This window comes from Taudactylus pleione, unplaced genomic scaffold (genome assembly GCF_031769625.1).
Source record: "Taudactylus pleione unplaced genomic scaffold, aTauple2 ptg000481l, whole genome shotgun sequence".
Lineage (NCBI taxonomy): Eukaryota > Metazoa > Chordata > Amphibia > Anura > Myobatrachidae > Taudactylus > Taudactylus pleione.
In genome coordinates this window covers 1327270-1471448 of record NW_028284883.1, presented here as the reverse complement: position 1 = coordinate 1471448, position 144179 = coordinate 1327270, and the positions used below count along the sequence as shown (strand labels likewise).

Sequence of the window (144179 nt, the reverse complement as noted above, 5' to 3'; positions counted from 1 at the left end):
CACTAGGGTACTAATTAAGTCACCTGTGGTCAAGCATGGATATGCTTAAAACTTGGACTGTTAAAGTGCCTTGAGGACAAGTTTGGCAACCTCTAAAATAGCGGTTATTAAAAGTAAATAAAACTAAAATGGTCTTTGTTATTAAAATGTACCTGAAATACCAAGAGAAACTATTGAAAGATATAATAAAACAGTCCTGTTGTACACCAGGTGGTGATATGAACAGGGCCATAGCTAGGGTGGTGCGGCTATTGCCACCGCACAGAGCGCAACTGCCCTGAGGGTGGAACACCGGCCAACCACCTCTTATCTCTAGTCTCTCTGCTGGTGCTGAGAGGCCACTGCTTAAAGCGCGATGCGTGGCGCCCAGCAGGAGGACAGTTAAGAGTCTCAGCTTCCGGCATAATGTGACATAGTGTAACTCACTAAGTCTGAGTCTCTGCCGTCGCCTCCCGAGACCCTGTAACAAGCCCTGTATCTATTGGGGTGGGAGAGACATCATTATGTCATGACGTCTCCTGGCCCAAGGCTCCCACAGTTCCATGGGTGAAGTCTCTTTGCGAAGGAGATGCTGCTGTTGGGACGGTCAGACAGGGAGCAGCATGCTGTGACTGTGTTGTGCGGACTGGACAGTGACAGAAGCTGCCAGGTGAGGTCCAGTCCATTGTGTTGTTAACACTGATACAGACAGAGGCGGGCGGTGCCATGGCATCAGGTCCAGCTCTAGGGGTGTTTGATCAGTGCGGTCGAACTGAGGCACCACCCATAGAGGGCGCACCCCTCCCCAACATCCCGATTTCAGTACTGTGGGCCGAAGTGGCCCGAGGCTGGTCAAATCAGGAGGTTAGGGACCCCCACCACCGCGACGGTGCCGGAGTCTGGATGGATGCTGCTCTCATGCTCGCGGCATCCATTCAGTGACGGGAGAGGGCTGGGGGAAGCCAGGCTAGTTAGGCTCCTGACGTTATTTGGAGGCATGTCATGCAGGCATGCCTCCAAATAATGTCACATAGGAGGCATGGCCTATAGTAATTAGGCCACACCCCATTTGCGGCTTCGCAGCGCATGATGTTAGAGCGCACTATAGAGAGGCTGCACAGGGTGCTCAGACCCCTGGAGCCAGCCCAGCATGACATAATGTGTAAGGGAGAGGGGGGAGATGTACTGTGTGGCATAATATGTAAGGGAGGAGGGGGGGAGTTGTACTGTGTGGCATAATGTGTAAGGGGCATTTATACAGTGTGGTGTATTGTGTAAGGGACACTACTACAATTTAGTGTAATGTATATAAGGGACACTACTACAGGTATGTAGTTTAATGGAATTAAGGGGCACCACTGTGTGGCGTAATGTGAATTGGGGGTACTATAGTGTGGCCATGCCCTTTTCCTATGAGACCATGCCCTTTTTTGGTCCGTTTATGATGGGGGGGACCAAAGCTCTTTCTGGCACAGGGCACCAAAATGTCTAGCTATGGCTCTAGATATGAATAAGGTTTAATATTACACTTTAGATATTATGCTGCTATTATATATAACAAAGGCAATAAATAGAATAATCTTTATATTGTAATTGAAAAGACTGATGTCAGTGGAGCAACACTCCATAATTGCTGGGATACAATGTGTTATTACTATGGGGGAGATGTACTAAGCCTTGGAGAAAGATAAAGTACCAGCCCATCATTCAATTTACAGACTGTGTTTGAGAAATGACAGTTGGGAGCTGATTGGTTGGTAGATTATCTCTCTCCACTTTATCACTCTCCAAGGCCTAGTACATCTGCCTCATGAGCTATAGCTGTCACACTATCTCAATGTCTGTGAAGAGTTGGATAACATGCTTATATTGTGATCCATCTTAGAAATATACAATACTACAATCCATTCATTATCACCATAAGTGAAGGGGGGCTGGAGAATCTCCAATACAATGTGACAGTGCTGCAGATATGTGTTTATGAGTCTCTGAGATTGGAAGAGGCATAAATCTATCTAGAGAGAGGGGAATGCAGATATCAGTGATAGTTTGTTTTAGTTCACTGACAGACACAAATGAACATGGGGAAAAGATACAGACATAGATTAGCTATGACTCAGGCATACCACAAGGTTTTATGCCTGTTTTGGTGTATTAGCATCAAATCCTCATAACAGAGGTTATCATATGTCTTCCAAAGAGTGTCACATTCCCTCTCTTACAGCTGATAGTTTTGCCCATTCCCGTGTTCCCCAAGTATGGTGCTTGAAGGTTACTATTAACTCCACATATCCATATGCTCACAGAATCCTGTCACATTCACCTTCACAGCATTGTAAAGATTCCCTCTTTTTTCTCCAGGGTTGTTACCAAGGCCACAGTCCATGTAGTTGTCATCTTCCACCTTGATTATTGCAATTATTTTCTTTCTGGCTCACGAGTCACATGGCTGTCTCCTTTACAATTTGTTCTAAATATGGCAACAACATTAATCTTCCTCTATTGCTGCTCTTCTACACTGCTTTTTTCTCGTACCTCTCCTCTCCCATCACCACCTCCCATCCCCTTTCTTCAGGACTTTACCTATGCTGCTCTCCATCCTTAGAACTCCTTGGCCCACTTAACAAGACTTACATTTAATCTCAAAGCTTTTAAGCGCCCGCCCAATACTGACCTTTTCATGATTGCCTATTGTGCTTTGTCCTAGATAGTTTTGCTGCCTTTTCTAAACCTTTCAATCTACCTCTTCTATCTACTGTACATCTCCTTCACCACCTACACCTAAACTACTGTACTCTCCTCTCGCATCACCTACCCTTTCCATTTACAAAATCAAAAAGGATTAACAAATCAATAAAGTTATGAGTTTACATGCTCCAGCAATAAATATCTCAACATGTTTCCTGTGACATTGGTTGAAATCACAAAGTATTGTTGCACTGCATTTGCTACTGGGTATTACAATGCTAAACAATATACAATAAGTAAAAATTCTGTGAAATAATAAACAGATCAGATCAGTCAAAATCTTTTTATAAAAAGTTTTTCCTTTTTGTTTTCTCAAACTCTTTGATGAGGAAGTGTGCCTCCTCCAGTATCTGCTCTTCCATGCTCCTCTTCTCCATACCAAAGTTCCTCAATGTAAGCAGAATGAATCGCCAACGTTTCATCCTGTTCTCACCATTTGTGAAAGCCATGTCTATGGTGTAAAATATTTTGGTATATAATCAAAAGTTTACATGGATTTAGAATTAAACACTTCCAAAAGAGCCAAAAAGTGTTATTTAAATTGGATGGTGTAGGTTGGGTATCTGAAGAAACAATATACTTGTGGCGTAGCTTTATTCTCTTTAGTTTACTTGTATGCTGATTTATCATATAGTTGAAGATGCAGGCACATAACATGCACGGAAACACTTTGTGATGAATGTACTGACTTAAGGATATATTTATCAATGAGTTTTATAATTCACAACAAGGGATAAAACTTGTTACATATGATAAATGGAGCTCACGCCAATCAGCTCCCAACTGTCATTTTTTTAAAACAGATGACAGTTGGGAACTGATTGGCTGGAGCACCATTATCATATGTAATGAGTTTTATCACTTGTGGTAAATGATAAAACTCATTGATAAATGAGACCCTGAGAATGCTGATATGCAGGTGTAAGACATGATACAGAACTCAGAAAAAAGGATGGTATGGGAAAAGATTATGCACAAGAAAAATTATGTATTCTGAAACCAGCTGTAAAGAAATTACGTATATAGAGAATAATTATCTGCTTTCAGTTTAAATTGCTGGTGGTGCTCCCAGGAGTCAGAAAATAGTCTACCAATTGTCCAAAATTTTGCTCAGGCAAGACAAAATTACTCCTTTCTGGGGCACTCTTTAATATCACTTTGTAGTGTATAATTATCAAATTTAAAATCTCAATTTTATTTGTATACTCATAAAATAGATTGCAATGTAAATTATATATAAAAAGTCACCAAAATTTTTTTTTTATTAAATTCTGTTCAAGAAAAATAATATTAATACTATTTAAATAACAGAAAAATATGGGGCGAATATATTAGGAAAAATCTCTCTTTGGTTATATATAATATCTTAGAGAGTATTACATCAACAATAAATGGATAAATAAATCAAGGGTATACAATATATACAGGGACAAGTACCCCAGTACTATATATAATATGCACAAAATGATTGTTCCTTATATTGCAAGGAAAAGAAATAGATTTACACAGTCACATAAACAATTTTATAGTGCTGCTGTAAAGAAACAGTACTTCCTTATCAATCATAAAATATACATATGTTCAAATATCATTATAGATCTTGAAACATGTACATATCTACATATATTGTTTTATGGTTCACATCAATTCTAAGTTGTATCCGGTGATGGTTATAGAATATAAGTAGGACTTTACAGTTTCTCTCCACTTCTGCTTTCTCTCATCTTACAAAGTATCAAATGAGTGATGAGAGAGTGGTAAGAATTTAGATCTGTGAAACAACAGTAAGGTATGGTATGAAAAAGTAACACGATGTAAGATTTAACAATTAGAGTAAAAAGCAATGAAAATAGTACAGCCCGATACATACGCGTTCACACTGGCCCCAGTATACAGTCATCAATCCAGAAGTCTGCGGTCGCATAGAAGATGTCCCATACACTGAGGTCAGCACACAGCTTGTATACCTTACAGGTTTCAGAGTTAACAAAGAGACAAATTGGCAGGTTCTTATTGGTTCTTGCTTCTGGTCAATCTGGTCATTGGTCGGTTCATACGGTGTCATCAGGGGTATGGCTCAGTCCTCCAATGGTCAAATTGTGTAGTTTCCCACTGAACAACTGGTTACTACTGACTACAACAGTGCATGCAAGTTATAACATTTCTATCCAATAACTCCCTATCATCCATAACTAGTGGACACATGATGCAGGGGATTTAGTATGATACCAAACATGACATGTCCACTGTATTCTGAACCTTAGATCTCATTTAAGTACATTACATCATAATTATTAGCTAACAAAACCTTTTAATAACACTGGTTATTATCTATAATGTGTGAGAACCATTTTATATGTATGTGGTCGCATATGTGCGTCTGTGTATTGAATTAGCAAATATGTGTCTGTATGTATGTGAATATGCATATGAGCGTCTACGTGTACGTATGCGAATATATATGTATATATGTGTGCGTTATGTGCGTCAGTGTATGTGTGTGATGGATTCGCATTTGTGCGCATTGGTTTGCGCGACACAAAGTAGTATCCTCGTAACAAGTCATCCGACCATAGACAACTATATCGTCAGATAATAATTGCAAGCGATCATATCCAATTATTTGACTTTGACAATTGATTGTACAGACAAACACATCTACACTGCATACACTGAAAAACAGTTCAATTCATGTGCACTAACATTACGTGCACTAACACAGGACATTAAAATGAGCAAAAAGGATGATTTTTAAACCAGAACTATTCTTATAAATAATATTGGCTTTTTTTAAGATGGCAAAAAGTGAGAAAGGACAGAATAAAATGTGCATCACTATGGTGCACAGTAATGAGTGCAGTTAAAAACAGAAAATGTTGGGCCTGATTGAGAGATGGACATGATGTTATACTGTAGTCACTCATAGCGAGTATTTATTTGCAGTGTGTGTGACAGTCAGGGAGCGTTTGGAGGAGGTAACGGGGAGTGTCGACTTAAAACGCATGTGTGTCACAACCGTTTCCCGGGCATGTCATGTTCTGCATCTGTGATCCCATACATAGTAAACATGGTTCCAGCGTCTCATTTACCCAGGACAGCTAAAATCAAATAATCTGCGACCAAAACTGCGTCTTTGTATGCAGATGCTTGAATTTACAACAGTGGGCATCTCAGTACATATGCCGGCAGCTGCAACATTTTCATAGGTACAGTATCAGATTAGGTCGGCACTACACTGGTGCGATGGAAAGATTGTAATTAAATTCAATGGAGATGGATACACTGTATAAATAGATAAGGATCAGTGCTACACCTATTCAGTGCTGCACTCAATATGATGGAGATGGAAATAATATGCTACACAGACTAATATGATCCAATATGCTTGGTATATATTTATTGTAAAAATCAGGGTCACAGATGCCCTTATATATTGATTTATAGAAGTTCACTGTTCTGAGTGATTATAGATACCTATAAATAAGCCAGGGCTGTAGGTATCGATAAGGTATTGGTCTCAGAGTCAATGTCCTGGGTGTGTGATAGGTACTCTATAGTATTTAAGAAAATTGTGGACTGTTTAAAGTCACCAATGGTCTCTCTGTTATATAGATGGTAAATGTCTGGTGGTGTACGCGTGGTGTTGAAAGAATGTGTCTGGCGGGGCAGCGTCCTGTATCCCCCAGGTGCACAAACTTACCCTCAGCATCCTTTTCCGCTCACCTCCAGGTGGGCGACATCCACTTCTTCGGTCTACTGTCTTCCGGTCCCTCGTTCTGCTATGTCTGTCAGCGCGTGTGGATACACGCGCTGACTGGGAAGCAGAGTCCTCACCGTGGGTCTGCGAGACTTCTGGGTAGTGAACTCTCGCGAGATCGTGCACTTGCCCGGGCTCAGCAGTTCCGTAGCGGTGGCTCAACTCAGCGCCATGAGGAGACTTCAAGAGTTGGACTCGACAATGTGTATAGTTGTCTTGGATGAAGCAGCAAGTGTCCTCCCAACGCGTATCGGCTATACAGCCTTCCTCAGGGGTTAAAGTTTGCCATCTTGTGTGTGGCTTATATACTCTATATTAGCAGCCATCTTTGTTGTGGTATAAGTGACCATATCGTAGTGGCGGCCATCTTATCTGTGGGCTAATAAATTATTCACAGTATGGATGTCGTTTTTTCTATTATTATTTATTCTTGTGTCTAGATGATATCGAAATATTGCAAGTATGCATATATATCCATCTCTATTATCTAACCAAAAACGGGTAGTACATAATATGACAGGAGAAGTCTTATGGGTGGATTATTGCATTATAATAGACCTAACTTCATTATCTGCATTCAGACCTTGTGGTATAAAGGTTTTTAATGTGTAGATCCATTTTAATTCCTCTTTGTTCAGTATGCCCTCAAAATCTCCTCCTCTCCAGTTATTTTCCATGCATGCAATCCCTATGTACCTCATCCCTTTGGGATCCTGTCTATGTGCTTCTCTAAAATGTAACGAAAGGGAGTGAGTTTTTAGTCCCTTCCTTATATTGCGGCGGTGTTCAGATATGCGGGTTTTCAGGTTACGCTTGGTCCGACCCACAAATTGAATGCCGCAGGGGCATTCTATCAGATAGATAACCCCTGTACTGTTGCAGCTCATATGCTGTGGTATTTTGTATGTCTTATTAGTGGTAGTGGATGTAAATTCTTCAATTCTTTTGATGCTACTCAATCCTTCTCTACAGTTTATACATGTTCCACAGGGATAAAATCCTTTTTTAATCCCTGTGTTCCCTAAAGTCATTTGTTTAGCGGAATTGGTTTTGATATGGTTTTAACCAATTTTTGTTTCAGGTCAGAGGCTTTTCTGTATATCATTTGTGGTCTGGCTGGTAGCAATTCTGAGAGAATGTTGTCTTCCTTAAGAATATGCCAATGTCTGTTCAAAATCTTCGGAAGTTGTTTAGTGTCCCTACTGAATTTAGTAATAAATGCAGTCTTAAAACGGTTATTGTCATTAGTTTTTCTATTTTTGTATTTGAGTAGTGATTGCCTCTCCGTATTTTCTATTTTCTGGTATGCTTCCTCTACTCCCTTCCTGTCATACTGTTTGGCTAGGAATTGTTCCTTCAGATTTTGGCTTTGTGTTTTGAACTCATGTAATTGGGTGCAATTCCGTCTAATTCTGGTGAATTGACTAATCGGGATGCTTTTGAGCCAATTATGGTGGTGTCCACTAGTTGATAAGATATAACTATTCACGTCAACCGGTTTAGTGTATGTTCTCGTGTGAATTTGGTGATTTTCTATGTATATGGTTATATCTAGAAAATTGACACTGCTATGGTTATAGTCAGTGGTAAATATCAGATTATAGTTGTTGTGGTTAATGTGTGCCAAAAACCTAGTGAGTGAATCCTCATCACCTTCCCAGATGAAAAACACATCATCTATAAAGCGCCGCCATAGGACCAGACCCGCGCCGAAGTCATGCCCGGACCAGATGTAATTGTTTTCCCAATAACTCATATAGAGATTCGCATAACTCGGCGCGAATCTGGTTCCCATGGCGGTCCCGGTTTTCTGGCAGTAATTTTTCATAGTTTCGCACAATAGCTGCATACGGGATCACAGCTGTGGTAACATTAGCATACAACTCTGAATCAGGCCCTTCATTGGGTAAATATGACTCACCAAAGACAAATTTGCATAGAACACGAACAGTTGTATTGGAAACTGGGGTAACTGGACCTCTTTGTTAATTGATCCTAACACATATATATGGACCAGAGGATCCTAATTGCCCTATATCAAGTAGCGATTAGATTAAAAGACATGTATACTAGACATGGGTAGGAATAGAGGGGCGTAAAAATAAGAAGTAGGAAAAACAGGTGTAACAAATAAACAGACAATTAGAAAATAACACCACTGTCACAACATAATAATTCAGATGGAAATTCACTAATAAATCAAATAACCTGTTTCATCTGGGCATATATATAATTGTAGTTTAGGAACATGAAACAAATGTTTAGGTGCATGCAGTGTTTGACTGTAGCCACCAGGGAAATGCAGTGGTAGGAGCCAATGTCTAAGGGGTGTGGTTATCCACCAGAGGGGGTGTGGCAGCCAATACAGATGCTTTGTTAACCATTAGGTGCATCTTGGTGTAATTTCTATAGAAGCATACAAAACACCCATGTTTATCAGTGGTCCTGCCCCACCAGGTAACTGACCCTCTAATAGAGTAACAATGCATAATGAGTACAGTCTAGAACCTGAAACCTAGAGGAAGGGGTGGGGTTGAGACCTTGGGGGTTACCGGGGATTTTCCCTGTACCCTGGTGGGCCAGTCCAACCCTGGCTACATGCACAATAAAGCCTGTTCCGACAATGCACAAAATAATAGAATTTGGAGGAATTAAAGCAATCTTTTTCTCCTGCTGTGCACACCTGGAACAATGGCTTTTATAACAAAGGAAACATACTCTTTAATCATTGATAATAAACCAAAAAATAGGCTGTCATCTAGTGGAAAAATGGAAGCGTAGGTGGCACTGGTATTAGTGAACATAACGCCATCTTCAAATGGCATGATGTTTTTCTACAATAGTTTTTCATTGCAAAAATATTGTTACTACTTTTAATTAGGGAAGTGCCTGGACCCCATATTTAGCTATGGGGCCAGCATTTTTAAAGAGCGTGATGCAAAAAGGCGGAAATCTGACTGTTTTTTTTTCATTGTTTCTGCTTTTTTTAATTTGTGTGAAACATTTCTCTCCTACTAATAAGCAGGAGACAGGGTCTTAATACCTTTTATAAATAGAGCCCTAGATGCATACTTGCCTACTCTCCCGGATGATAATGGTGCTCCAGCCAATCACCTCCTTACTGTCATCTGTTTTAAAAATCTATGTTGGGAGCTGATTGGCTTGACCACTCTGCAGCTGCATACTGATATAACTGGTTCAATTGGTTTTGGCACTTTCCTGGTAGGAATTTGAGGTGTGGTGCCTTGGCCTCAGAGGTGGCACTTGGAGGTCCTTACAGCCATCCTACTGCACTTGGAGGTTTCCCCGATCTCGTTCACTTGATGAGGACATTTGTCCAAATTTGAGGGTGAAGGTGTTAAAGTGGAGGACGGTATTTCCATTTTGGGTGGCATAAAAAATTGCATTTTTCTGAAAAAACACCTTATTATGATGTGCAATGCCCCAGTGTGCTGCAGTAATGCTCCCATACAGTTTTGAAGACCTACAATTTGGGCAGTTGGGTACGGGATGCTGATGCACAGGATCCCAGTGGTCAGAATCCCAATGCCGGCATCCCAGCAGGTTTAGGATACGGACACCTGTCAGTCAGTATCCTAACCCTCCCCCTCTCACTACCCATAACCTTAACACTCTTTCCTGGTGCCTAAACCTAACCCCCCGTGCCTAAATCTAAACTCCTCCTCCCAGCACCCTAAACCTAACTGCCCCCCTTAGTGCCTAACCATAACCCTCTCCCTAGTGCCTAACCCTAACCCACCCCCTAAACCCAGTACTTAACTTCAGGATCCCGGCAGTCTGCATTCTGGAAAGTGTCATTATTCTGATTTTGGCATTCTGTATGCCGGAATCCCTGCCGTCGGTATTATGACTGCATCCCATTTTGGGAGTTGCAATAATTACTTTATGGACTCAAGTCTGATATAATGTAAGGTTTTTATAAACATCAATAAATTTGGCATTGTTTATTGTAGTTGGAAAACAAGCAGACACAATTATGTTCCATATTAGATGGTAGATGGTTGATGTTGGAATGTACATAGGGGTCTATTTATTAAGCCTTGGATGGAGATAAAGTCCCAGCCAATCAGCTACTAACTAGCTAACTAGCTACTAACTGCCATTTTTCAAACACAGCCTGTGACATGACAGTTAGGAGCTGATTGGCTGGGACTTTATCTCCGCTCACTTTATCTCCATCCATGGCTTAGTAAATAGATCCCCTAATTACATTAAAAAGTAGTGTATTAAATTTGTACCTTCACGTTACCATGTACAGTACAACAAGTGCATACCTCCTAATCTTCGTTTTTCTATGTGTGTCAAACAGAAGCTGCTACAATGACTATACTATAATAATTTGTTGATTGATTTTAATTGATCTTTGAAGCGTCACCTGGGTGAGCAGGTATTTAAGGACAGCATAGAGACTTTCCCATCACCTTTGATAGTCACATCCTAAGTGATAAAACACGTTAGTCGGGACGCTCTATTCACTGTTACATTGTTGCCACTTGTACCATCTGGCACTCCATCCATAGCCACGCTCTGACGCGTGTGATACACCACGTCCAGCGTGGTGGGAGAAACAACACTTCAGAACTCAGAGCATTATAAGGAGGAAAGAAAGGGGGGCCCCCACTCTTTATCCACATATCGTGAGTACTCACAATTTCTCCCTTTACAAGCGGTATTCTGCTCATGATACTGCATACAAGCTGTCGGTGGACACTCACTTTGCTTAGCTGCATGGTACTCATCTGATCCATGACTTTGCCCATATTGCATCTCTAATGTTGCGTGCAAGGGCTTGATATTCAGCTGGGATGGCCGATAACATATTATATGTGAATCTATTACCAGGAGCCTATACATTGTTTCATTATACAGAGACTGTTACACAGAAGGCTGTAACAATATGACAATATATTTATTGCATCTTTAATGTTGTCTCCAAGGGCTTGATATCCAGCAGGGACGGCTGAAAGCACACAATATATGATTCTGTTATCAGGAGCCAGTACATTACTGTGTTTCAAAATACGGAGACTGTCACACAGAAGGCTATAATAATATATATTTGAGATAGATCAATTGTTATTTGTTTGCCGGCAAACCATCACTATTATCAAGATATCCATGTTTAATTCAGCCAAATCCTGTTTGCTACATTACTCGCTGATAGAAGCGGGAAGTAGCTTAATTTGAATGATCATTCTACAGCTGTACAAGACAGGTCAGTCTCTGCATTACTTGCAAGAAGAGCGCAGTGTTCAGTGAAAGTTTTTCTTGTTAGCTATATAGCAATTAATCATACTTACATTTGATATATTGTCTGTTATATATATTTAGGTTGTTATTATATGTTATTGTTTAGTCATTATATGTCATTGTCTAGTCATTTGTTAGTATATGCCATTAATGGCTATTAAATAATTGTATTTTTTTATATACACACATCTCATTGGTACTTATTAATAATTGATTCTATTGATTACACTTTAGTGTAAGCTCGGAGTATTGTTTCTTTTTTATACTTTTGAAATAAGATCTAAATTGAATTATGAAAGACTGCAGATTTTGTTTTTTTTACCTCCGGATTTTTTTTTTTCCACCATAATTATTGTGGGGTACAGTTAATGTGGAAACAACAACACTCAGTAAGTACAGTAATATACTCTGCCTGTCTAAAATACACACTCATGACTTACTGTATATTTGTATAAACATAAAATGTTTTTTGACACTGGCAAAAAAAATATATATTTCCCCCACTTATTATTTTAGGGTGTAGCTGATGAGGACACATCTATACCCAATAAGTACAATGATTATATGCTACCTCTACAAAACACACACCTTTGAATACATGTACAACTTGTACAAAAAAGATCCTGTGCGCTTAATCAGTGAATTAGCAGCTGTCCTGTTGGGTGTAATCAGACACCTGATTAACACTCTATAACTGGAAATACAAGTGGGGTTTGGACACGCTAGTGATTAAAGGTGGGGTGGAAAAAACACCTTTGAATACAACTTAAATTAAATTATAAAATACTAGAGATAAAAAAAATAATTTTTTTAGAACAGATAAAGAGGCCTTCTTAATCTTAAAATCATTAACAATGTATATCCTACAGTGTAGACAGATATCCTTGTGAAAAACAAGTGCAAGTTCACTTTAACAAACATACACAAATGCCTGTTTGCAGCACTGTCAGGTGCCACTATGCCTGACAAAAAAACACACGGTGGCCTGGTTACAGTTTGCAGTGCATTGGATTGCAGTTGCTAGCTAGTATATCTAATAAACAAACATACAGAGTGAAAATGATGCCTGCAGTCATCTTTCCACCTACTCCATCTACTCATTACAATTCTTAATTGCATCCTAATGGCATCTTTTGAAGAGCAACTCCTGTGCGAAATGGCCCCTGATTACGAGGAAGAGACTCTAATATGCAATCCAAAACATATGAGATCTGATATTTTTGGGAAAATGACACCACTGCTGCTTTGAATATATTTTGGCAATGGCGGTTTTTTGCCTAGCTCTCCAGCCGCCTGGCCTACTGTGATGACTTAGACCTGTTATATGATTATCTACCAATGCTACACTAGTGTCATGCCATGGGTCTACAGGTTCTAGATACTTCCTTCTGCCCTTTATACTTCCTCATCTTCCCAAAGCCATTCTCCTTGCTCCAGTTTTTATTTATCTGACTAATGACCCACCCCCTCCACGTAAGGGCAATCCATCTGCAGTCTATCTCCAGCAACCACCTTCCTTCCTGCTGGCCTTGATACCACCAACTTCTATGACCCATTCTTTCCAAGGGGTATAATTACTAAAATGCGGGTTTTTATAAGTGGAAATGTTGCCCATATCAACCAATCAGATTTTACTTTAGATTTATCTACACCTTCTAGAAAATAATAGCTAGAATCTGATTGGTTATTATGGGCAACATCTCCACTTCTAAAAACTTGCTCTTTAGTAAATATACCCCCAAGAAAATTCCAGTACATCACTTTGAGTTATGTTTAGAAGCTCTAAAAGGATTATATAATATGTACGTATACAGTAGGAAACTTAGTGAGTTTGAAGAATTGGTCAAATTATTCTCTTCAAAGGTAAAAGAAAAACATTAAAACGTAATTCACAGTATATTTTTGTGTTCCTTTGTTTCCAATGATTATTAGTCAGTGAATATACTGTAGCTGCATGTGTACGGGCGGTCTACAGATCGCCCGTACACACTTTCCGATGGACAGATATGTTTGCCTTTGCAGACATATCGGTCCATCAGCTATGCAGCACAGCCAGTGCGATATGTCTGTAAAAATGATGTCATTCACAGACATATTGCTGGTATACATTGGCTGACAGGCAGCAGATATATTGGCCAATCAATTTCCCCTTTGGCACAGCTAAACATGCTTTTAAAAAAAATCCTTAAATAGATAATAATACACAAGTGTTTCAACCCATAGTGTGCCTTGATAGCATATCTTTCAACATGACCCCTTCCATCAGGTACAAAATGCTCTGGTCCTGCATTTCCCACTTAATTAAATATTGTATTCACCTGTGTTTAAACATAATGCTCATCAATTAAGTAGTTTAACACAGTTGGCTGCAATTATAAAATAGGTGGAAAGTCCAGGACAAAAGCATTTTGTACTTAATGGAAATGTTGGTGAGTCTGTGATATGTTTTACTGTTCAAACCTATCATATCCTCAGGGTACGTTTGCTAAACAAAGATATTTATGTGTGTTACATTCCTTTAGAATGTAAGCTCTTACGAGCAGGGCCCTCTAACCTCTTGTGCTTCTCCTTACTTTACTTTCATCTACTTCTTACTCCCCACTAGGGCACCTAACACTTGGTTGCTTTGCTCTGTTGCTTAACTTGGTGTTTTGGTCGCTAATGTAGCAATGTATATTATCCTTGTCCTCATACTGTATTGCATTGTACTGCAAGTCACTGTTCAAACTATTTGTTTATGTACTTTGTAAGGCACTGTGTAACACTTGTGGTGCCATATAAATAAATTATAATAATAATAAAAGTATAGGCACCCCTCAGTATATACATCTACAATTACTAGACAGGATTATATAAAGTATTCCTAGACTGTTACAGCAGGTTCCTAGCGGAATCCTAATCTCATTTGCATGCTGGATCTCTAGGACTAGGTAGGTGTCACTCTATAAAGGATATGGAAGATTAATGTCCCAAAACATATGATGCCATTGGTATGCAGGTCACCTAGTACTGTGACAAAAATGTGCATTTAGTCCGAAGAGAAGTTGTACCATCAAATCCTGCTCCAGACATCAGGTCCTGCTCAGAGTCATGGATAGTACTTATTAAATATGTAAGAATCGTATTTGATTCATGACTGTTAGGACAACAATAGATGTATATAATGTGTAAAATTGGGGCAGACTGAAGATGGGCTTAGAGAGGGTAGCTTGTGTCTAAATGGGAGCACTCACCTAAGGGGGGCAACATAGTTATGTGGCCTAATAAACTATATATTTCTGAGGCACAAGGAATTTATGGACACAAGCTGCTACAAAAGACTCCTACTAAATCCAACTGAGAATTTCCTGCAAGTCTATAATAAGATTGGCAAGATGGCACGAGAGAACTGCATGATTAACAAACAAGAATACACTTTTCTAGAAACTCAGAACCCTAAAATACCCACATTCTATATATTGCCGAAGGTTCAAAAGAATGAGCAAGAACCATTTGGCAGACCCATCATCTCAGGCATTGGAGACCTGAGCGAACAAGCCAGTATTTTTCTTGATTTACATCTCAGGGAATTCATCCTAGGCTTACCCTCGTATATTCAGGACACATCTGATGTCCTGCGATAAATTATAGGTGTCTTGAAGTAGGTAGATTGGCTGTTAGCTACTCTTGATGTTTAAACATATTACACAAGCATTGACCTCAGAAATGGTCTAAAGGAAGTCCAACATTTTCTCAACATGAAAAAAAGTAATGAATTCAATACCATTCTCATTGAACTTCTCGACTATGTTCTTAAGGCATTTGGTATGAAATACCGGCTGACGCATGGCCGGCAGTTCAATTCCCGGCAGCGTCAGCCCGACAGATGCAGAGATCCTGGCAGCGGCAGCCCAACAGCACTGGAAATCCCGATAGGCCCTAAGTAAGTACAAACTAACCTAACCTAACCCCCCTAACCCTAACCCTCCTTAGGGGTGCCTAACTCTAACCTCCCCCTTGTGCCTAACCCTAATCCCCCCCCTCCAAGTGCCTAAACCTAACCCCCCCTTCCCTGCTGCCTAAACCTAAGTCCCCTGGGGGGTGCCTAACCCTAACCTCCCACCGGGGGTGCCTAACCCTAACCTCCCCTTCCCCTAGCCTAACCCTAAACCTCCCGGGGGGGTGCCTAACCCTAAGTTTCCTCCGGGTGCCCTAAACCTAACCCTCCCCCCCCACAGCTGTCCGCTCGCGGCGCCCGGCATCTCTTCAATTGGGATGCCGGGCACCGGTCTCCCATCATCGGAAAAATGACAGGCGTCTAGATTTAGATGCCTGTCATTTAACCCTCACCGGGATAAAGCAATCGGGAAGCCGGATGTCAGGCTTACGTCAGCCGGTTTCCCAAATGAATTCCGTTCTTAAGAAAAACTACTTTACATTCAATGGGCAATTCTTTCTCCAAACATGTGGCACATCAATGTGAGTAGTCTGCATGCCCACCTATGCGCGCATATACTTATAATATTAATAATAATAATAATTTTATATATATATAACACTTTTATCCTAAAGGACTCAAAGTGCTTTACATTTGCCTTTACTGTACAAAATACAAAATAAGTTTAAACATGGGACATTAGTGAAATGCTTGGGTGAAGAGGTAAGTCTTGAGTCTATTTTGAAGATTCTAGAGTGGAGGCCTCTCTAACTGTGCGGGGAAGTGAGTTCCATAGAGTCGGAGCCACAAAGCTGAAAGCTCGACCCACAGACGAATTCCGGAAGATTCTAGGTACTGCTAATAGACCTTCGTCAACGGATCGCAGTAATTGAGTGGGATGGTAAGGAATCAGAAGCTGCTTTAGGTACCTTGGGCCATGGTCATGTAGGGCTTTGTAAGATAGTAATCCAATCTTGAAAACAATTCGCCATCTGACAGGCAGCCAGTGAAGGGAGTAGAGAGTGGGTGTTATGTAGCTGGAATGGGGCTGGTTAGTTAATAGCCTGGCAGCTGTGTTTTGTACCATCTGCAAGTGGTGCAATTCTTTTGCTGGGAGTCCAAGGTAAAGGGCGTTGCAGTAGTCTAGGCATGATGATATAAATGCATTTAGAACTTTGGGCAGGTCTTCTGAGGGAATTAAGTGCTTAATTCTGGCAATGTTCCTCAGATGAAAGAATGAGGATTTGATTGTGGCTGATACCTGATGTTTAAGTGTCAAGCCTCTATCCAGGACAACACCAAGATTCCACACATGTTCAGTGTTTTGTAATTCTGATCCCCCAAGCATAAGTCCTGTTGGTTGGCTATGCTGTAACCCTGTTCTGTGACCTATCATAAGGACCTCTGTTTTACCAGGGTTCAGTCGCGGCCAACTGGCACTCATCCACTCCTGAAGCTCAGCTAGGCAGCCATTTAGGGTTGTTATGGAGTCCATTGTACCTGGAGCAAAGGACAGGTACAGTTGTGTATCATCTGCATAGCAGTGGTAGACCAGGCCATGACAACTGATTATTTCACCCAATGGTAGCATGTATACTGCAAAAAGCATGGGAGAAAGTGTAGAACCCTGTGGTACACCGCATGGAAGTGGCAATGGTGATGAAGAGTTTACTCCAGAAGAAACTCTCTGTGACCTGCTGGTCAGAAATTATTTGAACCAGCTAAGGACTGTGCCATCCAGTCCACAGAAATTTTTCAGGTGCTCAATTAGAATCCCGTGGTCCACAGTATCAAATGCTGCTGAGAGATCCAGAAGGATTAACATTGAACAATCACCTCTGTCTCTTGCCATCAGAAGATTATTAAGCACACATACCAGAATGGTGGGAGCATGAGCACATATTGTATTCTGTGTGAAAATTGAGTGATACACTGAAATTGTCATGTTATGGTTAAGGTACACTGCCATTCAAAAGTTTGGGGTCACCCAGACAATTTCTTGTTTGTACATGAAAACTGACTTTAATTTATCAAATGAGTAGCCAAATGATTTGAACATATAGTCAAGACATTGGCAAGGTTAGAAATAATTATTTTTATTTGAAATAATAATTTTCTCCTTCAAACTTTGCTTTTGTCACAGAATGCTACTTTTGCAGCAATTACAGCATTGCAGACCTTTGGCATTCTAGCTGTTAATTTGTTGAGGTAATTTGAAGAAATTTTACCCCACACTTCCTGAAGCACCTCCCCCACGTTGGATTGGCTTGATGGGCACTTCTTGTGTACCATATGGTCAAGCTGCTCCCACAACAGCTCAATGGGGTTGAGATCTGGTGACTGTGCTGGCCACTCCATTACAGACAGAATACCATTTGCCTGCTTCTTCCCTAAATAGTACTTGCATAATTTGGAGGTGTGCTTTGGATCATTGTCCTGTTGGAGGAGGAAATTGGCTCCAATCAAGCGCTGTCCACAGGGTATGACATGGCGTTGCAAAATGGAGTGATGGCCTTCCTTATTCAAAATCCCTTTTACCTTGTACAAATCTCCCAATTTACCAGCACCAAAGCAGCCCCAGACCATCACATTACCTCCACCATGCTTGATAGATGGCATCAGGCACTTTTCCAGCATCTTTTGACTTGTTCTGCGTCTGACAACTGTTCTTCTGTGTGATCCAAACACTTCAAACTTTGATTCATCTGTCCATAACACTTGTTTCCAATCTTCCTCTGTCCAATGTCTGTGTTCTTTTGCCCATATTAATCTTTTCCTTTTATTGGCCAGTCTCAGATATGGCTTTTCTTTGACACTCTGCCTAGAAGACCAGCATCCCGGAGTCACCTCTTCACTGTAGACATTGACACTGGTGTTTTGCGGGTACCATTTAATGAAGCTGCCAGTTGAGGACTTGTGAGGCATCTATTTCTCAAACTAGAGACTCTAATGTACTTGCCTTCTAGCACATTTGTGCACTGGGGCCTCCCACTTATCTTTCTACTCTGGTTAGAGCCTCTTTGTGCTGTTCTCTGAAGGGAGTAGTGCACAGCGTTGTAGGAAATGTTCAGTTCCTTGGCAATTTCTCACATGGAAGAGCCTTAGGGCCTCATTCAGAGGCGGTCAGAGGATGCAAGCGGTCGCTCAGAAACTGGGCGGCCACTTGCATCCTGAACGCCCGCCTCTGTTGCGGTCATTAGGCTGTGGGTTAACACCCACAGCTCTAACGACCGCTTGGGTGATGGTCGCGATGGTCAGAGACCATCGGGGCTTACGACGAGACCCTAGGATAGGGTCTCACTTGTCGTAAGCCCCGGAGAGCTTCTGGCTCTGTCAGAGCCGGAAGCTCTCCACTGACATCACTAGTGATGTCAGTGGGGCCTCCCCAAAATGGCAGGCGTTCCCATAGGAACGCATCCGTTTGGGCTGCCACCCCCCCGGCCTGCCTTCCAAACGGGGCGAGCTGTCAATCAACATCGACAGCTCGTCCCCTTTGGAAAGAGACCCACTATGACCAGCGCTGTCGGTCATAGCGGGTCTCACGCATGCGCACGAGGGAGCCGGCTCCCTCGTGCGCATGCGCACTTGACAAACATCGAGGCAGCCGTGCGGTCGTAGACCGTATGGCCGCCTCTGAATAAAGGCCTTAATATCTAAGAACAAGAATAGTCTGTCGAGTTTCACATGAAAGTTCTCTTTTTCTGGCCATTTGGAGAGTATAATCGAACCCACAAATGTGAAGCTCCAGATACTCAACTAGCTCAAAGGAAGGTCAGTTTCATAGCGTCTCTAATGAGAAAACCCATTTTCAGCTGTGCTACCATAATTGCACAAGGGTTTTCAAGGGTTTTCTAATCATCCATTAGTCTTCTAACGCGCCTAGAAAACACAATGTACTTTTAGAACACTGGAGTGATGGTTACTGGAAATTGGCCTCTATACATGTAGATATTCCTTTAAAAACCAGACGTTTGCAGCTAGTATAGTCATTTACCACATTAACAATGTATAGAGTGTATTTACATTTAAATTACATTTAATTTAATGTGTTCTTCATTGAAAAAAACAGTGTTTTTCCTTAAAAAATAAGGACATTTCTAAGTGACCTCAAATTTGTGAATGGTAGTGTATATAAAGGTACCCAAGGTACCTAAAGCAGCTTCTGATTCCTTACTGTCCTTCTCGATTACTGCAGTCCATTGACGAAGGACTATTAACAGTACCTAGAATCTCCCGGAATTCATCTGGGGTCGAGCTTTCAGTTTTGGGGCTCCAACCTTATGGAACTCACTTCTCCGCACAGTTGTAGAGGTCTCCACTCTAGAATCCTTCAAAATAGACTCAAGACACCTCTTCACCCAAGCATTTCACTAATGTCCCTTGTTTAAGCTTATTTTGTATTTTGTACTGTAAAGGCAAATGTAAAGCACTTTGAGTCCTTTAGGAGAAAAGAGCTATATAAATAAAATTATTATTATTATCATTATTATTATTAAATAACATTTTAGTCATCTGGAAAGGGTCTGCGAAAGAACTATAGGAATTTGTAAACATCCTCAACAACAACAAACTCAACCTGCATCTCACAATGGACATAAGTCCCACAGAGATTTATTTCCTAGAGAAGATGGAAACATTATATAGGATATGTATCACAAGGAGACAGCCACCAAAAGCCTTTTGCACATCACAGGCTCCCACTTTCCCCCAATAGTTCAAAGTTTGCCAAAATATGAATCCTTGTGTTTAAGGAGAAACTGCTCTGATAATCAGATCTTCAGAGAGAAATGTAAAGAGTTGACTGCAATACTAAAGAAGAGAGGATAGAGTTACCAAACTATCAAGCAGGCTATTGTGCCTCACATACCCCAAGAGAGATGCCAATTTTTGCCTCCAGTAAAGAGGAAAAATAGGAATTGGTGTTATGAGATTTGTGGACAATTACAGCCAAGAATGGCGTGACATCAAAGGTCTTGTCAAGAAACACTGGCCCATCTTACTGATGGATGAATATCTTGGCCACAAGTTACCAACAATACCTATAATGAGTTGCAGAAGATCCAGAACCTTGATAGACTTTCTAGCCTGCAGTCACATTGAAAGAGGACCTCGTAAAACATCCAGAGTCAAGGGGTCTTATGCATGTGGATTCTACAAAGCATGTATATATTCATGGGAAATAAATGCACCATTGAGTATAAACATGGGAAAACCATACAATTATCCTCATTTATACACTGCAACACTCTGTGTATAATCTCTTGCCTGAAGTGTGCATGCAGACTATGTTATGTAGGCATGACATCAAGATCCCTTAAGCAGAGGATTCTAGAGTATATTGTGAACATAAGGAATGCTCAAGATGAATTAAACAAAATGAAGAAACAAATAATAGTGGTCAGGCATGTGTATAAGAAACATTGAGGAGAGTATAATACGATATGTTTTACAGTTGCACACTATGGGTAAAAACACTTGTGTTATATATTTTTTTCTAGGATTCGATTTTTAAGTTTGTTTAGCTGCTCAGGGCACTCTGTTGAAATGAATGCAATGGCAGTGCGGTGGTGGCCTCGGGCAAACCCCAACTGGAGGCAGATCAATACATGTCCATGCAGGTCAGCGCCCATGAGCGACCTTGTTGCAAGCGTTGCATACAGGTATATATCAGACTATTCACCAAACTTTTTAGACAGACCTCGTATACATACTTGATGAATCAATTTTGAAGTAACTTGAATTCAATCAATTTATTATTATCCTAAAACAATTGTCACCCAGACACTGTGTCTCAGCTTTATATATATATATATATATATATATATATATATATAAAACCTATTAATCATACAACTGCAAGACATACATACATATGCTCCTTAAAACTTACATCCAGACCCTCTGTACTCTCTGTACTCTCATTGATCTCTACCTTCTTAATCCGACAGCAGTTAGTGGAAATTTACATAACCCGGGCATTGAGCCCAAAAACTCATTGATCATTCACTACCAACGGGCACATGATCAAAAGCAGATTTTTTACTCATTTTTATGCAAGTGCATTTGTAATATCCTCTAGTATTTCTTCTGATAATAAAAATATATTCAAGATCAAGAGATTATACACATGCACCTATAAACCGCTATACCTTATGCCTATCTAGATTAATTGCCATCCATCCTGATTTTATGTCTCAGTCATGATCTAATGCAAATGTTAGGTATAGTATGAGTTAAACCAGTGGTTCCCAACGTTTTTGAGTCACGGCGGCCCAGTGTATCAGCATTGTTTTCACGGCACCCAGAATACGAATGTTTGTGACTGAGAAATTCAGAAAAAAATTTTGTGAAGTAGTAAAGTGAAGTAAATTGTGTTTACCTGTCACCCTTAGGTTTAGCTACAGTATGTGGTGGAGGACAGGTTTGCGCTTCTATTTGTCTACTTATTTAGTTTAAATTGACCATAAATAATTAGATTTGGTGCTGGACCACCAACCAGAGGCACCCCTGCAAGTGTCCCGAGGTACCCCAGGGTGCCGCGGCACACAGTTTGGGAACCACTGAGTTAAACAAACTATTCTCGGTATATGACACTTGTAATACAGAGCTTGGACTGAGTAAAGTATATGATTCCCTTTAAGCCTTAACCCTGATAAAGAGTGCAGTTTCTACTGTGTTAAAGTACATAACTTTTTCAGTGTACTAGCTGATAAATGACCAACACCGTTGTTATGGTCTGCCATGAATATATATTGCATATTAAAAATGACGTTTTTCTTTTTCATGAAAAAGACACCACAAATGAGTCTGGCAAACTATGATTGGCATATTTGATGCATATAACAGAGGTAAATTTACTGTATTTTGAGTCAGAATAACACTGTTGATTGAGAGTCTCTAATGTATGCAAATTAGCTGCGTAGACTAAAAAGTATCTGATTCGACAGGGACCTTCAGTTAAGCTCTTGCCCTAATACTATAATACCATGCTAACCCTTGGACTTTTTAGTTTTGTATACTGTATATCTGGTTGCCTTTGATCTGTATAATCACATACTGCTATATGCTGACATGCTGTCACATTTTGAATAATAATTAATACATTTTTTAGACCATTTATTTTCCCGATCTGGACTAGTTTTTAAGATAGATTTATATTTAAAGTTAGGTTTAAACTATAAGAGTGCTCCCACAAAAGAATCTACTTTCTCTTGCCATAATGTGAAAAATAACATTCAATAGATGCAGTGTCAGTCTTCATTTCATTGCTGTGAGTTGCAGTGGGAGGTGGTCATTTGTTAAAAAGAAAAATTCTTACATTTGTGTGTGTTTTGTGTTCAGGACCAGGCAGTGGCACTGTGCTACCAAAGAATGTTCAGTAGGTGCTGTGCCAGGACTGTGAGTCACTGTGTGAAGTTGTCATGTTTAAAAAAAAATAAAACTTTTTTTTTCTAAAACATGTGTCTGTTCAGGGCCAGGCAGTGCCACTGTGTTAAAAAAAAAAATCAACGGGTGTCTTTCTACTTTTATAGGTGTGCATAATTAAAAGACAGCATCAAAGTACACGTCACCTGGCTGGTTTTTACACTGAAGTGCTCGCAGTGCTTGTGGCAGGGTATGGTCAACCTCTAGTGCTGCGATGATGTTACCCGATGTACCGATGGTTGCATACACTTCCTGAACATGACGTGCACAAGTGGGCATCTTAAGACAGGCCGGTGGGTGTCTGTATACACTGTATGATCGCTCTCTACGCAATTTGCATAAACATCGCGTGAGCGGCTCTGAATCAGCTCCTGTCTTAAAAAAAACAACATTCAGTAGGTACCAAGGCACCATTAATATCGGCACTGCGGCACTGGGAGTCGCACTGTGAAGTTGCCATTTGTTAAAGAAAAATCTTTTTTTTCCTAAAACTTGTGTGTATTCAGGGCCATGCAGTGGCACTGTGTTAAAAAAAATAGCTGCTGTACCACCATTAATATTAGCGCTGTGAGTCGATATGGATCATGATCAATCAACAAAAGAGCAGGAGCAGCAACCAAGTGCTAGTGTTGCAGCTGTTGCCTATCATAATGATACTAGTACTTCAACATCTACTAAAGCCGGTGCTCAAGAGCATAGAGGGTTTAAGACTGAGCACCTGAAATAAAAACAATATTTCACAATGTTCAAGAAAAAAAAACATCACCTCTAATAATAAGGGAAAGTTTACTGCCGAAAAGTATAAAATTGCCAACATACCAATAACAATACAAAGTGGCAAGGACATATTCAGGCCTTGGCCTTTATTTGTGAGTGGTGGTTCTAGAACTGCTGTCAGTCAGGCATCTTCTATTGTAACCTCACATGATGATCTAAAACCTTCTCACTTATATTCTAGAAGAGGTGTCAAATGTAAAACAGGTAAATCAGTTTAGAAAATAACTATTAAGACTGAAGAAACATCACAATTCCCTGAGGAGAGTCCAAGATTGTCCACGAGTGCTATGTGTCAGTCTCACATTTCAAATTCTGTACTCATAGAGAAGCCTCCTAACATTTCTGCACCCTCTGTAAATGTGGGGATAAGCAGCACAAATAAAGATGATGACAAATAATTTGAGGATGCTACTGTGGATATGCAACAGGATGAGGGGGCTTTAAGTGAAGCTGCCACCATTAATGAGGATGTTGATGATGATGATGTTGTTTGTGTAAGTCAGGCACTAGTGGGAGCAGTCCTTCCCAGTGATAAGAGAAGGCCATTACCATGCATTACCATTACCAAAAAAAACACACCTTTTGTGTGAAATAATTTTTACACAAATCTTGGCAACCTTTGTCAAGGCATCTGTATCATTTGTGAGGCCAAAGTGAGTTCAGGTAGAGATGTTAACCATCTAAGAACCTCCTCCTTATTGTGTAATTTGCAGAGAGTTCATGCTAATTATTTGGGAAAATATCAAAAATCCTGTAAAAGATAATAGCAAGCAGTTGACCATCAGCTGTCGGCAGCATAGATAGATCCCAGCACATACAATCTCTACTGCCAAAACCTTCATCATCAATCTCCTCAAATAATCGGAGATAGTTTTCCTGCATCCAATTTGCAATAATAATTGGCTCCTCTCTTATCCAGAACTTCCCAGAAGAATCCTTGCATGCTAGGTCTGTTGCTGCTGGGTGTGAATTTTCATCACAGAAGGGGACCAAAAAGACTAATAGATTCAAACAACAACTGACTGTGAGACAATCATTTGCAAGAGGAAGCAAGTATGAAAGCTGCCATCCAGTTGCAGAGTGGATCATTGAAGCCATGACAACTATACTAGCATTAGATCTGTGTCCAATATCCACCATCAATACATCTGGTTTCAAACAGTTAGTTGAGGTTCTGTGTCCCCACTACCATATCTTATCTTGATTTCATTTTACCAGAGTAATTCCTCACTGGTACTGGCACATTAAAAAAACATAGTCTTGGCCTAGAAAATTATGCCATTATGCTGAGTATCCATTTAAATACTGATATGTGGACCATAGGCAAAAGCAGGGAAGGTTTCCATCTGCCTGGAAACCCCACTCTCCAGCCCACACCATGACCGCAATAGAAATAGTATTATAATATATTGTTACTAGTGCTGCATGTTCTTTTCAGTATCACAAATGAAATAATTAGCACCACCTGTGGATCTTTTAACATGTAACACCCAGTAATAAATAACCTGTGCACCAACTAGAAGATATGGAAAACATGCACTGTTAGCGATGCCCTGCTATAGAGCCCAATATGTACATACTGTATATATCCAGGGCAGTGCTAGTTTCTTCTGTGCTCCTCCATGCTCCCTGACTTGCTCCAATAGTCTGGAATGGTGCCCACATCTAAAATAAATACATTCAGCTCAGGCAGGATGGCCTACAGACGCATCTAATGGGTTACTGTGATCAATGGTCCTGTATATGCTGGAATTATTACACACAATACACTTTGTATGACGCTTTATTAAAGCTGGGTAAGTACTAATTCTGCCCTCTTCATTGACAGGCCAGACTCGCTCTAAAATTAAGCATTTGGAAACCCCCCTCTGCAAATTCTGCATTTGCCACTGATGTGGACAACCAGTTCTGTTCAAACGAAAGATTATGTGATTGTGACAACCCACTGGGTGGGTGTATTGACTTCAGCAGCAGAAATATCTAGCACACAATGATAGCTCATTCACAGAATTAAAAAATAAATGACAGGTGCATGCAGCAGATGTTTTCTGTGGCCCGTAAAATGTCTGGGGATTTTTGGCAGCAGTTGCATAACAGTTCAGTTTGCCATTCCACCAAACTATATTCTATATTTTGACTGCGGCTTAGACTATGTGCAGTGACCTATATTTTCAATGCTGACATTTTGATTATCTACATTTTTATCAGGTCAACATGTCCTCATACAAAATATAGACACATTTATATTATCAAATGGGGTAGAGGGTGCGGAGGGTGCGCTCGCCCTATGGGTGTAATGCTGGAGTAATAGTTTGTTGTGGTCTTTTGTGTTCGATGTTGTGTGTGGAGTGATGGGGTGTAGGGAGGGAAGGGGGTCTAATGGAGTGGAGGTGGTGGGTGAGGAAATGAAGACAGAGGCAGAAATGGGGACCAAAGGGTTTATTGGAAAAAAACAGTACTAATCCTGTTCGGTCCCAGGCACCCAGGTGGGGTGAGCGATCCACTTAGGGGTGTGTGTGGGTGGAGACTGGGGATTAGGGGGCTCCTTTCCGTGCAGTTCAATAGACCGGCACGTTACCCCTGCTGGACCTTGGTCAACAGTCTTAGGATGTCTCGGGGGGGAGGGGAGTGGTGGGTTGGCAGCGGGTCTGGCGGTTGTGGAAGTACACCCTGGCGGCGTCCCGCGCAGGGGTATAAGTCTCAGAGTCACTTACCTACTGGTAGGATTTGTTAGTGAAAAAGGCTTGGGCTGCTGGTAGCTGGTGTTAGTTTCCTTTTGCAGATGCGGTGTTGGATGGCTGCTGCGGTGTCAGCGGTTGGAGGAAGCTCTGTGTGTGGTAGTGGCTTGCTGGTGCACTGTGGGGCTTGGTGCACCGCGTTGCTGGCGTTCTGTTCCCGCTGCCTGGTGGGTGCCTGCTGGTGTGGATCGCTTAGGGATTGCTGCTGGACGAACAGCTGTGAGTGGAGCTGGTGTTAGTTGCTCCCAGGGGGTGGTGCGTGGTCGCCTGGGTCTAGCAGGTGGTGTGGTGATCAAGAGGGGTGCGCAGGGCTTGCTAGGTGTGATGCCCAGCGCGGCCCTGCAGGTGGTGGGTAGAGAGGGTTCTGGAACAGCAAGGCTCGACCCAGTTCTCCGCAGGAATGAAGAGCTCTGGTGTAAGCTGGCTGTGGTGTCAGAATGTAGGGGGTCTCTGACGCGTTTCGGCTGGGGCTCTGCCTTCTTCAAGGAGGTAAGAAGTGTGGCTATGTATGTGTGATTTTATATTATCAATATTGACATTTTAAACATGTCTATATTTTGCATGTAGACAAAAAGGCATGCCAATATTTAATTTAGGTTAAACTACTACATGTGCAATTAACTATATTGTGAATGTCGACATTTTACCTACTGTATGTTGACTTGTTCACATGATCAAACTGTCAACATAAAATAAACCCATCTAGGCACAAAATGTGGCATCTTCTAACTGTGACACTACTAACTTGATATTAACATAATATATGTATATCAATGTCATTCTTTGTGTTTAAACACATTTTCGATAATAATGAAAGTCACAATATGTTTTTGTCATAAAAAATACACTTTTTAGGGTCTAAAATGTAATAGATCGCAAATACAGATACTGTATGCCCAGTTACATCTCTGCTGCTTTCAAGGCGTGCACCTGAGAGAGGATACGTACACTGCATTCACACGCAAGCTTCCATAGGATTGCATGGTACAATCGCAGTGTGCGCCATAGCGTACCATAGCATATGCAGGCACGGGTAATCGCATGGCGCATTGCGTGCGCACGTTTGTAATGCGATCAGCAATGATGTAACTGGGCACATCTGTAGTGTAAGATTTGGCCTAAATTTAAGAAGCTATGGTCAGTGTGTTATTTTATCTATATTAAATAAAGTGAACATCTCGCAACCTTTTAACATTATATAAAACAGTTCATATGCTACTTACTGTGTTGATATGATAATAGCATATAGTAATTGTTTTGAACAATTAAGTATTAGTCATAGTAAGCAGTTTCACTATCAGTGCATGTCATCAAGATGTCATCCCTCTTGTAAATGTTAGAGATGAGTGGTTTAGATTCACGGAACCGAACTTGGAGTTTCTAAGTGGAACCTGCTCAGGTCCTCCAGCCAAATTTGGTTTTCAAAATGAGAAAAGCATAACTTTCCCGGAGATCTCAGATCTCACATGTTTTGGATTGCATATAAGTGCACCACCCTTGTCATCAGGCCCCATTCCACAGAGGAGAATGCATGGAGAGAGTGTGAGCTGTAGATGTGCTGCAAGCAGCAATACTATTCACCATTAGAGAGAGTAAGGGTTTGGAGTGGGTGGATAGGGTGTAAAAGAAAGCAGGGATTTCTAATCTGTGTGTGAGGGTCAGACACTAGCACCTGCAATCTGATAAAATGCTCTTGTTGCTGTGAATGTAACAATCGGCTACTGCAATCTGCAATCAGCCTCCTGTGTAACTATGTTTGTTAGAGCCTACAGTGAGCTGCACTTACAACTGTTTTTCATAATGGTATCTATCTACACTGCAGTATATGTTGTGTATGAGGGTAGAGACAGCACTGTGATAGCGCTTAGCTGTTCAATAATATTGTGCTGTGTCTGAGTGAACTGGATGCATAAGAAGACATCTTTTTGTGGTTTAAAAGAAAATATGAAGTCTTTTATAATTCATTTTAGATATCTAAAGGGAAGATTGTGTGGTTTTTAAGAGTCAGGATATATTTACTGTACATAAAAGGTGTAATCAGCTGCAACAAAAAATAATACAAGTTATGAGAGTTATTTTTGTGGTTTAAAAAAATGTTCAAGTCTTTTATTTCAAGTGAAGATTGTGTGTTTTTGATAGGGAGTTTATATTGCTGTACATGCTAGGTATACATTAGCTGTCCCATCAGCTGCACCCCAAAATAATAAAAGTTGAAAATGATTTAAGTATTTTATAATTCACTTAACATATCTAAAGGGAAGATTTTATATTATTTAGAGGCAACATATATTACTGTACTTACTGGGTGTACTGGTCCATTCAGCTGCACTACAAAATAATAAAAGTTGAAAAAACACCTTTTATTTGTGCTTTAAAAATACATTTTAAGTCTTTTAATTTAATTTAGATACTGTATTTCAAAGGAAGATTTTGTGTATATGGGAGACAGAGTATATAACTGTACTTAATGGGTGTAGTAGTCTCGTCAGATGCAACCCAAAATAATAAAAGTTAACAAAATACTATTTGTATTTTAAAAGTAAATATCAAGTCTTTTAATTACATTTAGTTATTTCAAGGGAAGATTGTGTGTTTTTGAGAGGAAGCATATATTACTGTACTTACTGGGTGTAGACATCCTATTACCTGCACCCCAAAATAATAAAAGTAAAAAAAAATATTTTTTGTGTTTTAAAAAATTCTCAAGTATACAGGTTAAGGTAAAAGTCCCTCATATTTCTCTATCTCATTTTATATTTACTTGGTGCAATTGCAGTTACAAGTTTAGTAGCTTTACTCCTGTCCTGGTGTAAATCAATCATGGATCAGTCCAAGAAGAACAGGAGCATCCCAGTATTAGTGCTGGCAGTCATATAACTTTTTCAACACCTTCTTTTAAAGAAGGTCAAGAAGGTATAAGAAAAGGCACTCTATATCTAAACTGTGTTTGACAATCTTTAAGAAAACATCACCTTTAACTAAGAAGGGAAAAGTTACTGCCGAAAAATGTAAAATTGCCAACATGCCATACACCACATGCAGTTGTATATTATTGTATGTTTATAATTTAAGTTTTTCGTTAACTATGATTCTTTTATGACAAAACATTAAAAGTTAAGTTTTACTATACAAGGTAGATTCTTGTGCCCCAAAAAAGAGAGTACTTTCTTTCTCTTTTCTAAATGCTGTTCTTACTGTAATGGGTGCACCTCCATAAGGATAATATATCTCTGATACTACTATCCGCATTTGCATTTTTATTTATTTGGAGTAATTCTACCTTCATCTTAATTCATTTGGCACCAGTGCTCAGAGTTTCCCCTTTTCCCTTCCCTAATATTACAAACTTCATATAATAGCAAGCAGTCCAGCATCAGCTGCCAGCAGCATGGGTAATAAATGCCAACAAATGCAAAATCCACTACCAACACTTTCATCATGAAGGTCCTCATTGGAAATCAGTATTCCTCCATCCAATGTACAAAGGCAAACTGACTCCCCTATCCACAACTCCCAAGAAGAATACTTGCATGCTAGGGCTGCTGCTGGGAGTGAATCTTCATCACAGGAGAGGTCCAAGAAGAAGACTAGCTAATTGGTATACACTGATCAGTTGAGGTTATGGGTCCAAGGCACCAAATTCCATCTCAATTCTATTTTACTAGAACAGCAATTCCTCACATGTACCTTGACATTAAACAACATGTTAATCTTCACCTTGAAAATGCCATTGTACCAATTATCCACTTAACTACACATATGTGAGCAAGCAGTACTGGTTAAACTAAACACAGCTCTTAGCAAGTTCTTTTTGTTATTTTCAACAGCACTGTTAGGATTTTGATCTTGTATTCTTAAATAATATTGTGCTGTGTATTATTGCACTTGTCTCATTTACTAGTGGTGGAATCTTGGTGTTATTAAATTCCCATTACATTTTTGTATAATGCTGTGCAATGCAGTCACTAGATCCAGCAGGTAAGAGGCAGAGACAGCATTTAAGTTAGTTGAATTTTTTTATTGTATCAAAACAACATGTTACAGTTTAACTAGGGCACAAAGTTCAGTTATACTGTACATTTTGTTCTGATTTTGTTCTGATACACATACTGTAAACATTTTTTTTTCAACGAATGCGTGTACTTTCCCTGACTACTTTCCTGCTAGATCTGGTGGGTGTTTATACAATATTAATCATATAGAGCTACTTCCAAAGAATTCTGTGTATGTAGATGTCCTTAAAATTGAGTCCTCGGATTACACTCCTCGAAACTTGAGGCAGCTGATATAAATTTTCCTTGGATATAGTCATTGTGTGTTGTCTGTACTTAAATTTATTACTAATAAATAATGAGAGACAAGCCGCTTCTAGTGTAGTATATCTAGAAAGATTTGTTAATATATATAGGTAATATATATATTGTAAAATGGGTACTTGAAATGAGGACTCGGTAGATTTCCAGTGAACACAGTGTCTTTTTACTGGCAGCAGACACTTAAGAACAGCATACTCAGGCTTAGGCCTGGTAACACAGGTACATATAGAAAAATGACAAACATAAAAGATTTCCAGCACTCCTCGTGCTTAGAGGTCAGTCCACTGCAGTGGCTTGCAGCCAGAATCAGCTATGCTCTCCCAGCATCGCCCATGGTCCCTGGCACTACAGTCACTTGGGCGTACTCGCTGGCCACTATTCAGCATCAGTGCCCAGAGCACTGGGTGTATGAGAGTTTTAAACTCTTTCTGTCTCTCAGTGATGAGCTGCAGCTGGGCCTGTGTAATTGTGAAAACCTGGAGTTCCAAATCTCCCATGCTGCTGCAAACTGCACAGGCTTCACTCAAGCCTTCCTTGAGTATGGCATAGCTCATTATCTTTCTGAAAGAAGCCACTGCCACCAGGGAATATTGTTTCCATGAAGGGGAGTATTTGATGGACAGCAATGTTCAGGTAGGTGTTAAGTGTCAAAGTAACATCCACCTAACTGCCAGGACTCTAGGTTTCCAAACAGAACATTGCCCAGAGCATCACACTACCTTTGTTGCTTTGCCTTCTTCCCATAGTGCATCCTGGTGCTGTCTCTTCTTCAGGTAAATGAGATGCATGCACCAGTCTGTCAGCATGATGTAAAATAAAATGTGATTCATCATACCAGCCCACCTTATTCCATTGCTTCATTGTCCATTTCTCAGACTCATATATATATATATTGTGACAAGAATCACATAGACCGGGTAAAATCCATCAGTAGCTTTATTGCTCACCACAGGCAGGTATACAGGATATGGCAGTTTCACAGGCAAGATGTTACACAAAGTCTTCCAAACAGCAATATTTTCTTCAGTGGACTCGCAGGTCCAAGATCCCTAACACTAGTCACCCCTGACCTATAACCTGAGCAACTATCTCACCATCAGGATCAGTTTCCCCATTGTCTCTGCAGTTGTTAAACCAGCCTCACACAGGTGTCTGTAATCAGCTTCCTTTCCAGACTCTGATTGAGGCAACACCTGAACTGGACATTTCACATTCCTTAAGCCTTTACTCGGCCAACCCAGGAATATCTGGATATTCCACATTTACTTCATGTGGAATTATGCTGACCCTGTCACAATATATATACGAGGGTTGTTCAATAAGTAATATCACAAGTCCTCTCATGTATGTAATATTCGCTATTTCATTCTAATTTCTCACCAGGCGACAGCAGGTAGACCACTGCTACCCCTCACAGCGATTACACTGCACCTCCTATCAGTCATACTGTCCCAACATCAGTTATAAGATGGCAGGGGTGGCAATAACATGGTCAAAAATTGAGGTCCATAGAGTGATCAGATTTCTGCATCTAAAGGGCACATTTGGTTTCCTCACCAAGTGAAATACTGTGAATGCTGACTGCTATACCTGGGTTGCTGCAGACAGGCGTCATATTGCTGCACGATAATGCCAGTCCACACTCAGCCAACCATATGCATGAGTTGCTATGGTGCCACCATTGGGAAGTACTAGACCATACTACCTTCAGCCCTGATCTGGCACCGAGTGATTTATGTCTCTTTGGACCATCGATGAAGCACCTGGGTGGAAAGTGATGCACATCAAAAAGTTCAGCAATCCATCATGTCCTGGTTTCAGGCATTCTACCCTGATTTATTCTATGCTGGGATAGATGCCTTGGTGTACCACTTGAACAAATGCAAGTATGGGGGCTATGTGGAAAAATAATCTGTTCCAAGGCCATACTATTGATTATATATATATATATATATATTAGGGGTGTGCACCGGCCACTTTTCGTGTTTTGTGTTTTGGTTTTGGATCTGGATCTTTCTTCGTGTTTTGGATCTGGATTGGTTTTGCCAAAACCACCCTTCCGTGTTTTGGGTTCTGGGTTTTGTGTTTTGGATCTGTATTTTTTTTAAAAAAAGCATAAAAACAGCTAAAATCACAGAATTTGTAGGTTTTTCTGCTCCTATGCTATTATTAACCTCAATAACCTTAATTCCCACTCATTTCCAGTCTATTCTGAACACCTCACACCTCACAATAGTGTTTTTATGTCCAAAACGTTGCACCGAGGTAGCTGGATGACTATGCTAAGCGACACGAGTGGGCGGCACAAACACGTGACCCATCTAGGCGTGAAACTGCAGTGGCAGACAGGATGGCAGTTTGAAAAACTAGGCCCCAAACTGTACATAATGCAAAGAAAAAAAAGAGGTGCAAGATGGAATTGTCCTTGGGCCCTCCCACCCACCCTTATGTTGTATAAACAGGACATGCACACTTTAACAAACCAATCATTTCAGCGCCAGGGTCTGCCACACAACTGTGGCTGAAATGATTGGTTCGTTTGGGCCCCCACAAAACAAGCTGGCAATTAATGTGTCCCTGCACAAACTGGCTCTATGGAGGCAAGATGTCATCCTCATCCTCCTCATCCACCGATTCCTCACCCTCTTCAGTGTGTACATCCTCATCCTCACAAAGTATTAACTCGTCCCCACTTGAATCCACCACCACAGGTCCCTCTGTACCTTCTGGAGGCTGGTCTCCCTGGAAGAGCTGATAATTCATTTTGATGAACATCATCTTCTCCACATTCTGTGGAAGCAACCTCCTACGCCTTTCGCTGACAAGGTTCCCGGCTGCACTAAACACTCTTTCGGAGTACACACTGGAGGGGGGGCAACTCAGGTAAAATAGAGCCAGTTTGTACAGGGGCCTCCAAATTGCCTCTTTTTCCTGCCAGTACAGGTATGGACTGTCTGCCATGCCTACTTGGATGCTGTCACCGATGTAATCCTCCACCATTCTGTCAATGGTGACAGTATCATATGCAGTGACAGTAGACATGTCAGAAATTGTTGCCAGGTCCTTCAGTCCGGACCAGATGTCCAAACTTGGTCCTGCCTGTCCTGCATCACCGCCAGCGGGTTGCTTAGGATACCTAAGTTTTTTCCTGGCAGCCCCAGTTGCAGGAGAAAATGAAGAAGGAGCTGTTGACGTGTCACGTTCCGCTTCAGCTGACAGTGTGTTCACCAGCAGGTCTTTGCACCTCTGCAGGCTTGTGTCGGCCGGAAAGAGAGACACCACATAGGCTTTAAACCTAGGATCGAGCACGGTGGCCAAAACGTAGTGGTCTGATTTCAACAGATTGACCACCCTGGAATCCTGGCAAAGCGAATGAAGGGCTTCATCCACAAGTCCCACATGCCGAGCGGAATCGCTCCGTCTTAGCTCCTCCTTCACTTTCTCCAGCTGCTTCTGCAAAAGCCTGATGAGGGGAATGACCTGACTCAAGCTGGCAGTGTCTGAACTGACTTCACGTGTGGCAAGTTCGAAGGGCTGGAGAACCTTGCACAACACGGAAATCATTCTCCACTGCGCTTGAGTCAGGTGCATACCCCCTCCTTTGCCTATGTCATAGGTGGATGTATAGGCTTGTATGGCCTTTTGCTGCTCCTCCATCCTCTGAAGCATATAGAGGGTTGAGTTCCACCGTGTCACAACCTCTTGCTTCAGGTGATGGCGGGGCAGGTTCAAGAGTGTTTGCTGGCGCTCCAGTCTTCGGCACGCAGTCGCTGAATGGCGAAAGTGGCCAGAAATTTTTCGGGCCACCCAAAGCGTCTCCTGCACGCCCCTGTCGCTTTTCAGAAAATTCTGCACCACCAAGTTTATTGTGTGAGCAAAACATGGGACGTGCTGGAATTTGCCCAGATGTAATGCCCGCACAATATTGGTGGCGTTGTCAGATATCACAAATCCCCAGGAGAGTCTAAGTGGGGTAAGCCACTGGGCGATGATTTCCCTCAGTTTCTCTAAGAGGTTGTCGGCGGTGTGCCTCTTACTGAAACCGGTGATACACAGCGTAGCCTGCCTTGTAACGAGCTGGCGTTTCTGAGATGCTGCTACTGGTGACGCTGCTGCTGTTGCTGCGTAAGGTGATACATCTACCCAGTGGGCTGTCACAGTCATATAGTCCTTAGTCTGCCCTGTTCCACTTGTCCACATGTCCGTGGTTAAGTGGACATTGTGTACAACGGCATTTTTCAGGACACTGAGGACACTTTTTCTGACGTTTCTGTACAGTCTCGGTATCGCCTGCCTAGTGAAGTGGAATCTAGACGGTATTTGGAACCGGGGACACACTACCTCCATCAATTGTCTAAATCCCACTGCACTAATGGCGGATACCGGACGCACGTCTAACACCAACATAGCAGTCAAGGCCTCAGTTATACGTTTTGCTTCAGGATGACTGCTGTCGTACTTCATCCTCCTCGCTAAGGACTGTTGGAGGGTCAATTGTTTAGTAAAAGTAGTGGTGTTCCTACTTCCTCTCTGGGATGATGAACGACTCCCAGCAGCAGCAACAGCAGCAGCGGCAGCAGTAGGCGTAGCAATGCAGGATCCTCCAGAGGAATCCCGGATAGGAGAGTCAGTCATGCCAGTGACATGGCCTGCAGGACTACTTCCGATCCTGACTAAGGAGGAAATTGACGAGGAGGGAGTTGACGGTGTGGTTTGCAGGCGCTTGGATACAACAGGACAACGGGATTTAGGTGTCCCTGGACTGCTTACGGTCTTAGCCAAAGTTTCTGAACTTGACAGTAACTTTTTATGAACGCGCTGCAGGTGCCGTATAAGGGAGGATGTTCCTAGGTGGTTGACGTCCCTACCCCTACTTATTTCACCTTTACATATGGTACATATGGCAAGACAGTTGTTGTCCGGATTTGGATAGAAATATTGCCAGACCAAAGAGGTGGAATGTTTGGTCTTCTGCCCAGGCATGACCGTGATGGGCTTTTTCATCCCACGGACAACAACTGTCTCCCCCGGAGCCTGATTTAAACAAACCACATCACCATCAGAATCCTCCTCGCCAACTTCCTCCTCAGCGCCAGCTACACCAGTATCCTCATCCTGTTGTACTTCAACAGTGACATCTTCAATTTGCATATCAGCAAGTGGACTGTGGGTGCTCCTTTCAGCACTTGCAGGGGGCATGCAAATGGTGGAAAGAGCCACCTCTTCCCGTCCAGTGCTGGGAAGGTCAGGCATCGCAACCACCACCACACTTGGACTCTCCTTGGGGATTTGTGATATCTTCTTAGAAAGCACAGTTCTTCGCTGTGCTTTTGCCAGCTTAACTCTTTTGATTTTTTTAGTGGGAGGAGGGCTTCCATCGTCATGTGAAGCTGAACCACTAGTCATGAACATACTAGGGATCGACCTTAGCCGTTCCTTGCCACTCCGTGTCGTAAATGGCATATTGGCAAGTTTACGTTTCTCTTCAGCTGATTTAAATGTCTTTTTCAAGGTCATTTTCCTGAACTTTGCCATTTGGGATTGTATGTGCCCTCTACTATGACATTGGGCATCGGCCTTGGCAGACGACGTTGATGGCATGTTATCGTCTATGTCATGACTAGTGGCAGCAGCTTCAGCACTAGGAGGAAGTGGTTCTTGATCTTTCTCTATTTTATTTTTATCGGAGAAAGTTTGGTCCTCCATTTATGTTATATCGATTTGATATATACGTGCGGCTAAACACAGAAAATAATTTTTTTTTTGGTTTGGACTGGAGTGTACTTTGTGGGTTACAGCACCCTTTAACGGTCAAGCCAGCCGGCCCTTTACTTATGACACAGGCGCACTCTTGGCACTACTTTGTTGATGCACGTGCGGCTACTGCGCACACAATTCACAAACACAGAAAATATTTTTTTTTTGGTTTGGCCTGGAGTGTACTTTCGGGGGTTACAGCACCCTTTAACGGTCAAGCCAGCCGGCCCTTTACTTATGACACAGGCGCACGCTTGGCACTACTTTGTTGATGCACGTGCGGCTACTGCGCACACAATTCACAAACACAGAAAATAATTTTTTTTTTCGTTTGGACTGGAGTGTACTTGGGGGTTACAGCACCCTTTAACGGTCAAGCCAGCCGGCCCTTTACTTATGACACAGGCGCACGCTTGGCACTACTTTGTTGATGCACGTGCGACTACTGCGCACACAATTCACAAACACAGAAAATAATATTTTTTTTGGTTTGGACTGGAGTGTACTTTCGGGGGTTACAGCACCCTTAACGGTCAAGCCAGCCGGCCCTTTACTTATGACACAGGCGCACGCTTGGCACTACTTTGTTGATGCACGTGCGGCTACTGCGCACACAATTCACAAACACAGAAAATAATTTTTTTTTGGTTTGGACTGGAGTGTACTTTCGGGGGTTACAGCACCCTTAATGGTCAAGCCAGCCGGCCCTTTACTTATGACACAGGCGCACGCTTGGCACTACTTTGTTGATGCACGTGTGGCTACTGCGCACACAATTCACAAACACAGAAAATAATTTTTTTTTTGGTTTGGACTGGAGTGTACTTTCGGGGGTTACAGCACCCTTAACGGTCAAGCCAGCCGGCCCTTTACTTATGACACAGGCGCACTCTTGGCACTACTTTGTTGATGCACGTGCGGCTACTGCGCACACAATTCACAAACACAGAAAATAATTTTTTTTTGGTTAGGACTGGAGTGTACTTTCGGGGGTTACAGCACCCTTTAACGGTCAAGCCAGCCGGCCCTTTACTTATGACACAGGCGCACGCTTGGCACTACTTTGTTGATGCACGTGCGGCTACTGCGCACACAATTCACAAACACAGAAAATAATTTTTTTTTTGGTTTGGACTGGAGTGTACTTTCGGGGGTTACAGCACCCTTAACGGTCAAGCCAGCCGGCCCTTTACTTATGACACAGGCGCACGCTTGGCACTACTTTGTTGATGCACGTGCGGCTACTGCGCACACAATTCACAAACACAGAAAATAATTTTTTTTTTGGTTTGGACTGGAGTGTACTTGGGGGTTACAGCACCCTTTAACGGTCAAGCCAGCCGGCCCTTTACTTATGACACAGGCGCACGCTTGGCACTACTTTGTTGATGCACGTGCGACTACTGCGCACACAATTCACAAACACAGAAAATAATATTTTTTTTGGTTTGGACTGGAGTGTACTTTCGGGGGTTACAGCACCCTTAACGGTCAAGCCAGCCGGCCCTTTACTTATGACACAGGCGCACGCTTGGCACTACTTTGTTGATGCACGTGCGGCTACTGCGCACACAATTCACAAACACAGAAAATAATTTTTTTTTGGTTTGGACTGGAGTGTACTTTCGGGGGTTACAGCACCCTTAACGGTCAAGCCAGCCGGCCCTTTACTTATGACACAGGCGCACGCTTGGCACTACTTTGTTGATGCACGTGCGGCTACTGCGCACACAATTCACAAACACAGAAAATAATTTTTTTTTTGGTTTGGACTGGAGTGTACTTTCGGGGGTTACAGCACCCTTAACGGTCAAGCCAGCCGGCCCTTTACTTATGACACAGGCGCACTCTTGGCACTACTTTGTTGATGCACGTGCGGCTACTGCGCACACAATTCACAAACACAGAAAATAATTTTTTTTTGGTTAGGACTGGAGTGTACTTTCGGGGGTTACAGCACCCTTTAACGGTCAAGCCAGCCGGCCCTTTACTTATGACACAGGCGCACGCTTGGCACTACTTTGTTGATGCACGTGCGGCTACTGCGCACACAATTCACAAACACAGAAAATAATTTTTTTTTTGGTTTGGACTGGAGTGTACTTTCGGGGGTTACAGCACCCTTAACGGTCAAGCCAGCCGGCCCTTTACTTATGACACAGGCGCACGCTTGGCACTACTTTGTTGATGCACGTGCGGCTACTGCGCACACAATTCACAAACACAGAAAATAATTTTTTTTTTGGTTTGGACTGGAGTGTACTTGGGGGTTACAGCACCCTTTAACGGTCAAGCCAGCCGGCCCTTTACTTATGACACAGGCGCACGCTTGGCACTACTTTGTTGATGCACGTGCGACTACTGCGCACACAATTCACAAACACAGAAAATAATATTTTTTTTGGTTTGGACTGGAGTGTACTTTCGGGGGTTACAGCACCCTTAACGGTCAAGCCAGCCGGCCCTTTACTTATGACACAGGCGCACGCTTGGCACTACTTTGTTGATGCACGTGCGGCTACTGCGCACACAATTCACAAACACAGAAAATAATTTTTTTTTTGGTTTGGACTGGAGTGTACTTTCGGGGGTTACAGCACCCTTAACGGTCAAGCCAGCCGGCCCTTTACTTATGACACAGGCGCACGCTTGGCACTACTTTGTTGATGCACGTGCGACTACTGCGCACACAATTCACAAACACAGAAAATAATATTTTTTTTGGTTTGGACTGGAGTGTACTTTCGGGGGTTACAGCACCCTTAACGGTCAAGCCAGCCGGCCCTTTACTTATGACACAGGCGCACGCTTGGCACTACTTTGTTGATGCACGTGCGGCTACTGCGCACACAATTCACAAACACAGAAAATAATTTTTTTTTTGGTTTGGACTGGAGTGTACTTTCGGGGGTTACAGCACCCTTAACGGTCAAGCCAGCCGGCCCTTTACTTATGACACAGGCGCACGCTTGGCACTACTTTGTTGATGCACGTGCGGCTACTGCGCACACAATTCACAAACACAGAAAATAATTTTTTTTTTGGTTTGGACTGGAGTGTACTTTCGGGGGTTACAGCACCCTTAACGGTCAAGCCAGCCGGCCCTTTACTTATGACACAGGCGCACGCTTGGCACTACTTTGTTGATGCACGTGCGGCTACTGCGCACACAATTCACAAACACAGAAAATATATTATTTTTTTAGCACTTGGGGGGAGCACCCCTGATGGACAGAGCACCCCCTGGACAACACTACAGCACTCCTTTAGGACTGGGACACTGCACAGGACTTTGGAGTGGACACAGCCCCTATGGAGAACTGACTGCACAACACAGTCCAGCCAGCCCCTATGGACTTTGAAGTAGTGGACACAGCCCCTATTAACAACAGCAGCACAGCACAACACAGCCAGCCCCTATGGACTTTGAAGTAGTGGACAACAGCAGCACTACACTACACTACACTACACAGCCCTAACTCCCACCCTCCCTCTTCACTGTCCACAGCCGAGTGAGAAAATGGCGCCGACGTGTGTACCTTATATAGGATCCAAAACCCGCGAGACTCGGAAGGCGGGAAGATGACGTTTTGCCTCGATTTCAGATCCGAGTCAGGCGGGAAAAGTCGAGCCTGACTCGGATCGGACTCGGATCGGGGGGGCTCGGGGGGGTTCGGATTTCAGAAATCCGAACCCGCTCACCCCTAATATATATATATATATATATATATATGTAAGAGTGCTAGGGCATTCAGTGGTTAACTCAAATTTTGATAAACTTATTTTGTTACTTTGTAGTGCACCAATAGTCATCCACGGTTAACAAAACCCATGCTTTTGCACTTTTTTTTCTGAATTCTGTCTTATTTGCATTGTGTAAAATTACCCCCAAACCCCCCCCCCAAAATATAAATATTTTTTAAAACTGTATAAAATTGTTATATCATGTAAAGCATTAAACATAAAATCATCAAACATAATGATCCTATATAATCTAGTTAATATAAACAGTATTCATTAATAAGCCACAAACAAAGAACCTGAGATCTGTATAAAGATTATAAATGTGTGAGAAGATCAAAAACATAGATTTAAGTATTAGTTTAAAGGCACCCCTTGTAGACAATGGGATGTCACTTCGTCCTCTGGCTGCTTGAAGCTTGAGGTGCTATGTGCCCCTGGTGCAGTCTGAGTTAGCTGTGCCTGAAAATGCACTGGTGAAGGAGGGCACCTCTGCACTAGTATGGCACTTCGCACCTAGTATTTTTTTCATGCAGCACTACTGTATTTATCCTTTGCCCTAGCCTTTTAGCCAGGGCAAGGATAATTTTGTATACTCCTACCTGAATGGCTAGGGCTTATTTATTTATTGCACTTTTTTAGAAATTTGCCACACCTTTGCATATTTAATGTGTTTGTGTTTTCACGTTTTGTGGAGTTTTGGGTGTAGACTCTTATGGGCCACACTCTTCTCAAGTAATCTGAGGCTCTCTCCTTCTGGGGAGAGCTGAAGAATCCTTCCCCCAGGGGGAAAATTTGAGCAACCCTGGCAGGGGCGTTTCTAGAGAGGAGGGGGCCCATGTGCAGCCTCCAACATGGGCCCCCTCCTCTACGCCCGGCACTGAGCTGTGCGTGGCCAGTGCCCGAGTTATAGACTCTGGGCACTAGAGTGTTCCCAGAGTCTATAGTGTATGCACAGGCCACTTTCCCTGTACTGTGCATGCGCAAAATGGCAGCTGCGGCTATTTTCCAGTCGTTTTACAGCGCCGAACCCCAGCGCCGACGTGGGACTTCGGAGAGGTAAGTAATATTATGGGTGCAGGGTGTGTGGTGCAGGGCCCCCATGGACCCAGGGGCCTGTATTCCCCCCACACCCTGCACCCATTATAGATATGCCCCTGAGCCCTGGATAGAAAGGGATCACCCAAAGCTTTTCTGCAAAGGGAAGATGGAAGACACTTGACCCCTAAGAGGCAATTTGACTCCATGGATTGGAGATGTCATGGGGACTCCCTAGCTTCAGCAAAAGGATCCTAAAGATTGCTCTTTCCCCTGAATGGGGCCTTTTGATTCTGAGGGGATGGAGAGGGGTCTGAAGATCCAAGCTTTGTACTGCACTGGGTGACAGGAGCATGCACCTCAGGATTCAATAAAAAAAAAATCAGTTTTAAATGAGCTTATACATATAAACCAAGCCGTGAAAAAACACAATTATTTAAAGCAATATATAGTATAGAATTGTCCCTATATTAGGAAGCAGTAGCAGCGGTGACTCTGGTTCGTATGCAAGATTTGTGCCTTCTGCTCCTCCTGCCTTCTTCTTTCCGACATAGGGCGGTATTCAATTAGTTTCGCACCCGCAATACTTTTTCGCTTGCTGTACTTTTCGCCGACTTCACATGTTTTGGCCGCAAAAACTTTTTGTGCCTACCCCCGCTATTTGCCGTATTCAAATCCTAAAAGCCGCAAAAATGCATACTGACGAATGTGACACAGGCGAAAAGTGCTGTCAGAATTGGGGAAATTAGCCTGACACCCCCAAGAAGATGCATTAACATTGGGGATCAATGTAGATGCCCCCAAATAGCCCTAATAAAGCTATTTGGGGTACTTAAGTAGTGTCAATTGGCTCTAATTTGCGCCTTTACACAAGTGGTAAAGAATAGCATTAAGCAGGTTTCTTTTTGGTGAATATAAGTAGCCCTGTCAAATTTGGGGTACATGAAAATGGGTGCAAGCATGGTTCATAGTCACTAAAGTGAAGATTTAAAAAACAAAAAAACGTACTTCAAGCAAACACCTGCAATCAAAAATACACTTCCCCCATGCTTGCAGACCCCCCAAAAGTTTATTTCGCTAGTTTAAAAGTTTGTACCCCCACTTTAGTTTTTCGCCCCCATTTTCAAAGTGCTTTTTTTTTGGTGTTCCTCACATTTTTTAGGATTTTTTTGATACAGTTATCCTTTGGGGGGCTGTCTCAAGGTTGCTGAGTGGTTTCCACAGCTTTGCACCCCAAATTAACAATTTTGCACTTTTTTTCTCGCGTATTACATTGCATTGACTTTTCGCGTACGCGAAAAGTGTTTGTAATTGAATACAGCAAAAATTTTCCGACTGCAGAAAAGTCGCAATCCGCGATACTTTTTTGCGGATTCTGACTTTATGCGGCTAATTGAATATGGGCTATACTTAGTAAACTGTGCATGCTTCTCCCAGACTCTCCTGCCTCAGACAGGTGTAATGTTTGGGTGCTTTTAAAGTTTGGAAGTCGATTTACAATATGACTGTTAGTGCATGAGGGGATCCTGTAGTATTCTATGGGAAAGTACAGATGTTTGAGCAAAGGTCGATTTTGGCAGAGATTCGGTTTTATAGGTGATTTTATAGTTGATGTTGCCTTTAATAAATTCCTGATTTGCAAAATCAGCTTAAATCACCTATAAATGCTGTACACTAAAAAAATCGAACTTTAGTAAATATACCCCAAAGTGTCATTACTAATTTATGATGGTTACAACTGTGGCTGGGAAAACAATGGGCGGACTGATGCATAGTGTACCTATGGAAATGTATGCAGTCTCGCCAGAGCCATAACTAGACTTTTTGGTGCCCTGTGCCAGAGAGAGCATTGGCGACCCCTCCCATTTTTAAATAGGGACATAAGATAGAGTACCTGAAAAATGGACATGGCCCCATGGGAAAGGGCAAGGGAAGAGGTAGGGGAGGCCAGGAGATGCTGGGGATAAAAAAAGAGGAAGCTACAAGTGAGAATGATAATAAACAGGAAAATTGACAGGCCCAAGCAGCGCCCCTGCCCTGCTGTGCCCAGTGCCAGGGCACTGGTCGCACTACACTAGTTACGGCCCTGAGTCTCGCATTGGGTGGTCAAACACTCACATTTGAAAAAGTTAGCAAATTTGGCTGCTGTAGACATCCGCATTTGCCATTACTTTGCATGAAACTCAGAAACAGGCCCTCTATGTCAATCAGGAATCATTACAGTGGGTAGCCATTTTGGTCAGCTTGTTCCTTGTGTCTAGCCTGTGCTTGACGTAAAGTACATTAGTATTTACTCTTTTCCATATCTCTTTCAAGCTTTTATAGAGCTCCTGGACTGCTGGAATTTTACTGTGACTGAGTGTGAAAATGGCTATGAATGATAACCATAATACACAAAGAAAGGACTATGCAAGGTAGAAGAATATTGGGAAATATTATATGCAAATTCCTCTAATATTAAGTATTCTGCCCAATTGTTTTGCTGTAGATGTGTAAATAGTGTTTGACACACTTATTAAAGCATTCTATTTGACCATTTGTTTGCTCTGGAACCTGGACAATAGTTTTAATTTAATCTAAAGACTATCACAGAATGCCTTTTATAAGTGAGACATAAACAGCAGATCTTGGTCTGAGACTATTGAGTCTGAACAATTGTGAAATCTATAGATATTTGTAATGAGCTGTCAAGCAGTTTGAAGAGCAGAGGGCATCTTGGTCAAGGAAATTAAGTTTGCCAGTTTTGGAAAATTGATCTACAAAAACTAATAAAGTTGTAATCGCTTTGGAAATGGCAAATCAGGAATCATATCTACAGAAATACAGGTTGAGTCTCCCATATACAAAATACTTGGGACAAGGGGTATTTTGGATATTGGAATATTCTGTATTTTGAAATATTTGCATACCATAATGAGATATCATGGGAATAGGACCCAAATCTAATCACAGTATGCATTTATATTTCATATACACCTTATACACAGCCTGCAGGTAATTTTATACAATATTTTCAATAATTCTGTGGCTCATACAAAGTTTTTGTACATACAGTACATGAAAAACATTTATGTTTCATATACACCATAAACACAGAGGCTGAAGGTAATTCTATACAATGTTTTTAATAATTGTGTGCCTTAAAGAAAGATTGTGTACATTGAACCATCAAAAATCAAAGGTTTCATTATCTCAGTCATGCTAATAAAAATCATGCTAATAAAAATCCTATTTCTGAATATTCCGTATTTTGGAATATCTGGATATGGGAGACTCAACCTGTATCTTTCCAAGGCCCAGAAGGTACCAGCAGCAGCAGCCACCAGTAGGAGTATGCTGTAACTTGTTCCTGGTAACTTCTAACTTGTTCCTGGTACAAATAAAGCAATCAATACAATGTACCTACAAGAATTGTCTGGCATTTAAATAGAAATTTGCATCCTTAGAAAAGAAGGATTTATTGTATCAATGACCCTTTCTGAGACTGGTCGCACACTTTTACGAATTGACAGAACAAAGCATTTGCTATTTGTTTCTTGGAGCTTGGTCGATTAAGAGACTACAAATTTTAAGCATACTATTAACATACAGACAATCCTGTGTCGGACTGGGACATGAAGGTCCCTCCAGGGGAATACAGTGACAGGGGCCCATGCTTAAAGGGTGTGGTCATCCACCAGAGGGGGGTATGGTCAGCAACCACAGGTGCTTGGCTAATCAATTGGCAAATCTTGATATAGTTTCTATAGAAGAGAACCAAGCCCCCATGCTGATCAGTGTTCCTGGTAACTGACCATCTAATAAAGTAACAATCTATAATTTGAGGTCTGGAACCTGACACCTAGCGGAAGGGGTGGGCTCACAGGCAGTGGGGCCCACTGGGGATTTCCCCTGTTCCCCTATGGGCCAGTCCAACCCCAGTGACATCTTAATCATGAGTTCACCTAATACTTTTACTATTAGACACAAATATTGCTAATGACCAACTGCACACAATTCAATTCTAAACAGCAACAGTTAAATGACTGTTAAAGCTACCTAAATCACATAGAAGATTTTCAAGAGGATGATAATGCAATGAATTCACTGAATACAGTATTACTGGCAAAGCAGCAAGAGTCACTGTTTCCCCAAGGAGAACAACTATACTGGAGATCTCTAAGAGGAGACAGAAGAAACCAGAGACAGAAGAAAGCAGGGGCAGTTGCCGTTACAAATTAAACATCATCAGATGGATAATAATGAAGAACGGTGATGATGATTGGAACATGGGTTTGGAGAAGATTGATTATTTATCACACAGGAGAAATGATCCATTGCAGTTATTTCCATCAATAGAGACACTGAGTCTAGACTAGCACAGGTCTTTATGAGATCCAACAAAAAGATATGGCATATACACAAAGGTCATATTCCCCCTTGGGAGCACCAGATGTGATTGGCAGGTATAAGTTTATTTAACCCAGTACTTAGGGTAACATTGTGAGATGTTTAACTGCCACAAATGCATTGGTATTGGAACACCTGACATTAGGAGACTTAAAGTGAATGACTAGACACACATGACATAGTTATAGCTAGAAAAAAGGAGAAAAAATAGTAGGGGCCAGATTGCATTAGTCAAACTTAGAAAATGTAACACACTCAAACAAAAGATCTTGCATCATACAGGTGCACTGAGCAGGTGTGAATACATTGCACTTAAAATGAGGAGGTGGGCCATCAGCAGGATTCAGCCATGTAACTGAATTGAGTTGATGTTCATCCATAACCAAACATGTTGGCAGGAAGTGAAAATCATGTTTTAGGGCAAAGGCAACCACATTTGAAACATATGACTCAACTGAGGAAGGAACTACAGAAGGCATAGATGGTTTGCAGAGATGGCTTCAAAAAAGTTGGGACAGGGAAAATCCTGCTACTCCCGAGCACAGAGCTTTAGTGAGGGAAACTGAGGAAAAGTGGGTACATGACATTGAATGCTATCCCCAAGCAAGGAACCAGTTGATGTAGAGATAATATGGATTACTAAATTGCAGCTCTATAAACAATCAAGACAAGAGAGGCTCAAATACTCACATATGGCTGAGGCCGGACACCAAATCACCCAAAATGGTCCCATAGGTATAGTAGTGTTTTTTTTTGGTCCTATTTGTGTGTCTTTGTGCTGTATTGTAGTGTAAATGATAGTAGGTAAAGCTTAAGGTAAGGTGAGCTTATTGTGTATGTGGTGCACAAGCAGTGAAGTTGAGGAGAGCAGTGCCGATTTTGCAGGAGGACAATGTACACTATATTAAAAAAAGTATTTGGCCACACCTGTTAACTATTGAAATGGGGTGTTTCGATCAGACCCATTGTCACAGGTGTATAAAATCCAGCACCTAGTCATGCAGTCTCTATTTGCAAACATTTGTGATACAATATGGGTTGTTCTGAAGAGTTCAGTATCTTCAAGCATGGTACTGTGATAGGATGCCACCTTTACAATAAGATGGTTTGTGAAATTTTTCCCTGCTGGATATTTCACTGTCAATTGTAAGTGATATTATTAGAAAATGGAAGCATTTAGAAACAACAGCAACTGGGACAATTAGCAGAAGAGCACTTAAAATCACAGACCGGGGTCAATGACTGCTAAGGCGCATGGTGCGTAAAAGTCGCCAACACTATGCTGATTCCATAGCTGAAGAGTTCCAGTCTTACACTGGCATTACTGTAAGCACAAAAACTGTGTGGCTGGAGCTTAATTGAATGGGTTTCCATGGCCTAGCAGCTGCATGCAAGCCTCATATCACCAAGTCCAATATCAAGCCTCGGATGAAATGGTGTAAAGCACACCAACACTGGACTGTGGAGCATTGGAAACATGTTCTGTGGAGTGATGAATCACATTTCTCTGTTTGGCAGTCAGATAGGTAAGTGTGCCGAGAGAATGTTACCTGCCTTACTGCATTGTGCCAACTGTGAGTTTGGATGAGGAGAGATAATGGTATGGGGATGCTTTTCAGGGTTTGGGTTAGGCCCCTTATCTCCAATGAAGGGCAATCTTAATGCTTCAGCAAGACATTTTGGGCAATGCTATGCTTTCAACTTTGTGGCAAGAGATTGGGGAATGCCCTTTTCTATTCCAACATGACTGTGTCCCAGTGCACAAAGCAAAGACTGTAAAGACATGGTTTGATGAGTTTAGTGTGGAAGAACTTGACTGGCCCAAACAGAGTCCTGACTTTAACCCCATCGAGCACCTTTAGGATGAACTGAAATGGAGATTGCAAGCCAGGCCTTCTCATTCAACATCAGTGCCTGCCCTCATAAATGCTCAACAAAATGAATGGGCACAAATTCCCACAGAAACCCTCTAAAATTTTGTGGAAAGCCTTCCAAGTAGAGTGGAAGCTGTTATAGCTGCAAAAGGGGGATCAACTCCATATATTAAAGTATATGTATTTGAATACAATATCATTACTTACCCTGTTGGTGTAATCGTCAAGCATCTGAATATTTTAGTCCATATAGTGTATGTTGCTATGGCCACTGGCACCATAGTGGGAGTGTGACAGAGCTACAGCTTGTAGCTTGGGTGAAGATTCCCATATCTGATCTGGATTTTCGAAATATTTTGCCTGTGAGCACATCAAGTGAACTTCCAGGAGAGTCTTGCAAGTTTCTGTTTCACTTATCTTTGAAAGATAGTGAGCCTCTTGACCCTTGTAAACTGCATGTTAGTGGGGAGGTCTAGAAGCAGGAGGAGGCCTGGTTTTGCCACTTTAAATATGGATAAACTGGAGCTCGCAACCTATTACATAAGCCTTTTGGTCTGATTTTTAGTAGTGATTGTTGTACAGTTGATATTGCATCAATTAATAGTTCCTGCCAGATGTATGTTTTCCGGAATGTAACAACTGAACTGTAACCAGCATAGTTGTACAGTAAAAATGTACTGTTTGTTATATACTGTAGATTGTTAGATCCTGCTTCATGACCTTTAACAAACTGAGTTAATCATAAATGCACTCCATTTGTTTGCTAACTGTGTTACCTGGAAATATAGGTATTTATCAGTTCATGTACAGTACTATTCCATCTTTTACCTGTAGCTACCCCTCCTACTCTTTCCTTTAAATATATCAAGGTGTTTTTTATATACACCACGAGTCAGTGTTGTTGTGTGCAGGGAGTGTAACTGGTTTCCTATGTCATCCCCTGGTTGAAGAATTCACATCGATACAGGTTGGAGAAGATTTGGGTAGAGGCACTGAGCTCCAGCAGGTGAGAGACACAAAGCACACACACAGACCTGCTATACTCTTGTCAGACATTATGAAGGGTGTTACATCTATAAATATATATTTTGAGCTAGTACACTGGCTAAACTTTTAATCTCAGAAAAAAGAGTACTTTTAGTATTCAAGTAATTTTGTGTTATATATATGTAATTTTTTACTGTTGCTTTAATTGTACAAATAGTTCCTCTCTGTGTGCCAGGTCCTGGCTGACACGGCCGCGCGGAGCATCTGTTTTGCTCAAAATGTGCATCTTATTTACATAATTAAAACAACTAGAAGTGACACACTACATTGTTAGCATCATGATCCATATGGCAAATGGACAACCAATAACTAAGGTCACATGTGTATATGTAAAAAACTGTCCTCAGAACCGCTCTATACATATGTACTAATAGCAGCCAAGAAACTACATCACTGGAAAATAAATGATCATTTGAGATTTATAATTGACCTTTCTAGCACTATTGTATATATGTTTGGAACTGTTCTAAAAAGGGCTAGCTTATATATAGACTGATCTTAAGCTCTTAGTAGCATATCATAGTAAGAAAGTCTATCGGTGTTATAACTGCAAAGCAATAGTCGTTTGTCATATTGAATGTTTCTCTACAAATGCTCCTATATTTATGCATGTGTTCATCAATATGGCATGTTTTTGAGGGGTACAGTACTAGAATTTTGGGAGGTTGGAATTGGGTCACTAGCAGCTAATTACAGACACAGGGCCTGATTCAGAGGCGCTCGCTATTAGCGAGCGCTCACACTGAATCAGGGCGGATTTAAAAAAAAAAATCTGCCTCCAGGCCGCTCGCATAACTGTGGGTCACGATTACCGCGACCATCGGGCTTGCGACGAGACCCTTGTGGTAGGGTCTCGGTTCCCGCAAGCCTGAGTGAACTTCCCGATCTAATAGAGCAGGAAGTTCACTACTGACATCACTCGTGATGTCAGTAGGGCTGCCCACAAATGGCAGGTGTTCCTTCTGGAACGCCTCCGTTTGTCCAGCCACCCCCCCTCCCAGCCTACAAAATGGGGCGAGCTGACGATCAACATCGACAGCTGCCCCATTTTGCAGCGAGCCCCGGAGCTAGTGAAGTTCTCACTCGCTCCCGGGCTCATACACGCGCATTGTGCACGCCGCGCGTGCGCACTGTCCAACCATCAACCCATTTGTGAGCACTATGCGCTCACGAGCGAGTCTGAATCAGGCCCACAGTACACTCACATGGCTAATTTTTCACCTACTTTCCAAACTAGATTTATTTTTGGGGGTCAAAATCTCAAAATGTAAGTGAAGTGGTAAAGAGAGAGCATTTAATGGAGTGTTGCCTGGTTAGTGAGTGACTACAAATTATATTCTTACCCCCCATGCAAGGGCAGTGCAGGTAATGGGGAGACATTCTATATTTACAATGAGATGCCATATATGCCAGTCAGGCATATTGATGCAGGAGCATGTATTAATTGCCAAACAAATACCCACATACAGTAATAACAAATACTGTATACAGTCAGGTGCATAAATATTGGGACATTGACAGAATTTTCATATTTTGGCCTCTATTCACCACCACAATGGCTTTGAAATGAAACAAACAAGATGTGCTTTAACTGCAGACTTTCAGATTTAATTTGAGGGTAATTACATCCAAATCAGGTGAACGGTGTAGGAATTACAACGGTTTCGATATGTGCCTCCCACTTTTTAAGGGGCCAAAAGCTCAGTAGTGAAATGTTTATGGAATTTATTTTGGCATGCATGCAAGCATTAAGTATCAGCAAATCTATCTAAAAGATCATGCAACCCAGAAGTGACCTCATACCTCTACTTTGCTGCCTTGCTTGTGTTCAGATGATATAGGCTAATGTGCAACCAAATAGAGACGAGCTGAATATTAGAGTTTGATGGCATTGGGTTGTAGCATGAAATTTAATTGAATAGTTGCATTAGACTGATTGCAGTATAAGGGATGGGAGAGATGTATAAAGAAATTAGGGTCTCATTCAGAGTCGCTCGTTCATTCCATCCGATGTTCGCACAACTGTGCATGCGTACGGATTTTAATACGCATGCGCGAACCAGTCAGTGCGGCTGAAAATCGTTTGTTCGCTAAATAGCGAATGCCTGCTATTTTGAGTGACAGGAGGAGGCGTATGTGGGTGGTAACAGGGGAAGGTGCTTGAAAACTGGGAGTGGAAATCAGAACGCAGGCATGCTTAAAGGTCAAAACGGGCGTTTTATGGGTGTGCATAATTAATACAGGAGCTTCATTAACCACGTCACTTGGTTGATTTATAGTCAGAACTGCTCCCAAGATTGTGGTAGGAAAAACCAACCACAAGAATAGCGAGCAGTTCATACGCTGTTCGATGTACTTGATTAATCTCTTAAATAGCGGACATGACATATGGTGCGAGCGGCCAGGGGGCGTCTTTTCAAAATTACGACCGCAAGTTTTGTTCGCTCGTTCAGACATAGAGGCGTGAACAGACCGCAAAGTGCGAACGTTTCATTTAAATAGCCACCCCTTTTTAATGAACGAGCGAGCGCAAATAGCGTCCGGCTCTGAATCAGGCCCTTAGTGTAGTGGCATAGGGATGCATTATATAATGTCCCACAGCTGCTTTTTACAGTGGCATGGCACTGTGAGTAGGGTGCTGTAGGTGAGACTGCATTGTGTAGTGGGATGGAATTGCATTCTATAGCGACATGGTATTATATTGTATAGTGTTGTGGTAATGTATTTTTTAGCAGCTTAGGGCTGAATTCTTTATTGGCATATGACTGTATATGTAGTGGTAAAGGACACAATGAGAGGGACAGTTGTTTAGCGGCATGTTTGTACTTGGTGTAATTTGCACAGTACTGAGTACAACATAAAAACATAATGAGCTTTATATTGTTCTATTATTGTGAACTATGGTTGGGTCAGCGTAAAAGTATCATAAATTGTTATATTTCATTGATCTCTAGTCCGCACACATTCATCTATATGTACACAGCTTTTAACCCACCGATGGTTGACAGCAAAGTGCTGACTTCCCCTCAGTGACAGGAGTCAGATGCTGCATTGTAGTCTTACATGCAGAACTCGGTTCCTGACACAGCGAGGGAGCCAGCACTGCAAATAGACTGGCCCCCAGGGGGGCAGTCTGCATCTCTGGGATCCCCCAGAGAGACTATAACGGAGGGGGTTTGGGCTGTGAGGCCACACCCCCTAACCACGAGGCCACGACACCTTATCTAAGAGACCATGCCCCCTTTTACCATGCACAGCGAAGCCGCCTGAACTACTCTACTGACCGCACTGGGTGTCACTGGATAAGTGTTGTATTTATTGACTAAACAATCTATAGAGAATATTCCTGGAAAAGTATAGTAATCTTGATCTCTCTTGGTTTGAACTCGGATTACATTGATTATTGATACTGTGACTATAACTTTTGAGCACAGTATGAATGCTTAAAACTATTGGCTTTTTATTGAGTATGAATTTCTTTGACTGTGGTCTTAACTAATTAAACATAATAAAATAAAACTAAAATTCATTTCTTGACAATAAGACATTAAGCAGTAAAAGTTTAATTGAGCTTTAAAATAAAAAATTTTCCAAAAATTATAAACAATAATAAAAAAAATAATAAAAAATAACTTGATCAGCCTGTCTAATTATTTGATTGACTTATTGAAGTTAGTCTTGTGTATAAATTGTAACTTGTAATAAATACAGTGAGAATAATTCCTGATGTAAATTCAGGTAAATTTATAAATTTTAGGACACATACAAGTATATGTAAAAGGCTGCGGACTTTAAGCATCGGTGAGTCCTATGCGAGACTGCCCAAAGTAGCATTATTTAAACATTTAAAAGGCAAAAACACCTTGATTTTGGCTTTTAAATGACTTCTAATTTAAAACATTGGGCAGTTTCAGTACATATACCCAATTTTTTTTAATGAATCAAGTATTTATTCTATTTGTTCAATGTTGATTAGCTAAGAGGGGTATAATAAGAAAATTGGAGTGCTAGCCTCTTCACACTGACCCTTTGAGGAAACCATCATGCATATTTTACTGAGAAACACAATAGAAATTCATATACATGCTATATATGTGCATCACCTTTGGAATATTCCAAGTATGGAGTTGTGTCATACCGGTCCAGTGCACAGTCCAACGGATCGTAAGGAAGAGACGGCTGGATTATTATACCAGAGTACTTTTGCTTTGTAGTTCTACACAGCCAGCTAACGTGATCATAAGACATTACATTGCAGAAGGTTGAGCCTCAGTACTCCTGCTCAATTGATATTTCTATGCTGTGCATGGGTGTTTGCTGAACAAATGACAGCACAGGACATTTATGCTTTTCAATATTTATACATTCGAATCAAGAAACCCGGTTTAACAATAGTACCGGACAATTGATAATTTGGGTCTGGAAGTAATATTAAATGCATAAGAAGTGGACTTGGTCTTTTATAATTTATTGGTGGCAACTATGACAATTACTGTAATTGATATTGTATATATATAATAATTTTTACTTTTTACTTTATTAACCCCTCCCCCTTATTTTATATGGAATAAACAAATATGTTATTATTTTATTCATTGTATATGATTCTTGACATTGTAAAGGTGCTCCCTATGGTAAAAATGATCCATACTTAAGCACGTGACATAATTAGTACTTCAGTCAGTTTGATTATACCATCTGTGCACAAGCATGGATATCCTTAAAACCAGGACCATTAGGGTGCCTTGAGGACCGAGTTTTGGAAACCCTGATTTAAGGTATAACAGCCTGGTATATTGGCTGAAGGTTATGTGCATGTCTGAGATCACAGTTTCTAATGATTTGTTAATTCTGTCTGAAGTGAAGCCATTTTGTCAAAACTATAACTTTTCCCTACCTATCCCATTATTATCTCATCTGAACCCCTATTTCCTTCCATATCAGGTTGGTAACTCCTAGAAAGATTATCCACTGTTCTAAATTTTCTTCATTTGAAGATAATAGCCCTCACTGTGGTTTGCTGGAGTCCCAGAGCATTATAAATGGCTTTGTCACCCTTTCCAGAGTGATATATTTGAATAACTTTCTTTCTCATCTCTTCATGAAATAATTTTGGTAGCGACATACTGTGCTTCTTGTTGAGACCTTGTAGGCAACTTCACATAGCTGGAAAGGTTCTATTTTATTGAAGGTCAGATTTTACAGTAATCAATCCTGATTGTGCCTAATCTATTTGGTTCATAGGTTGAATGAGTAAAGGGCCCCCATACTACTGCAATGGATTGGGGCAATTCTCAATTTTGATAATTATTTTTTTGGGGGTAATCTGCAATGTTTGGGGTACACCAATTCACGGTTCTGACCAAAAAGAGGTCTGAATCGGTAAATTAGGTTATCAAACATGTTGGATTTCACTGACCAATGAGGCTGTAGATTGCTAATCTATAGTAACGACCACCCGATTGCCATCTGTTACTAGTAAAATAAGCCTTTCATGATTGGCAGATCTGTCTTTCCTGATAATGAGCTGCAAATCACTGAAAAATATCTGTAATATATGAGTGCAGATTTGTGGATTGGGGAATCTTTAAATCAGGAAAAAATATGCTGAGTCTGTGTATTGATTGTTTGTGATTGCTGATGTATGCAGGGGCGTATCTATAATGAGTGCAGAGTGTGCAGGGAACATGGGCCCCTGGGTCCAGGGGGGCCCGTACCGCACACCATGCACCCAAAATATTACTTACCTCTCCAGAGTCCCACGTCGGCGCAGGGGTACGGTGCTGTAAAACGACTGGAAAATGGGCACGGCGGCCATTTTCCTGTCACTTGCGAATATGCAGTACAGGGAAAATGGCCGCTGCGGACATTTTCCCTGTGACCTGTGCAGACACTATAGACTCTGGGCACACTCTAGTGCCAGGAGTCTATAACTCCAGCACTGGCCGCGCACAGCTCAGAGCGCTGCCGGCCGCCGGGCGGAGAGGAGTGGGCCCATGTCGGAGACTGCAGACGGGCTCCATCCTCTCTAGAAATGCACCTGGATGTATGGGCCCCATAACTAAGGGGGCAATTACTCTTACACACAGGACTAGTTGGAGTTGGATATTTTTTTCCTTCAGTAAATGAAATGATCATTTAAAAACAGCATTTTATGGTTACTCGGATTATTTTTGTATTATATTGAATTTTGTTTGAAGATCTGAAACAATTAAGTTTGACACAGCAAAAATAGATGAAATCAGGAAGAGGGCAAAAACCTTCTCACACCTCTGCACATTTTACCTCACCACAGAAAGGTGAGTAGATTTCCAACCATGTTAGCCTGAACAACTGTACTACTTTGCAGCATGTGTGCAGTGGCATGAGTCTATACTGTATAGTGGATTCGGCTGAATTGTATTGTGACATACGGCTGCATTGTTAAATGAATGGGTCTGCGTAGTAGCATATGGTGGCATGGAATGATGATTGCATAGTGTTTTGGTACTAAATGCAGCACAAGGAGGCTGATGGTTGCATATTGGTGTTGAAACTGCATTGTAGTGTGTAACTGAATTGGTAATAGCATAGGGATGTGCTGAATCTGTGTCACACACAGCTGCATGAAATACAAGGAATACATTTTATAAAGGTCTTAGAGTTGAATTATAATCAAGTGTAACGTTGCTTTGTATACCAGGTTGTAAAATATGTGGGTGGATGTTCTAAGTAATAGCCAAAGGAAGGGGAGTGGGAAGGATACATTTTAGAGCACTGCCCATAGTCCATAGATTACAGCAGGGCTTGATTGGCCATCGGGCACTTATAGCATTTTCCAGAAAGGCCGATGATGTCAGGGCCGGAAGGACCCCGCACTTCTAGCCAATGCCGCCAGATATAAGATGTACTGTCAGGGCAGTGGCAGGGTGGTGGCAGTGGGCCGGGAAGAGAGGGGGGAGAGACTCACGTTACACCCCCCCCGAAGCACAACCATATCCCCTTTGCGAGCACACACACAGGGCGGACTGCCCCAGTCCGTCCCTGGATTACAGTAAGCTGAAAGCTAAGCAAAGTTTTCAAGTCTACTCTACTGCAGAATGTAACCTTACATTTGCTTTTGCATCTCAATCATAACTGCCTACTGTAACGCTAGTTTTAGAGTGTGTGAATGGGTCAGGTAAACTAACACAAACTATACACATGCATGAATTCCTTGCCTGGATGCTTATCATTTAATCGCTACATAAAAGTAATTGATCCGGAGATAGACATTTTTCCATCTGATTACAACTGTTATGAATATAAAAATATTGTAAACCTTTGCACAGTGAAATAAAATGTTTCTTGTAAAAACATTAACTTGGCTGACAATCCTCTGACAACCGGTGATTCATTGGCCAATGATCAATGGAAAAAGAGCAACACAAGAATATACTGTGAATTATATTTCATTTTTTTTTTTACTTCAAAGATAATAATTTGAGTAACTCTTCAAACTCACCAAGTTTCCTATTTTTAAATTATATATAATCATTATAGAGATTCTCGGAATAAACCAATGTGATGCACCAGAGTTCTTCGTGGAGGGGATGGGTCATTAGTGAGAAAAAAAGAGACTGGAGCAAGCTTATTGGACTAGGGAAGATGTGGAGGTGGAAGTGTAAGAGGCATATGGAAGTATCCAGTCACTGTTGGCCCATGACATGATACTAGTGCTGCATTGGTAGATAATCATATTACAGGACTATGTCATCACAGTAGGCAGAGTTGCTGGAGTACTGGGCCAAAGCCACCATTACCAAAACATATTGAAAGCAGCAGTGGTGGGTATGTGAATACTGCACTACACTAGTGTTCAGAGAGGAGGTAGCAGTAATATTGCCTTTGTTAAAACAATCTACACAAAGAACAATATGCAATTTGTATAACTGATAGACTACAGTATATCTACATGGACTAAGGCAAAAATCAGTATGCTCATGCAGATTAGTGTTGCTAGCTGGCTGTATATTTATGGCATATATTTTGCCATAAATATCTATGGTACAGCTAAACCTACTTTGATTGTGTAAGCAGAAGCAAAACTGTATACATTATATCACACTGTTCATCCATGGCCAGTAGATCTCGAGGGGAGATTGACATTTAGAGGGATCTGTCATAGAACCAGATATATATAAATCCATGTTACAGAAAGTGATTCATTATGCTCCAGTTCATACTCCCATATCTCAGTACCATAACAGAATAGTACTTCTACACAGTATAGTCACCCAATAATAGTTCCATTTACTGCCTGAAGTCTGGAAATGTGGTATAAATGGATCTCTAATACATTACCTAGCATATACAATATATAACAAGAATCTACCTTGTATAGTAAAACTTTACTTTTAAGCTACATACACTCGTAAAGATTTTCTGTCCAACCATCCAACTAGTTGATTGGTTGGAATGAAAATCTGGTAATGTATGAAAGCAAATGACAATCAGCAATTTGCTCCCAAACACCGGAAAATGGACAAAAACTGTTGTTTGAACAAATTGCTTAGCTCAAACATTTAACAAACTTGTCTAACGACCATTTTCATCTGTTTTCTGGCATTTAGGAGCAAATTGCTGATCATCATTTACTCCCATACATTACCAGATTTTCATTCCATCCAATCAACTAGTTGGATGGTTGGACAGAAAATCTTTACGTGTGTATGCAGCTTTAATGTTATGTCATAAAAGAATCATAGGAAACGAAAAACTTAAATTATAAACATACAATAATTGCACAAGTTACATTCAAAAAGCTAACACTTTTATCATATCAAACATCACATCACATCAGGGAGTGGTCAAGATCTATATAGATAGATTCAATAATCCAAGGTACCAATACCACAATACAAAATGTAAGGGAAACCACCCCTAAAGGGATATTTTTCCCTTGTACAAAATATATATACAAACTTACAGCTGCATCAGAACCAATTAGGGGTGGTTTCCCTTACATTTTGTATTGTGGTATTGGTACCTTGTATTATTGAATCTATCTATATAGATCTTGACCACTCTCTGATGTGCTATTTGATATGATAAAAGTGTTAGCTTTTTTAATATAATGTTGTGCAATTATTGTATGTATATTATTGTATGTTTATAATTTAAGTTTTTTGTTCCCTATGATTCTTTTATGACATAACATTAAAAGTTAAGTTTTACTATACAAGGTAGATTCTTGTGCCCCAAACAAGACAGTACTTTCTTTCCTTTTTCTGAATGCTGTTCTTACTCTAATGGATGCACCTCCATAAGGATAGTATATCCCTGATACTACTATCCGCATTTGCATATTTATTTATTTGGAGTAATTCTTCCTTCATCTTAATTAATTTTGCACCAGTGCTCAGAGTATCCCCTTTTCCCTTCCCTGGTATTACAAGATGGCTGCCTTAGCACTAGCAACTTGGGCGGTAGCAAATGTTGCACTACCTTAGTTTTATAAAACAGTACTGCTTACAAAATATTAATTTAGAATGTAACAAATGTACAGTAGGGCAACAAGTACCATATGCCATGGGTCAATGTATTTTCTCATCCCCACACTCAGACACAGGGCCTGATTCAGCAGCTAGTGCACTGCTGATCGCAGATTCACAATGTTCGGGAATCTGCACAGGCACCAGATCTGTTCTGCGCATGTACAGAACAGGTCTGCGAGTCCGCACTGCAAACTGGCAGAAGACTGTAAGTGATTGACAGTCTGCTACCATTTGTGGGCGGGGAGGGGGTGGTGATGCCCTCCATTTCCCACAACGGAGGAGTGTTGTCCCCATGTGGGGGAGGGAAGAAGCCAGGATCTCTGTCAGGTTTTGGAGATTTCTTGGCCTCTTCCTCTAAACTGTGGCGGTTGGCTGTGGGACCCATGTGTCACCACAGCAGGCCAATGGTACACAGATTAACCAATGCTGCGTTGGACAACGCAGCTCGGATAAGTAATGCACAGGAGAAGTGATGCCTCCTGCTGCATTACCATATCTGCAAGGATCGCAATTGCAAAGCTGCCTGTGTGCAAACATCATATATCTATAGCATGCGTGCAGCTTTGCAATTACGATCCTTACAGAATCAGGTCCACAGAACATTCTTTAACGTTGGTTCCCAAGTTTAATCTACATGAATGTTTATTTTTCTATGACAGGTGGAAATATGGACTGGTACAGCACACTTGTCCTCTTTTTTCTCTTTTGTCTGTCCTATATCATCCTGAGCTTCATGATGATAATTAAGGAAAAATCAACACTTCCCCCTGGACCCATGCCTCTACCATTCATCGGGAACCTTCTACAGATCAACACAAATGACATTGTCAGCTCACTAATGAAGGTGAGTGAGACTAATGAGTAAATTTTGGAGATGGTTAGTGTGCCTACATGACACTGAGGTGTTTTAATACATATACAGCATTTGTATAGCAATATGTTAATGTGATCTGGTTATTCAATAATGTACAGTATAAATAATTGATTAATAAAGAGTTTGGTGCTTGTCATATCAAGGTATAAGCTCTGTGTTACCTTGTAGTAATACTATCATAATAATATCCCAAATAGCCTCTAACTATAGCATATCCCAAATAGCCTCTAACTATAGCAGTGATAGTTAATTATGTACAGTATCAGTTTGTAGTAGAGATCACTGCCAAACATCCCACTGTTTCCAATAAGAGAGATGTGTGTCCCATCAAAACTAATTGATACTGTAAAGTTTCACTGTGTGGCTGCTGCAAAGTCTCCTATGAGTGTCTTTAGGTATCAGTCTAATTACCATGTTCATTAGTATGCAATATGAAGGTAAAAACAAATAATTCCACTGTGTTTCTGCAGTCTGTAAAAAACTGGTCCCTGCCCATGACCTCTTCATCTCCAACTCCCGAAATCACCTAGCCATCACCAAATTCTAGATTTCCCTCTCAGTCAACATTTCTCCAGCTGCATTTTTTTTCATGGACTTAAGTTCTCTCACACACCCCACCCAGGGGGGAGGCTCAATGGTGGTGGTGTTGGGATCCTTAAATAGACTGGCTGCTCCAACCAGCTCAGAGCAATCCATTTTCATTCTCTACATTCGTGATTCATGCTATTTGCCATCTTTCCCACTGTTCACCATGTACTGTATCTGTCATACCTAGCCCTAGCTCCTTGACAACGGTTCTTCCTGGCTCCTCAACTCTTCAGACCTTTCCTTTTTTTATTATTATTATTATTATTACTATTTATTTTTTTTTAAAGACAAATTTTATTGAAAAGGTGAGAGGCAGTACATAAATGATCAAAACAGAGTTCCAAAAAAGATAGAATGGCACAACAGTGAAACATGGAAGAACTCAGCTGAATCTCCTGCACAAGAATAGCAAAAAATATGATATGCAAAGGTCCTGGTCAATTTGGAAAAATCAATTAAAGCAGCAGGGACCTGGTAATGGAGGTCCAAAGTTCCCATATTTTAGTGAAACTCTTAGATGAACCCCGTGGGATACTAGTTATTTGTTCAATAGAATGAATGCGCCAAATTTTAGCTAAAACCTCTCCGATGGCTGGGGCCTCCATTTTTTCCATGCAAAAGCATTGTGACCCCTGGCTGCCAACACCATGTGGCAAAATAACTTATGCTGATATTGAGTTGCTTCTGGAACGCGTAATGGTAGTAAAGATTATTGGGATCAAGAGGGACAGAGATGTCTAAAATAGAGCTGGCAATGGCACAAATTTATTTCCAGAAGGGAACCAGCTTCGGACAACTCCCCCATATATGTAAAAACGTCCCTGTGCCCAAACCACAACACCAACACAGATTAGAGGTCTTGGGGTCCATTTTATGTAACTAGTAGGGGCACAATACCACTTGTAAATTAATTTATAGGAGTTCTCTTTTATATGCATGCAAATAGAGCTATAAGCCTCATTGGAATAAATGTCCTTCCAGTCTGCTCTATCTAAAGATTCCTTTATATCTGCCTCCCAAGCCCTCTCAGGAGGATCTCTCTCCTTGGGGCATGGAGGTATGAGTTCTGTGTACAGCATGGAGATAAGCCCCTTAGTGCCTGCCCCACAGATGCTCCACTCTGGTGAGGGGACTATTAATAAATATCGAAAAAAGGATTTGTGGGGAATAGTGAATTTGATATGATTATTGGTGAATGTAGGAATGGATGAATTCTGGGTGATATCATTCAGCAACATGATTCAACCATTTTGCCAGCATGTAATGCCAGCCGGGTTACTGCCCAGATGGAAATAAGGGTTGTTGAACAATGGGATCAGGGGACTAATGTGTGGAGCTATATTATGCTGGCAATTTGCAAAGTCCCAAATATTCGAAGTATGGGATATAATAGGGTGATGCAAGGACGAAATGGAATGCAGTTTCAGACTATTTGATTTGATCACCTCCCACACCCTCTCAGATTTGGATCTACTCCACAGTACATACTGTGCTATCCTGGCCATGTAATAAGATTTAAAGTTTGGAACCCCAAGACCACCTCAAGAAGTGTGTCTTTGCAACACGTCCCTTCCCACCCTAGGGCGTTTTTTTTACCATATAAATTGTGATGTAATGTATTGTAAATGTTTAAAAACATAAGGAGGTACCCTTACTCAAAGTGTTTGAAATAAATATAAAAGTCTGGGCAGCAAGTTCATTTTGACAGCATTGATTATGCCGATCTAAGAAAATAAAACAGCCTCCCAATTCTCCAAATAATTCTTAAACTGCGCTAGCAGTTTTGGGTAATTAGCCTGGATGAGCGGATGGTAACTCCTAGCAATAGAAATAACTAAAAAGGTAATCTGACGTATTAATAATAATAATAATAATAATAATAATAATAATAATAATGATAATTACTTATATAGTGCCAGCTTATTTTGTTACTCTTCACAAATGGGAACAAAAATTAATAAAACAAGCCTGGGTAGTAACAGACAGACATAGAGGTAAGAGGGCTCAGGGCCTGATTCAGATGTGCTCAGAAAAAGCGAGCGCTCGCTCTGAATCAGGGCGGGTGCTGTTTTTTTTAGGAGCGGCCTCTTGGCCGCTCGCATAGCTGTGGGTGACCACCGACAGCTATAGCGAGCAGCCATGATGATGGTCTCGATGGTCAAGACCTTGTGGTAGGGTCTCGTGGCCGCAAGCCCCAGAGAGCTTCTGGCTCAAAAAGAGCCGGAGGCTCTCCCACTGACATCACTGGTGATGCCAGTGGGGCCACCCACAAACGGCAGGCGTTCGCATGGGAACGCCTCCATTTGTGAAGCCACCCCCCAGCCATGCCTACAAAATGGGGCGAGCTGTCAATCAACATCGACAGCCGCCCCTTTTGTAGTGAGTCCCAGAGCCAGTGCCTTTTGCGCTCGCTCCGGGGCTCACGTACGCACAGTGCACACACCACGTGTGCGCACTGGGTCACCATCGACCCGCTTGCGAGCGCAATGCACTTACGAGTGGGTCTGAATCAGGCCCTCTGCTCACAAGCTTACAATCTATAGGGACATAGGCATTGATAAAGAAGGATAGGTGTTACCTATTGCATAATGGTCCAGACATATTGAAGGGGTTCCTGGTGGGATGTCTGATGCAGTCACACAGAAATTTTTGCCACTGACATTCTACTTTATGTGAGAGCTTTTGTAGGCATTTTGTTAATTTAGAATGTCATGGTTGACATCTAAGTCTACTTGGAGTGTGATGGGCCACTTCATCAAGGGCTATTTCTATAGTTTTGTTAAGGTGTGATACAGCAGTCTGAAGTGTATGTAGAAATTGGTGAGAGTAGTTGTTGCAAAGAGGTAGAAAGTTGTTGAAAATTAGTAGAGTTAATATTAATTCTTTAAGTCTTAGGTGACTTCAATATCCCTATTGCACCTACTGACACCTCTGCATCTAAACTTTTTACACTCACTTCATTATTTGGACTCTCTCAATGGACCTCCTCATCCTACCATGTGAATGGATACTCACTTTATCTGGTTTTCACTCAGCATTGTAATATTCCACATTTCACCAATTTCCCGATTTCCTCCCTCTGACCATCATCTTTTCACTTTTAACTTATCTCTCTCTCCTTCTCCACCTCTGCCTCCTAAAGCTACTATCACTAAACGTAACCTTGAAGCTATTGCACTGTGGGCCTGATTCAGAGCCGGACGCTCTTTAAGAGCGCTCGCTCTGAATCAGGGCTTTTTTTTAAAATTTGTTGCGGCCTCCTGGCCGCTCGCTAAGCTGTGGGTGACCACCCTCAGCTTTTGCGAGTGGCCAGGTGATGGTCGCGATGGTCGCATCCATCGGGGCTTGCGACGAGACCCTTGTGGTAGGATCTCATCTGTCACAAGCCCCATAGAGCTTCCTGCTCTAACAGAGCAGGAAGCTCTCCACTGACATCACTGGTGATGTCAGTGGTGCCTCCCACAAATGGCAGGCGTTCCTTTGGGAACGCCTCTGTTTGTGTAGCCACCCCCCTCCCTGCCTACAAAACGGGGTGAGCTGTCGATCAACATCGACAGCCGCCCCTTTTGTAATGTGTCCCAGAGCGCTCCCGTGCTTGCACATGCGTGCGGTGCGCTTGCGCAGTACCCCACCATCGACCCACTTGCGAACGCTATGCACTCATGAGTGGGTCTGAATCAGGCCCTGTATCCTTATCCTCTCTGATCTACTCACTTCTTTTCCCCTTTGTCTCTTTCTCCTGCCCTGACCAAGCTGTTTCCTTATATAATGTCTCACCTACATTTGTTCTTAACCCTGTTGTTGACTACATCCCCTAATTAGCAGGGACTACTTCCCTCTTGTGATTTTCCTTCTCTCACCTATACCTTCATCTCCTCACTGCCATCAATGGCACCAAACGTTTGAAGTTGGACATCCTGCATCTCACTTGGGTCTTATGACTGCTGATGCAGCAATGTTTATAAACCTTGCAATGTATTATTAATAATAATAATCTTGTTGTATTAATAATTAACCCTATAGATGTTATATAGCAGTGCACCCAGGAGAGTACATGTTTTCCAGAGCTCCTAGTTGGTGCACAGGTGTACTCATTACTGGCTGATGCATGTTAAAAGATCCATAGGTGGTGCTCATATTTTTATTTGTGATACTGGTGAAAAGTTGCAGCACTAGTAAAATTGTACTACATACTATTTCTATTGTGGTCATGGTGTTGGCTGGGGAGGGGGGTTTCCACACAACCGGAAAACCCCTTCTGCATTTGCCTATGCAGTTGGATAATAAAGTACAGTAGCTTTGCTGAATGGCAGTGCTTAATGAATAAGCATGTGTACCGTACCAGAATTGTAAAGGCTTTTTGTTCACTGATGGAGAAGAAATCAAAATCTAAATTATTTTATGCAATGAATGTGATACCCCATAAGGACCGCTAAATTCTTGAACTTTTATATTCTGCCCTGTGCTGGGGAATGTTCTGGAAGTGCAGTAAGCAGAGGCTCTAGGACCCAGGAGACCGGGCAGTGTGTGCTCAGTGCAGAGCTGAAAGTGAAACTAGGTGATAGAGGCTGGAAGCAGCAGGAAAAGGTTGCTGCTATTTCCAAGTTGGAGAAAGGACCTCTGTGACGTAGACACCAAGTGACCGCTGCAGGAGGCTGGACTGCTCCTGCGTTACCATCCACTAGGGCATAGAGGGGGAATAAATATCTGTGGCGAGCGCAGCGAGCCACCGTGCCCGAAGCGCGGCGAGCGTAGCGAGCCCATGAGGGGACACTTTTGGTCCCCCATTAGCATCCCCGCCCCTCCCCCTTTCAGGCCGAGTCACGTGGGTGTGACATCACAGGGCCATCAGCCCTGTATAGTCTAGACCTAACCAGCAGGAAAATGGAAGTGTGAGAGAGCTGCAGGAACGTGGTCTGTAGTTATCAACAGCTGAGTGTAAAGGCTTTGAGCTGGGACACCTTGCAAAGGGACAGACCGGGGAGCTGCACTGCCAGTACCTGTGGTAAGCCAGGAGAGAGACACAGTGAGCCCCAGCCCGTGAAAGACAGCCCTGATAGCTCCAGCCCAGCCATCTGTGATAAGAAGTGCAACATTTCTGTGGTGAGATCTGAACCACAGCACTCTGCTTTGTTACAAGACAGCACTCAGTGATGATATAGCATTGGTCCCCTATAGTACATGGACATACTACCCCATTACCACTCTGTGTAGTTGACATTTCAAAGGTTAAATTGCCAACATGGTATCACTTGAAAAGTCTCTCAAGTAAGGAGGATTACAGTGTGCATACATCTCAGTATATGAGAATTCCTTCAGTCTCCTTTTACCACATGTGCACCAACGACAGCCTGAGCAGGATGAATAGGAAAATTGTGCTCTATATTGATAATTTGCAAATAATGCTTTATACTGAAATACTTGCTTATGAGACATATTGTCATGAATAGAAAGTTTATTTGATAGTTGATTTTAAAGTACTTATTTATCAGTTAGTAAATGAGAAGCAAGTATGAGTGTTTGAAGACAATTCTAGTTACTATGTAATGGTTATTGAATGATTCTTGGATGTTCAAACGTATTCACTATCAGTGTGACGAAGTGCTCCTGCACAATAAAATTAACGCCCCTTTAAAGTGTGTAATTACTGTGCTGGGTTCTGGGGGGTATCCTGTCTCTCTGCTGTGATAGGAGGAGCCTAAAAGAGGAACTGCACTGATCCATGTCCAAGCAGGTTCCAGAAGAACAGCAGGTACGATCCACTCACTGACATCCCATCAAATTGGGTGTGTTACATGAATATTTTTCAAGAAGTTATAAACCTTGAAAGCTTTCAGCATTAGCATACATGTAAATTCACATTGCCAATTATAGAGAGATACACCCATTAAAGTGTGGGCATACATGTAAATACTTGCCTTCTCTCCAGGAATGATCAGGAGACTAAAACATTTCAGGAAGTTCTCCAGGGTTCTGAGGAGAGTAGACCATCCTTCCATAATGAAGGGGATGGGGACTTAATTACACAGATTCTTTGTTCATCACATCAACGTGATGTTGCAAACAGGGATATTTTGCCAATTGCCCCACCATGTCCCTTGGAGCACTAAAGAGCAACCACTCTTTTAACTCTTAATCAAGTATTAGAGATGTGCTCTGATACCCGTGTTTTAGTTTTGGTTTTACATCAGGATTCATCTTTGTGTTTTCATTTTGGTTTTTCAAAACCACCCTCAAGTATTATAGTTTTGGTTTTGGATCTAGGTTTTTTTATAAAAATTTATAAAAAAAGTCTAAAAAAAACCCCAGCTAAAATCATGTAATTTTTGCAATCTAAAACCCAAAATTAGGATTTAAAATCTGAATTCTGAACCGTGGGAAGATCAGTACCACGACTTGGTTCTGCATGGATTCATAAAATTTGAGTGGATTCGGATTTCTGGAGATACACAATGCACATCTCTAGTATTTATTGCATGAAACAATAAAATTGAAATACTTTACATATGGTAATACACAAAAAGGTGTTACTGAGAAATTAGTTACTCTCATCAGTACATATTCCTTTCACTTTGGTCATTACAGGATTTTCTTTTCAAGAATTACCCTAAACTCTTTAATCTTGAACAATGTGTCACCCGCTTTTGCTTTCAACTAGAGATGTGTGCATTTGGATTGCTAACCCTTGGGTTCTCTGAGTGGATTAAAGTCCTGGCTCGGATGTTCCCACCAAGTTCGGATCGCGGAACAAGGCAAAATGTAATTTTCCCGAAATCCGTGTTTTGGATTGTTTTCATGATTAGGGCTCATTTCACAAAGGAGAGTGTAGGGAGAGTGTGAGAGGGGATGTAGTCGGCATCCCAGTGTGCTGGATTCCGGTGGTCTAAATACCGGTGCCAAAATCCAGACAGGCACCAGTATCCCGACTGTCGGTGTGTTAGGGGGAGGTTAGGGTGCAGGGTTAGGGTTAGGCATTAGGGGGAGGGTTAGGGTTAGGCGCCAGGGAGGGAATGTTAGGATTATGGTGAGGGGAGGGGGAATTATGTTTAGGCACTAGGAGGGGAGGTTAGGTTTACACACTGCGGAGGGGGTGTTAGATTTAGGGTGCGGGGAGGGGGAGGTTAGGTTTAGGCACTAGTGTGGGGGGGTAAGGTTTGGGCACTGGGGAGGGAGGGTAGGGGTTAGGGTAGGGATAGGAAAAATACTTACCAGATGTTCTTATGGGTGTCAGGAGTCTGGCTGTCTGGATGCCACTGTCGGTTTTCTTAACAGCGCAGCATCCCGACAGCCGGGATTTCATACCCCACTGGGTAGAGTGTGAGGCTGTTTGAAAAACATTGTAAGAATGTCATTAGTACAAAGAGTTGTAGTTGATAGATGGAGTAGGTGTCTGGAAAGGGTGATAGCAGGCAGCTTTGTTACCTTGTAAATGACTGTATGTGTGATTTTTTTTTCGTCAGACACACTAGCGAGGAAGTTAACTGTAATCCAGATAGTGCAAAGAAAACTGCAGACAGGCTACTGTCTGTTTGTTTGTTAAACACTAGTAGCACCTGCAAGGCAGTGCTTCTGTACATAATATATATAGTTATTTTGTGCCTTATCTATAAATACTACTTTGACTAAAATAATGTGAAAATGGGTGTTATTACACCTTTTTCATATTAGTTTAGTATCACTTAGATGTTTCAAAGGGCTTTTAGAGCAGTTTTCATAAAAAAAACTACTCCAAGCCCTTAAATTGACATTAATTTAGTAAGCAGATAGCATTTCCCTTACTTGTAATGGGAAATGTGATCTGCTTCAAATTTACTAAAATAAATTGTTATAAAATCCTGCGATAACACTGTAGTTGGCGTTAAGCAGGAATCTACCATCTCATCTACTCTAACTCAGTCTTCCCTGCCTGCTACCAGGGGAAGCAAAGCCCCTACTAGGCTTTGGTATTCAGTCTGTGTGTCTGATAGACCAAAGCGCTGACCACAGTGGAAACAAAAAACATTTAGTCCTGGCAGCATCCTCATCTTACTGCAGGGATCAGATGACCGGGGTACAGCCATCAGATTACCAAACCACAGAGGATCTCACTGATCACCTGAATGGAGGTAAGTGTAAGCTGAGTCATGGGGGAGTTGATGGTTGTGGGGGGATGAGAGACATCGGCACATGTGCAGTCACACTGTCAGGGTATTTTTCAAGCTGGAACCACTGCTTGTGACTACAATTGTTTTAAAACAAGATTAGTGTAGATGGTTTTGTGGTATATACAGTAACTATTTATTTTAGTGCATGTTTAGTGTAGAGGGCCTTTGGGGTGGTGCCTCTCTTTCTCCTTCACTCAAATAATGCACAGTTTATGGCTGCAATTGTTTGTAAGCAAAGTTAGTGGGAGGAATGGAGGGGAAAAGCTACAGTTGTATTACTGTAGGGGTCTAATGGTTTGTACTATAGGCAGGTATATGTGTTTATAGCTTATTTGTCTACTTTACATACCACTCCTCCATGAGTGATTTGATTAAGCCATTAAAGACATCAATTTGGTGGAGCAGTGTGATTTACATAATCACAGCATTTCTATATCCAAGTCTGATCACTTGGAAATAAAGGAGATCTCCCCCTATTTCAGGAAACAACTATGGTTACAGCTTCTCAAAGTAATGTATACTGATATTTGAATTTGGCGCTGGCCGCAAGCCAATTATGGCTTGCGGACCGACAGCCAATAGAATGCGGCCGCAGCGAGCTAAGCCTGATGTCAGACCCCACTGGGTAGAAAAGTCAGTTTCGGAGAGGTGGGCGGAAGATGCAGACATCACCGGAAGAGCTCCAGCGACCATGGCAGAGGTCAGAAGACACCGGGCTCAAGACAAAAGATGGGCCAGCGGCAGAAGAAGATGAGGACCGGACAGGTAGGCTACCATTAATACCTCCCTAGACCACCAGGTTGTCGGGCACTAGGCCACTGGGGTAATTAGGCCTGTGGTACTGATAGGGGGGCACAGTTTATTCCCTTGATTTAGATGCCAAACCCCTAGTTATGCACCCAACACTGATCCTTATATATTCATTAGTAGTTCTGGAGGACTTGATAAAACTGTGTTCAGTGAAACGTACATCGGCGTTCCCTCGCTACTAACCAAAATTATCCAATTATTACTAAATATGCTGGCTACCTGGAATTGTAGAAACAATGTTACACTTGCAATTACAATTAGTATGCAATGAAACAAATGTAAAATAGAAAGGGCTGTGAGAAATTATGTGTACTGCAGAACAGCAGAGATGAAGCATTTCCTTTAAACTGTTATCACTAGAGGTGCATAAACACACAACGATTTTGTAAATGAACGATTTTAGTAAACAATTTTCATTCATTTTTTCAAGTGAAAAATGAACGAAAATCGTTTACTAAAATCTTTCATTTACTAAATGTAATGAACAATTTTTTTGAACTACAAACGATTTTTAATATTCCCTTAATGAAAATCGTTGAGTTGGTCAGTCTGACTGAACTACAAACTACAAATGTGAACGTGCATGAACGATAATCGTGCATTGTTTTAACTCAGAAACTGAACGATTTTTTCAACGATTGAACGATAAACGATATTGTTAATGATAATCGATCAAAAATCGTTGTGCGTGTATGCACCTTAGGAGTGCACAAGTTGATTAGTATATAAAGGTTAACTTAGATCTTTATTAATTCTTGAGAGATACTGTTTATTATAAAGATGCCCATGAATTATCAAAAGAGGGCTTTATATTAATGAGATGCAGTGTCACTTAAGAATAATGTTGGTGCCCTTTCTATATATATGCATGACTATTCATTTAGCAGCAAAACATAAGCTGCAATCTCAGTCTAATTTATGAGAAGTGGAAGATGGTTATATGATATCTGTGAGCATCATTCAATATAGCGCTACAGTATTTGAGTACTCAGAATTGACTCTCTGCAAATATGTGTACACTGCATATGAATCAATAATAAAATAATAAAACATACTGGAATCGAGTGCTCTTATATAGACATACATATATTGATATCAGGTGTACTCTAATTGCCTTATGAGCCCATCATATAAGGGGTTTTGAGCTACAATTAACACTTGCTAGGGTATGCAATCGGCTTAATACCGGCATCCGACTTCCCAACTGTCATATCCTGGTGAGGGTGAAATGCCGGGCGTCTATATCTAGACGTCTGTCATTTCCCCGACACCGGGAGACAGGCGCCCAGCATCCCGATCGAAGGGATGCCGGGTGCCGCGAGCGGACAGCCTCGGGGGGAGAGGGTTAGTTTTAGGGCACCCGGGGGGGGACTTAGTGTGAGGCACCCCCCGGGAGGGTTAGGGTTAGGCTAGGGGGAGGGAGGGTTATGGTTAGGCACCCCCGGGTCGGACTTAGGGTTAGGCACCCCCCTGGGGGACTTAGGTTTAGGCAGCGGGGAAGGGGGGGGTTAGGGTTAGGCACTTAGAGGGGGGATTAGGGTTAGGCACCCCTAAGGAGGGTGAGGGTTAGGGGGGTTAGGTTAGGTTAGTAGATACTTACGTTAGGATGATCGGGATTTCCAGCGCTGTCGGGCTTCCGCTGCTGGGCTCTGCTGGTTTGTTGGGCTGCCGCTGCTTGGATTCGAACTCCCGGCCATGCGGCCGCCGGGATGTCATACCGATTCCCTTGCTAGTGCTATGAGAAATAGCTATTAGGAGAAACTGTATCTCCAGTGCTTAAACCAGCATAACCCATAAGTATTGTTAGGTTATATTATATTTAATACATGACATTACTAGATATAGGCTAGAATTAGCCGCGAATAGTCGGAATCGGCGAAAAAGTATCGCGGATGACGTCATTTCTCCAGGCGTAAACTTATCTCCCTATTCAATTCCAAATAGTTTTCGCGTACGCAGAAACGCAATGCAATGTAATAGGCGAAAAAGATTCGCCTATGAATAGGTGATGAATTGCTGTTCGGGGTGCAAACATCGGGAAACCACTCAGTACCCTTTGGACAGCCCCCCACAGCATAACTGCATAAAAATATAGCTAAAAAAAAGTGAGGTACACCCCAGAAATTGACTTTGAAAATGAGGGCAAAAAAGTACAAAGTCGGGGTACAGACTTAAAAACTAGCGAAATAGACTTTTGGGGAGGTGTTTTTTGATTGCAGGTGCTTGCTGAAGTGGCATTTTTTATGTTTTTTTAAAACCTCACTTTAGCAATTTAAAACCATGCTTGCAACCATTTTCAAGTACCCCAAATTTGACAGGACTACTTATTTTAACCAAAAAATACTGCTTAATAATATTCTTCACCACTTGTGCAAAGAAGCTAATTAGAAGCAATTGTCAGCACCAATGTTAGTGCATCTTTTGGGGGGTGTCAGGCTGATTACCCCGTTTTTGATAGTACTTTTCGCCTGTTGAGTTTTCGCCGGGTCTCGTTTTCGTGTCGTTTGGAATTGAATACGGCGAATAGCGGGGGCGTGCACAAAAAGTTTTTGCAGCCAAAACAGTCGAAGTTGGCGAAAAGTACGGCATGCGAAAAAGTATTGCGTGTGCGAAACTAATTGAATATGGGCCATAGTGTGCATATAAATGATATGTGTGTTACTTAAGTTGTACTCAAATAGCACTGTATTACACGATACATACCTACATGTATCGTGTAATACAGCGCTATTTGAGTACTCAGTACTAATTTTCCGCAGATATGTGTATATGAATCAATAAAAAAAATATTATGTGCTGAAATCGAGTGCTCTTATATAGATATATATTGATATTACTTGTATTTCAGTTGTACTATGAACCCACTATATAAGGGGTCTTGAACTACAAATAACCTTTGATAATCCTATGTGGAATAGCAATTAGGAGAAAAGGCATCTCCAGTGTTTGAACCAGCACAATTTAGTGGACAACATCAATATATATAGCGCGCATGCATATTGCATACTTTATTAATACATCCAAAATTGCATTTCATATGCCTAACGAGTTTGATATTATTCTATATTATACCCAGTAATTTTGGATGAATACAAATGAGCGCAACATGCTCGTTAAGGAATCTATTTTTATATCTTGGATACTTGATGGGGATTCTCTATAATCAGATCTAAGTTACAATATACAAATGAATCCCAAATAACCACACTAGTAATAGTATGCATATGAAATAAATGTACGATTCATGAGGTATATATTCATTACTACACCTCAGATGATTAACAAATATGTAATAATTACCATCTAGAGTTGCACAAATTTATTTCAAACAATTTCAGAATATGCTATGCATGAGAAATGTGATGATGATACATCACTGGCCCTGATTCAGAGCCGGACGCTCTGACAGAGCACTCGCTCTGAATCAGGGCCGTCCCTCTTACTTTTTGGAGCGGCCTCCTTGCCGCTCGCATAGCTGTGGATGACCACCCACAGCTATAGCAAGCGGCCAAAATGATGGTCGCGACCATCGGGCTTGCGATGAGACCCTTGCGGTAGGGTCTCGCTGCCGCAAGCCCTCGAGTGCTTTTGGCTCTATCAGAGCCAAAAGCACTCCCACTGAGATCACTTGTGATGTCAGTGGGGCCGGCCCTAGACGGTAGGCGTTCCCATGGGAACGCCTCCGTCTGGGCAGCCATGCCCCCGGCACACCCACCAAAGGGGGCGTCCTGTCAGTCACCATTGACAGCACGCCCCCTTTGGTGCAAGAGCCATAATGACAGCTTGGCCATCGTTATTTGGGTCTCGCGCATGCGCACGACGGAGCCGCCTCCGTCGCGCGCATGGGCACTTGGGCAACATTGAACTGTTTGCGAGCGCTCAGCGCTCGCGAGCGGGTCTGAATCAGGCCCACTGTATTGGTTTTTCTGTTTACAAATAGTCTACAACAAAAGCAAATTTAAGCGGTACCCTGATAATTATATGAGAGTTAATATCTCAAGAATTAAAAAATATATAGGGTTTAACAGCAAGTGGATATTGATACAAAGCATTCACTGTGAGATCGGATCTGAAGAGTCCAGACATAGTGAACTCTCTTAATTGAGACTACAACAATGAGCTTGATTTCATGTAAATTGTAGTCATGGTATATTAGAACTTATTGTGAAATAAAGAGTTGAAAATCGAGAAATACGTTTTTTATTTTTTACTTTATTATTTTTTTACTTATTTTTTACTTTATTATTTTTTCACACTTACATTAATATTCACAATAATTGCTTTTAATATTGCTTTTAATATTTCACTGGAGAGGAATATTATTTTATTGGAACTAATTAAAGTTATATTTTAATATTATTTTTCTAGTGAGCCAACAAAGACATTATTTTCTCTTTCTTCATACTCAAATGTACCTATTGTTTCTGGCAGCACCCCCAGAACCATATAAAAGATATTAAAATCTATTATTGAAATAACTGTTTTTTTTTTAACTAACAATATCAATCACCAACTAGTGCAGGAGTATTTCCCCTACCCCTAAACCTTAATAAGAAATCAATTTTTTTAAATAAAACAAATAAAATCATATACTTTTTGCAATCCAAAACCCAAAATTCAGATTTAAAATCTGAATTCCGAACAGTGGGAAGATCAGAACCGTGATTTGGATGTCCGTATCTGCTCAGGAGATCAGAACCCCAACACTTACTTGCCTGCAGTCATACAATTCAGGTGTATTTGGATTTCTGATTAAGCGAACCGCACATCTCTAAATCTAGAGTCTAAGGACCTCATTCAGAGTCGGTCGTTGCGGCCGCACGGTCGTAGAGGAAAGGGACTGGATATGCAAATGAAGCGATCACAAGTTGCGGTCCTAAGATGAGATCGTTAGCTGAACGACCGAGGGTAAGAAGCAGTCGTAAGACTACATCACGCCCCCTTCTTGATCACCACACACGTCATCTCCTGGGATATAAGGATTAATCACGACCATCGGGAACCATCGGAGCTGGTCGTAGAGCTTAAGGTTGACCATACCCTCTCTTAAGCACTACGATCAAGTCAGTGTTTAAACCTCCCATGTCACATGTGCCATGACACTACTTTGTTAATATGCACTCCCATTAAACGCTGTTAGCATAATTAGGCACGGCTGCGTTCGGATCTCCACTCCCCCATTTTCAAGCACCTTCCCCTGTTATCACCCACAAACGGTTCACTCTGTCACTCAAACTAACGACCTGGCTGTGTTCAAGGAGAGACAAATTTCTGATCGTAAGAGCTAGTTTGCACACGCGCATTGCGAACTTTACGCATGTGCAGTTTAGCGAACATCAACTGTCATCTTGCATTCTATTACATTTACTCCTAAAAGCTGAATACATAGCTTGGATGTGGACCAAGGACATTGGGGTATATTCAATTTGGAGCTAAAAGTCCGTTGCTGAACTTTTTGCTGTCATCTGTGGTTATGCCGTCAAAAACTTATTGTGCGCATCCCCACTTATCCCCATATTCAATTCTTAATCGGTGAAAACAGGACCCGGCGATAACGAAATCAGCGAAAAGTCATGTCATTTTTGGGGAAATCAGCCTAACACCCCCCAAAAGATGCTCTGACATGGGGGTTCACTATGGGTACCACCGAATAGCCCCGCTAAAGGTATGTGGGTCTTTAAACGGCCTTAATAGGTGCTGTTTTTCGTTTTTTAGAAGGTGGTGAAGAATAACAATTAATGTTTTTTTTTGCAAAATAAGTAGTTCCATCAAATTTGGGGTACATGAAATTGGGTGTAAGCATATTTTAAAGTTGCTATTATGAAGTTTTAAAAAACGTGAAAAATCCACCTGCACAACTACCTGCAAAAAACACCTGGGGCATACTTGGAGTTTATTTTCCAACTTTGTTTTTTTTTTGCCCTAAAAACAAAACTACTTTTTTGGGGTGTCCTGAAAAACGTTTTTAAAAATGTTTTGACACAGATTACCTTTGGGGGCCTGTCCAAAGGGTGCAGGGTGGTTTTGGAAGTCTGCACCCCAAAACCCCAATTCTGCACTTTTTCTCACCACCTATTCATTGGTGTAACTTTTCCACCGGGTCTGATGTATTGACTTTTCACACCGGTGAAAAGTCGGACAAATTGAATACGGGGATAAGTGAAATCGGTGAAAATTACATCATCTGCAAAAAAGTTTCACCAAGAACGGTTTTTCACTCCAAATTGAATACGGCCCATTGTGTTGAGATCATAAATATTCTGAAAAAAATATTAGAAGATGCTTTAGACTTTTATGTTGCTACTGTAGATATGTTCGGATTGTAGTGTATATTGACAACAACTGTTTTTATCTCTGAAAAGTGTCTAATAATTCTACTCACTTGTTCACAGCTAAAAGATAAATATGGACCAGTATACACCCTGTATTTGGGACCCAAACCAGGACTGGTCATATCTGGATACGACGCCAATAAGGAGGCTTTGATTGACCAAAATGATATATTTGGCGAGAGAGGGGACTATCCCGTTTTCTTGAACTTCATAGGCGTACATGGTAAGGTTCTGATAAAGTTAAATTCCCAAATGTTCTGTTAGATCATCTATTTAGATTTTTTGGAGAATTGCAGAAGCAGAAAAGCAGTATGAGGTCTAGGACTAGGATTCTATGATTGGAATGTGAAAGTAACATCTTAAGGTTTTTTTTTTGTGGCAATTGCAAGTGAGGGAGAAAGTTCAAAATGGGAAACTTTCCCAGGCCTATATATCATTTAGGATTACAAAACCTTTGCTGTACATGGAGTTTTAACACAGACTAAATTTTTAGAACTGGTGGACACAGGGCCAGATTCAGACCTGGTCGCTAAACTGCACTCGCACGCTTTTGCCGGTAATCGCACGTTTGTGCATGCTTATGGGCCGCAGTGCGCGTACGCAGGCCAGTAAGTGCGATCAGGAAGCGAGCGCTCGTAGTACACAGACTGGACGCTACTTTGAGTGACAGTGCCATTTGTGGGTAGTAACAGGGGAAGGTGCTTTTGAACGGAGGAGTGTTGCTGCGAATGCAGGCGTGTCTGGGCGTCAAAACAGCATTTAATGAGTGTCCATAATTAGCAAAGGTGCCTCATGGGTGCGTCATTTGAAGAGGCAGCAGGTGTAATTATACTTGAAGCACTCACATTGCTTGCACTGCAAGTGCTTCCGATGGCTCTCGATATTCCCGATGGTTTTAAACACTTCCTGGGGATGACGTTAGTTGCGGGCGGCAAGGGTGCGGCATTACACTATTTTGCGATCGCACAGCCGCCACTCGCAAAAACATAGAGGGCGTCCTTATGCCTTGCCGTATGATCATGCTATTAGAATACCCAGCTCCTTTTTGATGCGAGCGCAGCTTAGCGATCGGGTCTGAATCAGGGCCACAGTCTCATGGTCTTTCCTAAGTATAAACTCGCCTAATATAGAAATCTGTCACTGCTCCATTCTCCTACAGTACATACTCTTACTACTCTGGCCTTTTATCTAAAGCTTAACACTTGGCTATGAGGTTACTAGGAACCCTGACATTGTCTGAGAATACAGGGGAGTTCTGTATTATGTCTCTGCCCCTTGCATATCAGCAATCTCAGTCAGTACATTTGCATGCATGCTATGTGCCTGCAGTGTCTATATATAGGAATTCAGAATACAAGTGAACTAATAAGAAACAAGCTATGTTGCAATATATTGTTTTTGCAGATGTCCTACCTAAACCTTCTCATTTAATTAACACTTTTTGGCTCTTTTGGAAGTGTTTGATTCTACATACCTGTATATGTAAACTTTGATTATATACCAAAATGTTTAACACCATAGACTTGGCTTTCACCAATGGTGAGAAGTGGATAAAACGTCGGCGCTTCGCTCTGTTGACGCTGAGGAACTTTGGTATGGGGAAGAGGAGCGTGGAAGAACGGATACTGGAGGAGATACATTTCCTTATCAAAGAGTTTGAGAAAACAAAAGGTTAAAATTTTTATATAAACTGTTTGATTATTTATTTCACAGTATCTTGAATTATTGTATATTGTTTAACAATACAATAACCAATGCCAAATGCAGCACAACATTACTTATGCCTCTGTTCCACCAAAAACCTGGGTCCGACCTGGGTTTTCAGACATTGTTCCAACCCAGGTCAGACACAGGTCAGATACCATTTACACAGCACCATCGATCTGAGTTTTTCTCAGGTCAGCCCCATTCACACTGAACCTGGGTCTGCCCTGCTAAACTTGTGAGGTCATAAAAAGTGGGAGATGACTGCTCCACAACCACCAATCAGCTAATTTTAGGCATGGCCCAGGGTGGATAACTCGGTTTGTGCCATTTACACTGCACCATTACCCAGGTCCATCCTGTGTCCGATCCTGGTAGCTACCTGGGTTGGATTGCCTGGTCACTTGACCCGGGTTATTTTTCAGGGATCGCTTTACACTGAGCTGCGATCTGGGTTGACCCAGCATTAACCTGGGTTTTAGCTCTGGGGTAAAAGAGGTATTAGTGATTATATTGACTGTTTGTCGCGACTCTCAGGTGGATAGTGGATGTAACCTTTATTTAGGGATTGGGGTGACTTATTTCTGAGACGTGGAGTCGAATGTGCCGGCGGTATTCACCAGGGACCCTTGCAAGAAGGTATGAACTTAGCTGCGTCTGACACACAGGTCTCGGCTCTCAGAATAGGTTCCCCTATACAGGCGCTGGTGTACTCTGGATGGAGTGGAGAAGATATACACTACCATTCAAAAGTTTGGAGTCACCCAATTTCGTGTTGTACATGAAAACTGACTTTTATTTATCAAATGAGTTGCAAAATGAAGACAACATATAGTCAAGACATTGGCAAGGTTATATATAATGATTTTTATTTGAAATAATAATTTTGTCCTTCAAACTACATACATTAGTCTTCTAACGCGCTTAGCAAACACAATGCACAATTAGAACACTGGAGTGATGGATGCCGGAAATGGGCCTCTATACTAGGGGTGTGCACCGGACACTTTTCGTGTTTTGTGTTTTGGTTTTGGATCTGGATCTTTCTTCGTGTTTTGGATCTGGATTGGTTTTGCCAAAACCACCCTTCCGTGTTTTGGGTTCTGGGTTTTGTGTTTTGGATCTGGATTTTTTCTTAAAAAATTAAAAAAAAACGCTAAAATCACATAAATGGGCCTTTTTTTGTTCCTACGCTATTAATAACCCCAATAACATTAATTTCCACTCATTTCCACTCTATTCTGAACACCTCACACCTCACAATATTGTTTTTAGGCCAAAAGGTTGTACCGAGGAAGCTGGATGACTATGCTAAGCGACACAAGGGGGCGGCACAAACACGTGGCCCATCTAGGAGTGGCACTGCAGTGGCAGACAGGAAGCCAATCAGCGTTATGGTGCCCATTTGCATGTAGCACGAACCCGGGAGATCCGTGCTACATGCATCTGTGTGATTGGCACAGAGCAATGACAGGTCCGTGAGACCCGTCTGTGCTGCTGTGGTAAAAAAAAAAAAAAAAAACCTGTGTAAAAAAAGAAAAAAATGGCGTGCACCCCCCCAAAAAAGAGCAACCAGCCCCGGGCATTAGTAACCCAGTGCTGGGTGTGCTTAAATACAGGGGACAAACGACGTAGGGGTCCCCTGTACTTAAGCACAACCAGCACCGGGCTAGTCAGAACCAGCGCTGGTTGCCAAAATACGGGGGACAAACGACGTAGGGGTCCCCTGTATTCTGCGCAACCAGCTCTGGGCTCTGATCCGGTCCTGGTTCTGGAAATATAGGGGACAAAAAATGAGTAGGGTTCCCCTGTATGTTCCAGAACCAGCACTGGACTTTTTCTAGCGGGGGGCTGATGCCACAGCCAGGGGAGCCCTTTCACCGGGCCCCCCAGCCGCAGCATCAACCCTGACCGCTAGTCAGCCCAGGCCGGGGATCCCTGGAGAGCTGGGGACCCCCCCAATAAAGGGGTCACCCTCTCCAGGGCACCCCAGGCCCAGGCTGATAGCCCGGGGCTATCCCCGCCACCCCTGGTGGCGGTGGGTGGCGGGTTGATTGTGTGGTGTGGTGTAAATAAAGAATATCAAACATTGTCTTTACAAGTAGAACTGCAAGTCCCAGCTAGCCTGCCCCGCATGCTGGTACTTGGAGAACCACAAGTACCAGCATGCAGGGCATTAAGGGCCCACTAGTACCTGTAGTTCACCTGTAAAAAAAATGTTTAAAAAAACACAGGACACACACACCGTGACAGTATAAGTTTATTAAACATACATACACACACACACATGTACACATACTCACCTATGTAACCTGTAGCATCGGTCCACTTGTCCGGTAAAGTATCCCTAGGGGACCTGTGAAAAAAAACATACTCACCATCTCCTATGCGAGGTTCTGTCCTCTTCGTTCCAAAGTAGGCATCCCCGGACTTGGCAAAAAAAAAAAACGAAAACGCGATCCACGAACTTAGTACCGTTCTATAGAACGGTACTTCCCGAATGAGAGCTTAGCGGCGGGGTATCACCATGGAAACCCCGCTGCTAAGCGTTCATTGGCTGAGAGAGGTCATCTCCCGTCTCTCAGCCAATGAACGGCTCCCTCCATTGTAGTCAATGGTGGGAACCGCAGGGTAAACTTTAATAACCTTGCGGCTCCCAGCATTGACTACAATGGAGGGAGCCGTTCATTGGCTGAGAGACGGGAGATGGCCTCTCTCAGCCAATGAACGCTTAGCAGCGGGGTTTCCATGGTGATACCCCGCCGCTAAGCTCTCATTCGGGAAGTACCGTTCTATAGAACGGTACTAAGTTCGTGGATCGCGTTTTCGTTTTTTTTTTTTGCCAAGTCCGGGGATGCCTACTTTGGAACGAAGAGGACAGAACCTCGCATAGGAGATGGTGAGTATGTTTTTTTTCACAGGTCCCCTATGGATACTTTACCGGACAAGTGGACCGATGCTACAGGGTTACATAGGTGAGTATGTGTACATGTGTGTGTGTGTGTGTGTGTATGTATGTTTAATAAACTTATACTGTCACGGTGTGTGTGTCCTGTGTTTTTTTTAAACATTTTTTTACAGGTGAACTACAGGTACTAGTGGGCCCTTAATGCCCTGCATGCTGGTACTTGTGGTTCTCCAAGTACCAGCATGCGGGGCAGGCTTGCTGGGACTTGCAGTTCTACTTGTAAAGACAATGTTTGATATTCTTTATTTACACCACACCACACAATCAACCCGCCACCCACCGCCACCAGGGGTGGCGGGGATAGCCCCGGGCTATCAGCCTGGGCCTGGGGTGCCCTGGAGAGGGTGACCCCTTTATTGGGGGGGTCCCCAGCTCTCCAGGGATCCCCGGCCTGGGCTGACTAGCGGTCAGGGCTGATGCTGCGGCTGGGGGGCCCGGTGAAAGGGCTCCCCTGGCTGTGGCATCAGCCCCCCGCTAGAAAAAGTCCAGTGCTGGTTCTGGAACATACAGGGGAACCCTACTCATTTTTTTCCCCTGTATTTCCAGAACCAGGACCGGATCAGAGCCCAGAGCTGGTTGCGCAGAATACGGGGGACCCCTACGTCGTTTGTCCCCCGTATTTTGGCAACCAGCTCTGGTTCTGACTAGCCCGGTGCTGGTTGTGTTTAAGTACAGGGGACCCCTATGTCGTTTGTCCCCTGTATTTAAGCACACCCAGCACTGGGTCACTAATGCCCGGGGCTGGTTGCTCTTTTTTTGGGGGGGGGGCACGCCATTTTTTTCTCTTTTTACACAGGTTTTTTTTTTTTTATTTACCACAGCAGCACAGACGGGTCTCACGGACCCGTTAGTGCTCTGTGTCAATGACACAGATGCAAGTAGCACGGATCTCCTGGTCCGTGCGTGCATCTGTGTCATTGAAATACACAGCAGCACAGACGGGTCTCACTGACCCATCTGTGCTCTGTGTCACTGTCAATCACACAGATGCATGTAGCACGGATCTCACGAGTCCGTGCTACATGCAAATGAGCACCATAATGCTGATTGGCTGAGAGCCGTGACAGACGGCTCTGTCAGCCAATCAGCACTTTGCCCATTAAAGGCAAAGGCATTTTTTTTTAAATGGCCGCTCGAGGCAAAACCTCGAGATCCGACAGCAGATCTCGAGGTTTTGCCTCGGGAGAGGGATCCGGGGCAGACAGGGAGATCCGAGCTTGGGCTCGGATCGCCCCGGATCCCCGAAGTTCGGGTGGGTTCGGTTCTCAGGGAACCGAACCCGCTCATCCCTACTCTATCCACCTATGTAGATATTCCTTTAAAAACCAGACGTTTGTAGCTAGTATAGTCATTAACCACATTAACAATGTATAGAGCGTATTTCTGATTCGTTTAATGTTATCTTCATTGAACAAAACAGTGCTTTTCATTAAAAAATAAGGACATTTCTAAGTGACCCCAAACTTTTGAATGGTAGGCCGGTCAGAACTAAACGAGCAAGACAGTACCAGGGAGCAGATGTAAAGTATGCAGGTCACAGAGGATATCCAAGGACAGATCCAGATATCAAACACAGTACCAAAAGAGCAGACAAAATCAGAGTCATGAACAAAAGCCAAGATCAGGAATCAGAAGCCAAGTAACACAGGAACGCTGGAGTAAGGTAATGGAGCCTATACTCTGGCACTGGAGTGCTCCCAGGGACTTCCTTATATAAGCAGGACTTGAATTTATGTGCCTCCTGTGACATCACCAGGAGGCATGTATGGACCTTTAAAACTCTTACTGTGAGGCAGTGCAGCACTATGGGAGCCACAGTTACAATCCAGAAGTCATCAGGGAAGGAGCACAGCAAGCTCCTGATAGCTGTAACAACGCCAATGCCGGGTAAGCACTAGAACAGTGGGCACTAAGGACCTCCTGCCGGCTCTCTCACAGACATAGCCAACACCAGTGCTGCCGGACCCGGTATGTGGACACCGGGCCCCGGCACACCTTGATACTGTTACAGCAAACACAGTTTTGGATATACATTGCTCTAGCTTGTAAGCACAGAACTTTATTGATTCATTAATGCTTTTTGATGTTGTCAGTGGAAGGGGCAGGTGAAGTGAAAGGAGGGAGTAGTTTACGTCAAGGAATGCAAAGAAATGCAGATGGAAGAGGTAAATTGAAATGATCAGAAAAAACAGTTAGAGCATGAAGAGCAAACAATCTAGTAAAATCGTTTAGTGGGTCAAGGAGTTTTTTAGATAGAAAGCAGCATAGGCAAAGTTCTGAAAGTGGGGATGGGAGGTGGTGATAGGAGAGGTATGAGTAATTGATAGAGTGAAGGGGTGAACAGAGGATTATTTCTTAACAACGTCTGAGATGTGAGATGGGGAGTAATATAATAGGACTTTATAGGTGAGGTTAAACAGGGGAATAGGGACCTAAGGCAGTGCATTACAGAGAGAGAGAGTAAAAGAACAGCAACAGAAGAAAATTAGTTTTATTGCCACATTCAGGACAAATGCAGTTGAGGCAGACATATGACAGGCAAACCAGAAATTAAAAAAAAATTAAAAATGGAAGTACAAATTGCATGGATTGTGGCCTTGGTAACATCCCTGGAGAGGAAAGGGGGACTGTTTGTAATGCAAAGGTGGATGTGACAGGATTGGGTGAGCATATGGATATGGGCAGTGAACTTAAAGGGTGTAGTCATTAATGAACCTCAGGTACAATGCTTGGGGAATGGAAACGGTCAAAACTATCAGCTGTAAGGGAGATGGAAGGAGGGAATGTGACACTGTTTGGAAGACATACTGTATGATAAGCTTTCTGTTATAAGGATTTGATGACAATACTGTATAGTAAAACTTGTCTAAAACCTTGCTGAATCTATGGATCTGTGCCTTTTCCCAATTTTCAGAGAATGTGTGTCATTGATTCCGAGTCAATACATTCACTGACATGTGGTGGAGTTACCCAAAGTTATTAAAGCTCTGGGCAAAAATTAAAGAACTTATACAAATGATCACTGATATCTGCATTCCACTTTCTCCATAAATATTTAAGTCTTTTCCAATCTCTGTGGCTGAAAAAATGCTCTAAAATACTCATTTGAAATATCTGCAGCAATGTCATGTTCTCCTGTAGAGATTCCCCAACCCCTCTTCACTTACAATATGGGGATAATGTAGTATATTTCTATGATGGATTACATAATAAAACATGCTATCCAACTCACCATTTACTGTACATTGAGAGAGTGTGCCAGCTAAAGCTCATAATATATTGACAACACATTTTAGATTGACCCTTAAATAGCTGATGTGCCTCACTCACCCTTGACTAGCTGTGCCTTACTATCTGCAGAGTGTGTTCATTAACTCTTTGCAGATTTGTATTTTTAATTCCACCTTGTCTCACTCTCACCCCCACTGTTTTATTTTTCTCACCGTATTTCCTCTCCTTAAATCAAAATTTCATTCTCAGTTGAACAATACAGTGCTAGAGTATTTTGACCTAACTGATCAGTTCTTGGCACTCTTTTGTTATGTTTATTTTATTTGTCTGCAGTTACTTTGTCATTTGTTATTTGATCTACATTATACTGTATTCTAAAGAAAAACTATCTATGAAGAAAACAGACTGTAGGTGCCAGCATGGGGGACACAGTAATAGGATCCTTATGTTTTTGTTGGTTTTGGGATTATTGCTATTATGAAAATTCAATCCTTTGATGCACAAGGTGATTATATGAATAAAGTATAACCTTACACTATAGATAATAAGCTGGTATTACATATAACAAAAGGCAATAAATGCAAATAAATGAATAAGGTTCACAGACTGATGTCAATGGAGCAGCAATAAAAATGCAATGAATGCAATAGCAGATTTAGTTAATAGAGAAAAAAATAAATGTAATGACATAAGTATATTGATTTAATGAATAAAATACAGGAAAAGAAAAACTAGTGATACCAAAATGCTTAAACATAGAAACATAAAATTTGATGGCCGATAAGAACCACTTGGCCCATCTGGTCTGTCCCTACTTCTTGAAAACAATGACGTAAGATATTAAAATGATCAATGTTCTCAATGTTCCACTGAAATGCACATCTCTTTTGAAATGGAATTAGTGATTTGTCGAGTCCTTTAAATATTGGTAATTGAACTATGTATTATCATAACATATCCCTTTGAACTATGTATTATCATAACATATCTGTAATGATAACGTTATGATGGGTGAAATCTAAATGTAAACTGAGTATGCTTACATCAATGATTTGAGTGATTGTATGTTTTGGTAATAGATTAGGTGGAATGCACGCAAGTTGAGACTTAGTAAGCATTTCTGGAAGCCTACATAGGACAAAGTGGTGTAGCTGTGTACTTAATCTTGGGCAAACCTATGCCAGTGGTGGGCAATAGGTGGCTGCAGGCTACTAGCGGCCTGATGACCTTTCAACCGTGGCCCCCAGCTTGCTGCTACTGATCTCACTTGTAGTATAGTAAAGAATAAGACTAAATGGAGCAGCCAATTTATGCAACATGTAATCTCTACACAATACAGAACATTGTGGATTATTAGATGGAGTAAACACAGCATACCAGAGTAGGAAGTAGGGGTGCAGTGTACTTATCCTCCTTCCTCTACATGATTTGTGTCATGAGTCCCATGCTACTTACAGGAGAAAGTCATTTAGTTGTGAAGAAGTCAGGAGTGGGGAGAAAATTAAGAAAACATATATATTGTGGGGAGTATAATTTGGAAAGTGGCAAATGCTACATAGTGTGTATTATAATGGGGGATATACCAGGGAACTGTATGAAAAAAGGGGGTAAGAATTGTAGATAAGCCCATATGGACATGAGGTCAGTCAGAAAGACATTTAGTATTTTCTGGAGATTATTCAGTGAGTGTGGAAGGTGTTAGTTAGGCTCATGTGGAGACATCTAATGGGCGTATAGAGTGGTCTGAGGGACACATGAGTAGCATCTGAGGGGGTGTCAGGGGCAATTTTGGATGTCTGAGGGGCATGTGGGGAGTTGTGAGGGCAATGAGGGGACATTTGATGGAGGTGGTGAAGTCTGGAAGGCATGTGGAGAGGTCTCAGTGCATGTAGGAGGCAAGTGGGTAATGTGTGTCACTTTGGAAGGTTGGAGTGCTGCATGTTTGGGCCTTGAACTATATCAAGTTACCTAGACAGCAGTAATCAGATTTTCTCATGTGCTCTCTAGAAGTCCCAAACTTAAAGTCCAAATGTATGATGAGAATGTGGTCCAGTGAGACAAGGTTCACAGCAAAGGAAAAATGTTGGCCAAATTTTAGTACATCCCAATCTAAGAGAAGGATTAGATTAGATCATCAGCACTGATAACATTTTCCAGGTCTGCTTTCCATACATTAGCAAGCATTCATATAATAAATTGTAACACAGTTCAAGAGAGAGATAAAGTGGAGAGACATTGGGCCTCATTCAGAGGTGGTCAGAGGATGCAAGCGGTCGTTCAGAAACTGGGCGGCCACTTGCATCCTGACCGCCCGCCTCTGTTGCGGTCATTAAGCTGTGGGTTAACACCCACAGCTCTAACGACCGCTAGGGTGATGGTCGCGATGGTCAGAGACCATCGCGACCATCGGGGCTTACGACGAGACCCTAGGGTAGGGTCTCCCTTGTCGTAAGCCCCGGAGAGCTTCTGGCTCTGTCTGAGCCGGAAGCTCTCCACTGACATCACTAGTGATGTCAGTGGGGCCTCCCCCAAACGGCAGGCGTTCCCATGGGAACGCCCCCGTTTGGGCTGTCACCCCCCCCCGGCCCGCCATCCAAACGGGGCGAGCTGTCAATCAACATCGACAGCTCGCCCCCTTTGGATCGAGACCTGCTATGACCAGCGCTGTCGGTCATAGCGGGTCTCACGCATGCGCACGATGGCGCCGGCGCCGTCGTGCACATGCTCTGTGGGGGGCCATCGACCCGGTCCGAGCGCATCGGCGCTAACGACCGGGTCTGAATGACCCCCATAATGTACCAACTAATCAGCTCTTAACTGCCAGTTTTCAAACATAACTTGTAAAGTAACAGTTAGGAGCTAATTGGTAGGTACTTTATCTCTCTTTACTTTATATCTCTCCATTATATCTATCTCCAAAGTTTAGTACATCTCCATTTATGTGTTTTTGCACTACTGAGAGCCTTGTAACGGTATCTGTCATGGTATTAAATACATCAACTGAAAATGGCAATATGTAATAGGTTGACATGGTGTTAAATGGCACCTACTGATTGGATAAGACTTAAAAATGTACCCAGCAATTCATTGGCCACAGTGGGTATTTAGGCCCTGATTCAGACCCACTCGCGAGCGGCTGTCCGCTCGCAAGTGGGTCGATAGTCTGCACTGCGCATGCGCACGATGGAGGGTGCTCCGTCGTGCGCATGCGCGAGATGCGATGAGTGAAGGACTTTCCTTCGCTCGTAGTGTCTGATCAAAGGGGGCGTGCTGTCAATGTTGATTGACAGCACGCCCCCTTTGGTGGGCGTGCCGGGGGTGTGCCTGCCAGACGGAGGCGTTCCCAAGGGAACACCTACCGTGAGAAGCCGGCCCCACTGACATCACTAGTGATGTCAGTGGGAGTGATTTTGGCTCTGATAGAGCCAAAATCACTCCGGGCCTTGCGGTTGAGAAACTCAACCGCAGGCTTCTGCTCGCAGTGGCGATGGTCGCGATGGTCAAGACCATCGCGACCATCATCCTGCATGCTCGTATATGCTGTGGGTGGTGACCCACAGCTATACGAGCGTCAAGGAGGACGCTCCATATTTATGGAGGTGGGCCCTGATTCAGAGCGAGCGCTCTGGTCAGAGCGTCCGGCTCTGAATCAGGGCCTTAGTGTGCATTAGTCCAAGCAATCAGTTCAGCCTTTTGACAAAGCATCAACAAAATGCATGTAGGCTTTAGGAGTGCTAGCAACTCCCAATATATGTGTGTGTGTGTGACCTGCAGTTAGCGAAGGGCATAAAGTGGACTAATCCTACACGTTTAGATAGAACAGTGTGTGTCTGCTATTGTATAGAGGGCCTAATTCAGACCTGGACGCAAAGCTGCGCTCGCTCGCTCGCTCGCTCTGAGTGATTTTCGCACAACTGCGCATGCATATAAGTCACAGTGCATGTGCACAAACTAGCATCTGCGATGTGAAATCGCCCGCTCATAGTACGCATCCTGGCCGCTATCTTGAGTGACAGATTGCGCCGTTTGTGGGTGGTAACAGGGGAAAGTGTTTGTAAATGGGGGTTTAATGGGTGTGCATAATTAGCAAAGTAGCGTCATTACAAACGTGACTGGGTTGTATTTTAGCCTGAACTGCTCGCAATGTAGTGGTGGGAAAAGGCTTCCACAAGCGCTGCGAGCAGCTGCGATGGCTCTCGATGTTACCGATTAATCCTTCAACTGCCGGAGATGACGTGTGTTGCGAGTGGCAAAGGAGCATCTTTAGACAGGTGCAAGCACATAGTGCGGCTACTCGCTATTACTTAGTGGGCGGCTTTACGCGGCGCAGTGCGAGCGCATGGTTTAAATAGCCGGCCCCTTTTAGCCAGCGAGCGGTCGCAAATAGCATTCGGGTCTGAATCAGGCCCAGAGATCGGAGCCTAACCATCATATTGGTGCAGACTGTCTCAGCATATTTATAGTTATGCACTGACAGCAATGTTCTGTAAGGGGAAGCAATCGGGAAGCCGACTGCCTAAATACAGGTAGCCGGCTTCCCGACTGTCATATCCTGGCAAGGGTGAAATGCCGGGCGTCTAGATGTAGACGCCCGCATTTCCCCGATGCCGGGAGGCCGGCGCCCGGCATCCCAATCGTAGGGATGCCGGGCGCCGCGAGCGGACAGCCGCGGGGGGGTTAGGTTTAGGGCTCCCGGGGGGACTTAGGGTTAGGCACCCCCCTGGGAGGGTTAGGGTTAGGCTAGGGGGAAGGAGGGTTAGGGTTAGGCACCCCCAGGGGGGACTTAGGGTTAGGCACCCCCCCGGGGGACTTAGGTTTAGGCAGTGGGGAAGGGGGTGGTTAGGGTTAGGCACTTGGGGGGGAATTTAGGGTTAGGCACCCCTAAGAAGGGTTAGGGTTAGGGGGGTTAGGTTAGTAGATACTCACCTCTCCACGATCGGGATTTCCAGTGCTGTCGGGCTTCCGCTGCTTTGAACTCTGCTCTTGTCGGGCTGCCGCTGCCATGTGGCCGGCGGTATTTCATACCCATTCCTCTGTAAGACCGGAGATAAACATATAAAGGCTGACAATCTACCTCCTCTATCTCTGTGTACTGATCGGCATATGACTATTTGCAGTGAGAGATCAGAAGCTTAGTAATATTATCAGCGCTGACAGTCTAAATTCATCTGATAGCTGTGTCACATATAGAGACCTGAGCTCAATAAGTATACTGTATTGGCACAAACAGGTTAACCCCACTCATGCTGTATACTGATTGACACAGTTACCTGAACATTCTACAATTGAACTTTGTTATAATGTAATATATGAATGCTTGCTAATGTATGGAAAGCTGACCTGGATAATCCTATCAGCGTTGATGATCTAATCCTATTCTTAGTAGGGGTGAGCGGGTTCGGATTTCTGAAATCCGAACCCCCCCGAGCCCCCCCGATCCGAGTCCGATCCGAGTCAGGCTCGACTTTTCCCGCCTGACTCGGATCTGAAATCGAGGCAAAACGTCATCATCCCGCCTTCCGAGTCTCGCGGGTTTTGGATCCTATATAAGGTACCCGCGTCGGCGCCATTTTCTTACTCGGCTGTGGACAGTGAAGAGGGAGGGTGGGAGTTAGGGCTGTGTAGTGTAGTGTAGTGTAGTGCTGCTGTTGTCCACTACTTCAAAGTCCATAGGGGCTGGCTGTGTTGTGCTGCTGTTGTTAATAGGGGCTGTGTCCACTACTTCAAAGTCCATAGGGGCTGGCTGGACTGTGTTGTGCAGTCAGTTCTCCATAGGGGCTGTGTCCACTCCAAAGTCCTGTGCAGTGTCCCAGTCCTAAAGGAGTGCTGTAGTGTTGTCCAGGGGGTGCTCTGTCCATCAGGGGTGCTCCCCCCAAGTGCTAAAAAAATAATATATTTTCTGTGTTTGTGAATTGTGTGCGCAGTAGCCGCACGTGCATCAACAAAGTAGTGCCAAGCGTGCGCCTGTGTCATAAGTAAAGGGCCGGCTGGCTTGACCGTTAAAGGGTGCTGTAACCCCCGAAAGTACACTCCAGTCCAAACCAAAAAAAAATTATTTTCTGTGTTTGTGAATTGTGTGCGCAGTAGCCGCACGTGCATCAACAAAGTAGTGCCAAGCGTGCGCCTGTGTCATAAGTAAAGGGCCGGCTGGCTTGACTGTTAAGGGTGCTGTAACCCCCGAAAGTACACTCCAGTCCAAACCAAAAAAAAAATTATTTTCTGTGTTTGTGAATTGTGTGCGCAGTAGCCGCACGTGCATCAACAAAGTAGTGCCAAGCGTGCGCCTGTGTCATAAGTAAAGGGCCGGCTGGCTTGACCGTTAAGGGTGCTGTAACCCCCGAAAGTACACTCCAGTCCAAACCAAAAAAAAAATTATTTTCTGTGTTTGTGAATTGTGTGCGCAGTAGCCGCACGTGCATCAACAAAGTAGTGCCAAGCGTGCACCTGTGTCATAAGTAAAGGGCCGGCTGGCTTGACCGTTAAGGGTGCTGTAACCCCCGAAAGTACACTCCAGTCCAAACCAAAAAAAAAATTATTTTCTGTGTTTGTGAATTGTGTGCGCAGTAGCCGCACGTGCATCAACAAAGTAGTGCCAAGCGTGCGCCTGTGTCATAAGTAAAGGGCCGGCTGGCTTGACCGTTAAAGGGTGCTGTAACCCCCGAAAGTACACTCCAGTCCAAACCAAAAAAAAATTATTTTCTGTGTTTGTGAATTGTGTGCGCAGTAGCCGCACGTGCATCAACAAAGTAGTGCCAAGCGTGCGCCTGTGTCATAAGTAAAGGGCCGGCTGGCTTGACTGTTAAGGGTGCTGTAACCCCCGAAAGTACACTCCAGTCCAAACCAAAAAAAAAATTATTTTCTGTGTTTGTGAATTGTGTGCGCAGTAGCCGCACGTGCATCAACAAAGTAGTGCCAAGCGTGCGCCTGTGTCATAAGTAAAGGGCCGGCTGGCTTGACCGTTAAGGGTGCTGTAACCCCCGAAAGTACACTCCAGTCCAAACCAAAAAAAAAATTATTTTCTGTGTTTGTGAATTGTGTGCGCAGTAGCCGCACGTGCATCAACAAAGTAGTGCCAAGCGTGCACCTGTGTCATAAGTAAAGGGCCGGCTGGCTTGACCGTTAAGGGTGCTGTAACCCCCGAAAGTACACTCCAGTCCAAACCAAAAAAAAAATTATTTTCTGTGTTTGTGAATTGTGTGCGCAGTAGCCGCACGTGCATCAACAAAGTAGTGCCAAGCGTGCGCCTGTGTCATAAATAAAGGGCCGGCTGGCTGGACCGTTAAAGGGTGCTGTAACCCCCGAAAGTACACTCCAGTCCAAACCAAAAAAAAATTATTTTCTGTGTTTGTGAATTGTGTGCGCAGTAGCCGCACGTGCATCAACAAAGTAGTGCCAAGCGTGCGCCTGTGTCATAAGTAAAGGGCCGGCTGGCTTGACCGTTAAGGGTGCTGTAACCCCCGAAAGTACACTCCAGTCCAAACCAAAAAAAAAATTATTTTCTGTGTTTGTGAATTGTGTGCGCAGTAGCCGCACGTGCATCAACAAAGTAGTGCCAAGCGTGCGCCTGTGTCATAAGTAAAGGGCCGGCTGGCTTGACCGTTAAAGGGTGCTGTAACCCCCTAAGTACACTCCAGTCCAAACCAAAAAAAAAATTATTTTCTGTGTTTGTGAATTGTGTGCGCAGTAGCCGCACGTGCATCAACAAAGTAGTGCCAAGCGTGCGCCTGTGTCATAAGTAAAGGGCCGGCTGGCTTGACCGTTAAGGGTGCTGTAACCCCCGAAAGTACACTCCAGTCCAAACCAAAAAAAAAATTATTTTCTGTGTTTGTGAATTGTGTGCGCAGTAGCCGCACGTGCATCAACAAAGTAGTGCCAAGCGTGCGCCTGTGTCATAAGTAAAGGGCCGGCTGGCTTGACCATTAAAGGGTGCTGTAACCCCCAAAGTACACTCCAGTCCAAACCAAAAAAAAAATTATTTTCTGTGTTTGTGAATTGTGTGCGCAGTAGCCGCACGTGCATCAACAAAGTAGTGCCAAGCGTGCGCCTGTGTCATAAGTAAAGGGCCGGCTGGCTTGACCGTTAAAGGGTGCTGTAACCCCCGAAAGTACACTCCAGTCCAAACCAAAAAAAAATTATTTTCTGTGTTTGTGAATTGTGTGCGCAGTAGCCGCACGTGCATCAACAAAGTAGTGCCAAGCGTGCGCCTGTGTCATAAGTAAAGGGCCGGCTGGCTTGACCGTTAAAGGGTGCTGTAACCCCCGAAAGTACACTCCAGTCCAAACCAAAAAAAAATTATTTTCTGTGTTTGTGAATTGTGTGCGCAGTAGCCGCACGTGCATCAACAAAGTAGTGCCAAGCGTGCGCCTGTGTCATAAGTAAAGGGCCGGCTGGCTTGACCGTTAAAGGGTGCTGTAACCCCCGAAAGTAAACTCCAGTCCAAACCCAAAAAAAATTATTTTCTGTGTTTGTGAATTGTGTGCGCAGTAGCCGCACGTGCATCAACAAAGTAGTGCCAAGCGTGCGCCTGTGTCATAAGTAAAGGGCCGGCTGGCTTGACCGTTAAAGGGTGCTGTAACCCCCGAAAGTACACTCCAGTCCAAACCAAAAAAAAATTATTTTCTGTGTTTGTGAATTGTGTGCGCAGTAGCCGCACGTGCATCAACAAAGTAGTGCCAAGCGTGCGCCTGTGTCATAAGTAAAGGGCCGGCTGGCTTGACCGTTAAAGGGTGCTGTAACCCCCGAAAGTACACTCCAGTCCAAACCAAAAAAAAATTATTTTCTGTGTTTGTGAATTGTGTGCGCAGTAGCCGCACGTGCATCAACAAAGTAGTGCCAAGCGTGCGCCTGTGTCATAAGTAAAGGGCCGGCTGGCTTGACCGTTAAAGGGTGCTGTAACCCCCGAAAGTACACTCCAGTCCAAACCCAAAAAAAATTATTTTCTGTGTTTGTGAATTGTGTGCGCAGTAGCCGCACGTGCATCAACAAAGTAGTGCCAAGCGTGCGCCTGTGTCATAAGTAAAGGGCCGGCTGGCTTGACCGTTAAAGGGTGCTGTAACCCCCTAAGTACACTCCAGTCCAAACCAAAAAAAAAATTATTTTCTGTGTTTGTGAATTGTGTGCGCAGTAGCCGCACGTGCATCAACAAAGTAGTGCCAAGCGTGCGCCTGTGTCATAAGTAAAGGGCCGGCTGGCTTGACCGTTAAAGGGTGCTGTAACCCCCGAAAGTACACTCCAGTCCAAACCAAAAAAAAATTATTTTCTGTGTTTGTGAATTGTGTGTGCAGTAGCCGCACGTGCATCAACAAAGTAGTGCCAAGCGTGCGCCTGTGTCATAAGTAAAGGGCCGGCTGGCTTGACCGTTAAAGGGTGCTGTAACCCCCGAAAGTACACTCCAGTCCAAACCAAAAAAAAATTATTTTCTGTGTTTGTGAATTGTGTGCGCAGTAGCCGCACGTGCATCAACAAAGTAGTGCCAAGCGTGCGCCCGTGTCATAAGTAAAGGGCCGGCTGGCTTGACCGTTAAAGGGTGCTGTAACCCCCGAAAGTACACTCCAGTCCAAACCAAAAAAAAATTATTTTCTGTGTTTGTGAATTGTGTGCGCAGTAGCCGCACGTGCATCAACAAAGTAGTGCCAAGCGTGCGCCTGTGTCATAAGTAAAGGGCCGGCTGGCTTGACCGTTAAAGGGTGCTGTAACCCCCGAAAGTACACTCCAGTCCAAACCCAAAAAAAATTATTTTCTGTGTTTGTGAATTGTGTGCGCAGTAGCCGCACGTGCATCAACAAAGTAGTGCCAAGCGTGCGCCTGTGTCATAAGTAAAGGGCCGGCTGGCTTGACCGTTAAAGGGTGCTGTAACCCCCGAAAGTACACTCCAGTCCAAACCAAAAAAAAATTATTTTCTGTGTTTGTGAATTGTGTGCGCAGTAGCCGCACGTGCATCAACAAAGTAGTGCCAAGCGTGCGCCTGTGTCATAAGTAAAGGGCCGGCTGGCTTGACCGTTAAGGGTGCTGTAACCCCCGAAAGTACACTCCAGTCCAAACCAAAAAAAAAATTATTTTCTGTGTTTGTGAATTGTGTGCGCAGTAGCCGCACGTGCATCAACAAAGTAGTGCCAAGCGTGCGCCTGTGTCATAAGTAAAGGGCCGGCTGGCTTGACCGTTAAAGGGTGCTGTAACCCCCGAAAGTACACTCCAGTCCAAACCAAAAAAAAAATATTTTCTGTGTTTGTGAATTGTGTGCGCAGTAGCCGCACGTGCATCAACAAAGTAGTGCCAAGCGTGCGCCTGTGTCATAAGTAAAGGGCCGGCTGGCTTGACCGTTAAGGGTGCTGTAACCCCCGAAAGTACACTCCAGTCCAAACCAAAAAAAAAATTATTTTCTGTGTTTGTGAATTGTGTGCGCAGTAGCCGCACGTGCATCAACATAGTAGTGCCAAGCGTGCGCCTGTGTCATAAGTAAAGGGCCGGCTGGCTTGACCGTTAAAGGGTGCTGTAACCCACAAAGTACACTCCAGTCCAAACCAAAAAAAAAATTATTTTCTGTGTTTAGCCGCACGTATATATCAAATCGATATAACATAAATGGAGGACCAAACTTTCTCCGATAAAAATAAAATAGAGAAAGATCAAGAACCACTTCCTCCTAGTGCTGAAGCTGCTGCCACTAGTCATGACATAGACGATAACATGCCATCAACGTCGTCTGCCAAGGCCGATGCCCAATGTCATAGTAGAGGGCACATACAATCCCAAATGGCAAAGTTCAGGAAAATGACCTTGAAAAAGACATTTAAATCAGCTGAAGAGAAACGTAAACTTGCCAATATGCCATTTACGACACGGAGTGGCAAGGAACGGCTAAGGTCGATCCCTAGTATGTTCATGACTAGTGGTTCAGCTTCACATGACGATATAAGCCCTCCTCCCACTAAAAAAATCAAAAGAGTTAAGCTGGCAAAAGCACAGCGAAGAACTGTGCTTTCTAAGAAGATATCACAAATCCCCAAGGAGAGTCCAAGTGTGGTGGTGGTTGCGATGCCTGACCTTCCCAGCACTGGACGGGAAGAGGTGGCTCTTTCCACCATTTGCACGCCCCCTGCAAGTGCTGAAAGGAGCACCCACAGTCCACTTGCTGATATGCAAATTGAAGATGTCACTGTTGAAGTACAACAGGATGAGGATACTGGTGTAGCTGGCGCTGAGGAGGAAGTTGGCGAGGAGGATTCTGATGGTGATGTGGTTTGTTTAAATCAGGCTCCGGGGGAGACAGTTGTTGTCCGTGGGATGAAAAAGCCCATCACGGTCATGCCTGGGCAGAAGACCAAACATTCCACCTCTTTGGTCTGGCAATATTTCTATCCAAATCCGGACAACAACTGTCTTGCCATATGTACCATATGTAAAGGTGAAATAAGTAGGGGTAGGGACGTCAACCACCTAGGAACATCCTCCCTTATACGGCACCTGCAGCGCGTTCATAAAAAGTTACTGTCAAGTTCAGAAACTTTGGCTAAGACCGTAAGCAGTCCAGGGACACCTAAATCCCGTTGTCCTGTTGTATCCAAGCGCCTGCAAACCACACCGTCAACTCCCTCCTCGTCAATTTCCTCCTTAGTCAGGATCGGAAGTAGTCCTGCAGGCCATGTCACTGGCATGACTGACTCTCCTATCCGGGATTCCTCTGGAGGATCCTGCATTGCTACGCCTACTGCTGCCGCTGCTGCTGTTGCTGCTGCTGGGAGTCGTTCATCATCCCAGAGAGGAAGTAGGAACACCACTACTTTTACTAAACAATTGACCCTCCAACAGTCCTTAGCGAGGAGGATGAAGTACGACAGCAGTCATCCTGAAGCAAAACGTATAACTGAGGCCTTGACTGCTATGTTGGTGTTAGACGTGCGTCCGGTATCCGCCATTAGTGCAGTGGGATTTAGACAATTGATGGAGGTAGTGTGTCCCCGGTTCCAAATCCCGTCTAGATTCCACTTCACTAGGCAGGCGATACCGAGACTGTACAGAAACGTCAGAAAAAGTGTCCTCAGTGTCCTGAAAAATGCCGTTGTACACAATGTCCACTTAACCACGGACATGTGGACAAGTGGAACAGGGCAGACTAAGGACTATATGACTGTGACAGCCCACTGGGTAGATGTATCACCTTACGCAGCAACAGCAGCAGCGTCACCAGTAGCAGCATCTCAGAAATGCCAGCTCGTTACAAGGCAGGCTACGCTGTGTATCACCGGTTTCAGTAAGAGGCACACCGCCGACAACCTCTTAGAGAAACTGAGGGAAATCATCGCCCAGTGGCTTACCCCACTTAGACTCTCCTGGGGATTTGTGATATCTGACAACGCCACCAATATTGTGCGGGCATTACATCTGGGCAAATTCCAGCACGTCCCATGTTTTGCTCACACAATAAACTTGGTGGTGCAGAATTTTCTGAAAAGCGACAGGGGCGTGCAGGAGACGCTTTGGGTGGCCCGAAAAATTTCTGGCCACTTTCGCCATTCAGCGACTGCGTGCCGAAGACTGGAGCGCCAGCAAACACTCTTGAACCTGCCCCGCCATCACCTGAAGCAAGAGGTTGTGACGCGGTGGAACTCAACCCTCTATATGCTTCAGAGGATGGAGGAGCAGCAAAAGGCCATACAAGCCTATACATCCACCTATGACATAGGCAAAGGAGGGGGTATGCACCTGACTCAAGCGCAGTGGAGAATGATTTCCGTGTTGTGCAAGGTTCTCCAGCCCTTCGAACTTGCCACACGTGAAGTCAGTTCAGACACTGCCAGCTTGAGTCAGGTCATTCCCCTCATCAGGCTTTTGCAGAAGCAGCTGGAGAAAGTGAAGGAGGAGCTAAGACGGAGCGATTCCGCTCGGCATGTGGGACTTGTGGATGAAGCCCTTCATTCGCTTTGCCAGGATTCCAGGGTGGTCAATCTGTTGAAATCAGACCACTACGTTTTGGCCACCGTGCTCGATCCTAGGTTTAAAGCCTATGTGGTGTCTCTCTTTCCGGCCGACACAAGCCTGCAGAGGTGCAAAGACCTGCTGGTGAACACACTGTCAGCTGAAGCGGAACGTGACACGTCAACGGCTCCTTCTTCATTTTCTCCTGCAACTGGGGCTGCCAGGAAAAAACTTAGGTATCCTAAGCAACCCGCTGGCGGTGATGCAGGGCAGGCAGGACCAAGTTTGGACATCTGGTCCGGACTGAAGGACCTGGCAACAATTTCTGACATGTCTACTGTCACTGCATATGATACTGTCACCATTGACAGAATGGTGGAGGATTACATCGGTGACAGCATCCAAGTAGGCATGGCAGACAGTCCATACCTGTACTGGCAGGAAAAAGAGGCAATTTGGAGGCCCCTGTACAAACTGGCTCTATTTTACCTGAGTTGCCCCCCCTCCAGTGTGTACTCCGAAAGAGTGTTTAGTGCAGCCGGGAACCTTGTCAGCGAAAGGCGTAGGAGGTTGCTTCCACAGAATGTGGAGAAGATGATGTTCATCAAAATGAATTATCAGCTCTTCCAGGGAGACCAGCCTCCAGAAGGTACAGAGGGACCTGTGGTGGTGGATTCAAGTGGGGACGAGTTAATACTTTGTGAGGATGAGGATGTACACACTGAAGAGGGTGAGGAATCGGTGGATGAGGAGGATGAGGATGACATCTTGCCTCCATAGAGCCAGTTTGTGCAGGGACACATTAATTGCCAGCTTGTTTTGTGGGGGCCCAAACGAACCAATCATTTCAGCCACAGTTGTGTGGCAGACCCTGGCGCTGAAATGATTGGTTTGTTAAAGTGTGCATGTCCTGTTTATACAACATAAGGGTGGGTGGGAGGGCCCAAGGACAATTCCATCTTGCACCTCTTTTTTTTCTTTGCATTATGTACAGTTTGGGGCCTAGTTTTTCAAACTGCCATCCTGTCTGCCACTGCAGTTTCATGCCTAGATGGGTCACGTGTTTGTGCCGCCCACTCGTGTCGCTTAGCATAGTCATCCAGCTACCTCGGTGCAACGTTTTGGACATAAAAACACTATTGTGAGGTGTGAGGTGTTCAGAATAGACTGGAAATGAGTGGAAATTAAGGTTATTGAGGTTAATAATAGCATAGGAGCAGAAAAACCTACAAATTCTGTGATTTTAGCTGTTTTTATGCTTTTTTAAAAAAAAATACAGATCCAAAACACAAAACCCAGAACCCAAAACACGGAAGGGTGGTTTTGGCAAAACCAATCCAGATCCAAAACACGAAGAAAGATCCAGATCCAAAACCAAAACACAAAACACGAAAAGTGGCCGGTGCACACCCCTAATTCTTAGATCAGTATGTACTAAAGAGAAAATGAACCCATAATTTGAGGAGGTCCAATACAGCACATGTAGAGGGAGGCACATTATAGAATATATAGGAGGAGACACAATATAGAACATATATGAGGAGGCACAATATAGACATGGGGGGATTTTTATCAATTATTCTTTGCAGAATATACCCTGAAAACACCTATTGTTGGGGGGTGCACACAAATAATAAGTATCCCATGAATGTATGTACAGGGGACTACAGCAGACATCAGCAATATCTGTTGCAGTCTCTTGTTTTCATTCACAAAATAAGCCCTCATTGGTTTCTATGGTAGCTGCTTTCTATCCAAATGTATGAAACTACTGTATTTGTGAAACTTGGCACCAGTAGCTAATGCCATCTAAAGAAGGCATTTGCCCATTGTAGCCTATGGACTACATAAAGTACACAAAAAGTATCAGGAGAGGTATTTGTCCTCCCCAGCACTTGCAACTAGCTCATGTGTGGTCAGCAGACCATGCATACACAGTCGTGCGCACAATACCTGAAGTAGTAGTGAAGGGATCGCTAATGCGATGGTGAGATATGGGGTGTTTTCTGTTCATGAATCCTGGCACTTAGTTCACTCTGTTCAGCCTTTTGACAAAGCATAAGTGAAACACGCATTGGCATTAGGTGTGCTTGTCAGCATTTCCCAGTATATGTGTGTGACATGCAGTTAGCGAAGGGCTTAGCCTGTGAGGGTGGGCTTAGCCTGCAAGTTTAGATAGAATAGTGCATGCCTGCTATTGTATAGAGATTGTAGCCTAACAATCTTTATTTAAAGTTATGTACTGTTAGCAATGTTCTGTATAAAGATCAGAGATAAACTTATCAGAACTGACAATCTACAATCTCTAGCTCTGTGTACTGCTCAGCACATGACTATTTGCAGTGAGAGATCAGAAACTTAGCAATAAGTACTGATAGTCTAAATTCCACTGGTAGCTATGTCATGTATACTGTAGATACTGGAGCTCCACAAACTTATCTATATCAACAGATTAACTCCACTCATGCTGTATACAATTTTACATACAGTACAATTACCGGAACCTGCTACAATGGAACTGTGTTACAATGTATTATATGCTAATGTATGGAGAGTGAATCTGTATAATCTTATTAGTGCTGATGATCTAATTCTACTCTTAGTGAGAAATCAAAATTTAGTAACACTGTCAGCCAAAATCCCACTTGCATCTGTGCACTACTCAGCACACAACTATAAGAAATAATGTTTCCACTGTATGTCTCTCATTATGTGCATGACTTCTATGTAATCTTTACAGTAAAATAACAATTGTATTACCAAAGGTTCTATAAATGTATCTACATACCTCAACAGACCTGATATAATATATCAATTCCAGAGACTTTTGGACTGCCTGGTAGGTCAATTGAATCCTTATGCAGTTTAGCAATACTGTAGAAGTAAGGGATTCTACATGTAAGTAGGTATGACAGAGAAAATTGAATTTAAGGATAATTCCACAGAAGTCATAAACATAATGAGGACCATACAGTCGGAAAATGACTACAGTTTTTGCATGGTTTATGTGGCCTTCTATATACTATATCAGGCATGATCAAGATATCCATCCTTGATGAATGACAAGCAAATTTTATTTTGTAGAGCATTCTATCTCAATTAGAGCACAACTACTTTATACTTCTTGATTCTTTTTATTTATAAATCCAAGGAACTGCCATGGGGACAAGGTTCACACAAAATTATATATACTTATTAATGGGCCATTAGGAACAGAAATTTATTTAGAGAACATCCCTTTGCAGTGAACCTGGTCCTATGGCAGTGTAATGTTGATGATATAATTTGTATCTGGAAAGGGGAGAGAGAAATATAATAGACTTTCTTAACTCCAAATAAATATAATAAATTATATTATGAAAATTAGAATGTTTTCTGTAAAAATTAAACAATTTAATTTTAATATACATATAATAATTACAACATTAATAAACTCTGTAAAAAGATAATAAAACCCCACAATAGTCTCTCAAAAAGGCACATAAGTGAATAATTACAGCTCATGTGGCATGCCTCTTTAAACTAAATTTCTACAATACTGGCATATAGCAAACAGTTCTTATGGAGAAATGGTGTAATCCATATGCCAAGAAATAATATATAATAAAGTTCCAGTTGTCCCCATATGCCAGAAAAATATGTATTGTAAAGCCATTATTTTACAATTTAGAGCCTCATTAAATCCGCTGCCAGTGCTTACCTCTACCTCTCCCCTGGGTCCAGGTCCTGTAAGCAGCAGTTTTTCTTTACCCTGCATTGGGCAGTGTCTCTATGTCCTGCTGTATTCACCCTGCTACAGGGGTGGGAGTGTATGACACTAATGTAGCAGCTCTTACAAAGATCAAGCGATAGTGATATCTTTACTTGTTATGACTTGTGAGAAAAGTCTAGTTACCAGGAGATAATTGTGCCGGGTATACAGTATACCAGTGTAGAGTTAACTTGTAATGCATTTCTCTGCTCTCCTCTCTAGCTGTCCCTCAGAGGGATAGTGTATAAAGGGCTTAATGCCAGGATTCTATATTTATATAACTCAATGGGATGTATAACAGCTTCATTAGTAATGAGAAACAACTGTGGTGATTAAATAATTGTATTCACATGTTTAAAATCAACATTCTACAAGGAGTTCATCAGATTTATTCTAGTCTTCAAACAGTAAAGAGATTATTTTCTGTATAAAATTGTATAAATTACTAATAAAATAAGGTAGTGACATAATCAATCTGTACACATGATTATCATCATTATAAAATAAAATAACTAGTATGCCCTTGGTATACATTTTGCCAATTTGGGTGCTCTTCCCTGACCTTCTTTCTCCAACACGTGGATTCCAGGCTCGCAAATCACAGCCAATCAGCACCGGGTTGGTGTCTTTGCTTCATAAAAAATAATTCAAAACACAACAAGTGGGATGAGTTCCTCAGATTGTTTTTCATCTGTAGGTGATTCAATGTGTATGGATTACTTTTACATACTTTGGTGAATATTTGTTTTATGTTACATTATATGATATTTTTATTAAAAATACATTTTTCTATGAGGTTACATTAGATTATTTTCTATTGATTTTATGCATTTGGGAGAGATTACAAGGAATGAACAGTTTCCTACAGATGTGTCCCCATAACATCAAAATGCCATCCAACGCATTGTACGAGTGAGTGGCAAGGTCCTGAGCGACTTAGCTTGTGCTTAGAGTCTTTTTTGTGTATTTATTTGCCTTAAAATGAATTTTAGATGGAATTCATGTAGCCGCTATCCCATTAGACGTGGTTTTTGTGGGTGCAAATATTTCATAACCAATGGGACACCCTCCTTGATGAATAATTAGGCAAAAATATTTTTTTAATTAGCTTAATTTGGCCAATAATGACATGTCATTTTTAGGGTGATAAAATTTGGTTTTGGCAAAATCACGTAGAAGTGTCTAGGTTTGGATTCAGTTTTTGATCTTTTAATTTTTTTAAAAAACAGCTAAAATCATTTTATTTGACCTGTTTTTGTTCCTTTAATATTACTGACATCAACAACATTAAGTTTCAGTCAATTCTGACCAACTCACAGCACCTGAAATCACGATGGCGGGATTTTCTTCAGTTGGATACAAATAAATAAATAATTTATTTATATTTATTTATTTTTATCCAACTGAAGAGAAAAATATAAGGAATTTTCTTTGCAATCTTAACAATTTATTGTTTAATGGATTTTTTTACTTTTTAGCATATTTATTAAAGGATTTTATTTGAATGCATTATTATGGTAAAGGACTTCCCATTAATTACATCTGTTACCTATCAGGAGAGAGCCCCGGTGATTTAAAAGAATTAGGGGCAAAGGATCTGCTTCCTTGAAAAAGATAAATTACTTGTTGAAATGCATTGGAGGCTACACAGTGGGTGCAGACTGAGGAGACGCTTCGTTTCACATCATGGATGCCAGATATCCAGTCTGTTCCCACCCGCTTCAATCTGCCATGCCGCTGAGTCTGAGTGCAATAGGAAGCAGGCTGGAAGACACTGATGCAGGATGGATTACCAGAACTGGGATCACTGCACAGCTTTAACATCTAGGACAGCAGCCGGTGAACAAGTGCTAAAAAAGGCAGTAGGGTAAGATAGGGATAGTTTTTAACCCTGCAGTCCTCTGCATACATGACTCAAACACACAGTTTCTCAAAACAGCTATAAACGGAGTATTGCAGAACCTTTTCAGGTTCCAATTTTACACTTGTTCTATTATATTATTTTATATATTTTTTATTTATTTATTTGTTTATTTTCTGTTTTTATAATTTTCTTCTTTATTTCTATTGTAAGCTGCTACTATTTAGTTTGTGCACCCAATATAATTTATTTCAGTGCTGAGTACTTTACTCATTTAGCATTGGTATTATATTGGACCAGGTAAAGTTCTCACAAACCAGGGCTGTATAAGGGTAGTAAGCCATGAGTGCCATACTGGAAGGCATAAGCAATGGGTGATGATTCTCCAAATAAAGTTTCAAAGGCTGGTATCAATCAGCCGTGAGGAAAGCAGAGCCTCTCCTGTCTAGTTTCTCCAGTCTACTCACCAGTTTTACCAAAGGATTGTTAGGAATGGCTCTGCTGTAAAATGGAGATATTTAAAAATATGAAATAAGTGGGGAGGGAGAGAGTAATTTTATTCATTTTTATTTTCTTCTTTTTTTGTTCTCTATATGCTATTATAACTTTATTGTACAATGTATCAGTAATTGTTGTTCTTCAAACTGGAACCAACAATGTCCGCCTTATACTGTATTTCGGGAATTCTTCTATATACTGTATGTTAATCCAAACTGTTATAACTTTGTTGTTTAATTTATCAGTAATTGTGGTTCTTCAAATTCAAATGAACAATGTTTGTCTTATACTATATTTCAGGAATTTTTCTAGATAATACATGTCAAATTATACTGCTCAATTATTTTCTTGTTTGTTTGTTGAGATCATTATTTTCTGAAACATTGATTGTACTTCTGATTACTATGTATAATGCATCAGATGTAGTTATGTGTCCCACAATCCCAATGGCATAATGCCGGCTAGGGAATCATGATAGGATTCCAAATACCGACGCCTATCATAATCCTGATGCTGGAATCTAGAACGAAGTGTGCCTGATTGAGGTAAGTCTGGGGCGCCCTTCCTGTTAGCCGCAGGGGGGAGGGCTAGGTTTAGGGCACTTAGTGGGGTTAGTGTTAGGTTTTGGGGGAAGAGGCTAGGGTTAGGCATCCCTAGGGGAAGTGTTAGGGTTAGGCCCCTCAGGGAGAGGTTAGGGATAGGCAACCCCCTGGGAGGGTTAGGTTTAGGGAGCAGTAAGGGGGGGTTAGGGTTAGGCACCCCCGAGGGAGGTTAGGGTAAGGCACTGGTTATGGTTAGGCACCACTAAGGGAGGGTAAGGGTTAGGGAGGTTAGGATACTTACCTGCCTCTGATGGGATGTTCATCCTGTCGGACAGCCGCTGTCGGGATTTGAACCGGCGGCATTTCAATCCCATTCCATAATGCATTATTGTTGATACAATGCTTCAATAAAAACAAATTATTTAAAAAAAATATGAAATAATAGAGTAAAAATTTTTAATATCAATTCCATTGTCCAAGTTATTTTTTTTTCTGTGTTGGATAATCTGTACAATCTGTTAATGTTAGGGAATTTCTCTCTGTGACACTGGTTGATGACCTAAGTTTTAATCATATGGCTTACTCTTTCTCAGGGTCTCCAGTGGACCCTAGCGCATACTTTGCACGAACAGTTTCCAATGTTATCTGCTCAATCGTGTACGGAAGTCGCTTTGATTATGATGACAAGAGACTCTTGGCCATAACTAACAGCATCAATAGTAACTTCCTTATCATGAGCAGCACATGGGGAACGGTAGGTATACAAGGATTTGGTTATTACATTTAAAAAGCCCAAAATACAGTGTATGGAGATTTACAAAAAAAAGAATCCTGTGTCTTTGGTTATTCAGATCCTCCAGCAAAGAGGAAGTGTCCATTTTCCCATAAGACCACAAGGCTGTTCAGGATTCTTAACTCCTGATCACTAAAACCAGAAGGAAAAGGTCTTCAGACTCACATTCACCACAGGTCTAAGTTGCTCCTAGGCCAGTTAAAACTGTCCTTGGGTCAAACTCTTTAACTACCACTGAAAGAAAGAGCAAAATCTCATAACATTTTTACCCATTGTCAAACATGAGGACTTGGGTTCAAAGAACCGTTGTCTTTCTAAAGTCCAAGATACTCTTTCTATTTCCCTTGCAGAATCTGACTCATAACAGGGTAATAATATGTACAGATACTACAATTATTTTAAAGTTAAATAAATTACTTATGGGCTTCCTACAGTATATGCATGTTTAAAGAAAAGTACCAAACACAAAAATTTCACAAAGGTGCATTCTTCAGGACCTTATCAAAGGACAATTGTTTTTTTCGCAAACCACTTGACTCCCATGAAGCTAAAGGAATTCAGGCCTCATGTCTAATAAGGCATAAATGGGGCCCATTACTCTGAGGTCTGCCATGCATTCCACAGGGTCAAAAGCTTTAGTTCTCTTCCATATTCATTTTTTGAAAATGTTCAGTAGAGTCCCACTGTCAGATTTGGAACCAAATAATAATCCACATTGACCACTCTATCCAAGGGTAACAGTAAATAGAAAAGCACTCACATAGGACATTTACAAATAGATCTAATACTAAGTACCATTATATACAGCACCAGCCTTTGCGGGTTTAAAAAGAAAGAAAAGTCAACAAATTATACTGTATTAAATCAATAGGTATATGATTTTAAATTTAATAAAAAATGCAAAAATATATAGCATTATAACAATAAGACCTGAGCATTATAATATAAGATACATTAATAGATCAAAACTATTCAGCTTCAAAACATATCCTCATGTTTAAATGGGTTTGGTATATTATATCGATGGTGACCATGTTTACTTTCATAATGTTGACAGTAGAATGTCAGACAACATGATCAAAATGTCAACAATCTATTTCTGAGGTATTCCTAATCTTAATTCCTGACTCTGGGCCTGATTTAGAGCCGGACGCTATTTGCGCTCGCTCGTCCAGAAAAAGGGGCTGGCTATTTAAATTAACCGTTCGCTCTTTGCGGTCTATTCACACCTCTATGTCTGAACGAGCGAACAAAACATGTGAACGTAGTTTTGAAAAAAACGCCCCCTGGCCACTGGCATCATACGTCATGTCCGCTATTTATTAGATTAATCAAGTACATCGGATGGCGTATGAACTGCTCGCTATTCTTGTGGTTGGTTTTTCCTACCACAATCATGCGAGCAGTTCTGATTATAAAACAACCAAGTGACGTGGTCGATGACGCTGCTTTAGTAATTATGCACACCCTTAAATGCCCGTTTTGACCGTTTGACATGCCTGCGTTCGGATCTCCACTCCCCGTTTTCAAGCACCTTCCCCTGTTACCACCCCCAAACGCCTCCTCCTGTCACTCAAAATAGCAGTCATTTAGCGAGCACACGATTTTCGGCCGCACTGACTGGTTCGCGCATGCGTATTAAAATCTGTACGAATGTGCAGTTGTGCGAACATCGGTCGGAATGAACGAGCGGCTGCTTAAGAGCGGCTCTGAATCATGCCCTCTATCACTAGCCTAACCCCTGCATTTAAGACTAACCCTCACCCTAATGGTAATGTCAACATGTTCACTAAGTTGGCATGTGTTATGTTGAAATTTTGTTCATGACAATATTTTCCAGATGTCAACATGTTAGATGTTGACATTTTATTATTCATGTCAACATTCTGGATTCAATATTATTAATATCAGTATAGTGAACATCGAAAAACTGACTGTATATTGGTTTAATTTGTATTCCATATTTGTAAACCTCAGGTAGACTTATCTTTTCTATTAATGATTGTATAATACAATCAAATAAACTCTAAAACAAATTTTAAATAATGAAAACTATAAGTAAACAATATAATATTCCTAATGTTAGAAATGGTAGTTTTGTTTCAGTAACTATAATTCAACATATCATTTGCTGTTAAGAAGAAGGGAAATTTTGTTTTTATTCAATATTATTTTAGCAGTCTTGGCAATGTCAGCAGAGTATCATGTATACTTGAAAGCACTATATATTAATGTACATAAATATACTGCACTGTACAATATACCATAGCATAGTATAATGAGGTCTGACCAGCATTCTGGTAACTCATTTTATTTCTCCTCAGCTATACAACATGTTTCCAGGCATCATGGATTATCTTCCAGGTCCACACAGGAAAATAAAGAAAAACTTTCAAGATATTTATGATATTTCAGCTGAAATGATCAAGAATCACGAGAAAACACTGGACCCAAACAATCCTCGTGATTATATTGACTGTTTCCTCATCAAGATCAAGGAGGTAAATATAACCACATGCTATTAATTGGGCCAACCTCAGTCCTAGTTAGATATAAGCCTAGATTTTCTTGAAGGGGAGATAGAAAAGATAAGCTTAAAAAAAAAAAGAAGATAGATCTCCGGAAAATTAAAGCTTTAACGGCTGGGGTTATATATTAAGTAAGGACGCTGATAGAGCAGAAGATAAGCGAAATCAAATTCAACACCTGCTGGATTGTTCTTTTTTCTTGCACTTGCCAGGTTCTACAATGAGACACTTACTTTATTGTGGTCCAAAACTAAAACCAGATGAGTGGGCTGGTTATATGGTTAAATCTAGTGATAGTATAAACAATATGAGAATGTGGCCAACAAACAAAATTCTGACCAGAAGAGATAGTGATGTTGAGATTAAGGGAGCATGGGACAAAAAATAAAAGTGAAGAGGCAAAAACTGTATTTTTAAATTTAATCTAAGACATATTTCACATAGATTTCCAGGTATTTAAAATAGAATATGTGATATGACTGAGAGATATTAGGCCTGATTTAGAGATGTACGTTCATCCAAGGATGAGCACACATTACAGATGTTTAGGGTTCTGCACCTGTGATGGACCTGTTCTACACATGTGCAGAACGGGTCCTGCAATCTCTCTTGCAGAGCCCTCAAGCCACAGCATGACTGAGGATTTGGTGGGTGGAGCGGAGGCTTGCCAGGTCACCATTCCCGGAAACGGAGGCATGTGACTTCATTTTCTGTGTCGATGAGGCCATTGTCTGCATCGGCGGATGAGGACTCCTGACCTCTTGTGTGACAAGGCACTGACCAGACTGCGATAAGCTTTCAGCTCAAGCAGCCTGACCAAAGGAGCAACCATCACGACCATCGGTCATGATCATCATGATGATGAACCCAGGCTGCGACGTTGGTTTCAGTCTGACACCTCCTTCTGCCTTTGCATCTGAGATGGATGGATTTGCACAGCGGCTGTGGCAGCTTGTGTGTTGCTGTGTAAATCCATCCATCTCTGAATCTGGCCCATTGTTTGAAGTTATACTGTATATTATTTCGTTATGCATATATCTACAAAAAGGATCTATATATACAATACAATTTTGTATTCCTCTAATAGTGCAATTAAATTATATCTGCCCTATACCTGTTTCTGTAATGATGTGATGCTGCCACATGTTCAGGAAATGGATGACCCAGACTCCGCATTTTACAAAGAAAGTTTGAGGAGAACCATTCAAAATCTGCTCTTTGGGGGAACGGAGACAGTCAGCACAACTCTTAGATACAGCATCCTGGTCCTCATGAAGCACCCAGAGGTTGCAGGTAACATATACAGTATATATATATATATATATATATATATATATATATATTAGGGATGTGCAGGCTCGGATAGGTTCGAATCTGCATGCCGAGTTTGGATTTTTCCCTCCAAAAATCGGGTCTCAGAAAGAGGCAAAACGTCATCTTTCATGGACAAACAACATCACTCCTGGACAAAAGACCATGGATGATTATGTTTGTCCATGAAAGATGACATTTTGCCTCTTATATATATAATATATACATATACAGTATATATATAGCCACTGTAGAACCCAGCACTTATTTAAAATGTATGCCAACTAATACACTATAAGTGTCTTCTTAGTGTTTTTATTATATATACAGTGGGGCAAAAAAGTATTTGGACAGCCACCGATTGTGCAAGTTATTGCACTTTAAAAGATGAGAGAGGTCTGTAATTTCCGTCATAGGTACACTTCAATTGTGAGAGACAGAATCAGAACAAAAAATTCCAGAAATCACATTGTATGATTTTTAAATAATTTATTTGTATAGTCTTGCGGAAAATAAATATTTGGACAATCAAAAAGTTTAACTCATTACTTTGTACAGTAACCTCGTTTGGCAATTACAGAGGTCAAATGTTTCCTGTGGTTCTTGACCAGGTTTGCACACACTGCAGCAGGTATTTTGGCCCACTCTTCAATGCAGATCTTCTCTAGATGTGTCATGTTTTGGGGCTGTTGCCAGGCAACATGGACTTTCAACTCCCTCAACAGATTTTCTATTGGGTTGATGTCTGGAGACTGGCTAGGCCAATCCAGGACCTTGAAATGCTTCTTATGGAGCCACTCCTTAGTTGCCCAGGCGGTGTGTTTGGGGTCATTGTCATGCTGGAAGACACAGCCGCATTGCATCTTCAATGCTCTTACTGAGGGAAGGAGGTTTTTCCCCAAAATGTCACGATATATGTCCCCATTCATCCTCTCCGTAATACAGATCATTCGTCCTGTCCCCTTTGCAGAAAAGTATCCCCAAAGCATGATGTTTCCACCACCATGCTTCACAGTGGATATGGTGTTTTTGGGATGCCACTCATCATTCTTCTCCCTCCAAACACGGCATGTGGAGTTTATACCAAAAAGTTCTATTTTGGTCTCATCTGACCACATAACATTCTCCCAATCCTCCTCTGGATCATCCAGATAGTCACGGGCAAACTTTAGATGGGCCTGGACATGTGCTGGTTTAAGCAAGGGGACCTTTCGGGCGCTGCAAGATTTGAATCCATGACAACGTAGTGTGTTACTAATGGTAACCTTTGTGACACTGGTCCCAGCTCTCTTGAGGTAATTTACCAGGTCCCCCGTGTAGTTCGGGGCTGATCCCTCACCGTTCTCAACATCATTGATACCCCATGAGGTGAGATCTTGCATAGGAGCCCCTGGTCGAGGTAGATTGTCAGTGATCTTATATTTCTTCAATTTTTTAATAATTGCGCCAACAGTTGCTCTCTTCTCACCAAGCTGCTTGCCTATTGTCGAGTAGCTCATCCCAGCCTTGTGCAGGTCTACAATTTTGGCCCAGGTGTCCTTAGACAGCTCCCTGGTCTTGGCCATGGTGGAGAGGTTGCAGTCTGACTGTTTGAGGGTGTGGACAGGTGTCTTTTATTCAGTTAACCAGTTAAACAGGTTCCATTAATACAGGTAACGAGTGGAGGATAGATGAGCTTCCTAAAGAAGAAGTAACAGGTCTTTGAAAGCCAGAATTCTTGCTGGTTGTTAGGTGTCCAAATATTTATTTTCTGCAAGAATATACAAATAAATTGTTTAAAAATCATACAATGTGATTTCCGGAATTTTTTGTTCTGATTCTGTCTCTCACAGTTGAAGTGTACCTATGATGGAAATTACAGACCTCTCTCATCTTTTAAAGTGCAACAATTTGCACAATCGGTGGCTGTCCAAATACTTTTTTGCCTCACTGTGTATATATAAATATATATATATATATATATATATATATATACAGTCAGGTGCATAAATATTGGGACATTGACAGAATTTTCATATTTTGGCCTCTATTCATCCCTACAATGGCTTTGAAATGAAACAAACAAGATGTGCTTTAACTGCAGACTTTCAGATTTAATTTGAGGGTAATTACATCCAAATCAGGTGAACGGTGCAGGAATTACAATGGTTTCTATATGTGCCTCCCACTTTTTAAGGGGCCAAAAGTAATGGGACTATCAACTCAAAAGCTATTTCATGGACAGGTGTGGGCTATTCCCTCATTATTTCATTATCAATTAAGCAGGTAAAAGGTCTGGAGTTGATTCTAGGTCTGACATTTGCATTTGGAATCAGTTGCTGTTGACTCTCAATATGAGATCCAAAGAACTGTTACTATCAGTAAAGCAAGCCATCATTAGGTTGAAAAATCGAAACAAACCCATCAGAGAGTTAGCAAAAACATTAGGTGTGGCCAAATCAACTGTTTGGAACATTCTTAAAAAGAAAGAATGCATCGGAGAAATCAGCAACACCAAAAGACCCGGAAAACAACTGTGGTAGATGACAGAAGAATTATTTCCCTGGTGAAGAAAAACCCATTCACAACAGTTGGCCAAATCAAGAACACTCTCCAGGAGGTAGGTGTATATGTGTCAAAGTCAACAATCAAGAGAAGACTTCACAAGAGTGAATATAGAGGGTTCACCACAAGATGTAAACCATTGGTGAGCCACAAAAACAGGAAGACCAGATTAGAGTTTGACAAACAACATCTAAAAAAGCAATTACAGTTCTGGAACAACATCCTATGGACAGATGAGACCAAGATCAACTTGTACCAGAGTGATGGGAAAAGAAGAGTATGGAGAAGAAAAGCAACTGCTCATGATCCAAAACATACCACCTCATCAGCGAAGCATTGTGGTGGTAGTGTCATGGCTTGGGCATGTATGGCTGCCAATGGAACTGGTTCCCTTGTATTTATTGATGATGTCACTGCTGACAAAAGCAGCAGAATTAATTCTGAAAAGTTTTTCGGGCAATATTATATGCTCATATTCAGTCAAATGCTTCAGAACTCATTGGACGGCGCTTCACAGTGCAGATGGACAATGACCCGAAGCATACTGCAAAAGTGATACGGCACACCCTAAGGAACTAGAAAAATGGTTAACCTTTGATGGTGGAACATGGATGCAAACTATCATATCATAAAAGTGCTTTCCCATCGGTTAGTTTAGTAAAAAAGATTAATCAATTTTGGTGTCATTAACCGATATACAAATATCTAAAAAATGTATACGGTACTTCTTTTATCCATAGTAAGGGTAAACTTAGTCGGACTTGGAGACATATTCCAAATATCAATTATCAAATCAAATTCTTGCATATTTCCTCCCCAAAAAGTAAGCAGGTCATCTATATATCTGTAATACAGGTTAGTCTTAGAGCACACTTTAGGACATTCTACCTCTCACCCTGATGAAAAGACCAATGTGGCCTTGAAATGTTGGTATTAAAGAGTTTTTACATTTTTTTTTAGTAAAACTGAAACATTGATGTAATCAGCCGCTCTTTGACTTTTCCTCAATATGCCTGGAGTGCTGCACCTTCTGCGGTGTATATTTCCTATGTGAAAGCAGCAGCAGCAGCTATGCAAACGCCATTTGGAGTGCCAGTCCCTGCCCTGGATTAGTCTGTCTATCTATCTATCTATCTATCTATCTATCTATCTATCTATCTATCTATCTATCTATCAATAAATTATACACATATAGACATCCCTGCTCTAGTTTCTTCTTGCTAAATCTATACAAGTGCTTGAGTAATAAAAAACAATGATTTTTAAAGTATTGCAGTAAACTTTTTTTTACTTCAAGCAAAGTTTGCAAACCAGGATACAGTATTTCAAAACAATTTGTAAAACATAAAGTTAGAATATGTTATATAGATATCATGTTTTATTCATTCATGTCTCCAACTCTCTCCACCCGGCTGCAGAGAGAATGCAGGAAGAAATTGATAGAGTTGTGGGGAGAGATCGAAGTCCAACCATAGCGGACAGGAATAAGATGCCATATACCGAAGCAACAATCCATGAGCTCATGAGATTTTGTGATGTTTTACCTATTGGTCTTCCTCGTAGAACATCAAAAGATGCATTTTTCAAAGGATACTTTATTCCAAAGGTCAGTGAGCCTCATTTGTGCTACTTACAAACCATAATATATTTAGAAAGGAAATCTTAGTGTGAAAATAACTGAGATGTCTCCTTTGATCCTTAGCCTTAATCTCTGATGTTATATGTTTAATCTACCTCATAAACAAATGGAAAAATCTATATTTCTATGATGGTGTGTGCCCCAAATAACTTGATTTGCTCTAATGTGTAACCCAGTTGTCAAAACACTATTCCCACTTGCTACTGAAATAGTATGTTGTCAGCATCCCAATGGCTAGGATGCTGGCAATTAGAATCCCAGCACCTGGAATGCCGATCGCTGACATTCTGACAGTGAGTATTAGGGTTAGGTACTAAAGAAAGGGTTAGGGATAGGCTGTGGGAGAAAGGATAGGCTGTGGGGGGGTTAGGGTTAAGCTGCAGGAGGGGAGGGCTAGGGTTAGGTTGTGGGACAGATGGGTTAGGGTAAGGGTTAGGGGAATTTACAAAATTATGTTGGGATTCTGACTGTTGGGATGCCGCTGTTGGTGTTCTGGGCATCGGCATCTAGACCGCCAGGATTCTGTACCCAACCCACTGAAACTATTGTTGGCTGATCAGCTGCACATATAGCAAAATATGAGAACACAGTTTCTGGTCAGCATGTATGATGTGTATGATGTTCTAACTTCAATAAATAAAAATATTACAAAACTTGCACACCAAAAAACCACCATAAAATACTTATGTTCAGTCTCTAGCTAAAATTATTAATCTTTTAGGGCACTCATGTCACCCCGCTGATCCACTCTGTCCATTATGATCCAAATAAATATGCAGAACCAAACAAGTTCAACCCAAATAATTTCCTGGATGAAAAAGGTCTTTTCAAAAAGAATGATGCTCACATGCCTTTTGCTGCAGGTAAGTTGGCTATTGATCATTGTCTAATTGTTAATGTGTCCTGGAAAATGAATACCTTTAAAGTCTAATGGTCTCCTACAGATTTTTCCTCATACAACTATCCTTTTTGCACCATAAAGCCTGGTGTGTTTCCTGTTTTCTCAATTTTGCTATTTTTTCATAAACTTTTTTTTTTATTGTTTCCTCTGTTTCTCAGTTCACATATAGAGGGGATTTCAATTGCCCATGGTTATGTTTTGTGTGGTAAAAATGGGAATTTACCGTGTTTTTATTCACAGGTAATTCAATTACCTTTTGTTTTTAGTGCACAAAAAATGCCACCTTTTTAGGTGAAAACACATAGGATCCGAGATAACTTCCATTTGCGGCAGCAAAAAATCAGCACTATTTGAGGAATTTGTTTCTCCAGCCTCCGGGCAGGAGAAAAAAAATCCTGATGGTGTTGGCTTCCTGTCAGCAGCCCACCACACGCTGCTGTGTGCTTCTCTGCAGTGTGCTAGGCTGCAGTGAGATGAGGGAGACTACTGGGGTGGAGGGGTGCAATCACACTGATCACAGCCCCTCCTGGATCTGTTCATGACTTAGGGGCTCACACAGTCCCCCTGCTCAGCATGGCCATTTTTTTCTCTAAAGGGGGCACGGTCATGCCTCCCGTGATTAGATCTGGAAAATCAATTAGCTGATGGTAGAATACTGTGGCTAATTAAATTCCACCCATAGTGTACTGGGCATTTACAGTAGTATTAGGTTTTTGTTGCAAATAAACTAGTAGAAAGTTGCAGATATTTATAATGATGCATGGCATAGGTCACTCATATCAGACCTGTCTTTTGCCTTTTTATACAATATTGCTACTTTTTCCTCAATTTTGCATCATACCTTGGATTAGTATTTTTGTAGCAAACAACTTGGTAAAAAGTTGCATTTTAAGCATAATGATGCATGGTGTGTGTCACACCCAATGGACCTTTATTGTGTACTTGTTCCTCAATTTGCTACTTTTTCCTTAATGTTGCATCTTATTCCACTTACAGAGAGAAGTTTAATTAGTTATTTAGAGATGGAGCAATCCTATTGCATATATTGCAATAAATTGCATACTGTCACACATTTTACTACAAGCCATACTGCATATACTATACTTGCCCAAAGAGTTAAATTGATACTAATATGATGTAATCATAGTGCATTTAGTGGCCACTGCAAATTCAACATGATGTTTAAAAGCCCCAGGAAGGAGTTCGCAGAGCTGTCCAATTGACCACGCTGTTAAGTCCTACTGAGGTGTGAGCAGAAATCTGACTTAAGTACTGGCCGCAATGCTGTTTTCCATCTTAGCACAGTGCTAACAGCATTGCAGCCAGCACTTTAGTTAGAGTGACTAAACGTACAGCTTAACAAGCATTCTCCGACCAAAGTGGTTCTAGTTGGGTTTAACAGGGTGGTCGATTGAATAACTCCAGAAACTCCTTCCCAGGGCTACTCATATTGCACTGAATTAAATTGCTCTCCTTAGGTCAAAAAGCATGTTTCACTGTACACAAGTCTAATTGTTTTTCTCTGACCAGGAAAGCGGATATGTATTGGAGAAAGCCTGGCCCGGATGGAGCTTTTTCTTTTTTTCACATCTCTGTTTCAAAATTTCAACTTCAAACCGGAGATTGGGAAGAATGAGATAGATGTCAAACCAACAGGAAGTGGACTGGGGAATGTCCCTACTCAGTACAAGTGCTGTATTTTAACTCGCTAGTCTACTGGTCTCTCCGAATTCAAGTCTGAAGCTATGATTTCATCTAAACCAAAATCCTGGTTGAGAATAAACATTATCTCTGTTTTTCAAAGCCACTATTCCAAACAGAGCTTTTATTTTTATATTCTATCTATGTTTTTTATTGTTAAGTCACTGCTTAGATTTTTGTATCCACTGTAGAGGGTTTTGAAGGACCCAGAATAATGATGATTTGAGAATAGACAGCTTTACTCAATTACACTACATCTGTCTGATAAACTTCCCTCTAATAGGTAAGCCTACAGTAGATAGAAATAGATTGATAAAGAAAATAAATTAGAGATGAGCGGGTTCGTATTTAATCGGTTTTACTTGGATTTACTTAGTTCTCAAAACTGCATTTTATTGGCTATTAGCTATCACTTGTTTTGGATAGCCAATAAAATAAATCTGAACTAATCCGAACTTGCGGTAAAGAGGTGATAAGAACCGAGTAAATCCAAACCCGCTCATCTCTAAAATAAATACATCATTGCAATATAACAGGAAGTTTACCTAGCCAGGTGAAGCACCCTTTGCAGGTCTGACACTGAGGACACACTATCTGTGCTGCTGTCCTGAAGCACAGGCACATCCTAGGCTCTGAAAAGAGCCAAGCAAAACCCCCATATTAGGCTCAAACTTTTAAACTCACTACTTGCATGTCAATACAGAAATTAAGTTACAAATATTAATAAAAGAAAAATAAACAAGTAAATTATTAATAGGAAAACAATTGATGAAAAAAATCGAATACTTTGCTTGTGTCAGTAATAAAGTAAGACTGGGTAAGAGTTCCCTGGAACAGATTGTTTATTTATAGCAAAATTATACCTGTAAGTTTTGTGTGAACTGTGTAGAAGAATGGTAATTGGGTAGAATAACTCATGGGGGTTATATTGGTGGTTCAATAATATAATAAGCTTGCTTGTAGAGTTAAGATCTTTTTGCATCCCATAATAAGTTATATAACCATGAATGGGAGTAGGTAATAAGCGTGGATGAGAAATGCAGATCTTGCACAGAGTACAAGATGGGAGATTGTCACAGCGCTCACTGGGATAATATGGTTACGAACTATACTAGTAAGATTCACGTGGACCCTTGAGCAGATGTGGCCTAACATTTCGGTGGACTTAACCAGGGACACCTGCGTGGATATTTGGGATTCTATGTGCACAATATGCTAATCACAGCCTTCTGACTGTGTTCAAAGTTTCTGGGCTGTTGGACTCTGGAGAAAGTAAGGGAAACCAGTATACTGAAGGGAGGACCTCAGGCATGGCTTAGAACTAGAGATGTGCGCCGACCCTCATGTTTTGGTTTTGGATCTGGATCTCCCCTGGTTTTGGATCTGAATCTGGTTTTGGATTTTTTCCCTTTGTGTTTTGTTTTCGTGTTATGGTTTTGGATCTGGATTATTTTCTTAAACCATAAAAACAGCTAAAATCACATAAAATGGGCCTGTTTTTGTTCCTACAGTATAATTAACCTCAATAACATTTATTTCCAGCAATTTCCAATCAATTTGACCACCTCACAAAATTATTTGCTTCATCTAGTTAAGGCCAAAAGGTTGCATCCAGCTAGCTGACTGACTAAGCTAACTGACACAGTGGGCGGCACTAACATGTGGCAGTTCAGCTTCTAATTTCCAACACGGATACACCAATCGTGCACATACTGTGACAGCAGTGTCGGCAGAGCGGGGTTGCTGACGTTATCCTCAGTACATGGAAGGGCAGTGCTTCGGTGCTGGCAGTGTCCTCAGTGAAGGGTACCGGTGATATCGGCAGTGCGGGAGTGCCAGCTGGATACCAACTTACATCAAATATTTGCCCGTTATTCAAAGCATTTGTATGTGGAAAATGGTGAGCATTTGAACTTTTATGTTTAAACCCAAAGCAAGACTAAAATCCCTCATTGGGTAATGATCTATTAAATGGATACATTTTAAATGGCCATATGAGTTGTTGCAACAACTGTATCACTGTGATATAAACTTATATAAGAGTTACATTTTCTGAATTTTGGCTTATTGTATGTCCAATAAATGTTATTAGTTACTTTTGATTCAGAGAGGCTAATGTGATTTCTGATTAATCAAACACCTGTTATTACACAGCCACAGTAGCACAGCCTATCTCTCTTCATATGGTTGTAGCTTTTTTTATGTCAGAATAGCAACTGATATTTTGGCTTTGCAGCGCAATGAAATGTGATAAATTTAAAACAAAATTAATTTTTATATATTATAACAACATTTTTACTATTATTTTTTTTTTTTTTACAATATACAAATATTAATAGAACTATGGGCCTGATTCAGAGCCGGACGCTCTGACCAGAGCCCTCGCTCTGAATCAGTGCCCTCCTCCATGAAAATGGAGCGGCCTCCTGGCCGCTCGCATAGCTGTGGGCGACCACACACAGCATATGCGAGCGGCCAAAAAGATGGTCGTGATGGTCTTGACCATCGCGACCATCGGACTTGCGACGGAGACCCTGCGGTAGGGTCTCCCTGCCACAAGCCCTGGAGTGATTTTGGCTCTATCAGAGCCAAAATCACTCCCACTGACATCACTAGTCATGTCAGTGGGGCCGGCTTCAAACGGTAGGCTTTCCCATGGGAACGCCTCCGTCTGGCAGGCACGCCCCCGGCACGCCCACCAAAGGGGGCGTGCTGTCAATCAACATCGACAGCACGCCCCCTTTGGTGCGAGACCCGGAGCGATGGTGAGCCCATCGCTCGCCGGGTCTCGCGCATGCGCACGACGGAGCTCCCTCCGTTGTGCGCATGCGCAGTGGGGAACATCGACCCGCTTGCGAGCGTACTGCCGCTCACGAGCGGATCTGAATGACCCCCTATGTTCCTTTGAGAGCCAGGTATTAGCTGAGGACGTCTGATTTGACTAACTTCATGAAATTCAGTTTGCTGTAGTCAGGAGAAAGCAAAAGTTATAACCAGAAAGACATAAGAACACAAGCAGCTCATGCAAAAAAGTTTATGGAGTACTGGTGTGAGCTTTCCTTATATATGGAGATTTGAAATTGTCACTAATGTGACATCACATTTGCCACTTTTGCCTTTAAGGCTAGAAAGGTGTGGTGCACAAATCCCTATGGGAACCTGCCACCAGGGAAGAGAGATGGAGCCTGCTCACACAGCAGCTGGGGAGAGGAGAGGCCAGGTTGTCCCACAGTAGCTAGGTAGAGAGGACACAGGCAGATGGGAGGCAAATTACTGTGGCAGGTTCCAGACAGCAGAAGACCAGCACCTGTCTATGATAGAGCTGCACCTGCTCAGGGGGGGACTAGCATCACAGCACCCGGTAAGAAAAAACAGGCTCCACCAAATTGTACAAATATATTTTGGGATCAGTGTAGAGATACATGTTAGTGTATTTTTGACACCTTCTGAGATGATATTTATAGCACCTTTGTGCATACAATCGGTGTAACATATGCACCATCTCAGTTTTCTGATTTTTTTTGTGCATGCCCAGTAGCAAATAATCGCTAAACTACATGCACATCGGCATTTCATGCGGTTTGCATCCTATTCAGAATTAGGCCCCCTGTGTTTTCTTTAATTCCCCCTCTTCTCTGGTGTCTCTCTCTTCTCTTTAAGTATATTTAGATCTCTCTCCTCCAGCCTTTCTCTTCAACTTTGTATGTTGCTATATTAACCCTCACAACTGCAATCCCCAGTCTCCTTCTTTCTTAGGGGTGCCCAAGGAGCTATGTTTGGATGGGACTAGAGGAGTCAGGACAGTTATCTCAGTATCTGACATGCACGCACACACAGACAAGATGACTGAGGGCCTGATTCAGCAAGGATCGCAGTTGCTTACATGCACACAATCAGGTGATTATTGGGTCCTGCACATGCATATGCATCATATGCGTGAACTGGCCACTGCGGTCAAGACTGCAATCGCAGAGGCCACAGAGACCCATAGCAGGGTGATTGACAGTAAGTGGGTACTGATGTGGGGGGGGGTCATGTGAACGCAGGAGTGCCAGTGCGTTTGAACGCCGGTGCAGGGGCATGCATAAATTAGGCATTGAATGGCCATAAGCAGTCATAGCACTGATAGTGTGTGGCTGTTAGCAATTTCTGAGTCTGAGTAAGGTCTGGGCTTGTACAAGTGTGCGTATGGGTCCGATGTTACTCAATGTTACCGATTGTTTTCGTTTCAGTATATTGCTAAGTATTACGGATGTGAGACAAGGGAAAGTGGACATCCTTATGTGAGGCTGTGATCGCAATGTTATACTGCAATGTATCTGCATATCCCTGCTGATAGTAGCAACTGCTTTGCGTGCGCATTAGCAAAATAGCTATCCATGCCGAATCAGGCCCTGTGTTTTTATCAGCAGTTAGTAAAATACAGGCAACCAATGTAGAGACTGACAAAGTGGATCAACAGTAGAAAAATGTTTTTGTTTATTAAAAAAAAATAGTTTAGCTGCAGCATTCAAAATAGATTTTAGGGGGCGAAAGTCTGTTTAGGGGAAGACTATTAAGAATGTGATTGCGTCAATGTGAGAGATAATGAGTGTGAAATCTAAAGTTTTTTTTTTTTTTATTTGATTAATAGGTCTATGCTGGTTATTTACCATATTCAGATTTCTTGACTATTGCCTTGTTCTGTTCTGCACCACAGCCTATTTTTACCATGTACAGAGTATTTTGTCTCTGCTGTTGAGATTAAATAACAGATAACTGATGTTCAGATTAATATGAACATTTAAATGAATCCAATAATAAACAGGTTCTTAAAATAATGTTCAAGTGCAAAAGCAGATATCCAATTGACAATAGAAATGTGCAGGGACACCTACGTTTTGGTTCTAACCCATCATTGTGTTTTAGTTTTGGTTTTCATTTGGCGAAAATCACCCACAAGTTTTTTGGTTACAGATCTTGATCTTTAAAAAAAAATTGATAAAAAAAACCCCTGAAATCTGTTATAATACACTTGGATGAATCTTCAAGAGATCCTTAGGTTTACTTTGCCCAGGTCAATTTGTCAGGTGTTCTTGATGTGTAGAAGGCTAAGTGCAACAATACTAGTCTTACTTGATAGAGACTGTAGATGATGTGAAGAAGACTGAGTGCAGCAGTACTAACCATACTTGATAGAGACTGAGGACCCAAAAGCTAGCACTGCGTGTTGGTGGAGACCTACACCAGGGGCATGGAGTCTAACCTGCCGGTGTTTTTTGCCAGGGACCCCCGCAGGGAACTTTGGACTATGCAGCATCCGACGGGCAGGTCACGGCCCCCTGGCTGGGTCACCCAGTACTAGCACTGAAACAGAAAATGAGGCAGACATGGTGTCAATATGCAGAACTCTAGCTGGCATTAGCAGAACCAGCAATGCAGGATATGAATCAGGGTTGTTACAAGCCAGCTACTCAGGATTCTAGAAGGATGATGGCAGAAACAGCAATGCAGGATACAAATCAGGGTTGTTGCAAGCCAGCTACTCAGAATTATAGCTAGAGGATAGCAGAACCAGCCATGCAGGATATGAATCAGAGTTGCAGCCATCCAGCTACTCAGGATGCCGGCATTGGAACCAACAGGGCCACTGACAGGCAAAGGAACATAGGTACCAGGAATAAGGACCAGAGGCTCATGCAGCAAGCAAAAGTGATAACCGGCAGTGTCTGGTAGGGCTGACTGAAAGATAAAGGGAAGAGGAGGCAATCCAGAGGCCAACTTATACAAGCCCTCTTTAATAGTAAACTTAGTACAGCTGGAGATCGGCACGTCTCCTCTGACCAGCTTCTGACAGCCCACAACCCCCCATGGCCATCAGGCATCCTGGTTAAATAATGACCGGTGGGGAACCAGCAGCCGGAAGTATTGTAACGTCCCGGGCACCTAGCAATGACCGGGACCAGAGTAGCAGACGAGCCACAGTGGATCTTAACACAATCATGTAATATGGGCCTGTTTTTGTTCCTATAGTATTATTAACCTTAATAATATTAAGTTCCAGTCATTTCCAGTCAATTTTGACCATCCCTTAGCTTACAATTTTGTTTTTACCCATATTGGTCAAAGGCTACAGTGAGCTTATTGGCTAAACTAAGCAATAGAGCAGCGGCACTAACACATGGCAGTTTAAAAAAATATATAGCACATCTAGGAAACAGAGTGGTGGAACTGCAGTGGCAGACAGAATGGTAGTTTAATATAAACTATATGATGCTATAGAATATTTAATTAATCAAGAACTAGATCAGAGGCCGAGATAGGAAGAGGTATATAGAGATGGAGTATTTAATGGAACCATGTAAAGCATTGATTGATTAATTACAGTTTTATTATTAAAACTGTAAAAATTAACAAATCAGGGAAATGGAAAACACTATTAAAAAACACTAAAATGGATGGCATTGCAAGATACAAAACAACACTGTAAAGTACAGTAATATATCATATCTGTCAATTCCTTGGGACCTCCCACTCACCCTTACAGTATGTTGTATAATAAAAATTACATGCACAGTTTAACAAACCAAGCAGATCAGCATCAGGGAATGCCACTTTTGTGGCTGAAGTGCTTAGTTTGTTTGGGCCCCCACAAAACAAGCTATCAATAGGCTTAAGGAGGCTAACAGTGTTGTTAATCATCAGTGGGAAGATGTCATTATCATCTTCATTCTCACCCTCATAAGTGTTAACATCATCACCACACAATATTATCTCATCCACACTGGAATCCACTTTCTCTGTACTTTGTTGTATTTGGTGGTAAAGTTCTTTCTCATAGAATTTGCAGCTGATTTGTATGAATATCAGTTTTTCCATATTTTAAGGGAATAGCCTCCTATGCCAGTTGCTCACAAGGTTCCCGGCTGTGCTAAATACTCTTTTTCAGTACTGGAGTTAGACAGCTTAAGTACACCAAAGCTATAGATGCACCCAGTTACATTGTGGATGATTGTGCCACAAATATGCGCACACATTGCACCATGCGATTCCCCACTTCTATGCTACTGTACGCTATGACACGCACTGCGATCGCACAATGCATTCCTATTGAGGCATGGGCGTGAATGCAGTGCACACATCCACTCATGGGTGCGCATCTCGTGCTATGTGTGGCGTGATTTGCCACACTAGCAGCAAGGATATAGCTGGGCATATCTGTAATTTTCACAAGGGGCTACAAATTGCCTTTTTCTGTTTCCCAGTAATGAAAAGGATTGTTTGACATGCTAATTTGTACATTGTCTTTGAAATAGTCCTCCACCATTCTACTGATGCTTAGTGTAGGAGATTGAGTCATAGTAGAGGTGTAAATAATTGTGGGCAATTCTTTTAAGCATGACCAGATGTCAAAATGGTGTTTCACATTGCTGCACTGAGTTGACTCATCCTCACCACCAGTAGGCCTCTTGGAAAAGGTCAGTTTTTTTCCTGGCAGCAGCATTTGCAGAAGAAACTGCAGCAGTAGACGTCATGTCATGTGCAAATTGAGCTCTTTGCATTTCTTAAGATCTGTGTCTTTTGGAAAGAAAGACATTACATACAATGTAAACCTAGGATCAAGCATGGTTGCAAAAATGTAGCAATCTAAATGCAACACTTTGGTACTGGCGAAGCAAATAAAGTCCAACATACTTTGCAGAATTACTTCATTTTATCTCCTCCTTCAGTTTTTCTAACTATTTTTTTAATAGTTTTATTAAGGGAATCACTTGACTCAGGTTGGCAGTGTCTGAATTCACTTCATTAGTTCATTAGTTACTACTTCAAATAGTTTTGGTAGCTTGAATAAAATAGAGAGTATTCTCCATTGTGCTGGACTAAGGTATGTTCCCCCTCCTCTCCCCATGTTATGGCTTGTTGTGTAGGTTTGTAAGGCTTGTTGCTGTTTCTCCATTTGCTGAAGTATTTAAAAGGGTGGAACTCCACCTGGTCACTGCCACTTGCTTCAGTTGCTAGCATGACAAAATAAACTGTTCTTGCAGCCACTGCAATTTTCTACATGTGGTTTCTGAATGCCAAAAATATCAATATTTTTTATGGCCACATACAGCATCTCCTGCATGTCCCTGTAATTTTTTTTAACAAAATTAAAAAGCACCAAGTTTATTGTGTGGACAAAACATGGCACATGTACAAAATCACCCAGTTTTAAAGCTCTAACAATGTTACTTGCATTATCCGAAAGGACAAATCCTAAGGGGAGTCCTAGTGGGGTAATCCACTTTGCTATGTTTTTCTAACAGGTTAACTCGGCTGTGCCTCTTTGTGAAGCTAATGACACAGAGAGTAGCCTGCCTATGAATGAGCTGGCACTGTGTTTTACATACTGATGCTGCTGCTGAAGGAGATACACCCACTCAGTTGGCTATCATAGTCATGTAATCTTTAGTTTGATCAGTAATGCTTGTACATAAATCTGTAGTTAAGTGGAAAGTGGGTTCAATTACATTTTCTAGGCCAAGAACAATTTTTTGTATGTCCTGTTACAGGTAAGGAATTGTTGTTCTGTTAAAATGAAATTGAGAAGGCATTTGGTAGCTGGGACTCAGGACCTCAATCAACTATGTTAAACCAGATGATTTGATGGTGGATATTGGATGCAGATCTAACGCTAGCATAGTCATCATGGCTTCAGTGATCTGCTGTGCAACTGGTTGGCATCTTTCATACTTGTTTTCTCTTGCAAAGGCTTTTCACACAGTTAATTGTTGTTTGAAACTACTAGTCTTCTTTATCTCCTTCAGGGATGAAGATTCACCCCAACAGCAGCAGCCCTAGTGCTCAAGGATTCCTCTGAGGACTACTGGATACAGAGTTATCATTCACAAATTGGATACAGGAGGACAATCTCCGATCATTAACCACTTGCCTGGCACGGTCGTATCAGATACAACCATACCAGACTGGGCTTTCCCTGACATGGTCGTATCTGATACGACCAGTCAGAAATGGCCACTAGGCGGCTATGGGAAGTTAATCTTCCCACTGCAACTTATATCAGAGGGACCTTCTGGTCCCTCTACACCCATGGCTCCTCCTTCTTTGTGTCCTAATCACTGCTGGCCACAGTGATCGGGCACCGTCAGCATACCCCTCCCAGCGAACTTCCATGGGCTAGTAACTTCCAGCAGCCAGGGCTTATGTAGCCATGGCTGCTGTGGTGACCCGATCACTGTGGCCACCAGTGATCGGGCAGCCGGACCCACCCCAGTGATCACATAGTGATCACTGTTGTGTAGGAGCAGCAGCAGCAGCTCTGGTAGCCACCGCTCTGCTCTGTATCAGGGCCGCCAGTGGGACATCCTCCCGCTGCGGCTCCGGCTCTACAGTGATCACTATGTGATCACTTCTGTGTAGAAGCAGCAGCGGCAGCTTTGGTAGCTGCCGCTCTGCTATGTTCAGGGCCATTCCCTCCGGCCTCAGCAGCTCCTCCTCCTCCCTAATTATGCCCGTTTGTATAAGGGCCAGGCCATTATATATATATATGTGTATATATATATATATATATATGTGTATATATATATATATATATATATATGTATGTGTATATATATATATTTGTGTATATATATATATATATATATATATACACGTGTGTGTATATATATATATATATATATATATATGTATATACATATACACACGTATATATATTATATATATATATATATATATATATATACATGCAAAAAACAGCGGCACTCACAGGACTTTGTAAAGAAGACTCCAGACTCCCAAGGTCAAGTTCAACGTTTCAGTCAAACGACTTTTATCAAGAACCATAGAACAATGAAAAGGTACATACCTATATACCAGCATACATCCTATAGTGACAAAACGTGTAGCCTGCCCAGCGACTCCCGCCGGATGAAGTGACATCATCAAAGCGAGACCCGCCTCCTCTTGATGATGCGGCCACCAGACGCGTTGTTGCCATACTAATGCTCCATAGCAACGGAGCTCACTGCATGCAGGCGTCATGCCAATCATGTGACCAACCCTTCAGCTGACCAGTATGGTCCGTTTACTGTGTGTCAGACAGGGGTGGTGACGGAGGATGTAGCGCATGCAGTAAATGGTAACTTAATGTAACATAGTGAACAGCGCTGCGAACAACAACAGCACAATTAAGTGCAATGAAAGTAAACACAATGCATGCTACCCTGTGTGTTGAAACGGGTGCCTGGGCAGGCTATTACCAAGTGTGAAAAACTAAGTGATGTTAACATGACAATAGGTGCTCATGAACAAAAGCTATGACAATAAAAATATAAACAAACATATACACCAAAGAAAAAGGTGAACATAGTACTTGCAATGAAGCATCAGTAAACCTGTACATACACATACATAAAGCTAAAAACAGTTGTGCAAAAATGATATACATCGAACTGAAAAACCTGTTATACAAAAATAATGAACCCTGGAAACACCAGGTAAGGATGAAAAAGAAATCTAAAATCCATGTCCTGTGCTGACTAAGCACATGGATAATAATGTATTAACTAGGTAGATCTAGGTAGGCTTTGCATATGCATACCATGTGGCACAATTTGTCAAAATGCAATACAACCAAAGAAAGGTTAGAAGGGACCGCTGAAACCATAAGTACATCTAATGGAAACCATGTCAATGTGCATGGAATGTGCAATATGGATGTCCCAATATCGAAGTATTGCTACTATGCCCCATATCACCTGTAAAAGAGCAATAGTAAGTCAAAATATGTCAAGTCTTTCGAAAAAGGATGATTGTCCATGCCACACCAGTGGTGGCTGATCAACCTGTGAACAGAATGTATAATTAAACCATTAAAAAAAATTTTTTTGGTAGAGGAATCTTTATTCCATAGAAATTGAGAAATGAAATCAGAAAAAACTAAGCAAAGAGGCCCTCATTCAGAGCCGCTCGCTATTTGCGGTCGTTCGTTCTAAAACAAGGGGTGGCTATTCAAATGAACCGTTCGCTAATTGCGCTCTGTTCACGCCTCTAAATCTGAACGAGCGAGCAAAACTTGCGGTTATAATTTTGAAAAATACGCCCCCTTGCCGCTCGCACCATACGTCATGTCCGCTATTTATTAGATTAATCGAGTACATCGAACAGCGTATGAACTGCTCGCTATTCTTGTGGCTGGTTTTTTCAACCGCTATTTTGCGAGCAGTTCGGAGTAAAAAAAAAACAAGTGACGTGGTCAATGACGCTGCTGTATTAATTATGCACTCCCTTAAAACGCCCGTTTTGCCCTTTAAGCACGCCTGCGATCTAATTCCACACCCCCGTTTTCAAACACCGTCCCCTGTTACCACCCACATACGCCTCCTTCTGTCACTCAAAATAGCAGGCATTCGCTATATAGCGAACAAACGATTTTCGGCCGCACTGACTGGTTCGCGCATGCGTATTAAAATCCGTACGCATGCGCAGATGTGCGAACATCGGTCAGAACGAACGAGCGGCCGCTTACGAGCGGCTCTGAATCAGGGCAAGAGACAGGAAATAAACGATGGATGGAACAGATGAGACACGACTAAGGATCTCAGCCACCACTGGTGTGGCATGGACAATCATCCTTTTTCGAAAGACTTTACATATTTTGACTTACTATTGTTCTTCTACAGGTGATATGGGGCATAGTAGCAATACTTAGATATTGGGACATCCATATTGCACATTCCATGCACATTGACATGGTGTCCATTAGATGTACTTATGGTTTCAGCGGTCCCTTCTAACTTTTCTTTGGTTGTATTGCATTTTGACAAATTGTGCCACATGGTATGCATATGCAAAGCCTACCTAGATCTACCTAGTTAATACATTATTTTCCATGTGCTTAGTCAGCACAGGACATGGATTTCAGATTTCTTTTTCATCCTTACCTGGTGTTTCCAGGGTTCATTATTTTTGTATAACAGGTTTTTCAGTTCGATGTATATCATTTTAGCACAACTGTTTTCAGCTTTATGTATGTGTATGTACAGGTTTACTGATGCTTCATTGCAAGTACTATGTTCACCTTTTTCTTTGGTGTATATGTTTATATTTTTATTGTCATAGCTATTGTTCATGAGCACCTATTGTCATGTTAACATCACTTAGTTTTTCACACTTGATAATAGCCTGCCCAGGCACCCGTTTCAACACACAGGGTAGCATGCATTGTGTTTACTTTCATTGCACTTAATTGTGCTGTTGTTGTTCGCAGCGCTGTTCACTATGTTACATTAAGTTACCATTTACTTCTGAAAGTCCTGTGAGTGCCGCTGTTTTTTGCATGTATACATTTTGGCCTGTTTTGACCATCAGAGGGCACCCAGGCATTTGTATGTCATTTAACCTGTGGAGTGCCGGCTTTATTTCAATATATATATATATATATATGTTGTGTGTGTGTGTGTGTATATATATATGTATGTGTATGGAGTGCAGGCCTCTACGTCTTTCTATATATATATATATATATATATATATATATTTATATATGTGTAGATATATATATGTGTAGATATATATATATATATATATACATATATAAATATATGTGTATATATATATTGCGATAGGATCACAGGTAAAGTGGTCTGTGGCAGGTACATTTGTCCCTGATTCCTGTCTTTTGTGTTTTAAACCCCCAGGAGAAACTCTGCAGTGTAGCAGGCTTGAGTTTCAGCTTTTTGAAAAGCCGGTTTGGGACCTGGGGGTTGTGGATGAGAGGAGAGGGAGGGCTCCACCCACGGCCACTCCAGGTTTTGGTTCTCTTAGCCTGGTAACAGGTTTGTTAGGGTTTTCACCTGAGAGTGGCCAATATAAGCCTAGTGTGTTTAGGGCTGATTGTCTCACCTGGGAGAGCAGACAGGGAGTTTGCTCAGAGACACTTGGAAAACCTATCTGTGAGTACTGTGCTGTGCTTTGTTGCTGGCGAGGGCATTAGGCCCTGCCAGGTTCTGGTAGTGAGGGAACTACCTGTGAAGTTAGTGCCCCGACAGGGCTAGGATTTATGTTTATGTTTTCTTTGTTATTTCTGACATTGTACAATAAAGACTGGTGCCGACCAGCTTGTACTCGCTTCCAGACTGGTGTGCTGCTTCCCTGCTGCTGTGTGTGTGTGTGTAAGGAAGGAGTCCCCTACCCAGGAGAGGGACCTCCTAATCTGACTGTGTCACAATATGGTGGAGAATGCGGGCACCCCACACACACTGAAGTTGCAGCAAGAGGAAAACTTTCCATTTAAAAATTAAAGGGACAGACGCCCAATTTGTGAGTGTGGAAATAACACTGTGTCCTTGGAGTCCCATAGAGGAGGCGTCAGCCAATGCTCAGAAAGGCAAGGTTCAGCTTCCAACCTACCCCCCAGGACAAAATGGAGGACATTATTAAGGCCTTGCTCCAAGCTACAGCAGCTCAGCAGGAGACAAACAAACTTCAGCAGGAATCTACCAGAGCTCAGCAGGAATCTACCAGAGCTCAGCAGGAATCCACCAGGGTGCAACTGTTGGCCTTTGGAGACAACAGGTCGCCATCGAGGAAACCTGCCAGGCCATAAAAGAGGTGGTACAGCACCTGGTCGCCCGGCCCAGAGATGTCACTACTGGTCCTCCCACCACCATTCACTCCATACGAGCCAGTCAGTTCCTCCAAAAGATGACTTCAGGCAATGATGTGGAGGCCTATCTCACCGCATTTGAAAGAACGGCCGAAAGGGAGAGTTGGCTCCAGGAGCAGTGGGCAAGTCTGGTGGCCCCTTTTTTTCTGGGGATCCACAAAAGGCCTATTTCGACTTATGCCTGGCTGATGCCAAGGACTATAAAAAACTAAAACAGGAGATCCTAACTCGCTTGGGAGTCACCACCTTTGTTCGTGCCCAACGGGTCCACCGCTGGGAGTTCCATAAGGACAAGCCTCCACGTTCACAGATGCATGACCTCGTCCATCTGTCCTCAAAATGGCTACAGCCCGAGACGCTGACTGGACCACAGATCGTGGAAAGGGTCATGATGGACCGGTACCTGCGATCATTACCTGTGACTCTGCGCAAGTGGGTGAGCCATGCAGACCCTAAGTCCGCGGACCAATTGGTCGAGCTGGTGGAGAGGTACGTGGCGGCTGAGGAGCTGATGAGTATGCCCCAATGGCGCACCTGCGAACTCCCACAGACACTGGTCAGACTGTTCCAGGGGAGAAGGGTGCTGGGCGGTGGAATGTACCTAAGACTGAGGGTGTAGAACCTGGAGACAGGCCTGCCAGGCCGGGAAGGTTCTGGCCTCGTAAACGGCTAGACATTAATATGACTCAGTGTTTCCAATGTGGTGGCTTCGGCCATATTGCCGCTAATTGTGCACTTACAACTGAACCTATGCAATGTGATACTGCTCATGTCTACCGCAGGGGGTCTTTCTTTGCACAGATAGCCTGTACGGCTGACCAGCAGGCTGTGACTGATAAGCACATGTGTGTACTCACTGTAGATGGTAACCGAGTAGAGGCACTGTTAGACTCTGGTAGCTTGGTGACACTTATAAAAGCTGAGCTGGTGAACCCCTTGAGGCATACAGGGAAAACTGTTGGTGTGACCTGCATACATGGGGATACTCGATATTATGTTACTGCCGAGGTGAACATCGAGACACCATGTGGTTCTGCTATAGTTTCTGTAGGTTTGGTACATGGTCTGATGTACGATGCAATATTGGGGAGAGACTTTGCTCACTTCTGGAAGTTGTGGGAAAGCCGTGTTGTTCAAGAGGTGAACAACCCTGATCCATTTGAGAAGGTTGTCGATGTAGTGGAGGAGGGAGTTTCTTCTGAGTCAGAGTTATTCCCTTTTTCTACTATGATTGGCGAACTAGAGAATGCAGAGCGTGACGGTGGCCCGCCAACTGATGTGCCTCCCATTGAGGTGGGAAGTGTTGTTGGGCCAGGTGATCATCTGCCTGATTTAGAGGTCAGAAGAGAGGTCTTTGCCGTGGAGCAGTTGAATGACCCTACTTTGGTAAAAGCCAGGGAGAATGTAAAAGTAGTTGATGGTAAACCCATAGACCCTGATAGTCCTTTGTCCTATCCCCACATGGCAATGTGGCAGGATTTGTTATATCAGGTGACTAAGAAGAGGGAAGATGTTGTGGAACAACTAATAGTTCCCAAAGCCTACAGAAGAACAGTGTTGGATCTGGCCCATGGTCATATAACGGCAGGCCATCTAGGGGTAGAGAAAACCACTGAGCGAATAATGCAGAGGTTTTTCTGGCCCGGGCTTCATAAAGAGGTATCTGACTTTTGTGCATCCTGCCCTGAGTGTCAGTATCATGCTCCCAGGCCACATTTTAGGGGTCCACTAGTTCCATTGCCTATTATAGAGGTGCCGTTTGAAAGAATAGCAATGGATTTGGTTGGACCCTTAATGAAGTCTGCCAGGGGACACCAGTATATTCTGGTCATAATGGATTACGCTACCAGGTACCCGGAAGCGATCCCGTTGCGCAATACGTCAACCAAGACCATTGCCAGAGAGCTAGTTCATGTCTTTAGCAGGCTGGGTATACCTATGGAGATACTAACTGACCAGGGTACACAGTTTATGTCCAAAGTCATGAAAGAGTTATGCCGCCTGTTCAAAATCGAACAGTTAAGAACTTCGGTTTATCACCCCCAAACCAATGGGCTGGTCGAGAGGTTTAACAAGATGTTAAAACACATGCTTAGGAAAGTGGTCGACAAGGATGGTAGGGATTGGGATTACTTATTGCCGTATTTATTGTGGGCCATAAGAGAAGTTCCCCAGTCCTCCACCGGGTTTTCACCCTTCGACTTGTTGTATGGGAGACACTCAAGGGGGTTACTAGACATTGCCAAAGAGACATGGGAGGGGCAGTCTAGTCCTTACATTGATTGAGTATGTTTCTCAAATGCAGGAGAGAATTGCTGCGGTAGTGCCGATAGTGAGAGAGCACCTGGAACAGGCTCAACAGGCACAGCAGAGGGTATACAACCGCAATGCTCGGTTACGCAGCTTTGCTCCTGGGGACAGAGTGTTAGTATTGGTTCCCACTGTGGAAAATAAACTTTTGGCTAAATGGCAAGGGCCCTTTGAAATCTTAGAAAGAGTGGGGCAGGTCAATTACAAAGTTTACCAGCCGGGGAAAAGAAAGCCAGAACAGATATACCATATAAATCTGTTAAAGCCCTGGAAAGATAGAACGGTACTGTAGGCCGTCCGAGACCCTCCAGTAAGTCCAGGGCCCTTAGTTCCTGAAGTGACAGTGGCAAAAACCCTGTCGGCAATTCAACAACAAGAGGTCAAGGAGTTTCTGATTAGAAATAGGGTGCTATTCTCTGACGTACCTGGGAAAACCTCGGTCATTAAACATGACATCATCACTGACCCAGGGGTTAAAGTTAATCTAAAGCCCAATAGGTTACCAGAAGCACAAAGAGAATCGGTGTCGAAAGAAATTAAAAATATGCTAGAGTTAGGGGTTATTGAAGAATCACATAGTGAATGGTCAAGTCCCATTGTGTTGATTCCAAAGCCCGACGGGAGTGTGCGTTTCTGCAATGACTTCCCAAAGTTGAACAGTGTTTCAAAATTCGATGCCTACCCGATGCCAAGAGTGGATGAACTGATTGAGAGACTAGGGACGGCAAGGTATTTAACCACTCTTGACCTAACCAAAGGGTATTGGCAAGTACCGTTAACCGAGAGCGCCAAACAAAAGACAGCATTTTCAGCGCCAGAGGGCTTGTTTCAGTACAAGATGTTGCCCTTCGGGCTACATGGGGCACCTGCTACCTTCCAAAGAATGATGGACAGGATTCTAAGGCCCCATAGACGGTATGCGGCTGCTTATCTGGATGACGTGGTCATTCATAGTCCTGATTGGCAGTCTCACTTACCCAGGGTACAAGCAGTGTTGGACTCCATCTATAAGGCAGGTTTGACAGCCAACCCAAAAAAGTGTTGTCTAGGCATGGAGGAAGTAAAATATCTGGGATACACCATTGGCAGAGGCCTGATAAAGCCTCAGCTTAATAAAGTTGATGCCATACAAAACTGGCCACGGCCTCTGAATAAGAAGCAGGTAAGAGCTTTCTTGGGAATTACGGGGTACTACAGGAGGTTTATACCCAACTTTGCCACCATGGCAGTCCCACTGACTGACCTGACCAAAGGCAATCAAAAAGTCATGGTAGAATGGAGTCCTGAGGCAGAGAAAGCTTTTCAGGAGTTGAAAGTAGCGTTGTGTTCCCAACCAGTCCTGATGACTCCTAATTTTGAAAGGGAATTCATAGTACAAACTGATGCATCAGAAGTAGGTATAGGAGCGGTCCTGTCCCAGAGCAAGGAGGGTGAGGAACAGCCTATTTTATATCTTAGCAGAAAGTTGAATGTACATGAGAGAAACTATGCCACAGTGGAGAAGGAGGCGTTGGCCATAAAGTGGGCGTTAGAGGCTCTCAGGTACTACTTGGTCGGAAGAAAGTTCAAATTGATCACTGACCATGCCCCTCTGAAGTGGATGTCTGAAAATAAGGACAGTAATGCGAGAATTACAAGATGGTTCTTGGCGTTACAAACTTTAAAATTTTCAGTGGAACACAGGCCAGGAAGCCAGCTGGCCAATGCTGACGCGTTGTCACACGTTCATTGTTTGGGGGCTTCAGTTGTTCCGCCCCACAGGTCGAAACAAAGGGGGGGGATATGTGATAGGATCACTGGTAAAGTGGTCTGTGGCAGGTACATTTGTCCCAGATTCCTGTCTTTTGTGTTTTAAACCCCCAGGAGAAAGTCTGCAGTGTAGCAGGCTTGAGTTTCGGCTTTTTGAAAAGCCGGTTTTGGGACCTGGGGGTTGTGGGTGAGAGGAGAGGGAGGGCTCCACCCACGGCCACTCCAGGTTTTGGTTCTCCTAGCCTGGTAACAGGTTTGTTAGGGTTTTCACCTGAGAGTGGCCAATATAAGCCTAGTGTGTTTAGGGCTGATTGTCTCACCTGGGACAGCAGACAGGGAGTTTGGTCAGACACACTTGGAAAACCTATCTGTGAGTACTGTGCTGTGCTTTGTTGCTGGTGAGGGCATTAGGCCCTGCCAGGTTCTGGTAGTGAGGGAACTACCTGTGAAGTTAGTGCCCCGACAGGGCTAGGATTTATGTTTGTTTTCTTTGTTATTTCTGACATTGTACAATAAAGACTGGCGCCGACCAGCTTGTACTCGCTTCCAGACTGGTGTGCTGCTTCCCTGCTGCTGTGTGTGTGTGTAAGGAAGGAGTCCCCTACCCAGGAGAGGGACCTCCTAATCTGACTGTGTCACAATATATATATATATATATACATATTTATATATATATTTATATATATACACATGTGTGTGTGTGTGTGTGTGTGTGTATATATATATATATATATAAATAATTAATAGATATCGCAGAGCCTCTGATTTGGCATGGCAACCGACCATCGATGGTTTGTAAACCATCGATGGTCTGACTGAAAACAAGTGTTTTGCCATTGCTGGTGGCCATCAATGTTACACCATCGATGGCAACCCTCAATCGATGTTTCTGAAACATCAGCAGTAGTGGTCTACACAGATTTCCTCGACCAATCGCTAAACAATTGATGGCTTCTAACGATGGTTAAACCATCGATGGTACAGCTGTCAATGGGCCTGATTCAGAGCCGCTCATAAGCGGCCGCTCGTTCGTTCCGAGCGATGTTTGCCCAACTGCGCATGCGTACGGATCGTAATACGCATGCGCGAACCTGTCAGTGCGGCCGAAAATCTTTTGTTCGCTATATAGCGAATGCCTGCTATTTTGAGTGACAGGAGGAGGCCTATGTGGGTGGTAACAGGGGAAGGTGCTTGAAAACGGGGAGTGGAGATACGAACGCAGGCGTACTTAAAGGTCATAATGGGCGTTTTATGGGTGTGCATAATTAATACAGCAGCGTCATTGACCATGTCACTGGGTTATTTTATAGTCAGAACTGCTCGCAAGATTGCGGTAGGAAAAACCAACCACAAGAATAGCTAGCAGTTCATACGCTGGTCGATGTACTCGATTAATCTAATAAATAGTGGACATGACGTAGGATGCGAGCGGCCAGGGGGCGTAGTTTCCAGAAAACGACCGCAAGTTTTGTTCGCTCGTTCAGACATAGAGGCGTGAACAGACCGCAAAGAGCGAACGGTTCATTTGAATAGCCTCCCCTTTTTTCAGAACGAATGACCGCAAATAGCATCCGGCTCTGAATCAGATTTTTTTAATATAAAATAGTGATGGATAAGTTTAAAAATATGTTCTTGACCTAATTCAATCATAAAAGAAACCGACAATTTTGGAGCGGTTTTTGGAAAAATAATTCATCAGTTAAGTGGTTAATGAGGACATTGATGAAGGTGTTGGTGGTGAGATCTATCCATGCTTCTGCTAGCTGATGCTGGGCTGCTTGATATTATTTTAAAGGATTTTTGAGATTTTCCCAAATAATTTACATGAATTTTCTGCAAATGACATAAAAGGGAGGACATTCCTAGATGGTTAACATCCCTACCTGTACTTACTTTAGCTTTACAAATGGTACAGATGGTTCCAGTGAGGATTTGGGTAAAAATAATTCCATACAAAAGAGGTGGCTGTTTTGGTCCAGGCATGACAATGGACTTATTATTATGAACAAGAACTGCTGCCACTGGTGGCTGACTTACTTTGACACAAACAACATCCTCATCATCAAAATCCCCATTACTGTCAGATGCACAAATATCCCCCTCATCCTGTTGCACTTTACTGTAGCCTCCTCAATTTCTAAGTTACCATCTTTACTTTTACTGCTGTTCATCCCTACATTTGCAGAGGGTGCAGATATAATGGGAGGAGGCTTCTCTAGGAGTACAGTTGGCCTGATTCAGAGATGGACACTAATGCAATCGCAGCTGCGATTTCATATGGAACGCAGCTGCGAAAATATGCTAAATTTAGTTAAGAGCACCCAAGCATAAAGATGCCCACTGCTGCCTTCTTACCTGTGTGCGACGAGGCATACCTGAGTAAATATTGGTAACATCGAAGCACATTAATGGCCATCTTACCCTTGCGGGAGGTCTGACCTGCCACAGCTTTTGATGCTCTTCTGTCATGCAGAGCTGCATGTCCAATAGAAGTGGCTAATTTATGCATGCCCATGTAATGGCATTCAAACGGCCAGGTATGCCTGTGTTTTGCCAACCCCCCCATCACCACCCCAAAATGCTCACTTCCTGTCAATCACTCTGCGATGGGTCTCTGTGGCCTGTGTGATTGCAGAGCTGTCTTTGTACACACGCACTGTGATGCATGTGCAATGGCAAACCTTTGCTCGACCTGCGTGAAAATTGCATTCACGTCTATCTCTGAATCAGGCTTAGTGACAGATATATGATAATCACATGTAGCATTTATGGAAGCACTAACAGGAGACTTTCCTCAGGAATTTCTAACATTTGTGAGCACACAGTTTGTTCTTCAGCCTTAGTTTTTTTCGTGAACTAATTTGCCTGCTTTAAAGGTTACACATGTAAACTTAAAGTGAGAAGGTGTTGCATGTGAGGGTTCAGACTATGCCTGATGATGCCTGTGTTTGGCCCTGGGTTCCATCCAATATGCAATCTAGTGTATGAAACAGCAGTATCAGGACCACCACTCACAAAATAACCCATGGCCTGAGCATTTCCTTGCCACTGTGTATGTTGTATGGAATGCTGGCAATTTTACTCTTTTTGGCAGTAAATTTTCCCTTTATTATTAGAGGTGATGTTTTCTTTAAGATTGTGAAATATTGTTTAGATTTTAGGTGCCCTTTCTTAAACTTTATTTCCCTTGGATCACCTTTAGTAGATGTTGAAGTATTGTCATGACTGCTGGCAGCAGCCGAAGCACTAGGTTATTTTTTTTAAATAGTGATTGAACATTCAACAATTGTATTGTAATATTTTTTTACACAGTGCTTGAACACATAATACAGTGCCTCACAGCACTCCTAGTAATGGTATCTTAATGACACTATTTTATAACACAGTGCCTGAACACACAACAGTTTTTTTTATATTTTTAACACAGTGCCTGAACACACAATGCAGTTCCTCTCAGCGCTCCTAGTAATGACACCCTAATGATGTTATTTTTTAACACAGTGCCTGAACATACAACACGGTGTCTAACAGCTCTCCTAGTAATGGCTCCCTAATAAAGTATAAGCACACAAATGTTTTATTTTTTGTTTTCTTAATAACAAAATATTGTTTATTTTAATTTTTTTAGCATAGTACCTGAACACACAGCACAGTGTTTTTAACATAGTGCACAGTCCTGAACACACAACCCAATGCCTCACAGTGCTGCAGTCCATAGCCCACAGTGTGTCTCTGGTTATTTTTTTACTTGAATACAGTGCCCCTTTAACACAATATTCCTAATGGTGTTTCTTGGAGCCTGGCACTAACAATACACAACACAGTGCCTCCCAGTGCTGCAGCCCACAGTCCACAGTGTCTCTTTAGTGCCCCTTTAACACAGTGCTCCTAAACTTTTTTATAACAAAATGCCCCTGCAGGCTTTAAGACAGTGCTCCAGTCCACTCCTAATGCCATTTTTTAGTGCCTCACAGTGCTGCAGTCCAATCCCACACTATTTCCCTCGGGTCTCCTGTGTGAAATGAAGCCTGTTCATAAGGGAATGACTTTAATATGCAATCCAAAACACGCTAGATACGATGATGGGAAGATGATATTTTGCTACGTTTTGGGATCCAAGATTGGTGGGAAGACCCGAGCAAGGGCTCGGTCCAACTCGGAACACCTAAGTTCAGGTTTGTTCAGTTTCCATGGAAACCAAACCATACATTTTTAATTGATAATCAAACTGTATGAGGACAGTACTACAATGAAGAACTGACCCCTAATATTATTTAGACACTCACTCTTATACTTTATCGGTTACTAGTCAGATTTAATTGTAGCAAAGAGTCACATTACATGATACAAGATACTCCAAGGCTTGAGAAAGGAGATGTAACTTGGAGTTTGCATATTCTCTCTGTGCTTGCGTGGGTTTCCTCCGGGTACTCCGGTTTCCTCCCACACCAAAAATATACTGGTAGGCTAATTGGCTCCCAACAAAATTAACCCTAGTGTGTGTGAGCATGTGGTAGGGAATATAGATTGTAAGCTCCACTGGGGCAGGGACTGATGTGATTGGCCAAATATTCTCTGTAAAGCACTGCGGAATATGTGTGCGCTATATAAATAACTGGTAATAAATAATAATGAAATAAAGTCTGGGGTGTTCTGAGTCTAATGACGTGCCAACCATCTTATTCTATCTTTGTCTAGAATAGCACAGCATATATATATATATATATATATATATATATATATATATATATGTATTTATTTAATTATTTATTTTTATTTACATACATATATTGACAAATATATATATATATATATATATATATATATATATATACTAAAGTCTCCATGATAAAGAACAGCCTGGTATATTGGTTAACGGTTATATACATTTCTGAGATCACAGTTTCTAATAAATTGCTATAATACAAATGCTTCTGACTGTGGAGTGAAGTCATTTTCACAAAACCATAACTTTTCCCTATTTGTAACTTTATCAACTCCTCTGAGCTCCTATTTTCCTTCCACATCAGTCTTTTGTTTGATCTGTTACTTAACTAACCCTTCCCCCATTGGAAATTAAGGAAAAGGGTCCTCCCTCACCATGCATACCATAGCTAAAGCAATTCCTACTTGTCAATCATGAGACTATCATATGGGAGGAGATCAGATGAGGGAGATGCCTCTGGAAACATTCTCACAATCAAGCAATCTTCTGGTTTCTTAATTTTCCTTTTCTTTCCTCTTTCAAGGTGCATGCAGCAAACATGTAACACTAATACATATACATGCCAGAAATTGCATATGCCAGAATATTTATATATATATTAATGCTATTAATCCTGCTATCAGTGCAGAGTGATTCTGCTATTGACTAAACATTTATATTATTTATTATATCTCTTTAACAGAAAGTACTTAGCTTAATCTCATCTTATCATTGTTCAATTAATGTAAAGATGCAAGTTACAAGCACAAGATTCTTGGCAATCAACCATTTGTACTTTAAAACACAGCATAATTCACATTTAAAGCTGTATGCCATAACACATTGCAATATAGACAAAAATTGGCTTAGAAATTATCATTACTTTTATCTGAACAACATGCAAGCTCAATATAATGGCTTTAATTGATTATAGCAATAATATATTTATTGAAAAACACCTAATACCCCTTTTCCACCTAAATTCCGGGTCTGACCCGGAGTTGGAACAAAGTTCCTATCCGGATCAGACCCGGAATTTTGACGGCGCTGACTCGGGATATTCCCGAGTCAGCGCCGCTCACACCGCAGTCGGGTCTGCATAGACCCGGCTTTTGCGGAGAGAAAGTGGACGCTTGGAGATGACGTCATCTCCAAGCGCCACTGAAGCCGGACCAATCGGCCAGCTAGCAGCGCACTCCAGGTCATCGTGACCCGGAGTGCGCTGTTCCCATAGCAGGGTTTCACGGGCTACGCCCGTGTTAAACCCTGCTAGTTACCTGGGTTGGATTGCCGGGTCACTCGACCCGGCGATCCAACCCTCTGCCCTTTTACATCAGGGAGCTGCCCGGGTTAACCCTTCAAAAACCCGGGTTTTAGCTCCGGTGTAAAAGGGGTATAAGTAATCTCTTTTTGAAATTTTAGTTACAGTATATGTCTTTACTATAAAGGTATAACCACTTTCATTAGTGTTAATAATGTTAGTCTGGACAATTGACTTTAAACCAGTGTAAGATTTAAATTGTTGGTCTCAATCCCTCCTTAAAACCTTTAACTATGAGAGGTTGCTTTTATGGGGTTGATGGATACACCTGGGGTATATGAGGCAAATGGTCTTGCCACTCAGTGCTTATAGGCAAGAAAGGAGATGGAGTGGAACCAGGGGCATATTAAGAGATGAGGGGGCCGTGTTCACTCACTGTCCGGGGCCCCGCATCTATCGCCAGCTGCTGTCAACGAACTGACAGCAGCAGTAGAGTCTAGTGAGCATGCACAGTTCACCGGGAAAATGGTGCAGTAGCCATTTTCCCTCAGATTTCCTACTGCGCATGCGCAAAACGCAGGGAAAATGGCTGTGGTGGCCATTTTCCAGGCGTTTTCCCCAGCGCTACTCCATGGGACATCGGAGAGGTAAGTATGAAAAAAAGAGTATGGGTGTAGGATGTGCGGTGCAGATCCCCCCTGGACCCAGGGGCCCGTGTGCACCACACACCCTGCACACATTATAAATACGCCCCTGAGTGGAATAATTGCATATATAGTGCCAGGGTCTGATTAAACATAGCGGTTTCAGGAAACATTTCTATATACTTCGCTTCCCCTCATTGCAACATTTGGTATAGAAGGATACCGTTTCTCATTCTTAGGTCACTTATACAGGTATGTATGCAGGCATTAAACCATGAGAGAGTTATGCTAGTGCACCAAAGTGCTTGGGTATCTGTGGCACAGACTTTTATATCCCATTGTTAGATTACCTGTGGAGAACAAACTGATCGCATGGACATTAGTGCGTGTTCATGTATGGCAATAACGTTGAGAATTACACAAAAAGATACCTCTTTCTAAGCTACTGTTTCTTCCACCTGATCTATTACCTGTTTTCTCATATTCTATGGTGGCCTGTTGTATGTGTCTTACACTGTATTACATCCAACTGTTCTGGGTAGCTATAAAACTTCTGTGCATGCTAAGATTTCAACCAATTGTGCAGTCGGGATGCGGTCAGAATACCAATCACCAGGATGCCTGTGCTTAGAATGCCGGTGCCGACATCCCAACACCTTTCAAAATCCCAGGTCTGGCAACCCAACTGCTGCCATCCCGACAGTAAGTATTGGGGTTAGAGGAAGGGTTAGGGAAGGTTATGTGAAGTTAAGGGGTTTGGGTTAGGCACAAGGGGGAGGGTTAGGTTTAGGTAGCAGAGAGGAAGGTTAGATTTAGGCTGCGGGTAGGGAGGGTTAGGGGAAGGGAGTGGGTTAGGATACATACAGTATGGTGTTCTAACCCTGTCAGGATGCCAGTGTTGGGATTCTGGCTATCGGGATCCAAAGAGCGGGCATCCCGTACCCAACTCATGCAGTGTGTCTGTCTGCATTCCAAGTCTAATGATCAATGCTGGTACACACTTAATTTCATACTAATATACTGAAGAAAATAAAATTGAATTTGTGGTATTTTCATCAATATGCTTTTTTCAGTATTTGTTTACAACCTTCAGAGTAGAAAAACATAAATTGAAGATTAATTATTTAATGACAAACTCTGTTTTCTTTCTGTTCAATATAGATCCTTTAATGGGATTTGTTACCCAATTGGAAAAAGCATACCAATGTCATCACAAACTATTTCCCAAAATATATTCCTCTCTCTTCTATCTTCTATCTAGCGTTTAGTTTTAGTTTTTAGTTTTAGCGTTTAGTTTTCGCATTTGCTAATTATTTCACACCATTCGCCCAAATGTTTCACTTTTCGCTGCCATCACGTATGCAAGTTTTTGGGTAATCCTATAACAAAAGTAGCAATGCGGCATTCGCCGAAGAAAATACGGTGAAAAGTGTGCCTGAAAATTGGGAAATATGCCTGTATCCCAAAAAAGTTCCATTACTGTTTGAACTTTGAAATCAAACAGACTTTGAGTTGCCTCACTGAAGGGGTGGTCTACTTGCTTGAATGCCCGTGCGGCCTCCAATATGTAGGCTGCACAATAAGAAGACTCAAGACAAGGATTGGAGAGCATGTGTACAACATAAAGAAAGGTTTGACCACGCAGAGTGTGTCAAACCACTTCCTCACACATCATCTTAAAAATCCGAAAGGAATGAAATTTATGGCCATCAGAATGATAGAAAGAGACTGGAGAGGGGGGCATTATCTGGAAAAAATTTCTAGATCAGAAACGGAATGGATATACAACATTGGCACATTACATCCAAAGGGATTAAATCTTGACTTTGATTTAGGAGCATTCTTGAAGATGTAGGCACATACACGATTTTATATATATATTGTTTGGCTAAAGGTTATTCCTTTATTCTTGTACAATACCCCATTAGATGGTCCATGTTTGTGCCCAGCAATTAATGAATTACAACAATACATTCTACTGATGATTTAGTATAAATGATTTATGCAGCAATCTGATTTTAATTAATTCATTTTTTAATCTTAATATATATATTTTTTTCATATATATATATATATATATATATATATAATTTTTTTATATCTCATTCACATTATGATCTCATTTGCATTTTTTACTACATTCATTTGCCTAATAAAAGTTTTTAATATATATAAACTGACATGACCAAAGATTCAGCCTCCATCCTGAGACCGGGCTATTAATCAATATGGGACTAAGGTACCTTTTGATGGACATAACCACCCAGCCAATCAGAAAAGGTTCACAGGGTTAAAAGGAGAGCAAGAACAACACGGAGACACCTTGATAAAGTCACACGTGACGAAACGCGTTGGTGTCGGACCCCCACTGACGTCATTACTTGGTGAGCGCGAGGATTCCTGCTTCCCTACACGTGAGCGGCAGCTACGAGGGTGTGTGGAAGGACAGCATTCCAGACAGGCTGTGAGCGGACGGAGAAGCAGCACAGCTGATCCAGCAACAGCAGCGCTGAAGACACCAGCCGCACACCAAGCGGGACTCAGACAGGGAAAGGTAGGGCGAGTTTTCTCAGTGCTCCTTTTGGCAGTCATGGGGAGATCCAACATCTAAAATATTTATCACAGAAAGCGCTATTTACATTTTGTCTTGAATCATATGTATTGAGTGTTTGTTTGTCATTCACCTTTGCTGGGACCGCGATTAACCCATTAAGGTAATTTGCTCAGTTACACCATTAGCGCATCTATTATACATTATACGGTTTTCATTGGGTCATTTTTTGACCATATTATTAGACAGCTGCTAACAATAGGTCTGGGAGCGCAGGATTTATAATTCACCACATTGTCAATGCTTAATGTATAGGGTTTATTTGCCAGATAGATATATAATTTCATTGTGTGCCAATCTTTTATTTTCATTAAACTACCCTTCTATTACAGGGCAGTGAGGACCAACTAACATTTACTGTATTTTAGAATATATTTGATAAACTTCTGTCTCTCTACTAAAAACATATACAGTACAGTAGCTCAGTAGTACAGTACAGTAGCTCTTAATTCAGCAAAATTGTTTTGACTTAACATTTCTCCTGTGTAGCACTTTTGTTCTTCAGCTCTTGCTATCTTGTAAAACAATGAAAACATTCTCCACTTTGGATAAAATGATATCAATACAAAGTTGTTTGATTGCAATGCAAATATAAATCATCTCAGCTTTTTTTTGCCATTCTATCACCTACTGTACTGTACAAATTAATCAGAGGTGCTTGTAAGACTTTAATACAATTAGTTCTAAAATTCTCCTCCTCACTTGTACTTGTAAAAACAGTCATTGATTGTCAGCATAAATTGGAATTTAGGAAAAAATGGGAAAGACCCATGATGGTGACACATGTGACATAGTTGCAAATGTGCAAAATATTGCACCATCAATAGTATAAAAAAACAGTACAATTTAGTACAATAGGAGGTTTACACTCTTTACACTCCAATTGTGTCAATTAGAAAAAAATATACTGAATTATTTTTATATTGAGCTGAATAGTAAGGTCATAAGGAACATGAGAGTTAATGAGTCTAGACAGTCAGGGTACTCTATATCTCCCTTAAAGGGATGAGGTGGTAGTCTCTCTTCTCTCTCCTTATCCCCATGGGTGTAAGGTGGCAGTGATAAAAATAATAGCTTATTATCTAAAACTGCCCAGTAGGGTATTGGTGTCAATGGGTGACAACACCCTTCATCAAATGTTTTCTGCTAAATAGCAGCAGTATCCAGGTGATCAGACATGCCCTGTTTAGAGCTGGAACTGTTTATGTCTATTGAGCTCTTCATTGTGTATTCACTTGCAGGACTGCTATATAGTTGGAGAGTTCTAATGGCCCATGGTAGCTAATATACACATCAACTCTTGCTTGGGTGTATGAATACCCTTACATTGCTAGAGAGAAATAATCGCTGTCCAGATAATTATTGTGGTTCCAATGCACAAAAGTTCTTATTGCAGTAAAAGAAAGTTACACGCTTTCATCTAGCACAATTAGCTCAAAGACAATAAAATACAGAATACGATACAGCCCAATACATACATGTGTGCACCGGACAAGCATACAGTCAACAGTCCAGAAGCCTGTGGTCATTCAAGAAAGAATGGCTGTTGACTGGTACTGGGACACAGGCTATATACCCTAACTGATCATGATAACAACAATGTAGACAGACAATTATAATTCCATTGGTTTTTTCTCTTGGTCTTTGTAGTATGCTGTAGTTCATAGGACAGTGAATGGGGGTATGTCCCAATTCTCCACAGTCTCTTGCCTAATTGAATGTTATATGTTGTATTGTTTGTGACATATGTTGTAGTTTAGACTTTTGATATAATCTTTATTGATTTTATTTTCTCTGCTAGTTGCCAGTATCTCTTTGCCAACCGCAACTTTGTGTATTTATATTTATCACTTCCGTCCTGCAGCCTCTGTGTGTGGGCCGGGGAGACTGTGTATCCGATCTGTGGAGCGTTACTATGACAACCCACGGACTCCGGTATGATGTCATCATTGGAGGACCGAGAGGTCACTTGTGCGGCACCGCCGCTCCCTGTCAGCCCTGGCCTGCCAAAGCGTGCAGTATGTAGAACACTATTTAAAGGTAAGAGACCTAGTTGTTTCTTCTTATCTGTTATTTGTATATTTGTGCAACGCCAGCCTTGACAAAAGGGTTGTATATGGCCCTGAAACATCGGCATCTTTGGGCATGCAATAAACTACACTTTTGATTTCTCAAGTCCGGGAGTGCCGCTGTTTCTTCGCCTATATATCCAAATTATTACAGAGGGCAACCCGGCAGGATTACTTCATTATACGAGTGCCAGTTCTACACAAGGACTACAACATTATTGGGACCTGGAGGCCCCGCTTGGAACGAGGCACCGACGTATGTTTAATTAACATTCTCCTATTACGGATTTGATACCTTGGTAAGGATGGATTAAACCACCTCAACATCCCATAGTCTACAGCAGGATCCACCTGGCTATAAAGGCATCACTCTAACTAAAGATGCATCATATAGCTTCACTGAAGTAGAAGCAGCTAATATTCTATTTAAGGAAAATTGGCCGGCAATGGATAAAACAGAAGACTGTCAAGATTTTTATCACCAATCCCTCAAATTAAAGAAAAGAGAAACTGACTTCTTATTGCATGGCATAGCACTGTCGGAATACTACAGGGAACAGATGATTCCCCGAGGCTTCCGTGTTAAAAACACTCCTACCATAGGGAGATTTAATCCTGAATTTTGCAGCAAATGGTTGGGGGTGACCATGCTGCTTGTTATTGAGGAGGCGGGCAGAGAACTTGCAGTAACTAGGCAAAAGTTAAACTTATTAATGGATTCTTCAAAAGCCATTATTGATCATGAAGGCAACATCGATATGATGCAGAAATTGCAGAAACAGAGTGACACATACCGTCAGGAACGCATTAAATTTAAACGCAACAAAAAAATGATTGTGTCTGAAGATTATGAAAATAATCGGGTCTATAAATGGCTCACTGGAGCTGAATCTAAATTCCGATCTCAGAGTACAAGGAGGATAAGACCAAGCTGGAGAACTAGACGTGAGAATAAACAAGGAGAAACTAATACATCTAATAGCGATAGCGAATTTGCCATTAGGGATTCAGAAGACAACATGGAAGCAGCAGCAGTCCCTTTAGGGGCAGAAGCCGTGGCTCCCAACAAAAACCCCCAAAAAGGACGCCCACCCGTCGGGGGGGGGTTCAAACCAGAGGTATAAAAAATCAACCCTCACAAAACAAAATTTAGTGTGTAACCTCTCTTCATGGACATTGTCTGAAATTTAAATCAATGTTCTCAATAAAGGATTGTCATTTGTTCCTACAAATGTCCATAATGATCTAAAGTGGCAAAT

The 144179-nt window shown here is 42.2% G+C and overlaps 1 protein-coding gene across 1 annotated transcript; it reads left to right on the top strand.

The window, feature by feature from the left end:
* The first annotated feature begins 48628 nt into the window (after positions 1-48628).
* Positions 48629-115972, top strand: LOC148502831 (cytochrome P450 2F3-like). Its single transcript, XM_088449293.1, has 10 exons — positions 48629-48732; positions 58948-59132; positions 75097-75259; positions 76558-76707; positions 103100-103260; positions 105624-105800; positions 106979-107120; positions 111101-111288; positions 112043-112184; positions 113753-115972. The coding sequence occupies exons 2-10, from the start codon at positions 58956-58958 to the stop codon at positions 113932-113934; spliced, it is 1482 nt and encodes a 493-aa protein (XP_088305419.1). The 5' UTR covers positions 48629-48732; positions 58948-58955; the 3' UTR covers positions 113935-115972.
* Positions 115973-144179: the final 28207 nt, after the last annotated feature.

What these genes read in the sequence shown, in the direction of transcription:
- LOC148502831 (XM_088449293.1), top strand. Translation starts at nt 58,956, where the DNA reads ATGGACTGGTACAGCACACTTGTCCTCTTTTTTCTCTTTTGTCTGTCC. An exon ending in GAACTTCATAGGCGTACATG is followed by an intron (nt 75,260 to 76,557) that starts GTAAGGTTCTGA and finishes TTAACACCATAG; the next exon opens with ACTTGGCTTTCACCAATGGT. An exon ending in GAAGCACCCAGAGGTTGCAG is followed by an intron (nt 107,121 to 111,100) that starts GTAACATATACA and finishes ACCCGGCTGCAG; the next exon opens with AGAGAATGCAGGAAGAAATT.